This window comes from Oncorhynchus nerka, linkage group LG15, assembly GCF_034236695.1.
Source record: "Oncorhynchus nerka isolate Pitt River linkage group LG15, Oner_Uvic_2.0, whole genome shotgun sequence".
NCBI classification, from domain to species: Eukaryota; Metazoa; Chordata; class Actinopteri; order Salmoniformes; family Salmonidae; genus Oncorhynchus; species Oncorhynchus nerka.
The window spans coordinates 60752229-60896407 of record NC_088410.1 but is presented as its reverse complement, the minus strand read 5'-3'; the positions used below and the strand labels follow the sequence as shown (position 1 = coordinate 60896407).

Sequence of the window (144179 nt, the reverse complement as noted above, 5' to 3'; positions counted from 1 at the left end):
CCCTACTCGGATGGTATCGCGCCGTCCCAACCTTCGCTCTCTCTCCCCCGCTACTCTCTCCTCTTCCATCCTATCATCTCTTCCCTCTGCTCAAACCTTCTCCAACCTATCTCCTGATTCTGCCTCCTCAACCCTCCTTTCCTCCCTTTCTGCATCCTTTGACTCTCTATGTCCCCTATCCTCCAGGCCGGCTCGGTCCTCCCCTCCCGCTCCGTGGCTCGACGACTCATTGCGAGCTCACAGAACAGGGCTCCGGGCAGCCGAGCGGAAATGGAGGAAAACTCGCCTCCCTGCGGACCTGACATCCTTTCACTCCCTCCTCTCTACATTTTCCTCTTCTCTCTCTGCTGCTAAAGCCACTTCCTACCACTCTAAATTCCAAGCATCTGCCTCTAACCCTAGGAAGCTCTTTGCCACCTTCTCCTCCCTCTTGAATCCTCCTCCCCCTCCCCCCTCCTCCCTCTCTGCAGATGACTTCGTCAACCATTTTGAAAAGAAGGTCGACGACATCCGATCCTCGTTTGCTAAGTCAAACGACACCGCTGGTTCTGCTCATACTGCCCTACCCTGTGCTCTGACCTCTTTCTCCCCTCTCTCTCCAGATGAAATCTCGCGTCTTGTGACGGCCAGCCGCCCAACAACCTGCCCGCTTGACCCTATCCCCTCCTCTCTTCTCCAGACCATTTCCGGAGACCTTCTCCCTTACCTCACCTCGCTCATCAACTCATCCCTGACCGCTGGCTACGTCCCTTCCGTTTTCAAGAGAGCGAGAGTTGCACCCCTTCTGAAAAAACCTACACTCGATCCCTCCGATGTCAACAACTACAGACCAGTATCCCTTCTTTCTTTTCTCTCCAAAACTCTTGAACGTGCCGTCCTTGGCCAGCTCTCCCGCTATCTCTCTCAGAATGACCTTCTTGATCCAAATCAGTCAGGTTTCAAGACTAGTCATTCAACTGAGACTGCTCTTCTCTGTATCACGGAGGCGCTCCGCACTGCTAAAGCTAACGCTCTCTCCTCTGCTCTCATCCTTCTAGACCTATCGGCTGCCTTCGATACTGTGAACCATCAGATCCTCCTCTCCACCCTCTCCGAGTTGGGCATCTCCGGCGCGGCCCACGCTTGGATTGCGTCCTACCTGACAGGTCGCTCCTACCAGGTGGCGTGGCGAGAATCTGTCTCCTCACCACGCGCTCTCACCACTGGCGTCCCCCAGGGCTCTGTTCTAGGCCCTCTCCTATTCTCGCTATACACCAAGTCACTTGGCTCTGTCATAACCTCACATGGTCTCTCCTATCATTGCTATGCAGACGACACACAATTAATCTTCTCCTTTCCCCCTTCTGATGACCAGGTGGCGAATCGCATCTCTGCATGTCTGGCAGACATATCAGTGTGGATGACGGATCACCACCTCAAGCTGAACCTCGGCAAGACGGAGCTGCTCTTCCTCCCGGGGAAGGACTGCCCGTTCCATGATCTCGCCATCACGGTTGACAACTCCATTGTGTCCTCCTCCCAGAGCGCTAAGAACCTTGGCGTGATCCTGGACAACACCCTGTCGTTCTCAACTAACATCAAGGCGGTGGTCCGTTCCTGTAGGTTCATGCTCTACAACATCCGCAGAGTACGACCCTGCCTCACACAGGAAGCGGCGCAGGTCCTAATCCAGGCACTTGTCATCTCCCGTCTGGATTACTGCAACTCGCTGTTGGCTGGGCTCCCTGCCTGTGCCATTAAACCCTACAACTCATCCAGAACGCCGCAGCCCGTCTGGTGTTCAACCTTCCCAAGTTCTCTCACGTCACCCCGCTCCTCCGCTCTCTCCACTGGCTTCCAGTTGAAGCTCGCATCGGCTACAAGACCATGGTGCTTGCCTACGGAGCTGTGAGGGGAACGGCACCTCAGTACCTCCAGGCTCTGATCAGGCCCTACACCCAAACAAGGGCACTGCGTTCATCCACCTCTGGCCTGCTCGCCTCCCTACCACTGAGGAAGTACAGTTCCCGCTCAGCCCAGTCAAAACTGTTCGCTGCTCTGGCCCCCCAATGGTGGAACAAACTCCCTCACGACGCCAGGACAGCGGAGTCAATCACCACCTTCCGGAGACACCTGAAACCCCACCTCTTTAAGGAATACCTAGGATAGGATAAAGTAATCCCTCTCACCCCCCCCCCTAAAAGATTTAGATGCACTACTGTTCCACTGGATGTCATAAGGTGAATGCACCAATTTGTAAGTCGCTCTGGATAAGAGCGTCTGCTAAATGACTTAAATGTAAATGTAAATGTAATGAAATGGGTTTCCATGGGGAGCAACCACACACAAGCCTAAGATTACCATGCACAACATAAAGCATCGGTTGGAGTGGTGTAAAGCTCACCGCCATTGGACTCTGGAGCAGTGGAAACGCGTTCTCTGGCAGTCCGATAAACTAATTTGGGTTTGGCGGATGCCAGAAAAATGGTGGGTGGGTGAAGGAATCAGACGCAGAGAGTTCCACTGGGGAAAAGTGCTCTTTACTTTGGCACACAAAATGATAAGCCCAACAATACAGGACGCGGACAACAACGTGACAACCCAAAAGAAAGTCCACCGATAAGTGTGTACACTGCCATTGTGGAACGGGGAGGGGCTGTAACTTCCCTCTAGGGAAGTGCCGAGGAGCCTTGCTCTGAGCGCGCACCGAGCAGGAGAGACATAAAATCTCACGTCCTTCGCCAACGTGGGCCACCAGTATCTCCCTCTAAGACTCCGCACTGTCCTCTCGATGCCAGGATGACCCGAGGAGAGGAGAGTATGAGCCCAACGGATTAGCTTATCCCGGACCCCCTCGGCCCGTACTGAGCCCCCGCTGGACAGTTAGGGGGGGCCGGCTCTAACCGTGAGGACCGCTATATCTCCGCGTCCAACTCCCATACTACCGGTGCCACGAGACATGAAGGTGAAATGATGGCAGTTGGCTCAACCGACCGCTCCTCGGTATCACAGAGGTGAGACAGCACGTCGGCTTTGGTGTTTTGGGAGCCTGACCGGTACGAGATGGTGAACCGAAACCGGGTGAAAAACATGGCCCATCTAGCTTGACACGGATTTAGTCTCCTCGCTGCCCGGATATACTCGAGTTTACGATGGTCAGTTCAGATGAGAAAAGGGTGTTTCGCCCCCTCAAGCCAATGTCTCCACACCTTCAGAGCCTTGACTACAGCTAACATCTCCCGGTCCCCCACGTCATAGTTCCGCTCCGCCGTACCGAGCTTCCTCGAAAAGAAGGCACAAGGGCAGCACGGCCCGACCCCCGCCTCGGACGCATCCACCTCCGCTATGAACGCTAAAGACGGGTGCATTGGTGAACAGCTCCTTCAGACAACTGAGAGCTCTGTTGACCAATGCAAGCGCACCGGTCCTCCCTTCAGCAGTGAGGTAATGGGAGCAGCCACCTGATCAAAACCCCGGATAAACCTCCGGTAGTAAACCCTAAACCGCTGCACCTCTTTCACCGTCGACTGCGAGCCAGATCTAATCACTCAACATCAGTGCCCTACCTCGCTAATGCTCTTGTGGCTTAATGGAAGCAAGTCCCCGCAGCAATGTTCCAACATCTAGTGGAAAGCCTTCCCAGAAGAGTGGAGGCTGTTATAGCAGCAAAGGAGGGACCAAGGGGGGTGTCCACATGCTTTTGGCCATAAACAGACTATGGCACCGACAGAGAGGGCTGCCTCGCTTCGAGTCCTTAGGAAACCTTGCACAACTTTGTTTTTGTAATGTTTTATTTCTTGCATTGTTAGCCCAGAAAATCTTAATAGATTTGTGTGTATTAGGCATTTGTTGTAGAATTGTTAGATATTACTTGATACTTGTTAGTTGCTTCACTTGGAACTAGAAGCGCAAGCATTTCGCTACACTCTTAATAACATCTACTAACCATGTGTATATGACCAATAACATTTTATATGATTTGATTTGATGTAGTGCATCATCACAGTACCACTTGTGTTAGCTTGGTTTTATCCTCAAGGCTACCAATAGAGGGTGCTCATAACATGACTTCCTCTGTTCGTCCAAAATGATTATTGTCCCAGAACAGGAATAGTCTGTTGCATGTTACTACACGATGATGACACATTATAATTTCATACACGGATTTTTGAGGTTAAACACTGGAAGCTAATGGAAACAGACAAGACAGACAGACAGTGTTGTAGGAGTCAGTCAGTCATACGCTGCTCAGCAGCACTTACAGCAACTCTCCAATTACCCCTCTGACCACATGACTACATTCACTCTCCCATACAGCCGGTATTGTTTGGCATGTGAAATACCTTACCAGTAGCCAGCTAAACTAGGCCTATCTGAAATGTAAAGGATCTATTAAATCTCCATGTATTGTTCTGGAAAAGATGAGTCAGCAGTAGATTGCTAAACTGTATTTTATATGGATGACAAATGCAGGCCTACTCTGTTTTTGCCAGGCAAAACTGGAGGAAATGAAACAACATATTTTTGGTCACTAATCTGGATATGCCCGCCCGCCTTTGCTCGGCGATGCTGTTGGTCAACAATGAAGACTCGTAACTTTTTGGTTCTGAAGCTAAATAAATTAACGACTTCCAAATGAAATCAAATTGTATTTGTCACATGTGCTGAATACAACAGGTGTAGACCTTACAGTGAAATGCTTACTTACAAGCCCATAACTAACAATGCAGTTTTAAGTGTTAAGAAAGTAAACTAAAATAAATTGAAGTAAAAAATAAATAAATACAAAAATTAAACATTTTGGAAGAATAGAAAAATAACAAATAATTAAGGTGCCTTGCGGTCGGAGGCCGAGCAGTTGCCATACCGGGTGATGATGCAACCAGTCAGGATGCTCTCGATGGTGCAAATGTAGAACTTTTTGAGGATCTGAGGACCCATGCCAAATCTTTTTCAATCACCTGAGGGGGAATAGGCATTGTCGTGTCCTCTTCATGACTGTCTTGGTGTGTTTGGACCATGATAGTTTGTTGGTGATGTGGCCACCAAGGAACTTGAAACTCTCAACCTGCTCCACTACAGGCCCATCGATGAGAATGGGGAAGTGCTCGGTCTTTCTTTTCCTGTAGTCCACAGTCAACTCCTTTGTCTTGATCACGTCAAGGGGCAAGTTGTTATCCTGGCACCACACTGCCAGGTCTCTGACCTCCCCCCTATAGGCTGTTTCATTGTTGTTGGTGATCAGGCCTACCACTGTTGTGTCGTCTGCAAACTTAATGATGGTGTTGGAGTCGTGTTTGGCCACGCAGTCGTGGTTGAACAGGGAGTACAGGAGGGGACTAAGTACACACCCCTGAGGGGCCCCAGTGTTGAGGATCAGCGTGGCAGACGTGTTGTTGCCTACCCTTAACACCTAGGGGCCAGGAAGTCCAGAATCCAGATGTAAAGGGCGGTGTTTAGAGCGAGGTCCTTAGCTTAGTGATGAGCTTTGGGGGCACAATGGTGTTGAAAGTTGAGCTGTAGTCAATGAATAGCATTCTCACGTAGGTGTTCTTTTTGTCCAGGTGAGGAAGGGCAGTGTGGGGTGCAATAGAGATTGCATCATCTGTGGATCTGTTGGGGCGGTATGCAAATTGGAGTAGGTCTAGGGTTTCTGGGATAATGGTGTTGATGTGAGCCATGACCAGCCTTTCAAAGTACTTCATGGCTACAGACGTGAGTGCTATGGGTCGGTAGTCATTTAGGCAGGTTATCTTCGTGGTCTTGGGCACAGGGACTATGGTGGTCTGCTTGAAACGTTGGTATTACAGACTCAGTCAGGGACAGGTTGAAAATGTCAGTGAAGACACTTGCCAGTTAGTTAGCGCATTCTCGGGGGACACATCCTGGTAATCCGTCTGGCCCTGCGGCCTTGTGAATGTTGACCTGTTTAAAAGTGACCAGCTCCTCCACACTGGTATCAGTCCCACATAGAAAACTATTAGAAAATATATTCTGACAGTCTGCCGGGAGTGAAGATTTCTTCTCCCGTTCCACTGGTTGATAGGGGCTTCTCTAATGAACACTTCACCGGTGATCTTGTATCATTTCAGGTACAGTCCTTGGTGCAAGGGATATTGCTACAGATTCAGACGATAGCTTCTCATAACCTGTAACGAAAGAAACAAAAAAGTGAAAGCAACATGCCCTGGTTTCAAGAGAAATTGATATTTCACGTAGACTTTCCTAAGTAAGTAAGCATGTCTCAATTTTCAAGAATAAATTGGACATTGCACCTAGATATCCCTGACTGCGGTGAACAACATAGAAGCTTATCAGATTCTTATAATCTTACTATGCTTCTTCACCCGAGATTGACCCCCGATTGATTGTCAAACAGTTCTTGCAATGAGTTACATGTACACTATCAATTGGGATTATCCCAGGACTTTTATGACTTTTAAAACTTGATAAGGACCTTATAAGGACCTTCCCATTTTGTCCCTCTTGTCTCTGTTACATACTTTTTTTACCATCACCCACTGTCCTGGTACTATGTCATGTCCCCACCTCGGGAGTTATTCCCCAGGCCTCTTTTACTTGTCTGTCTGCTTCCCCTACTGCATTAGAGAGTTGTATGCCATAGTTAAGCATTGTGTCACTCATAAAGTGAACGTCTGCTTTTCTCAAATCTAACGTGTCGGGTAGCGACATAAGTCGACCTGTGACGACCCCAAACAGACTCAACCCTGTGGTTTTGTTATGTATTGCCCATATACTACATAATACCATAGGCAATGCATCCGGCCATGCTATCCTTGATGCATCTTTGAAAGTCTCTCTTTCAAAACTCGATTTGTGCATTCTACCTGTCCACTCGATTGAGGCTGGGAAGGGCAGTGTAGTTGCCAGTCTATGTTCAGATGTCTCCAATGTGTTGCAATGGGGGTGCGTCACCTGAGTGGGTTGATTCACTGATGTGGTCATCCTGTCTGGGTTGGCGCCCCCCCTTGGGTTGTGCCATGGCGGAGATCTTTGTGGGCTATACTCAGCCTTGTCTCAGGATGGTAAGTTGGTGGTTGAAGATATCACTCTAGTGGTGTGGGGGCTGTGCTTTGGCAAAGTGGGTGGGGTTATATCCTTCCTGTTTGGCCCTGTCCGGGGGTGTCCTCGGATGGGGCCACAGTGTCTCCTGACCCCTCCTGTCTCAGCCTCCAGTATTTATGCTGCAGTAGTTTGTGTCGGGGGGCTAGGGTCAGTTTGTTATATCTGGAGTACTTCTCCTGTCCTATTCGGTGTCCTGTGTGAATATAAGTGTGCGTTCTCTAATTCTCTCCTTCTCTCTTTCTTTCTCTCTCTCGGAGGACCTGAGCCCTAGGACCATGCCCCAGGACTACCTGACATGATGACTCCTTGCTGTCCCCAGTCCACCTGGCCGTGCTGCTGCTCCAGTTTCAACTGTTCTGCCTTATTATTATTCGACCATGCTGGTCATTTATGAACATTTTAACATCTTGGCCATGTTCTGTTATAATCTCCACCCGGCACAGCCAGAAGAGGACTGGCCACCCCACATAGCCTGGTTCCTCTCTAGGTTTCTTCCTAGGTTTTGGCCTTTCTAGGGAGTTTTTCCTAGCCACCGTGCTTCTACACCTGCATTGCTTGCTGTTTGGGGTTTTAGGCTGGGTTTCTGTACAGCACTTTGAGATATCAGCTGATGTACGAAGGGCTATATAAATAAATCTGATTTGATTTGATGTATCCACGGTGCAACTCCTAATCAGTTTGGGTGACAGAGGCATTCTCTTGGCAGCCTCCTGGTCAGCCAGATCATTACCTTTACGCTCTTCTGTAAATATTTTTCCATGAGCTTTGATTTTCAAAATTGCAACTAGAGCCATCACCTCTGATCCATTCTTCACAGGAGCTCCCAGTGATGTCATGAATCCTCTGTTTTTCCATATTTTTCCAAAATCACCAGAAGCTTGAGTCTGTGTCATTATTAGTGGTTTTTCCTTCAGCCTGTTTGCATGTTTCTGTCAAAGCCACCACATCCGTACACCTGTGCTGATGTTCCTGCAGTTAACGTGCCTGTCACTATCACATTGTCCACTGTAGTTACTGCCCAGCCTGCCTTCCTCACACCCCCTCCACAATGCTTGAACCGTCTATGTATAAGATAAACTCAGGGTTTTCCAACGGATGACTCTTAATAAAACCATCAGAGAGCTGATCCAAAACCAACTCACAACAGTCGTGTTCAAGTTATGTGGTATCTGGAGGAAGGATCAGAGTAGCTGGATTACATGGTGTGTCACGTTGTATGATGATGTTAGGAGCCTCCAACACAGTTGACCACTTGTTTCAAAGCTGTGACCTGCGCAACTTGATCCATTGTTAAAAGAGTATGAACAACATGTGGACACTTGATAGTAAGATGTTGGTCGAGAACAAGCGATGCCACCATCGACACGTAAGTAGCCTGCATAGCTCTGAGACAGGGACCCCATCCCAACCCCACATCATCCAGTTTATTCAAATAGTTGCCTACAGCTTTCTAACAATCTTGTATCAGCACTGAGGTCATGTAGCCATCTTTTTCAGCCACAAAGAGGGTGAACGTTTGGCCTGAGTCCGGAATGCCCAAATCCGGCACTGATGACAGAGCAAGTTTAAACGCTCTACAACTAAGCTTTCTTATTGTCCAACAAGCTTTCTCTACCCTTAACCTTGTTCTGAACACCTCTAAAACAAAGGTCATGTGGTTTGGTAAGAAGAACGCAGGTGTAATCACAGGTGTGATTACTACCACTGAGGGTTTAGAGCTTGAAGTAGTCACCTCATACAAGTACTTGGGAGTATGGCTAGACGGTACACTGTCCTTCTCTCAGCACATATCAAAGCTGCAGGCTAAGGTTAAATATAGACTTGGTTTCCTCTATCGTACTCACACTTCTTTCACCCCAGCTGCCAAACTAACCCTGATTCAGATGACCATCCTACCCATGCTAGATCACGGAGATGTAATTTATAGATCGGCGGATATGGGTATGCTCTCGAGTAGCTAGATGTTCTTCACCATTCGGCCATCAGATTTGCCACCAACGCTCCTTATAGGACACATCACTGCGCTCTATACTCCTCTGTAAGCTTGTCATCTCTGTATACCAGTCGCAAGACCCACTGGTTGATGCTTATTTATAAAACCCTCTTAGGCCTCACTCCCCCCTATCTGAGACATCTACTGCAGCCCTTATCCTCCACATAAAACACCCGTTCTGCCAGTCACATTCTGTTAAAGGTCCCCAAAGCACACACATCCCTGAATCGCTCTTCTTTTCAGTTCGCTGCAGATAGCGACTGGAAGGAGCTGCAACAAATACTCAAACTGGACAGTTTTATCTCAATCTCTTCATTCAAAGACTCAATCATGGACACTCTTACTGACAGTCGTTGCTGCTTTGTGTATTGTTGTCTCCACCTTCTTGACCTTTGTGCTGTTGACTGTGTCCAATAATGTTTGTACCATGTTTTGTGTTGCTACCATGTTGTTGTCATGTTGTGTTGCTACCATGCTGTGTTGTCATGTGTTGCTGCCTTGTTATGTTGCTGTCTTAGATCTCTCTTTATGTAGTGTTGTGTTGTCTCTCTTGTTGTGATGTGTGTTTTGTCCTATATTTATATTATATGTTTTTTAAATTTTTTATCCCAGGCCCCCTGTCCCCGCAAGAGGACATTTGATATTTGGCAGGCCGTCATTGTAAATAAGAATTTCTTCTTAACTGACTTGCCTAGTAAACCTCTTAGGATAGAAAACACTCTAAAGTTTCCAAAACTGTCAAAATTTTGTGAGTTAAACAGAACTGATATTGCATGCTAAAACCCGAGGAAAATCCAATCAGGAAGTGCCCCTGTTTTTGAAACCTCTCTGTTGTTATGCATCCCTATTGCCCATTTAAAGGGATATCAACCAGATTCCTTTTTCTATGGCTTCCCTAAGGTGTCAACAGCCTTTAGACATAGTTTCAGGCTTTTATTTTGAAGAATGAGCGTGAACGACCACATTGCGTAAGTGGATAGGTGGGGGCTCTCAGAGTGAGTTGTGCGCAAAAGAGAAAGGCGGCCATTGTTACTCCCGGTCCTAGTGAAAAGCCAACTGTCCCGGTTGATAAATTATCGAATAGATATTTGAAAAACACCCTGAGGTTGGATTATAAAAAACATTTGACATTTTTCTGTGGACATTATGAATATAATTTTTAACTTTTTTCTGCATTGTCGTGACCGCTCTTTCCGGTGGATTCCTCGGCATAACGCACCAAAGTAACGGAGGTATTTGGATATAAAAAATATCTTTATGGAACAAAAGGAACATTTGTTGTCTAACTGGGAGTCTCGTGAGTGAAAACATCCGAAGATCATCAAAGGTAAACGATTGCTTTTCTGATTTTCGTGACCAAGTTACCTGATGCTAAGTGTATTTATTGTTTTGTCGAGCGGTCGATAAACTTACACAAACGCTTGTATTGCTTTTGCTGTAAAACATCATTTAAAAATCTGAGACGACAGGTGGATTAACAAAAGGTTCAACTGTGTTTTGCAATATTGCACTTGTGATTTCATGAATAAGAATATTTTCTAGTAATATTATTTGACTGTGGTGCTATGCTATTCAGCGTTGCTGATGACAATTATACCGGATCCGGGATGGGTGGTTCAGAGAGGTTAAAGGTCTTACTCCCATCGGCTACTGAGAGAGTGATCACACAGTCATCCGGAACAGCTGATGCTCTCATGCCTGCTTCAGTGTTGCTTGTCTCGAAGAGAGCATAGAAGTTATTTAGCTCATCTGGTAGGCTCATGTCACTGGGCAGCTCCCGGCTGTGCTTCCCTTTGTAGTCTGTAATGGTTTGCAAGCCCTGCAACATCTGACGAACGTCGGAGCCGGTCTTAGTCCTGTATCATCTGTCTCACAGCATATTTGAGCTTTTTGTTGTCATAGTTTTGACGCTTTGCCTGCTTGATGGTTCATCAGAGGGCATAGCGGGATTTCTTATAAGCGTCCAGGTTAGAGTCCTGCTCCTTGAAAGTGGCAGCTCTACCATTTAGCTCAGTGCGGACGTTGTCTGTAATCCATGGCTTCTGGTTGGGGTATGTACGTATGGTCACTGTGGGGACGACGTCATCGATGCACTTATGGATGAAGCCAATGACTGATGTGGTGTACTCCTCAATGCCATCAGAAGAATATCGATGCCATCTGAAAAATCCCAATGCCATCGGAAGAACCCCAATGCCATTGGAAACAGGCTTTGCCTGTTTGATGGTTCATCAGAGGGCATAGCGGGATTTATTATAAGTGTCCGGGTTAGAGTCCCGTTCCTTGAAAGCGGAAGCTCTACCATTTAGCTCAGTGCGGACGTTGTCTGTAATCCATGGCTTCTGGTTGGGGTATGTACGTACGGTCACTGTGGGGACGACGTCATCGATGCACTTATTGATGAAACCAGTGACTGATGTGGTGTACTCCTCAATGCCATCGGAAGAACCCCGGAACATGTTCCAGTCTGTGCTAGCAAAACAATCCTGTAGCTTAGCATCTGCGTCATCTGACCACTTCCTTGTCGAGTGAGTCACTGGTACTTCCTGCTTTAGTTTATGCTTGTAAGCAGGAATCGGGAGGATAGAATTATGATCAGATTTGCCAAATGGAGGGCGAGGGAGAGCTTTGTATGCGTCTCTGTGTGTGGAGTAAAGGTGGTCTAGATTTTTTTTCCTCTGGTTGCACATTTAACATGCTGGTAGAAATGAGGTAAAACAGATTAAAGTTTTCCTGCATTAAAGTCCCCGGCCACTAGGAGCGCCGACTAAGGATGAACATTTTCTTGTTTGCTTATGGCCTTATACAGCTCATTGAGTGCGGTCTTTGTGCCAGCAACGGTTTGTGGTGGTAAATAGACAGCTACAAAAGATATAGATGAAAACTCTCTTGGTAAACATTGTGGTCTACAGCTTATCATAAGATATTCTACCTCAGGAGAGCAAAACCTGCAGACCTCCTTAATATTAGATTTTGTGCACCAGCTGCTATTTACAAACAGACACAGACCACCACCCCTTGTTTTACCAGAGGCAGCTGTTCTGTCTTACCGATGGTACGAAACCCAGACTCTGTGAAACATAAGATATTACAATATTTAATGTCCCGTTGGTAGGATAGTCTTGATCCGAGCTCATCCATTTTGTTATCCAATTATTGCACGTTAGCTAATAGGACTGATGGTAGAGGGGGAATACTCACTCACTGTTGGATCCTCACTCACCGTCAGACAAGGCACTCTGATCTACATCCCCGATATCTCCATTTCTTCTGTATGAGAATCACAGGGATTTGGGTCAGGTGTCTGAAATAAATCCTTTGCGTCCAAAAAAATATTTTTCCAGTATGAGGTGAGTAATCGCTGTCCTGATATCCAGAAGCTCTTTCGGTCATAAGAGATGGTGGCAGAAACATTATGTACAAAATAAGTTACAAATAATTTGAAAAAACACACCCAATAGCACAATTGGTTAGAAGCCTGTAAAACGGCAGCCATCTTGTCCGTAGACATCATAACTGTGAGCAGTGGGTCTAGAACAAACACAACAAATAAATTATACAAAAAAAGCATTTGGGGGGAAATTATACCACCACTGAAAAGGGCATGTGCTCTTCAAAGGTAGAGCCCTATCTGTGCACGTGCCTGATCCTCTATCTGTGCACGTGCCTGATCACCTATCTGTGCACGTGCCTGATCTCCTATCTGTACACGTGCCTGTTCCCCTATCTGTGCACGTGCCTGTTCCCCTATCTGTGCAGGTGCCTGATCCTCTATATGTGCACATGCCTGATCCCCTATCTGTGCACATGCCTGATCCCCTATCTGCCTTGTAAAACTACTTGTCGACTTCCTCTTTTGTATTTCTTCCAATTGACATTTCAGATGGCATCACATGGCTAGACTGGTCAAATCACATTTTATTGGTCGCATACACATATTTAGCAGATGCTATCAGGCATGTGCTCAGATAGGGATCAGGCATGTGCACAAATTGTCAAAGACTCCAGTCACCCAAATTATAGACTGTTCTCTGTTCTCTTCTGCACGGCAAGCGGTACCAAGGGTGCCAAGTCTAGGTCCAAAAGGCTCCTTAACAGCTTCTACCCACAAGCCATAAGACTCCTGAACAATGAATCCCCCCCACCCCTTTGTTTTTACACTGCTGCTACTTGCTGTTTATTATGTTATGCATAGTCATTTTACCCCTACCTACATGTACAAATGACCTCGACTAACCTGTACCCCTACACATTGTCTCGGTAACGGTACCCCCTATATATAGCCTTGTTATTGTTATTTTTTACTTGAGTTTATTTAGTAAAGCTTTTCTTAACTCTTTCTTGAACTACATTTCACAGTGAGGTTGTATTCTGCACATGTTACAAATAAAATTATATTTTATTTGATTTATTGTGGGTGTAGCGAAATGCTTGTGTTCCTAGCTCCAACAGTGCAGTAGTATCTAAAAATTAACAACAATACACACAAATCTGATGAGTGAGTGAGTGGGTTGGTGGTCAGCAAACCACTGCCTCCCAGTGAGTGATCAGCAGCCCCAGTCACATGGGCCTCATATGCTGCAGATTACTCCCAAGCCAGAGACCAATGGAGAAAGGAAGACAGACCAGCTACCTTACCAGCTGCTGTTTCATAACCAGATTAGAGCTCCTCAAGTCCCAGGCATGCCCTGTTCATTAGAACCCTTGACTCGTTGCCTTTCCTTCACATGACCTTGGTTAAGGTTGACCCAGCCCGTGTTGAGTGTGTTTCTGCTCACACACTTACATTCACACACACACTTACATTCACACACACACACACACACACACACACACACACACACACACACACACACACACACACACACACACACACACACGGCCGTGTACAGTCTCCTGTGAGGACAAGGTCCTCCTTCCTGGTGACACTGTATATCACGCTGGACTGTTTAGTCTGAGAGAGAGAGAGAAAGAGCGAGAGAGAGAGAGGGAGAGAGAGAGAGAGAAGAAAGAGAAAGAGAAAGAGAAAGAGAGAACGAGCGAGAGTGAGAGGGCGCGAGAGAGAAAGAGCAAGAGAGAGAGAGAGAGCGATAGAGTATGTGTGTGTTCATGCATGCGAGTGTGTAAATAATGAGAAAGTTTTCCCAGCCTGTAATGTTTGGATTCAGAGTAGAGAGTTTCTCAAGGAAAGTTATCTCAGTAAATGGTGGAACTGATATGGTGTAGTAGATATGGTGTGGAGCACAGGAGGCTGCTGAGGGGTGGACGGATCATTATAATGTCTGGAACTAAGCAAATGGAGTGACATCAACCACATGGAAACCATGTGTTTGATGTATTTGCATGCTCTCTGTGGGTAAGGATTGAACTGGGATGTGGACATTAAGTTAGGGGTATGACCTTAAGGCTTAAGCTAAGGTTAGGGTTGTGGTTGAGGCTAGGTTAAGAGTTGAACCGGGATGAGGACATTAAGTTTCCCGAGTGGCGCAGCGGTCTAAGACACTGCATCGCAGTGCGTCACTACAGTCCCGGGTTCGATCCGGGCTGTATCACACTACAGTCTCATGAGCAGGAGTCCCATAGGGCGGGGCATAATTGGCCCAGCGTCGTCTGGGTTAGGGGAGGGTTTGGCCGAGGGGGATTTACAAGTAAGGCCTTCATTGTAAATAATAATTTGTTCTTAATTGATTTGCCTAGTTAAATAAATAAAGGGTTAAAAAAAAGAAACAGGGTTAGGATTGTGGTTGAGGTTTAGGGTTGAACCAGGATGAGGACATTAAGCTAGGGTTAGCAACCTATTTCCAAGTAATCTATTTTTGGTTCCAAGCATACTTTCATTTGTTTATGCAAGAGGATGAGAGTCGAGAACGTTGTCTCACTGTATCCGAGACACCTGTACGCAAAAAGCTCTTCTTCCCAAGGTCAATAAAATAGTTTTGGGTATCAGGTTGACTGCCCTCACAGACAGATTTAGATGAACTCTCTTGGACAATTCTGGTTCGGTTCTTCACGTGCATCACTCACCTCTTCTATTACCATTTGGGTGTGTGCCCGCTGCAAGGACAAACTGCAGCGCATCGTCCGGCCTGCGGAGAAGGCTGTCAGCTGTCACCTGCCCTCCATCAAGGACCTGCACAGATCCAGGACAAGGAAGCATGCAGGTAAGATCATTGCCGACCCTGCCCACCCCAGACACCCCACCCTGCCCACCCAGGACACCCCATATTTCAAAGACTCTGGCAGACAGTTTCTTCCCCTCTTCTGTGGCCCCCATCAACCGGCCATCAAGCTCATAGGGATTAAGTGACATTGAATTGAGCCAATTACTGCACTTTTTCATCAATGACCTCAAATACTAATCTGCACTATACTGCATTTTCACTATGTGCACTTCCTCACAATACTGTATGCACTGTATACATTCACTACGGTAGCATCCCTCCCTCTGCTTGAATGGATATGTCCACTCTGTAAATTGTATATTCCCACTGTATTCCGCCTATACTCCAGAGTTTTCTGTTTACGGTTCCAATAGTGCATATTCTGTATGATGTCTATGTGGATTTGTCTGTATTCTGTTTGTATATTGTCTATTGCTGGCAGCACCTTCTCAGTAAGGCAGGTCCTGGGGAAATGTACTTGGTGAATAAAGGTGATTCTGATTATGATATGGGGCCACCACTGATTTGGCCCCTGGAGCAGTTGTCACCCATCTTACAAAATGAAAGTTTGAATAAAATAAATTAACACTTCCAGGAAGGAGCAGCTTGGTATTAACCTTGATGCAGAATTGAACAGCACATGACTGACAGGTACGACTCCTCAGTCAATTTCCTGATATGCGGGGCCGAAAACAAGGGACAGAATATTGTTTTGGGCTCGCTTATCAGCAGCCATTTTGGAAGACGACCACACCATCTTCCAGAGAATAAATGCTATGGTCCAATATCTAAATATTTTTTTTGCCATTTATTAATGGATAAACAGCTGCCTCTGATTGAGAACCATATCAGGCCAAACACAGAAATAGAAAAAACCTAGAAACACAAACATAGACTGCCCACCCCAACTCACGCCCTGACCATACTAAATAAAGACAAAACAAAGGAAATAAAGGTCAGAACGTGACAAGTTTCAACCAAACAGAGATTACAAGCAAGCATTGGAACTTCCGCATTCACCATTTCACAAATGGAACTCACTCAATGTCACTCGAACCAATCTTGGGGGTCTGCTCCTGGCTGACCATCTGATATCTCACACAAGGCTACAGTTGTGCATCTAAAAGGGGAAAATGGACAGTAATTTTATGGATCTTGTGAGGTGCTCAAATTCAATTGCTGCGGTCCCATGCTTTAGATTTGGGGATGAGTCCAGCGTGTGGAGGAGTAATGGGCCTCACATGCTGACCTGCCTGGTCGTCCTCAGTGTCTGTCAGTACTCATCTGGACCTGGCCGGCTGACCTTGTCAACCCAGTGGCAGCATCAATTGGAGACCTCATGGTGCAGCGAAATGGGCTCTCTACTGACAGGCCAACGTCCGGCTCCAATTTACACTGGGATCAAAAGTTCTACATGACAGAAGCCCTTTGCCTATCCATGCACACTACATGACCAAAAGTATGTGGACACCTGCACATCAAACATCTCATTCCAAGGTCATAGACATTAATATGGAGTTGGTCCCCCCTTTGCTGCTATAACAGCCTCCACTCTTCTGGAAAGACTTTCCACTAGATGTTCGAACATTTCTGCGGGAACTTGCTTCAGCTGAGCCACAAGAGCATTAGTGAGGCCGGGGACTGATGTTTGGCAATTAGGCCTGGCTCGCAGTCTGTGTTCCAATTCATCCCAAAGGTGTTCGATGGGATTGAGGTCAGGGCTCTGTGCAGACCAGTCAAGTTCTTCTACACCGATCACAACAAACCATTTCTGTTTGGACCTTGCTTTGTGCACAGGGGCATTCTCATGCTGAAACAGGAATGGGCCTTCCCCAAACTGTTGCATAAAGATGGAAGCACAGAATCGTCTAGAATGTCATTGTATGCTATAGCGTTAAGATTTCCTTTCACTGGAACTACGGGGCATAGCCCGAACCATGAAAAACATCCCCAGACCATTATTCCTCCTCCACCAAACTTTAGTCGGCACCTTTCCACTTCAAAATAAGAGCACTTGCAGGTGACCAGGGCAGCTCTAACAGGGCAGAAATTTGAGGAACTGACTTGTTGGAAGGTGGCATCCTATGACGGTGCCACATTGAGTAAGGCCATTCTACTGCCAATGTTTGTCTATGGAGACTGCATGGCTGTGTGATCGATTAAAACACCTGTCCGCAACGGGTGTGGCTGAAATAACCGAATCCACGAATTTGAAGGGGTGTCCACATACTTTTGTATATATAGTGTAACTACCACTTATACATATGAATCATATATTTATTATTGTATAGTTTAATCTCATGTGATGATGTTATTATTATTATTGACTTAGAGTATGCTGTTGTGCCCATAAACAAGTATTGGCTCTATAGAGGGTTTGAGGGTCTTTCTGTAGTATTGTCTGTCTGTGTCTGTCTGCGTCTTAACCACCCGTCCCTAAGAGGAGCAGCCGTGTGCATCTGGCCACGTGGCTGGATGCAGAGAGGCAAGGACAGCAAAAGTAATGCACAGACACTGTCACCGTCAAGGGCAGGCAGCCAGGCTCAGAGCTAACATAGGACAGACATCTGGGACTAGAGCAAGGGCCAACCCCCCCACCCCCACCCCCATCTCTGTATTGGTCCATCCCACAGACAGAAGGCACAGGGGTTAATGATAAAAGCCCTGTGGTGGAGGAGGGGCTACTCCTCTGAGAATCCCCAGTGACCTAAAACTGCCATATTGGGAAAAATATGTAACATCTTGACACTAACTAGAAATTCACGGTCAGGGTGATATTCTGAATACACATGGAACATTCCTGCAGCAAACATAGCAATTGTCATAGAAAGGAAGTGAGGACAGGGCATACAGTATGTGCTTGATATCACACACGCACACGCACACACACACACACACACACACGCACGCACGCACGCACGCACGCACGCACGCACGCACGCACGCACGCACGCACGCACGCACACACACACACACACACACACACACACACACACACACACACACACACACACACACACTGGACATACAATTAAGCAGATTGAGGTAATTCAAGGAGATGGTTCGTGGAGAAAATGCTGTATAATGAGTGGGAGCCGGCAGAGTTCAGACACATTTTATGTAAATTAATGACATTAATATGAATGGTGCAGCAATAATCACCCTGTGTGAGACAGGAGATCTTCAGTGTAGATACGAGGGATCTGCATTTATGGACATTCTAAGAGAGAGGAGAGTAACACACATATGGGCTTCATCCCAAATGGCACCCTATTCTCTATTTAGGGCCCATAGGATTCTGGTCAAAGCTAGTGGACTATGTAGGGTAGGAAGTCGAGCGCCATTCGGGATGTAAAAATGGATTTCCACTATTGCAGTTCATATGACTTATAGAATTACAACAGTACTGACTAGCTGCACTGATGCATAGTTAACATTTAAATGGGGGGTGGACGGGTGTGGCTGAAATAGCCAAATCCAACTAATTTGAAGGGGCGTCCACATACTTTTGCATATCTAGTATATCTGCTCATCTCATCAATCCCGTCAAGTAGAGGTTTGGAGGTTTACATAATGTTATTAAGGTCCATTTACAGACGAATGTGCCGTCCCTAGACAAGGTCGAAGTGAAGTATGACAGAGTCATAATGCTGTTCTTGGTATTGCTCTGCCTTCTGATGTATAGTTTGATATTAAATAATGTGCTAGACTCTAGTGACCATTGGATGTGTGGTGGAGCAGCTATTGATGGTTTGGTTACTAAACCATCCCATTTGTAAGAACAATGATTGAAGAAATCCAGTCAGAATAACACCAACAAAATCAAGGTCATTTTCAATGGACCAAAGGTAATGTTGAAAATGGGCATAATACTGGCCAGATTCCCTCAGTCAACAAAAACTTGAGTGTATTGTCAAATATTAACAATGACGATGAATGACTATCGACTATGGAATGACAATGCAATCGTCTAAGTATGTAGGTTATGTATGCATGCAAGTTCCAGATTCTCACAGGGTATAGTGCTGCACACAGAGATCGTATACATTTTTTATATTATATATACAGTACTATATGTAATTATACGGTGCTGTGTTATGGATTGATTCTAACAGGGTAGAGTGCTGTGTTCTGTATTGATTCTAACAGGGTAGAGTGCTGTGTTCAGTATTGATTCCAACAGGGTAGAGTGCTGTGTTCAGTATTGATTCTAACAGGGTAGAGTGCTGTGTTCTGTATTGATTCCAACAGGGTAGAGTGCTGTGTTCTGTATTGATTCCAACAGGGTAGAGTGCTGTGTTCTGTATTGATTCTAACAGGGTAGAGTGCTGTGTTCTGTATTGATTCCAACAGGGTAGAGTGCTGTGTTCTGTATTGATTCCAACAGGGTAGAGTGCTGTGTTCAGTATTGATTCTAACAGGGTAGAGTGCTGTGTTCTGTATTGATTCTAAAAGGGTAGAGTGCTGTGTTCTGTATTGATTCTAACAGGGTAGAGTGCTGTGTTCTGTATTGATTCTAAAAGGGTAGAGTGCTGTGTTCTGTATTGATTCTAACAGGGTAGAGTGCTGTGATTTGTATTGATTCCAATAGGGTAGAGTGCTGTGTATTTTGTTAATTGACATGCTATCGTATTGACATTTTATTTTGACCGTCACAGAGTCACAGTCATCTGTCATGCCCCCTCGCTTACACACTGGAACATTGGAGTGCTTGGATTGTCTTGTCCAGAAAAATGCATTAAACAATGCCCACATTGATTTCTACTTGCGTTGTATAAATATCATATAATGAGCTATACAACATCTACTTAGCTGGGGCAGTTTTATGATGGGGGTGTACACCATCCTAGAATCTGTTATTAACTAACCTTGTCCAAAGGCTAATTGCTACACAGCCAACTGGAGGGCGAACAATACCTTCAAATATATTTCCCAACTTTGGTAGCCTGGCTGACACGACCCACGTGACTCACAGCGCAGGGAGTCTGTGAGAGTTAGGTATTAGCCAGACTATAACTTTAGCAGGTCCACTACAAAATCTGATTAGGAGGGGAACACAAAACGTGAACAGCATCACCATCTTAACTCAGAATTACACAGACAGGCTTGACACAAAACAGAGCCAAAGGAATTATACAGGAGCAAAGTGACTCAATGTGGAGCTTCAATATAATTTGGCCCTTACGCACACAACTCCCTGACACACCTCTCTACTAGAGAGCATTTTATTTGTTAATTCCATTGGCCATGGCAGGGTTATGACCAATCAGGGACCATGTGACTACTCTGGAACTGTCACAGAGTCTATTTAACTGCAGCCAAAGAGACTGTAACATTCACACAACACTGTGTCTATACAGCAGTGTCTATACGGCAGTGTCTATACCTAGTACTCTGTTATATCATCTAGGGGAAGATCCCACATCTTAACAAATATCACAGCATCAACATCGGGCTGTGTTTTAAGACCTACATCATTGGGCAAGACCTATTTCAACCACATAACCTTCAAAATGAAAGATCAGATCTGGTAAGTCATTGCTTTTCTCTTGACTTTTTCATTGCGTTTTCCGGTGTCCATATTCTTTTTTTTACAGGATTAAATCGATCTCTTATAAGTATATCTATCTCTTATGTGGTTATGGAGATCCTTACCGCTTAGGTTAGACAAATTAATACCTCTTCGGCAGTTTTATGGCAATATGAATTTCTGTAAGGCAACCCTTATGGTCTGACAGACAACAGAATATCTCACTCATACTGAAAGAAATGTATCTAAGTATATGATATACAATGACTGACTTCTCAATAAAGTGAAAAGGAGAAGCATTTTTTTAAGCTTTTACATTTTCTAATCATCAATTAAAATAAATTCCTGAATTGAATGACTTCAGTTCTAATTGACCCTCCCTAACCCTGTGTTATACGCCATTAATTTGTGTTAAGTAAAATCACATGTGGTCTGGATTGCAAGACATTCCAGTATGTGAACATTCACAATGCAACATACAATACTTTTTGACTTAAAATATACCCCTTTTTGTACTGGAACTAAATTGTCAGCGAGGGGACCGTTACAGGATAGTTATTTTACCCAGAGCTCCCTCTAAACAGGATAGTTATTTTTCCCAGAGCTCCCTCTAAACAGGATAGTTATTGTCCCCAGAGCTCCCTCTAAACAGGATAGTTATTGTCCCCAGAGCTCCCTCTAAACAGGATAGTTATTTTTCCCAAAGCTCCCTCTAAACATGATAGTTATTTTACCCAGAGCTCCCTCTAAACAGGATAGTTATTTTTCCCAGAGCTCCCTCTAAACATGATAGTTATTGTCCCCAGAGCTCCCTCTAAACAGGATAGTTATTTTTCCCAGAGCTCCCTCTAAACATGATAGTTATTTTACCCAGAGCTCCCTCTAAAGAGGATAGTTATTTTACCCAGAGCTCCCTCTAAACAGGATAGTTATTTTTTACAGAGCTCCCTCTAGACAGGATAGTTATTTTACTCAGAGCTCCCTCTTGACAGGATAGTTATTTTACCCAGAGCTCCCTCTAGACAGGATCGTTATTGTCCCCAGAGCTCCCTCTAGACAGGATAGTTATTGTCCCCAGTGCTCCCTCTAGACAGGATAGTTATTGTCCCCAGAGCTCCCTCTAGACAGGATAGTTGTTGTCCCCAGAGCTCCCTCTAAACAGGATAGTTATTTTTCCCAGAGCTCCCTCTAGACAGGATAGTTATTTTACTCAGAGCTCCCTCTAGACAGGATAGTTATTTTACCCAAAGCTCCCTCTAGACAGGATCGTTATTGTCCCCAGAGCTCCCTCTAGACAGGATAGTTATTTTACTCAGAGCTCCCTCTAGACAGGATAGTTATTTTACTCAGAGCTCCCTCTAGACAGGATAGTTATTTTACTCAGAGCTCCCTCTAGACAGGATAGTTATTTCACTCAGAGCTCCCTCTAGACAGGATAGTTATTTTACTCAGAGCTCCCTCTAGACAGGATAGTTATTTTACCCAAAGCTCCCTCTAGACAGGATAGTTATTGTCCCCAGTGCTCCCTCTAGACAGAATAGTTATTGTCCCCAGTGCTCCCTCTAGACAGAATAGTTATTGTCCCCAGAGCTCCCTCTAGACAGTGTGAGTCACAATGTTCTCCACTTCCTCCCTCAGTTATGATGACTATCAGAAGACAGCCAGCTGGCTCCTGTCTCAGACTCAGCACCGGCCAAAAGTGGCCATCATCTGTGGCTCCGGACTGGGCATGCTAGCTGACGCTCTCAAGTGCCAGGACTCCTTCCCCTACTCCGACATCCCTGGGTTCCCACAGAGCACAGGTGAGAGAAAGTGAAAGGTAAATAGATAGAGAGATGGTGAGATAGAGAGAGAAAGAAATGGAGAGATGTAGAAAGAGAGAGTTGAGGGCTGGGAATATTGACATTACCAGTGGCAGAAGTTTGTGTAACATACAGTAAATTGATTAGAAAGGGAATGCATTCACCCAAAATGTGTCTTCAGCATTTAACCCAACCCACTGAATCAGAGAGGTGCGTGGTGCTGCCTTAATCGACATCATTGGCGCACGGGGAACAGTTGTTGTTGGGGGTAAAGGGCAGAATGGTAGAATATTCCACCATGGTAGAATTTTCCACCTTTCTGTTACTGGCCCAACTCTCTTAACCACTAGGCTACCTGTTACAATAAGATTGTAGCATGCAGTATAATATTAACGATCAACACAATCAACCTAACACACCACAAATGGCTATGCTGACCACTTTGGCCATCCTGACAAATGGCCATCCTAACTTGGAACCTTTGTAATGTAAATAAACCAGCATTAAACTTTAAACATAGGGAACAAGTTTAACAGCGTTGTTAAAGGTGTGTTTTTGAACTGTAGTTTATGTAACAACTGACTTTGCTTGTGTGTGTGTGTGTGTGTGTGTGTGTGTGTGTGTGTGTGTGTGTGTGTGTGTGTGTGTGTGTGTGTGTGTGTGTGTGTGTGTGTGTGTGTGTGTGTGTGTGTGTGTGTGTGTGTGTGTGTGTGTGTGTGTGTGTGTGTGTGTGTGTGTGCGTGCGTGTGTGTGTGTGTGTGTGTGTGTGTGTGTGTGTGTGTGTGTGTGCGTGTGCGTGTGCATGGCTTCACAGTGCAAGGACACGCTGGGAGACTGGTGTTTGGGGAGCTGAAAGGGAAGACGTGTGTTTGCATGCAGGGACGTTTCCACATGTATGAGGGACACTCACTCTGTAAGGTCAGTACCAGATCACAGTGGTAAGTATTGAGAAACCAGTGTTAATGCACATCCCACATCCCCTAAACAGACTGTATTAGTACCAAGAAACACACCATTCTAATATCCTGCTCTCATTTGACCCAGGGTAAATACCATTAAAGGACACGATTCTAGAGAAACACTAGAGAAAGAACTAATACTATAATAGTTATTTCTTGCAGACATGTGTATTATTATTTTAAAATGAAAAGCATTAGTCCCGCCAGGTCTTCATCAGGACCTTTGAAGGCTATGAGAAACAGTGGGACTCAACAGCTCTGTATTTGTTTAGATGATTTTGACATGCTGTGTTGCATTTCAACATAATTTAGGATCCAAAGTGACGGAAAGGCTATGAGTCAAGGGTTCCAATGAACAGGGCATGCCTGGGACTTGAGGAACTCTAATCTGGTTATGAAACAGCAGCTGGTAGGGTAGCTGATCTGTCTTCCTTTCTCCATTGGGCTCTGGCTTGGGAGTAATCTGCAGCATATGAGGCCCATGTGACTGGGGCTGCTGATCACTCACTGGGAGGCAGTGGTTGGCTGACCTCCAACCCACTCACTCACTAACTCACTCACTCACCAGATTTGTGTGTATTGTTGTGAATTCTTAGATATTAGTGTACTGTTGGAACTGTTAGCACGAGAGAGTCTATGACTGTGCCCCAAATACACTACTATTGACCAGAGGCCATATGGTAGTGCACTATAAGCACCATTTGAGATGCACCCAATGAGTCACAGCATCTGACCTCGGGTGATCACGTTGACCTGCATCACATGGCTAATTCACTTGCACGCTAATTCAACATTACGCCATTCAATGCAGCTATTGTCTTTCTTACATAACTCCAGGTTTTATGAAGTCGGCTCTGTGCTCAGGCAGTTACTCAAGGGGAAATGTAGACCCACTTTAGGCTTACTGAAGCTGTGCTGTATTGCACCTTGTTTTGAGTTTAACTCTCTACCTTTATTCATCACATCATCTCTCTCTCTATCTCTCAATTCAATTCAGTTCAGTTCAAAGGGCTTTATTGGCTCCAGTATGTGGACACCTGCTTGTCAAACATCTCATTCCAAAATCATGGGCATTAATATGGAGTTGGTCCCCCCTTTGCTGCTATAACAACTTCCACTCTTCTGGGAAGGCTTTCCACTAGATGTTGAAACATTGCTGCGAGGAATTGCTTCCACTTGGTCCTTTCCCAAACTGTTGTCACAAAGTATGAAGCATAGAATCATTTAGAATGTCATTGTAACCTGTAGCATTCACTGGAACTAAGGGGCCTAGCCGAACCATGAAAAACACCTCCTCCACCAAACTTTACATTTGGCACTATGCATTCAGGCAGGTAGCGTTCTCCTGGCATCCGCCAAACCCAGATTTGTATGTCGGACTGCCAGATGGTGAAGCGTGATTCATCACTCCAGAAAACACGTTTCCACTGCTCCAGAGTCCAATGGCAGCAAGCGTTACTCCACTTCAGCCGACGCTTGGCATTGCACATGGTGATCTTAGGCTTGTGTGTGGCTTCTCGGCCATGGAAACTTATTTCATGAAGCTCCCGATGAACACTTCTTGTGCTGACGTTGCTTCCAGAATTTGAAACTCGGTAATGTGTGTTGCAACCGAGGACAGATTACTTTTATGCGCTGTGCTCTTCAGTACAAGGTGGTCACGTTCTGTGAGCTTGTGTAGCCTACCACTTCGCGGCTGAGCCGTTGTTGCTCCTAGAGGTTTCCACTTCACAATAACAGTACTTACAGTTGACCGGGACAGCTCTAGCAGGGCAGAAATTTGATGAAATGACTTGTTGGAAAGGTGGCATTCTATGACGGTGCCACGTTGAATGTCACTGAGTTCTTCAGTACGAGGCCATTCTACTGCCAATGTTTGACTATGGAGATTGCATGGCTGTGAACTCGATGTTATACACCTGTTTGCAACGGGTGTGTCTGAAATAGCCGAATCCACTCATTTGAAGACTTGTCTGTGCAATCATGTAGTGCTTACATTGCCAAAGCAAGTATAATAGATAATACAAAAAAGTGAAATAAACAAAAAAATGAACAGTAAGCATTTCACTGACAAAACTTTCAAAGGAATAGAGACATTTCAAATGTCATATTATGGTGTTATAACGATGTGCAAACATCTCTCTCTCTGTCTCTCTCCCACTGTCACACAGACTACCTTTCCCGTGCGGGTATTTAAGCTCTTGGGGGTGGAGACCCTGATAGTAACCAATGCAGCAGGCTCGCTGGCAGACAGCTACCAGGTTGGGGACATCATGATCATCAAAGATCATATCAACTTCCCTGGTCTGGCTGGGCTCAATCCCCTCAACGGACCCAATGATGACAAGTGAGTGAGATCCTCAGTGGTGTCAGTGGTTCTCACTAGGTCCTACTTACTAAATACCACAAACAACTCCGAAATACCAGAAACGACTCCAACGAGCCTTTGGTGCTTTGTGACCCTTCAGTGCTGTGGTTCAGTAGCCTACATGCTGCAATAGAGCCCATCATTGATTGGTGTTCTTTATTCCGCTTCATAGATGGACATTCACAGTCATATTCATCACAATTCTTGAATTTGAACATTGTTGTCTTGTGTTGACCAGGTTTGGTCCCCGGTTCCCTCCCATGTCTGGTGTGTATGACAAGGACCTGCGGAAGATAGCCTTTGACCTCTGTAAAAGCATGGGCGTCTCTCAGTTCGTCCAGGAAGGGGTTTACTGTATGGTGGGAGGTCCCAATTTCGAGAGCATCGCAGAGGCCAGACTCCTTCACAGACTAGGGGTGGACGCCGTGGGTGAGAGAACTAGAGCTTGTTCGCTCCCAGATAGATTCTAGCCTGGTCCCAGATCGTTTTTTGCTCTCTTGCCAATAATGCATTCTAGATCGATCTGTTTATTAAAGTGGTTGGTGATTGGTGCCATGATAAGATATAATTTTGGGGCAAAATCTGCTCAGACATCTGAGGTGTGCTTTGTACATAATAATATTGTCCGTTCATAAAAATCTAGGTGTCCATTCTAATGCATTATAATATTATGTGAGTAGCAGCAGGTGTTCATCTTCCTTCTCTCCGTTTCTCTCCTCCTCATAGGAATGAGCACAGCACCAGAAGTGGTGGTAGCCACCCACTGTGGCATGAGGGTGTTCGGCCTCTCTCTCATCACCAACAAGGTGGTGAAGAGCTACAATGACACAGAGTCTGTCAACCACGAAGCTGTACTGGAGGTCAGCAAGCTGCGCTCACAAACGCTGCAGATGCTGGTCACAGAGCTGGTCAGCCGGATGGACATCAACAACAACACGACTTGAACTGAAGAGAGCAGCAAGATGCAAAGCTACACCGAAACCTTTTCGAATTCGCTCATCATGATGAAAACATTCAACAGCGACCTGGCCAATGGCACCCTATTCCCTAGTGCACTACTTTCGACCAGAGCCCATTGCACCCTATTCCCTATAAGTAGTGCACCATAGGGTGCCCTTTTCGGATGCATAACAAGAATCCAATAACCGAAAGGCTGCTAGATCGAATCCCCGAGCTGACAAGGTAATAATCTTTCGTTCTGCCCCTGAACAAGGCACTGTTCCTAGGCCGTCATTGTAAATAAGAATTTATTCTTAACTGACTTGCCTAGTAAACAAAAAGGTTAAATAAAAATACTCTCATTTATATTTTGTGATATCACTACTGAGGTTTAACTGTGGTATATTTGTATTTGGTGCGAAAAACCGGCACTCTCAAATTGACAACTTAACTTATTATTTTTCAGCTGTATTAACTAATCTTTCTATCCACAATTGTGTGCTTATACTTGTTCACAGATAATAAAAGTGAAATATTATAATGCAGCCCTATTCATGATTAATCTTATTATGTATTACAAATCAATATGTCACATATTCAGATAATTACATAGATTCATATAATTGTGCACATTTATATTTATGTATTTATATGGTGGTTTCATTCATGTAAAGTACAATCTATTTCAATTGTATATTGTTAGTCAACGTTTGTCTGATATTGGGTACAGATTGCACAGACAAAATGTTTTATCAAATAAAAAAGCATTGAATTCTGAAAGAATTGTGTTATGTAATTTTGCTGTAGCCGAATACATAATTTACACAAGATTCAAGGTATGTTGCCTGTAAAGTCAAAGTATATACATCACAGAAGACTGAAATATAACTAAACTGTTTGACATAGAAACACAGGAGATAGAAACACATTTTCTGCGGGGAAAAAAAAGGTTATTAATTATTAATATTAATAGCATTACACCCATGAGGCCACTACTTCATTTGACTGGAGGAAAGGGCAACAAAGATAAGACACACTTAAATCCTTTACGACCAGTGTGGTACACCTCAGTACTATCTTAGATGTGTTCTAAGATAATCCCCGTCTAGGGGCCTGTCTGCTCCTCACTGTTCTCAAAGGGGAGTTTAGAACTAGATTTGATTTATGCTCTGGCGGCCTCGTACGTTGTTGTCCGTAGTCTCGACCCCCTCAACGGCCTCGATAAGGCTCATCATGGGTCTGGGCTACTATTCCCGCCCTTTATGTCTCGGGACCCCCCCACCAGCGGGTGGTGTTGGTATCCGAGGCACAAACTAAAAGTTCGGACCCTATGTACGAGTTGTCAGTGTCCGCATTATTATGAGAGTGGCTGTAACCTTTCAACCAAATCTCCTAGTGTTTGTGCTTCAACACCCTCAGTGGCTGTCGAGGTCTGTCAGTCACCACCGCGTCCGCGTGTGGCACCATCATCAGTACCTGCGAACTGAGACGAGGATATCGGTCTGTGATATCGCAAAGTTTTTCACCAGTGGGAGTCATCGGGTCAGTTGCTGGACTGACGTCATTAGTGTTATTGTAAGGATTGACAGTCCCCCACAAAGCGGAAGGTGTATCATCGGAAGCAGAGTATACTCTGTGCATCAATGTTTTCCTTGCTGAGACGGCCGCAGTGCTTGCGGAAGTGTCCGAAGGGCAAGAGAAGTTCATCTCAACTACCGTATTGCACGAATGCAAGAAGGAGGGAAGTTGCTCATTCACAGAGACAGCTGGCTCGAAATCATGACAAGAATTGTCAATCAGATTGGCTGATGGAATGTGTCGAGATATCGTAATATCTCCTTGGATCGGATTCTGCACCAAGAGGTTTCTAAACGTCTTTTTCCCAAGGGGTGCTTTTGACAGATACCCCTTGTGAATGATTGCGTTGCAGCTAGCGTTAGGGAAAGACAGTGTGGTCGGTGGAGAAGGCACTGTGGCCTGTGTCCATACCTGGTTGGTTTTCCAATTCATCAATGGGAGTAACCGATCCATCAAGTCTGCTCCAAGTAGCAGGGGTACAGTTTCGAGACTGGTAACATACACAGGGTGGACAAGCGATACGTCCTGGAAGTGTAGTCTCAGCATGACTCTCAATGTGAGAGGCGAGGTAGTCTGAGTAACCCCTCGAAGCGTAGTGTCGCATCGTTCCACTTTTAACCAGCGTTTAGTTGGCTTCAAAGCCATTTTTAGATCATCAAACAATGTTTGAGAGATGAGTGATATTGTCGCACCCGAATCAATTAGTGCATGACATGTTAAGCAGTCCTCCAGGGCTGTTTCCAGGTATGGGTGTTTCAATTCGTGTTTAGTGGACATATTCCCCACAAAGTGGAGTGGTCGTTCGCAACAACGTGATCTGTCAATTCTGTTCATGGTGGAACTAGATCGACTTTTCCAATTTTTTGAGTGGGCTTGGCTTTAACAAAGCGTTTGACCTTTTTCTTCGCAACCTTTGTATCAGAGTCTATAGACAAAGCCTGTGGGCTTGTTTCTTGATCAAGCGGGCCCTGGATAGGGTCTTGAGTGAGAGCGGGAGAGATTTGAATTTTAAATTCCTTGCTATGGGTGTTAATTCCTGCGGACCTGGTGTCCGGTAATTCCCCATTTAGTCCTTGTGACTTATCTTTGACCCTTTTCTCAAATGTTTCTCGCCTTAGTTCTTCACGTAGTGGAACTTCTGGAGAACATTGGTCTACGTGTTGATCATCCTTCAACCCTTTGTTACCCTTGTGCTCTGGCACTTTGTGTGGGTTGGGTGCAGGAACGTAGTGAACAGGTCGATTGTAGCGGTAGTCATGTTGATGGCAACGTACTTCACAGTTATTTTGACCACTGAGGTTATTGGAATCATGGTTTCGTGGTAGAAACTGTTGTTTTGCGTCATCTCTTAACGCTCCAATACCTGATAATGCACCCTCTGACTGGAGTGAGTGCTCCTGGTCAAACTTCAAAACTGAGTGGTCAGGGATCTTAGCGTTGCGAGCTTTTGATGCCTCAAAAGCTGTGCTTGCAAGCTCTCTGAGTTGTAAGATAGGCAAGCCAACGTGGGCTGCAGGGCCCAAGTAGGTAATGAAGGTAGGATACCAGTTCGACAGGAACATTTGTTTAAATGGTAACAGGTCTTCCATGCCTGTTTCAGTGAGTATGCCAAAGTAAACTGAACGAAGCCTATGATAGTAAGCTTGTGGGTGTTTGTTCCGAGCTTGTTTGACCGTGTTAGCCAGTGAGCTATCGTGTTTGCGAGTCGCAGAACCACCAAAATCTAATTTCAAAGCTGTGGCAAGTTTAGCGTAGACATTTAGCACGTGTTGCTGTTGTAGGCGAATGAACCTGGTCACATGTCTATTCGACGTTCGCTTCAACAGGTAAACCCTGTCAGAACCCGTAGCGTTCGGGTAGCCGTCCAACGAGTCCTCTATGTCAGCTAGGAACGTCTCAGATTCGTTTGGCTGACCTGGAAAAAGGTGGGGAAATTCTTGACGAGTTTGTCAAGGTATTCCGGGTCAAGCGGGCGGAGAGGGTTGGCTTCATCCTGTGGGGAAAGTGGGGGCGAAAGGCCAAGAGAAGATGCCAAGCTTTGGCTTTGTTGTCCAAGAGGTGCCATATTACTCCTCTTGCCGAATGGCCAAGAGGAGAAGACTGAGGGACACTTAATGGAGGCAATGTCTGAAACCGATCATCTTCACTCCTTTGAGTGCAGGGCTCCGGTTGCTTGGATGGGTAGTCACGCTGTGGAGCGTGACCATTCTGGATTTCCTCCAGATGGTACCTAAGGGTGGTATTCTGCTGCATTGCAGAGTCCACTTGAGCGCTTAGAGTACTGATTTTGGACATTTGAGTGTCGCACTTGCTCCTTTCGGTCTCAAACTTATCTGTCATGGTTTGCAGATAGAGGTCTTGAGTACGGAGCGAGGGATTCAGTGATGATATTTCTTCCTCTTGCTTAGAAATCAAGATTTCCATCTTCATCACCTGAGTTCTCTCATCATTCATTTGGTCAGCGACTTCAATGAGTTCTGCTGATTTGTCATCCAACTTTGTCATTGTGTTCATCAATTGATTGTCTTTGGTCTGCAGAAATTTGAGTAGAACCGTGTTACTCTGAGTAACGTTCAACAAAACTGCCTGCATGTTATCAAATTGTGCGCTCCTATTTGTAGATAACTCAACAGATTTATCTAGTTTGGAGTGGACTACCTCGTATTTAGTTTTGGCTAAATCGAGTTGTTCCTGGGGACAACGATTTTGTTGAAGAGTTTGTGCTCGTTCATCGTCATAAGTATTTGCAATTACTTTTAATTGTTCAGATTTCAAAAGCAGTTCCTCAACTAGCAGAATGTTTTCATTTCCTGCTTTTGTCAATAGTTGCTCAGTTCTCTCCACCTGTCCCCTCATGTTAGCCATGTCTGGTACGTGCTTCAGCTGTGCACTGTGGTATTGGACCGATGTCACATTTTTATGGCGATACATCAGTGCAAAAGTGGGGAGAACCGTCACAAAGCCTGTGTTTGATGGTTGATTTTGGAGAGGGTTGGCAATTTCTGCTGTGTTTTCGCTAATGGCATAATTAGGGTTGGTATTGCTGCTGAGGTCAGAGATTAATCCTTTTATGGGTGGAGGTTCACTAATTAGCGGAGGAGTGGTGACCACCTCCTTTGATAGCTTGCACATTATTAGAACAATTTAGAGGAAAAATGTTCCTTTTTTTTCAAAGTTTGGGTTTGGAATTCATTGGAAGCTGCAAAGACAAGTTTAATCTTGAATGAATTTGCAAAAGCAAATTGAATTAATTCATCAATGCCAATGATTAATCCTACCTGGGTAGACTATCTGGGTATTAAACTTTAATTAACCTGAGAAGTCGCTTCATCTAGGTTAATATGAGAAGTTTAAAAGTGTCTCATTTGATCGGAAGAACATTAAATGAGACGATAATCCATACAATCTCCATTGATTGGATATCATAAGTGTGAACAGTATATCAAATGTTGGGCACATTCAACACTGGTGCACTTCTCCCTAACCACATGGGCTTCCCGCTGGGGCGGGGCTTCTGTCAGTACTGGATTACTGAATGGTTTTGCAAAAACCAAATTTGACTGATTTATCAATTTAATGATAAATCAGACCTGTATAGGCTATTTGGGAATTCAACTTTAATTAACCTGAGAAGTTGTTTCATCTAGGTTAGTTTGGAAAAAGTTTACAATGTCTTATTTAGAAAACTCATCAATTTGGATATTATTTCAAATATCTATTTCAGAATGTAAATTGCCAGATTTACACTTATTATTTCAATTGGATAAGACATTGATATCCGTCTGGATATCATAAGTGATGACTTGAGTGTGACCTGAATAATTCTTCATGAACTAATATATTAGGGCACACGCCAGCGGTCAATGATTTCACATACTGAAATCAAGCGGAACTACCCAGGCCGGGACTTCCGTTCCTTAAGGCGGAGGAATTTCAACGTAGCACAAGGAAAGACAAAATTGCTATTTTCCCTTGTTAGCTTTAGCATCTCATGCAGCTAAACCCTCATTTGTGCCTGCAAATGCAGCACATAGGATTCCCTTGGCAAGGGAAAGGTTTTACTAACAACGTATTATGTTCAAACTCTTTTCTGCGTTTTTTGACAATGTTTTAACCGGAACATGCGACAAACAACGAAATGCACCTTGGTCTACTCGTGAGAGAGACAGAGATATATATCGCTGGTCAAGCTTATCTCCTGAATTTCAATCGCCTGGCCCTTTGTCCTCGCACAAGAAATGAATAATGACCGATGGCCAAACGCTCTATTTTGCAGATTTCTATAATTAGCTTTATCATACAGAAATGTATTCGATTACATTGCCCACTGAATACGTCAGTGAACAACACGGAGGCGGGGGAATCTTCAGCACCCACAAACACAATAATGCTTGTCTACCACTCCAAAAATGTGTACAATAACTTGGTATATTATTGAATCTGTTTTTCAATTTTATACAGGCTGAATCAAAATGAAAGCGTCATTCTATTTTAGATGAAAGCGTCATTCTATTTTAGATTCCTCACATGGGGCACCAATAATGTTGTGTCTTTGGCTATGCCGGATTAAGTGATATGACATGCTATTCTATAAAATAATTTCTCCGTAATTAATATCACCTGATTGAGCTAATCATGTAAATGTAATTAACTAGAGAGTCGGGCACCACGAAATAATACTTATAGAGCTGTTATCTTCCGAATAAACTCTTAAAGACCTAGTAATATTTTACATCCATAGCAGTCAATATCAATCTTCACCTCAATTCAGTCTCATCTGAAAGTTGTATATTTTTTTATCTGCACGAATCCTGGCTAACAAGTTGAATCAGCAATACAAAATTGGGTTTAATTATTTATTTACTAAACTAATAACACAGAATCACACATAAACACAATTAATCATAACTTGATTACAAATGACGTCATAAAGGAAAACGTCCCTAGCGGGCGGAACAGATATGACATCTTGTTACACAAAGGAAAAGGGGCTGGGTTGAGTGAAAGAGCGGGAGACTGAGGAACAAAGGGAAAAAGCTGTGCTATCGTAAATACAGTATCTTATGCATTCTAAATTACCGCCCTTTTGGAAAAGGAAAATTCAATAAATATTTACTCTGAGCTGTGCTTCAGTATGTTGGTGGTAGATGGAAGACCGTGTTGCCAAACCGAGTCCTCTGTCCTTTGAAAAATGTCTCTGGTGGTCAATTGGATAAGTTGTAGTAACGTCGTTGTGTGATAGACGGGATACTCTGTCTGTTCCTTCCTAACCCTCGTTTGCAGCAGCAGCTGTTGCTAACTCAACGGCTAGGAGGTATCACTTCTGTAGTGAATAAGAGTTCAAAGTTCATACCATTCTCAACCAAAGCTCACGCTGATGTTGGCTTCGTTCTGTAGTTATTATCTGAACCATTCTGACATAGGACCGTCATCCTCACATCATCGGAACAGGAAGTTATGTTGTCGTCAAGCACTTATATAGGAAGGGAGAGGGGGGCGTGTTTGAAAAGTTTTATAGCCCATGTCCCTTCACAGGGCGGGCCACTGATTGATCAGCCCTATCTTGTGAAAATCCAAATCTCTCATTTTTAGAAGCTAAAATCACATTTCATCCCATCACAAATAATTTCATTTTCAAACATTTAAATTGAACAACAATTCCATGTGAATCCGATAACTCTGATGTGTAGACTTTCCACTGTAGAGTTTATGTCATCTTATCATTGATGAGAATGTCTCAGATGACAACCGAACTGACATCATATTCATTAAGTACCACCGCATATGTTCAATTGTTCGGATTACCAGAATATAGTTCATTTCCCCCCACATTCTGACGTTCCCAGAATCTCTATGTTAACCAAGGGTTTTGCAAATGTAACCTCAGTAGGGTAGAGAGAGGAAAAAGGGGGGGAAGAGGTATTTATGACTGTCATAAACCTACCCCCCAGGCCAACGTCGTGACATGAGTAATAATGACTATATAAAATAAATCATAAAAAATGTAGCTATATTGTATGGTCAAAATAATGGGGACATTATTGTTGAACAAGTGATACTTTTTTTGAAAAAACAATATTGACACCCTTAAAAATTTGTATAAATAAAGTACTCAAAAGTTTAGTATTTGGTCCCATATTCCCATAACAAGTTTGTGACTCTACAAACTTTAAATTGTGTTTCAGATTATTTGTGCCCAATATAAATTTATGCTAAATAATGTATTGTGTCATTTTGGAGTTACATTCATTATAAATAAGAATACACCATGTTTCTAGACACTTCTACATTAATATGGATGCTTCCATGATTACGGATAATCCTGAATGAATTGAGAATAATGATGAGTGAAAAAAGTTAGAGAGGGTCAAAGATCATACCCTCCAAGACATGCTAACCTCTCACCATTAAAAACAACAGGGGAGGTTAGCATGTCTTGGGGGTATGATCTTTGACTATTCCCCTGATTAGTGTTCTGGGATTCATTTGTACTTTTCGCACCTAAGTGCGTTCATCTCTAGGAGACAGAACACGTCTCCTTCCTGAGCGGTATGACGGCTGCGTGGTCCCATGGTGCTTATACTTGCGTACTATTGTTTGTATAGATGAACGTGGTACCGTCAAGCGTTTGGAAATTGCTCCCAAGGATGAACCAGACTTGTGGAGGTCTACCATTTTTTGGCTGATTCCTTTTGATTTTCACATGATGTCAAGCAAAGAGGCACTGAGTTTGAAGGTATGCCTTGAAATACATCCGCAGGTACACCTCCAATTGACTCAAATTATGTCAATGAGCCTATCAGAAGCTTCTAAAGCCATGACATCATTTTCTAGAATTTTCCAAGCTGTTTAAAGGCACAGTCAACTTAGTGTATGTAAACTTCTGACCCACTGGAATTATGTTACAGTGAATTATAAGTGAAATAATCTGTCTGTAAACAATTGTTTGGAAAATTACTTGTGTCATGCACAAAATAGATGTCCTAACCGACTTGCCAAAACTATAGTTAACAAGAAATTTTGTGGAGTGGTTGAAAAACTCCAACCTAAGTGTATGTAAACTTCTGACTTCAACTGTACTAGTTATTGACTTGAATGGGAATGTCCATTCTAGTATTTATATTTCTAATGTTGTCATGGATTCACCTGGTACTGCTGCTCATTCCGTGCACCAGTTCCGGAGGTCTACGTCACCGGCCTCAAGGTAACACTGAATTGTCTCATTACGCACACCTGCATCCTTTTCCCCTGATTAGTAATTGTATATATGTGCTTTGTTGTTTCGGCTTTCGTGCTGCGTGTATTGTGCACTTGTTATTACGGGTCTCGTCCCGTGTATTTATTAGAGGTTTAACCTCGCTCTGTTGTTTGGGTTTACATCCCTGTGTTTTTGTATATGTGTGTGTTTTGTGCTCTGTCCCCGTGCCTTTTCTGGGCATGTTGTATTTTTGGGTGGAGCAATAAAACCCTGTTACGTATTTCTACGCCTGTCTCCAATCATTTATACAATGTGACCGGAATCGGGACGGAATAGGGAGAGAGAGAGAGAGAGAGAGAGAGAGTGGAACTGCATGACAGGGAGTTGTATAAGAGGCAAATGACAGGAGTTTAACAGTAGCTGCAAAGCAAACAGTAAAATGAGTAAACCCCTCCCTTAAGCAAACTTGCTCATGTTAATGATTATGTTACTGAACACCTTGATGAATCATAATAGTATATGGTAGCACACCACCTTATGAAAACACCAGACCAGAATGACTCCAGTACTGTAATAGCCTGAGGTAGCTGTGTGTTAGTCAAATAATGAGATGGAACATTAACAAATAAGTAGCATTTAGCAGGTCCTCCCTCACAAACTTGGGCAGTTCCCTGCGGTGGCCGTCCACCCTCTCCAGCCTGCCCCAGAGAAGCTCTCCTCTCAGGGTGAAGCCCTTGGGCCAAGTCCCTACCTGATTCTGGAACCTCTGGGGCCTGGTTGGAGGAGGGTTGGCATAGAGGCACTGGTGGTTGTTCCATTAAGAGTTAGACATAAGTCAATAGTTACACCAGGGTAGGGGGGAAGGTCCATGATAGTGGTGGAACGACCTGTAATCAGGTCCTCTGGTGCTCCTGGTCTTTAAGGGGAATTGATGCTGGGTTGGAATAGATGGAAGATGGGACTATAGTTGTTGCGCCACTGTCGCTGTGGGGTGATGGCGGTGGGATACATAGCTCTGTAGAAGTGATGTGTAGGTACAGGTCGAGGTGATGTGTATTGATAGAAGTAGTGAGAGTTGATGTTCTAAGAGAGAGGTGGTGTGGAGATAATGGGAGATGGTCGCCTGGCCTCAGAGGCAGGTTGGGGTTGTCTTCATCCATACAGAGATCTCACATTGATGAAATAAACAACTTTGGAGACAACAAACACAAACAAAGAGGTGAAAAGTACTCACAATAAAAATGCATATAAACAACCTTTATCATTCCTACAACAATGTAGCACACTGCAAAAAGTGAAATTGAAGCTAGCCTAAATATTCCATATTGAGTTTTTTTGATTTTTGTTAAATTATTATTGAGTTTTTTCATACCAATCTAAATGATCTATCATCATTGGCAGATACTTTTGCTTATTAACCCTTTACACTGGCCGACTGTAGATGGATAGGGCAAAATTGAAATCTTACAGAAGAAATATGAAAAGCATATACATAACCATTTGAGCAATTTAAAGAAGAGTTTGGCGAAAATGGGAAAATGATTAGACCAAAGGTGAGAACACAGCAGTTCACATGACACAAAACTCAATCCAACCATTAAACTGTTGATTTTATGTGCATTTTACATTTACTGTACTTTTCAATGCATTTGCTGATAACAAAATCTGAAAATACATTCAGTAACATGATAAGACTATTCCTGGAAAATGTGGAGTAGGTGCACATAAGACAAAACAATGACAAGGATTTGAGTGAGGGGACTAACTGGTGTCTACAAATAGACACACACCTCTCCAAAGTGTACAAAGTTCATAAAAGCAGTTTCAATGCAAAGAAGAGTTGTCAACTATAATATAAAAAAAATTGAGCTCTCCTAGCTGTGCCGCTGAGGGACAGGAGCAAGCACACTTGTAGTTGTTTCATTTGGAACACAAGCCTGCATTCCTACCATCACACAATTACTGTTGGTATTTACACAATCCAAAAACGTCCCATTATATATCACAATCTGGGTCAGGTGCGTATGACTTGCAAGCTTGTTCTATTGCCAACATGACTAGTTAAGTTATAAAATAGATCCCAGTGTTAAGGCTTTCACAAGACATTTCAAAGAAACAGATTGTAATTTTGGTGTGCATAGAAACAAGTCATGAGTGCATTTTTCTTCACAATAAACAAACAACCAGGGTATGACGACATAGTATCTTGTACATCAAACATAGTGATCATAAACGTTGACACGGATGTTTGGCTTGCTTGTATGACAACGAAGCAGTAGCACCTATTTACAGTAGCACCTATTTACAGAGCCTTCAGAAAGTATTCACACCCCTTGACTTTTTCCACATTTTGTTGTGTTAGTCTGAATTTAAAATGGACTAAATTGAGATTTGTTTGTCACTGGCCTACACACAATACCCCATAACGTCAAAGTGGAATTATGTTTTTAGAAATTTTTACAAATTAATAAAAAATTAAAATCTGAAATGTTTTGAGTGAATAAGTATTCAACCCCTTTGTTATGGCAAGCATAAATAAGTTCAGGAGTAAAAATGTCCTTAACAAGTCACATAATAAGTTGCATGGACAATAATTGCGTTTAACATGATTTTTGAATGACTACCTCATATCTGTACCCCACAGATACAATTATCTGTGAGATCCCTAAGTCGAGCAGTGAACTTCAAACACAGATTCATCCACAAAGACCAGGGAGGTTATCCAATGCCTCACAAATAAGGGCACCGATTGGTTAATGTGAAAAAACATGCAGTTTTGAATAACAAGCAGACAATGAATATCCCTTTGAGCATGGTGAAGTTATTAATTACACTTTGGATGGTTTATCAATACACCAAGTCACTACAACAATATAGGAGTCCTTCCTAACTCAGTTGCCAGAGAGGAAGGAAACCACTCAGGGATTTCACCTTGAGGCCAATGGTGACTTTAAAACAGTGACAGATTTTAATGGCTGTGATGAGAGAACTGAGGATGGATCAACAATGTTGTAGTTACTCCACAATTCTAACCTAATTGACAGAGTGAAAAGAAGGAAGCCTGTACAGAATAAACATATTCCAAAACATGCATCCTGTTTGCAAACAAGGCACTAAAGTAATAGTGAAAAAAATGTGGCAAAGCAATTCACTTTTTGTCCTGAATACAAAGTTTTATGTTTGGGGCAAATCCAATACAACACATTACTGAGTACCACTCTTCATATTTTCAAGCATAGTGGTGGCTGCATCATGTTATGGGTATGCTTGTAATCGTTAAGGACTGGGGAGTTTCTCAGGATAAAAAAGAAACAGAATGGCGCTAAGCACAGGCAAAATCCTAAAGGAAAACCTGGTTCAGTCTGCTTTCCACCAGACACTGGGAGATGAATTCATGTCACGTTCGTCGTAATGATTGGACCAAGGCGCAGCGTGTGTGGAGTTCCACATATTTTAATAAATCGAAACCCACCAAACAAAACAAACAAGCACAAACGTAACGTGACTCTACTGGTGTGAACACAGGCAACTATCTGTAGACAAGATCCCACAAAGACCAATGAGGAAATGGCTGCCTAAATATGATCCCCAATCAGAAAACGATAAGCAGCTGTCTCTGATTGGGAACCATACCAGGCCAACATAAACCATTAATCACCTAGATGACCCATCCTAGTCATTATCACGCCCCAACCAACAGAGAATAAACAGCTCTCTATAGTCAGGGCGTGACAGTACCCCCCCCCCCCCCCAAGTGGGCATCTACCGTCGGGGGACGCCTCCAGTGCAGGCGAAGGACCCACTCCGCTCGCAGATACGACGTCTTCCTCCATGGCGGCTCTGGTGCAGGGATCGTCGCCGGAGGCTCCGGACCGTAAATGGTTGCAGGAGACTCTGGACTGAGAACCCCTGCTGAAGGCTCTGGACTGCAGACCATCGCTGGAGGATCCGGACCGTCTCTGGAGGTTCCGGACCGTCTCAGGAGGTTCCGGACTGTGGACCGTCTCAAGAGGTTCCGGACTGTGGACCGTCGCCGGAGATTCCGGACTGTGGACCGTCGCTGGAAGTTCCGGACTGTGGACCGTCTCAAGAGGTTCCGGACTGTGGACCGTTGCAGGAGGTTCCGGACTGTGGACCGTTACTCGAGGTTGCGGACTGTGAAACGTCGCCGGAGGTTCCGGAATGTGAAACGTCGCCGGGGGTTCCGGACTGTGAAACGTCGCCGGAAGCTCTGGACTGTGGAGGCACACTGGAGGCCTGATGCGTGGTGCCGGCACTGGTGGTACCGGGCTGGTGACACGCATCTCAGGGCGAGTGCGGGAGGAGGCACAGGACGTACTGGACTGCGGAGGCGCACTGGAGGCCTGATGCGTGGGACCGGTACAGGTGGAACTGGGCTGGTGACAAGCATCTCAGGGCGAGTGCGAGGAGCAGGAACAGGATGGACCTGACTGGGGACACACACTTGAGGGAGAGTGCGAGGAGCAGGAACAGGATACACATGACTGGGAAAGCGCACTTGAGGGAGAGTGCGAGGAGTTGGCACAGGACGTACTGGGTTTTGAAGGTGCACTGGAGACCCGGTGTGTATAGCCGGCATCAATTGTTCCGGAACTTTAACATACTTCTCAGGATGAGTACGGGGAGCTGACTCAGGTGGCACCAAACTGACAACACGTTCCTTTATTCCAAATCCGTGCATCCTCCACCAACTCAACAACTCTCCCATTTCTCTCTCCTCCAAATTCTCCTTCTTCTCCCAGACTGGCTCTGGTTCACTCCTCGGCACCGCCGACTGCTCCATGTGTCCCCCCCTCAAATTTTCTTGGGGTTTCTGTGGGCTACCTCCCCGACTTCGTCGCTGTCCCTCCTTTGCTGCTTCTGCCTGCCTCCATGGCAGGCTCTTCTCTCCTGCTATTATGTCGTCCCAAGTCCAGGATGTTCTCTCCCTAATCTCCTCCACAGACCAGGATGCCATTATCTCCCGGGCACGCTGCTTGGTCCGTTGTTGGTGGGATCTTCTGTCACGGTCACTATAATGATTGGACCAAGGCGCAGCGTACGTAGAGTTCTACATATTTTAATCAATCGAAACTCACCAAACAAAACAAACAAGCACAAACGAAACGTGAAGCTACTGGTGTGCACACAGGCAACTATCTGTAGACAAGATCCCACAAAGATTAACAACGATAAACCGCTGTCTCTGATTGGGAACCATACCAGGCCAACATAAACCATTAATCACCTAGATGACCCACCCTAGTCACTATCACTCCCCAACCAACAGAGAATAAACAGCTCTCTATGGTCAGGGCGTGACAATTCATCTTTCAGCAGAACAATAACCTAAAACACAAGGACAAATCTACACTGGAGTTGCTTACCAAGAAGACAGTGAATGTTCCTGAGTGGCCTAGTTAGGGTTTTGACTTGAACATCTATGGCAAGACCTGAAAATGGTTGTCTAGCAATGATCAACAACCAATTTGACAGAGCTTGAAGAACTTTGAAAAGAATAACGGGCACATTTTTCACAATCTACGTGTGGAAAGCTCTCAGAGACTTACCCAGAAAACTCACAGCTGTAATCACTGTCAAAGGTTCTACAAAGTATTGACTCAGGGGTGTGAATACTTATGTAAGTGATATATTTCTGTATTTAATTTTCAATAAATTAGAAAAAAATCTAAAAACATTTTTTCTCTATGGGTATTGTGTGTAGATGGGTGAGATTAAAAACAAATCAATTTTAAATTGAGCCTGTAACACATCAAAATGTGGATTAAGTCATGGGGTGTGAATACTTTCTGAAGGCACTGTATTATAATCCTCAATTTCTCATCTTTCAAAATACATCAAGTCATCTTCATTTACGGGATTTCCCTGACTCAGACAACAACAAATGTACAAAAATTGCACAATTACCGGGAGGGATGTGGGCAACTTCTTGTCGTACATGGGTGCTCAAATTCAGAACGGCTGTCAGTCAAAACCCATACAGTGCTGTGAAGCGAAGAGCCTATAGGCCTATAGCATGTTACTATACAGCCTCTACATTCCAATTTAGGCCCTTATTAGAGCTAAAATCTGCCATTATCAACCCATATAGGGTACTACTGTAAATGGCTACACTGACAAAGGTTTAATACAAGTAATTGATCTTATTTTAATATATTTTTCAATATATTTTACTTTTATCATCCTAAGGTATGTTTAAAGATATCTTAAGATACTATCGATTCTACACTGAACAAAAATATAAACGCAACATGTAAAGTGTTGGTCCCATGTTTCATGAGCTGAAATAAAATATTACCAACATTTTCATACACAAAAAAGTGTATTTCTCTAAAATGTTTATTTCTCAAAAAAATGTACCCATGTTAGGGATGCTCTGGATCGAAGTGTATGACAGCGTGTTCCAGTTCCCGCCAATATCCAGCAACTTCGCACAGCCATTGAAGGGGAATGGGACAACATTCCACAGGCCACAATCAACAGCCTGATCAACTCTATGTGAAGGAGATGTGTCACGCTGCATGAGGTAAATGGTGGTCACACCAGATACTGCCTTTTTTTGTATCTGTGGCCAATAGATACATATCTGTATTCCCAGTCATGTGAAATCCATAGATTAGGGCCTAATTGTCTGACTTCCTTATATGAACTGCATGTTGCGTTTATATTTTTGTTTCATATATTTACTCACCTCAGGTTTCTCGTGCCTGATGGGGAATTTCCTGGCACTGGCCACTGACTGTCTGTCTGTGCTGTCTATATCGCATGAGATACAGACTTTGCTCTCCTGCAGCGATGCACAGTGCTGCTCCAGCTACACAAGGGCCTTCCTCATCAACATAATCAGCAAATGAAAGGCGTTTAGAAATCTATTTCGATGTTATTTGTCTTTTACATGTAAAAGAAAATACCTGTCCTATTAAACTTGTATTTTAAGGGTAGATCGTGTGGTTTGGTGCACACCTTATAACTTGTATCTAATGCTACATTCATGACATCTCGTTAATTCATAAATACGAGCATACGACTGCGAAACATCCACTTGAACGCCCGTTCAACTCTTAATTACTTGTGGGAAACTCGTCTATCATACCTGAGCTCTGACTCTGACGTAATTGACGAAAAAGACATATGATAGTGAATGACCGCCATCTACTGGAACATGCACGAAACATTCTGGATTGTAAATTTGGGCCATTATGCGATGATATCAAATAGACGACACCACAAATACTTTCACGCTATATTTTGCCAGTATTCCTCGAAGATTAGCCAACATTGCATTTAGTGTACATTCATGTTCAACCATTTATTTGCAAACAAAATAGTAAATACACATTTAGCAAATTGGTGTGACAGACATTTTCACTTTAATCTGTAGGCCAAGCACATGATCACCAACTATCACATTTCCGTTACTTTTTCCCTTTTTTTTGGACTGATACAAAGTCAATCTCACAGTAGGCGTAAGTAGGTCCCTGTTTTTGTATTTCTTTTTTCAGATAGTTTAGTTTTATCGGAAATGGGAGCACTGCAAAAAGTTAAATCTAAGCAAGTACAGAAGTACCAAGTATACTGTAGATCTGATAGATGTAGAGTTCGAAGTCAAAGACCACCATTAACTATAACAGTGAGCTAGACACAGAGCTACAACCGTATGAACACATCTCTTCATATTGACACAGAACCCGATATTCTCCCTGAGACGCTCAGTACTGAGACTATTGAATTTGTAGTAAACCGAATAAACCCAGAATAAATCAAGTCTACCCTGTTCCTCTGGATGAGTTCGATCGCTGCTTTTAACGGCTGGAGCCACAGTCCGATCAGACAGGACAATATAGAACTCATGGACTCAGAGCACGCTGCAAAGAAACAATTATGGGGTTTGTGGAGATATTATAAATAATGTGAATTATTATCATGTAATAATTGTAAATGTCACATGATCAAGCAAGAAAACTCACCAGAAAATCCATGAATCAGTAAACATAATGCATGATCTAGATTATATATACAGAGACAGAGAAATATCATAAATTATTGCTTTTTACATGTATATACGATGTGAACATTTCAGCAGAATAAATAACACAAGATTGTAAGAGTAGAGAGACCACTAGATGGGGGTATTGAACTCCAATAAGAGGCAATGTAACAGTTACAAAAAAACACTTCAATAACAATTCTTCATTGCCAGATGGGTGGAGAGTTTTTAAATAGAACATCCACCGGCATTCTGTGTGTTCTATAATACGTGTTCTTATCGGTCTACATAATGCTGTAGATGACTGTGCATGTGCCGACGATTTACAGTGATGATGGCCAGAGGCCGAAACATTTGTGATTTATTTTCACCTTTCATTTATGCACTTTCTTGCATGATTTCTTGGGCACCATGAACGTTTTAATAAACATCTTTATTTTGCATTCAATCGTCAGTTTTGTATATATTTGTTTTTCAATGTGTGCGGTTCTCCATCTATTCCAATATTCTTATTTTGACTCCTATACAACTGGAACAGGCACTATTCAGTAGTAAGGACCTTAAAAGAGCGCAGATGACTTCTTATCATGATTTATAATCCACATAATAATTCACATTTCCTGTTGCTGCAGGATTATTTTCCTGCTGTAGCAAACTTGCTCAAATTAAGACCCTACATCTGTAACTTTATCCTCATTAATAATACAAATCTAAACATTATTCCCCTTATCTCCACCAGTCCTTTTTCTTTCTAGCTTCCAATTTGTTACTCTGGTCGTAGAAGTGATAATGGCCTCATTCATATTGCATACATCATCCACATGTGAGGAAGAATCACATTTGTATTTTTTACCATGGCACTATCTGAAAATTACTGCAATTGAAAAGCGCTTATTTTCTTCCTTTTCTGTGTCAATAACTCATGCTTTCAATTTTTCAGGAAAATGCGGTGCTGGAAGATAAGAACAGAGAGCAGATCCAGAGTATCCAGGAACTGCAACACAGACCAACATCAGGACATCAAGACATATTCCAAGACATTTCCCCCAAATTAGATAAGTATTTAGTTTAGTTTATTAATTCTACCATACAAAAACAAGGAAAATCATTGAGCACAACACACAATAAAATCTTAGACTTCCATTGACTTCCATTGTGGTCCTCTTGAGACAAGAGGGCTAGGCAACATCGTATACGGTTGAACACAATATGGCAGCGAGATAATAAAACATACAAATAAAGAAGAAGAACAGCTGTCTCATCATTGCAGTTACGTCGTAGGGTACATTCATATGGGCACAGAAGACATCAAACTGTTTTTTACTGTATTTTTAAAGCTGGAAAGAGGACATCGTTTTTATGGGCAGGGGCAACTCATTCCACTCTGAGGCTCCAGTATACAAGAAAGTACCCATCCCAGCATTACTCCAGAACCTGTATAAGCACACATTAGCAACCCCTGATCTGGTGCTGTGGTTGTGTGCATCCCTAACATGGGGAAAGTAACAGAACCACAAATACTCCTGTAAACCAGACCCAGTCTAATCTGGGACACCCTGGCCTCAACAGGCAGCCAGTCGAGTTCCTGAAAGCCGCTCCTGCCTATGTGAGTACACGGATTCCCCTTCAATACTTCCTTGATCAGCTTATTCTGGGCTATATGGAGTTTCCACTTCAGAAGCTTAGATAAGCTCCCAAACCAGGAAGTATTAGCATAGTCTAAATGGCATTGAATGAGGGCAGTGGCTATCACTCTCATGGAGTCCTTTTCAAGCAGCTTTGACTTTCTAGCCAAAAACTTGGTTCTGGCATTAACCTTCGCTAGCACTTTAATGACCATGCTCACACCCCCCAAGCGTCCTTCAAAGATGCATCCCAGGTAGCTAACAGAGGTTTTAGTAGTCAGCACCTCACCCCCTAACTCCACTCTGATTTCAGAGGACCTACACAATTTAAGGTCTGGACCCAAACAGTATTGCCTCTGTTTTACCTAAGTACAGAGATAGCTTATTCTCTCCAAGCCATTTGATAATGTTAGTAAGCTCTGTACTAAGTATGTTCTCCAACATAGTTTTACTTTTATGAGACACCAGAAGTCTAGAGTCATTCGCATAAAGGAAAAGACAACCAGAACAAGCATCTATCACATTGTTTATATACAGTAAAAACAGTAGTGGCCCAAGCACGCTACCCTGCGGAACACCACAACTTATCAGTTTTGCCTGAGACAGTGAACAATTAACCTCTACCACTTGCACCCTACATGACAAGTAGGACTGTACCCCGCCTAGAGGGATACTGCTTAACTCCAGTGCCTCCAGTTTGGATATTAGGAGAGAGTGGTTAACTGCATCAAATGCCTTCTGTAAGTCAAGCAGTGCCATTCCACAAAGATTTCCCTCATCAATCTCTTTCCTGATGAAGTCAGTCAAGTAGACATGAATCAGTGGAGTATGTTTTCTAAACCCTGACTGAAAATCATACATTAGGCTTTGTCTCCAGGATCTTTGATGTTATACTGATACAGGCCTATAATTCCCAGGTTCAAACTTTATCCGCTTCTTATACAGAGGTAGAACTTTAACTTGTTTCATGTCCTTGGGAAAGATGCCTTGTTCAAGAGAGAGATTAATGATATGCATAATACAAGGGGCAATTTTCTCAGCCGAATCTCTAAGAAACCTTGCAGGAATATTATCAAGGCCTGTGGCTTAGGAAAATGTAAGCTCTGCTAGCATACTGGCTACTTTGGTTGTTGCTACCTTTGCAAAAGAATAAGAGTTTGGCTGAACCTCTAATTCAACATAATACTTATTGGCTTGGTCGTTTCCATACAAACTAGAATTGGTAGGCAGCTTGCTAACCAGCTTGCTGGCAACAGAAGTAAAAATAAATGTTTAATTAATTTTCAACCTCTGCTTTTTCATGTATCATCTCCCCCCTGATGTTCAGTCCAATACTGTTTATTTTGTTTTTGGTAGTACTACTACAGCCTAGTTCCTTAAATGATTTCCAAAGCTTTTTATGGTGATTTTTGTTCTCAATGATTGTATTAGCAAAGTAACCCCTCTTAGCTTCATCCATCCTGCTCTGTGCTTCATTTCTGTGACATTTATATAGGAGAGTTCTTACATTTCGTAAAGGCCTTAGTCTTTGCTTGGATAGATTCTAGGATCCCATGATTAAACCAAGGGCTAGATCTCTCCTTTACTCTGACCTGTCTAATGGGAGCCATCACATTCACCACATCAAGAAATATACATTTAAATGCTTCCCAGGCGCTGCCTACCCTTGCACTATCCAGCGCAGGTGACCAGTCAATTGCACCCACTTGCTCCCTAAACATTTCAACAAGAGTATTTTTTTTGAGTGCTCTGATTCTAACAGTTTTGTGACATGTAAATATATCTTTAAAAACACTCCTTGTGCAAAATGTAATAGAATGGTCAATGATTCCTGACCATCACTCCATGATCAAAATGATCAATGACTATCACTCCACTCAATCATACTTTGCACTGTTTCACATACCCTGGTGGGATCTTTTATCATTTGGATCAGAGCAAGTGATCTACAGAAGTGCATAAATACATTGTGGGTTAGGTTGTCCTTTTGCAAACATCAGCATTGAAATCCCCTAACAAAATCATTCCCTTCACCAGGGAATCATTACAGTTTGATGAAACAGTTTTCATAGAATTCATTCTGATTGGGCGGCCTGAAACACACCCCACAAAAAAAAGTTTGGTTTTGGGGAAGCAGATAACCAGCCAGACAATTCCCGAGCATCGATTAAATTCAATCTGATGTTTTAAGTAAAGCACATGTCCCCCCCACCGTTCCGATTCCAATCCTCACTGACAACAGAGTAATTGCCTATCTCAATTTCTGAGTCACAAACAGATGAATCCTACCATGTATCTGTAAAACATAAGACACCCACCTCTGATTTGCGAACCAACAGGCGTATCTCATCAATCTTCAGTTGTAGACTTTGGAGGTTTAAGTGCACAAAATGTAAACCTTTCTTCCCAAAGGCCTCTCGATCCGCGTGTATGTCAAGTCAAGTTGATGGAGGGCACTTTACTGTACACTACTGCTCTTCATAGGCTGTGTGATGTCATCAATCCATGCCATGAGGGTGGTTACTTTAGACAATGTGGCTTCAGGCATTTCTTGATGGGGGTTTAAAAAGAATTCCGAAAGAACATTGTCTAATGTGCATCCCTAAAACTAAAACAAATACTAAAACTGATATACTTACATTATTTGATTTAAGTAACTAATTACCAATATATAGTAAATTGAGTCAAATCTAGGCAAAGAGTATGACAGTGTCATAATACCAACCACTGAGCTGTAGGGTTGTTTATCTATCAGACATCTATCAATGTCACTAAAACAGCTGGGACCAAACTAATACACGTGACAGGATTTTAACCTCTTCTTTCCTCTTTCCATCAAAAGCGATGTCTCGGAAATAGTAATGAGGTATCGCTGTTTAATATTACCCAGGTTTGGGAACAGACTTGCAGCGCCGTCTTAAATTGAAATGAAGAAGCACAGAAGAGCCTTGTGTTCACGGAATCCCAGTCTGACATTAAAGGGTAATAAAGGTGGTCAAATTTCCCCCCAGCCTGTTCCAAAACAAAATGACACAACACCCTCTGAATACATTCATTTCACGTGGGATTTTATATAAGGGAGATTCAACGTTGAATTGGGGTTTGAGAAATTACGACGTTTTCGGTAAACATCCTGAATCTCACTTAGCAAAGACACCATTTTAGCACTGACGTGTTCTAAGCCTCAGAGAGGGAACTATGAATATGAAGTTGAACTGTAAGTGCAAATGTTCCATATGGAATAAGCTGTACTGACTCTGACTGATTCAAACTCATCATTCTCTGGGCTGGTAAATAGCGGGTCCACAAAGACACAACTGCTTTCTCTCACTCTGTTATTGTCTGAAGTCACTTTTGGGGAGAGAGTGTGTTTATTTAAACAGACGTGTTTTTTCCTTCTTCCGTGATAGGATACAGTCTTCCATACAGAAACTGCTGTCAAGCTTGTTTATTCTGTCTTTTACAATTACTTAAGGCAATGTGAGATGTTACTTTCCATTCATTTGTTCTCACTCAGATGGGCCAGTTTTAGGATGTAAAATGTAGGTCTTCATCATCAGAATTGAATTAGCCCACAGTACATCTATCATAGGATGTAAATAGGAGAACACACCTGATATGCATGTAAGGAAATGGAAAGGGACCCAACCCCTCTGAATAATTTTGTGTGACATTTTTTTTTACATTATATCAGTACTGTAGGTTTCTAAAATATTGAATATCCATCAAGAACAGCCCATACTTAATCATGATTTTATTTTTGAAGGGCACTTTAAAATGGCACCAAAACCTTCACAAGCAAATAACATTTCCAAATGTATACTAAGTATGTTAATAAGGAAATTGTGCTCAGTGTGCATTAAGGTTCTAAATGTGTGTTGTGTTCATTCCAGATGCACCCCGGAAATGGCCGTGACCTTAAACATCCCTCATGAGGAGCGGCTCCCCATTTAGATGTGTGACAGACTAGTGTCACTTGGCTGCATTTAAACCTGTTGGGCTCTTCTAGGCGCAACCCCAGAATGTGTGTTACACTGAGTGCCCATCTTCTCAAACCTAGTTCCACATTGTAATATGGCTCAACAATCTATTGTAAAACGTTCAAATAAATACCTCCAGGGTTCAGGTTCAAATCATTTGTATATTCGTTGAAAGAGAAAGGAACTTCAAAAAAGTACAATTTATTCTCCTTTTTTGGGAGTGGAATCATACACTATATATACAAAAGTATGTGGACACTCCTTCAAATTAGTGGATTTGGCTATTTCAGCCACACCCGTTGCTGACAGGTGTAAAAAAAAATTGAGTACACAGCCATGCAATCTCCAAAGACAAACATTGGCAGTAGAATGTCCTTACTGAAGAGCTCAATGACTTTTAACGTGGCACCGTCATAGGATGCCACCTTTCCAACAAGTCAGTCAGTTCGTCAAATTTCTGCCCTGCTTGAGCTGTCCCGGTCAACTGTAAGTGCTGTTATTGTAAAGTGGAAACGTCTAAGAGCAACAACGGCTCAGCCGCAAAGTGGTAGGCCACATAAGTGTGTAGCATGTCAAAATTGTCTGTCCTTGGTTGCAACACTCACTACCAAGTTCCAAACTGCCACTGAAAACAACGTCAGCGCGAGAATTGTTTGTCGGGAGCTTCATGAAATGGGTTTCCATGGCCGAGCAGCCGCACATAAGCCTAAGATCACCTTAGGAGGAATAATGGTCTGGGGCTGTTTTTCATGGTTCGGGCTAGTCCCCTTAGTTCCAGTGAAGGGAAATCTTACCGCTATAGCATACAATGACATTCTAGACAATTCTGTGCTTCCAAATTTGTGGCAACAGTTTGGGGAAGGCCCTTTCCTGTTTCAGCATGACAATGCCCCTGTGTACGAAGTGAAGTCCATATAGAAAGGGATTGTTGAGATCAGTGTGGAAGAACTTGACTGGCCTGCACAGAGCCCTGACCTCAACCCAATCGAACACCTTTGGGATGAATTGGAACGCCGACTGCGAGCCAGGCCTAATTGCCGAACATCAGTGCCCGGCCTCACCAATACTTGTGGCTGAATGGAAGCAAGTCCCTGCAGCAATGTTCCAACATCTAGTAGAAAGCCTTCCCAGAAGAGTGGAGGCTATTATAGCAGCAAAGGGGGGACCAACTCCATATTAATATCCATGATTTTGGAATGAGATGTTCGATGAGCAGGTGCCCACATACTTTCGGTCATGTAGTGTATGAGCATTTGATGTGGGTTCATTCAGCTATAATTTATGGTCTATAACTGCCAGTTGAATCTCATTTATTGCCCATTATCACATTCTTCAGTGTGCCGGTCCACAGAAAATAATTTTCAATATTTAGAATGTTTATAGTTTGCTTTTTCTTTCCACAGTAAGTGCCGCAGTGAGAGTAACCACTTCCAACCCTCCCTCTTTTCACAAATCTCCTCAGACCCTGTAACCGTAGTTTTGGGAAGTCTCTGACTGTGATTTACTTAAGTGTGGGAAAGAAGCTGGCTTTATAAACAGTGTAGGGCCTTCATCTGGCCATCGTACGGCCGACTGGTCTGATTACTTATGTTGTTTCAGTTGGAAAAGATTCAGCAGAGCCTCAGAGAATACAATTTCCTGGTAGAGAGTGCTGGTCTGCGGCTAGGGGTGTGAACTCTGCCCTCTCACAGTGTTAGGACAGAACTGATTTACAGATGTGTGTGTGTGTGTGTGTGTGTGTGTGTGTGTGTGTGTGTGTGTGTGTGTGTGTGTGTGTGTGTGTGTGTGTGTGTGTACTGATTGTCTCAAACTGAAACTATGCAGCATACTTGTAAAAGTGCTTTTAATGGAGACTTGGCTCCCTTTGAAGATATTTTTGTACTTTATAAAGAGTTCAACACTGGGGCTTGATTTGACTAATCTAAACATACATGGATTTTTAGGACAAGACACATCCTGTCCCCATATTTTCTATAGAAATGTATATAAAGCAGTGGTTGTCCTGCTTGGGCAATATAACCAACTCATCAGCAAGCTTTGATGATTTGAATCAGCTGTGTAGGGCTAAGGGAAAAACCAAAACGTGCACCCAGGTGGGGGGGCACCAGGACCGAGTTTGGGAAACCCTGCCCTAGTAGATATCTGCACCGTGGAGGTAAACATTATTGTGGTAAAAGAGAGATAAAACTAATAGTCTAGAACAGGAAGTGACTTACTTTTACGTCATGTAGTTGGGGTGGGTTCTTCGATGAGATTAAAGTAGATTCACACAGGGAAAAGTTGTAGCAGCAATGATTGAATTGAATCAGGGCTGATTCGAAGCACGCGCGCATCATCAAAGGACACGCTCCGCTGAAAACACCCAGAACGCGCATTGCCTACATGCGTTAAACGGAATTTACAGCACGGGTGAGTATCCATAGGTAGAAAACTGAAGTAGCCTAATTAAAATACGCCATATGACATTTGGAAATTAGCACCCACCATTTAGCCAACAACTTTTTGGACAGGAAGTGCAATAGCGTTCCTAGAAGAAGTGCTATGGATTTATAAAAGCAAAACATTGCATATTGAAATGATTGTCCTCCCCATTACATGATTTAGTTGTTGACCAACAAAGTTAGCGGTGTTCGAGTTTTTAAAATAGCCTATTTGAATTAGCCTACACCATGACTACGTCTCAGTGCATGTTATCACAGGAGGTGATCTGAAACATTGTGTCTGCCTTTGTGTGTGTGTGTGCGTGCGTGTGCATGCCTTCTTGTGTGATACAGAGAGGATATTGAAAAAGAGAGGCGAGCGAGCGAGCAACCCCTGACTCCACTCTTACATTTTTACAGGGTTGTGGAACTTTGCAGGATGTTGCCATGACTCCACAGGGGTATACTGTTACACTTGTATAGAATAGCTGATGGGACACTGTAACAAAACTGATTGATACATTGGAAGCTTTCCTCGGTACAAGAACAGAATGACAGCTCGGACACAGCTCCCCGAACCGAGAAAACTTTACTATATGGTGAAGTCTGTGCTTTGCTCTGCAATGGAGAATACTGGACAAAATTAGAAGATTCATGGCTACAGTTGTGAGTAAATTCCAGACAATATTATGTTTCAGTGCTATTTACACTCCATAGGCAGTGATATTTTTGTTTGTTTTACAATTTATCTTTAATCCGGGAGCAGTGTCTGTTTATAAACTGTTTATTATAGGGGTTTTCTATATTATTTAGCCTAACCAAGTGTATTATAGTAAACGAAAACAGAGACGAAAACTAATAATGAAAACAACTATTTGGTAACCTGAAATTTAAAAAATCAACACCCCGTTTGAAAAACTACAACTAAACAAATGATTTATCTCCAAAGCGAACTAAAATGAAATAAAACCATCATGAATTATGTTTTTTTCTAAACTTTGGGTAAAAATGTAATGGGATTACAATAGTGTTTTCAAGCTTTTGACGGGGTTTTCAAGCCTACTAAATCGGGTGGTAAATGTGGCTAAGAGATGGTTTCAAAAAGACCTAGCTTGTGCATCACTATCACCAGCTAACAGTGGAAAGCAGCTAACTTGATTACATGTACTACTTAATTAAGTTAAACATTGGATTGGTGTAAACATGGGCGAGAGAGACTCCTTCCACCATATTTCTTTGCATCAGTCTCAGCGCTATTCCTTTCAAATCCAAGTCACATTGAGATTGACTGTATAACGTAAACCTAACCTAACCTATGACCTGACCCATCACTTTACTGCCCCCCAGTTGCAGACTATACAACAGTAATGGCTCCTAGCCTGGCACACACATACTGTCTTGCCCTAACATTAGAACTGAAACTAAATTAAATCAAATCAAAATATTTTTATACAACTTAAACTAAATAAAACTAGCTAATCGGGTCTGAAAACTGAAACGAAACTGAATTTCAAATAAATCTCAAAACTAATAGGAATAAAAAGGAATATAAAAACACAGAACTATAATAACCTTGAGCTTAACTATTATGTCCTAGTAAATTAGAACTTTATCTTATGATTATTTTACATATTCTTATTTTTAAGGGATGTTCTTTGCCTTTTCGCTAAGATGACACACACACAGAGAGAGGGCAAGGAGACTTTGCGGAGAAGGGCAAGTACTCCTATCCCTGCCTCTCATCACCCGGGGACGAGAGGTAGAGACCCGCCAGCCGACCCCCATCACCCTCCGCTTGGCCAGTCCGCCTCATACCATCCCGGAGACAAGTCTCTCCACTGCCGCGCCAACTGGTCATCTGATGACTCGGATAATGACTCGGATGGCTCAGGAGCAGATTGTTTGTACCACGTTGTTTTGCTAGGAGACCACGGTGTTGGAAAGTCGAGTCTTGCCAATATCTTTGCCGGCATTCAGGAAAAGGATGCTCACGACCATACGGGAGGTAGGTCTTTCTACCAAGCACAATTAATATGATTATTATGAGGCTATTTATGGTGTGTAGCCTATTAACACAACTATTTAGTAGTTGTTTGTCAATGTCTTATCAGTAACCTAAAAAAACTATTAGTATCATCCATCCTCATCTGCTAATTAAAATCTATGGACACTAAGCACTAATGAGTTATTCAATGAGTTAATTCATTTTATGCATCTCATCAACAATGACTGTAAAAGTAATGGTCTCTGACATTGCCCTGGCCCTAACAACCTTGGCTAACCTGTCACAACTACATTGATTGAACTCTTGTCTCTGTCATGTGTAGTACTGTGTGACCTCAAAGCATTGATTGGCAGCTTATATTGACACATGCATTTTGGCATCCAGCTGTGCTGCTGAGTGATGTGATTTGTGCAGTTTGTCCTTTTTGAAACACCAATTTCTCTGAAAGTGTTTACTATGACAGGATAAAAGTCATAATATTTACAAAATAAATAATGAAAACTTTTAGGTCATGCCTGATATGGTAGCCTAGACACGGTTTGCTTTATTCGTTTGTGAGAGGTTCATGCTGTCATGACTTGTGCGTGTCGGGTCGGCTGATGGGAGTGACTGGCTAAAGATGCGTCCCAAATAGTACCCTATTCCCCTTAGTGGGGTAGCTCTGGTCAAAAGTAGTGCACTATACAGGGAATAAAGTTCTATTTGTGAGGCAGCCCAGCTGAATGTTGCTGTATAGCCCCTGGTCAAAAGTTTCTGCAATATACAGGGAAATAGGTTGCTGTGTGTGTGTGGCAGCTCCTATCTCTCCATAGTGGTAAAGTCTCTCCTCATGAGACCTCCCTCTGACATCATCAGGAGAAAGTGTATAGCTGTCCTGTTTTCAGCATGTCACTGACTTGGTCATGTTGTTTTTAGTTTTGGATCACTTTGCTTGTCACACTGACCGCAATTTAACTGTTCTTCATAGTGGACTCCTTGGTTGGTTTAGAGCTGGTGTGGTGAATGGCAAGTGTTTTATGAGGAAAGAATAGCATTGCGAGGATATTACAATACATTCCATTGTAGGCATATTACTTGTTTGCTTGTTTACAGGTTCTGACCTTCACAATACCCAGGTGCAGAACAAATTCAAGGAAACGTACAGTATTATACAGAGCCATGATTGCACGGAACTCCCTTCCATCTCATATAGCTCAAGTGAACAGCTCACCTGGTTTCAACAAAAATAATGCAACACCTCACGGCACAATGCCTCTCCACACGTGACTTTTTGTGTGTATGAACTGACATGTATGTGTAACTGATAGACGCAAACACGCGCATGTTTATGTATTTAAACGTATGTAAATGGTAGTCTTTTGTCTGTCATTTATTTTTCTTTATGTGTCAGACCCAAGTAAGACTAGCTGTCACCATTGGCGTCGGCTAATGGGGATCCTAATAAATCAAATCAAAAACCTAGATTGTCACTTCAACTCAAAGACCTCAACTTCTCAAGGCTTTGACGGGCCATTTGTCCTTGTCTTGTGCAGCAGCTTTTACAATAAGGCTATGGTTGGAAGGAAAATGTAACAAGTTCTTTCACTTTTGGCCAAAGTGTGTTTTAGTCTCGCTAGGATGATCTAATCAGACTAAACTAGACATGGCTCAATGGTGTTTTCCACAGCTTATATTCCATGGTCATGATGATATGGTAATGAAGTGTAATAGCTATATTGCACATTTTAACAGTAGTAGGGATAAACACAAGTGTAGAGTTCTTGTATGCCAAATATTTATATATAACCCAATTCGTAAAACACCTCCATATTTTAGTTTCTAAAGTCATAACCTTAAAATGGACATGGCATAAATGATTCAGCATGAGGAAAAAAGAGATTCTGCACACTGAAATCTATGCTCCCATGTGGTTTATTGACAGCAGTCTACAAGGTTTTGACCCTTGAGTCTCCATCAGGTCTCCATTCACAAAGAACAAGCCTATATTTAGAGAGAGAGAGAACCAAATTCCATCACACCTACTGGCTGCAACCAATTGTAGATATGTTTGAAGGAGTTGACGTAAAGAAAGAAGTATAATTTATCTACAAGAATAAAACAAGTTGTATTTATATTTTTACCCTAGGTTGCAATGTCTAGACTCCCTTTTAGAACGTTTTCCAACGTTATTGAGGTACAGTAGGAAATAATATATTTTCTATTCTCTTTCCTGGTTGTTTTGTTTGTTTAGAGGACACCTATGAGAAAACCATGATTGTAGATGGAGAGGAGACCACCCTCATCGTCATGGACACCTGGGAGAACGAGAAACAGGTATGACACAACACCAACCATCAACATCTTTGTCACAAAAATGCATTGCACAGTAGAGAATATGATATAGTCTCACATCAACAAAAAAAGGACTGAAAGCTTTAAGCTTTCTAATTTATATAACTTAATCTTACTCAGTGTTACTTGAGAACACAGGTAGAGCAAAGAAACAAATTTGCTTGTGCCAGCCGAACCATAAGGCCCCATTCTAAACAACTATGATACCAAGGGACAGCCCTGCCCCTCCCTCGGTTTTGTAAAAAAATATATGTGCTCGCACTGTGTGCCTATAGCTAAACTCCATTGAGTCGAGCTGAAGTGGGGCGAATCCTGGCTGTGCTGGAGACAGTGAGTGGTGGCTCCAGTGGCATTAGGCGAGTGTCTGTATGGGACACTGATGGCTGTGGGGCTTAATTACTCCAGTATTGATTACAGCTGGGGAGTGAAGCGTGCAGGCCAAGCCACATGTTGACTTGTCTGTACCGGGTTAGAGGAGATATAGGGAGATAAGGATGTCTATAAAGACAGTGGTTTCAATGTGTTAAAGGGCACCAAGTGTCACTACAGGCAGAACGTCAGATGTTTGACCAATAACCATCCCTGGAGACCAGAGTTCTGTATTCACAAATGCATATAAGTCAACTTAGCTTAGTGCTTTTTCGAATAACGACGTTAAAACCTAATGTTGACCATCACTTATCTCAATTATCTTTTGAATGCGTGGGTGCATTTTTGACATCAAAGGTGGCTTCAATGATTCAATTATAACAACATAAAACACATGCTACTTTACAAAGAACCCTTTTGGAACCCTTTATTCTAAGGCAAACTTTTTAATCCAATGAACCACTTTTGGAAGAACGGGATCTTCGGATGTTAAAACAGATTCTTTGGAAGGCAAGAAGGGTTTTACATTTATTTATTTTATTTATAACCTTTGTACAACTAGGCAAGTCAATTAAGAACATATTCTTATTTACAATGACAACCTACCAAGAGCAAAAGTCCTTCTGTGGGGACGGGAGATAAAAAATACAAGACAAAATACGCATCACGACAAGGGAGACACCACAACACTACATAGAGACCTGAGACGACAACACAACATGGCAGCAACACATGACAACACAGCATGTTAGCAAGACAACATGACAAAAACACAGTAGCAACACGGCAGCAGCACAACATGGTACAAACATTGTTAGGCACAAACAACAGCACGAAGGGCAAAAAGGTAGAAAAAAAATACATCTCGTGAAGCAGCCACAAGTGTCAGTAAGAGTGTCCATGATTGAGTCTTTGAATGTAGAAATGGAGATAAAACTGTTAAGTTAGTGTTTTTTGTAGCTCGTTCCAGTCACAAGCTGTGGTGAATTGAAAAGAGGAGCGACCTAGGGATGTGTATTAGGGGGACTTAAACAGAATGTCACTGGCAGGACGGGTGTTGTATGTGAAGGATGAGGGTTGCAGTAGGTATCTCAGATAGGGGAAAGTGAGGCCTAAGAGGGTTTTATAAAAAAAAGCATCAACCAGTGGGTCTTGCGTCAGGTATACAGAGATGGCCGGTTTACAGAGTATAGCGTGCAGTGATGTGTCCTATAAGGAGCATTGGTGGCAAATCTGATGGCGGAATGGTAAAGAACATCTAGCCGCTCGAGAGCACCTTTACATGCCGATTTATACATTTCATCTCCGTAGTCTAGCATAGGTAGGATGGTCACGTTAATCAGGGTTAGTTTGGCAGCTGGTGAAAGAGGAACGATTACGAGAGGAAACCAAGTCTAGATTTAACCTTAGCCTGCAGCATGGATACAGTGGGGCAAAAAAGTATTTAGTCAGCCACCAATTGTGCAAGTTCTCCCACTTAAAATGATGAGAGAGGCCTGTAATTTTCATCATAGGTACACTTCAACTATGACAGACAAAATGAGGAAAAAAATTCCAGAAAATCACATTGTAGGATTTTTTATGAATTTATTTGCAAATTATGGTGGAAAATAAGTATTTGGTCAACAACAGAAGTTTATCTCAATACTTTGTTATATACCCTTTGTTGGCAATGACAGAGGTCAAATGTTTTCTGTAAGTCTTCACAAGGTTATCACACACTGTTGCTGGAATTTTGGCCCATTCCTCCATGCAGATCTCCTCTAGAGCAGTGATGTTTTGGGGCTGTTGCTGGGCGACACAGACTTTCAACTCCCTCCAAAGATTTTCTATGGGGTTGAGATCTGGAGACTGGCTAGGTCACTCCAGGACCTTGAAATGCTTCTTACGAAGCCACTCCTTCATTGCCCGGGCAGTGTGTTTGGGATCATTGTCATGCTGAAAGACCCAGCCACGTTTTATCTTCAATGCCCTTGCTGATGGAAGGAGGTTTTCACTCAAAATCTCACGATACATGGCGCCATTCATTCTTTCCTTTACACGGATCAGTCGTCCTGGTCCCTTTGCAGAAAAACAGCCCCAAAGCATGATGTTTCCACCCCCATGCTTCACAGGTATGGTGTTCTTTGGATGCAACTCAGCATCCTTTGTCCTCCAAACACTACGAGTTGAGTTTTTACCAAAAAGTTATATTTTGGTTTCATCTGACCATATGACATTCTCCCAATCTCCCAATCTGGATCATCCAAATGCTCTCTAGCAAACTTCAGACGGGCCTGGACATGTACTGGCTTAAGCAGGGGGACACGTCTGGCACTGCAGGATTTGAGTCCCTGGTGGCGTAGTGTGTTACTGATGGTAGGCTTTGTTACTTTGGTCCCAGCTCTCTGCAGGTCATTCACTAGGTCCCCCCGTGTGGTTCTGAGATTTTTGCTCACCGTTCTTGTGATCATTTTGACCCCACAGGGTGAGATCTTGCGTGGAGCCCCAGATCGAGGAAGATTATCAGTGGTCTTGTATGTCTTCCATTTCCTAATAATTGCTCCCACAGTTGATTTCTTCAAACCAAGCTGCTTACCTATTGCAGATTCAGTCTACCCAGCCTGGTGCAGGTCTACAATTTTGTTTCTGGTGTCCTTTGACAGCTCTTTGGTCTTGGCCATAGTGGAGTTTGGAGTGTGACTGTTTGAGGTTGTGGACAGGTGTCTTTTATACTGATAACAAGTTCAAACAGGTGCCATTAATACAGATAATGAGTGGAGGACAGAGGAGCCTCTTAAAGAAGAAGTTACAGGTCTGTGAGAGCCAGAAATCTTGCTTGTTTGTAGGTGACCAAATACTTATTTTCCACCACAATTTGCAAATAAATTAATTAAAAATCCTACAATGTGATTTTCTGGATTTTTTTTCTCATTTTTTCTGTCAGGCCTCTCTCATCTCTTTAAGTGGGAGAACTTGCACAATTGGTGGCTGACTAAATACTTTTTTTGCCCCACTGTATGTGCTGAGAGAAGGACAGTTTACCATCTAGCCATACTCCCAAGTACTTGAATAAGGTGACTACCTCAAGATCTAAACCCTCAGAGGGGAAGGGCATTCTTCTTACCGAACCACATTACCTTTGTTTTGGAGGTGTTCGGGAACAAGTTTAAGGGCAGAAAAGGCTTGTTGGACACTAAAAGCTTTGTTTTAGAGTGTTTAACACAAAATCCGGGGATGGGCCAGCTGAGTATAAGACAGTATCATCTGCATTTAAATAGATGAAAGCGCTTCCTACTGCCTGTGCTGTTTTTTTTATATAAAATTGAGAAGAGCGTGGGGCCTAGGATCGAGCCTTGGGGTACTCCCTTGGTGACAGGCAGTAGCTGAGACAGCAGATGTTCTGACCTAACACATTGGACTCTTTAAGAGAGGTTGTTAGCAAAACAGGCCTCAGAGACCCCAATACTCTTTACTTGACCAACAAGAATTGAATGGTCTACCGTATCAAAAGCTTTGGCCAAGTCAATAAAAATAGCAGCACAACATTGCATAGAACCCTCTGAATCTGAATAAGTTTTATATTGTAATTTTTCCCTTTTTAAATAGGGCCTGAGGATTAATGTTTATCAACAGGAGTTTGAGTTATCTGATCAGTTTAAAAAGATAGGTGTGATGTTTTAAACTGAATCTATATGGGAATTACTCAAAACCATGCCCATCAATACCACATTTCTCAGCATGCACTATTGCAGGTTGATTTTTAGAGTTGTTTAAATATCTGTTTTTGCATGTATATTGATTAGTTAATTACTCTTATGCTACACAAGCTAATCCAATATGTTAGTAGTTGGACTTATTTCACCCGTTACTGAGACAGTAATTCCAAATGAGAGGTTTAGGTTGTCTCATTTATCAATCTCTCCTACCCTGGCAGTCATTCTAAATGCAGGTTGCAGGTGATTAAATGTTCCAATTGTTGGATATCCTCACTCTGGCTGGATTCCAATAGGAATTACACATCAATTTGCATGCCAGCATAATGTGACTTGAGTTTCCTAACACCACTGTGTTAGGCTATGACTACGCTCTCAAAGAAAGGTCTTATGATATATGTAATGTATTGTCATAAAGATTAAGGCTAATAAAGCTGGCGGAACCGTTCATGGAGGGTTCTGGAAAGAATCCAAAGATAAAACGGTTCTCGGTAGAACCCGTCTAGGAAGAACCTTTAGATTATAAAATAATTATTGGTAGAACCATTTATAGATTGTACTCGGAAGGACCATTTACATGGTGTTATATAGATGGGCTAGCACGCTTCCATGGGGTAGAAGTCAGTGTGTTATTGTGATTCTGGATTTTTCAGATTGCTAGCAAGAGTCAGGGGCATCATAAGTGGCTTGTTTCAGCTCGTTTTATCTTGTTGTTGATACCATGTCTTGTTTTGAGGTGTTTTGACTGATTTCATGTCAATGCTAATATGGCTGTGCTCATTGTGCAAATGTATTTGTTTTCAATAAACATTGTAAACGAAATATAGATTACATGTTGTCAACAGTCTAAGCTGTGATGGAAAATGTTATGTTTGTGCTTTTTTAATAACCAATTTCTGTGTTCATGCAAGTGACTGAACGAATCCTCACTATCAGTATCTGCAATTTGGCAGTACGCCCAGACCCTTGTTTTGAGAACTAAAGATGTCTCAGTTTATAGAAGAAGCCTTTTGAGGTATTTGTCTGTCACATGTATGACCCACTATTGGTCGGTCACATGAATGAAGCAAATGTTAATGAATTCATTATGAATGATGAATAAGCTAAAATCATGCAAATATGACTTGTATGCCCCGGGCGAGCTCCTGATCGACATGTGTACTTGGTGCATTGAGTTGGTTGGAATTGCCCTTCTTATGGAGTATTAGAAGAAAAGGTGCCATCAAAGTCCAGATCCTGGACGAGCATCCAAATATGGCTGTTGTTGGTGAATGTTGAACTTCTCTCTCTTCTTTGTCTGTGTCTCAGGAGGAGGATGAGAAATGGGTCCAGGACTACTGTATGCAGGTGGGCAACGCCTACGTCATAGTTTACTCCATCACGGACCGCAGCAGCTTTGAGAGTGCCTCTGAGTTACGCATCCAGCTGCGGCGCATACGGCAGGCCGAGAACATTCCCATCATCCTCGTGGGCAACAAAAGTGACCTGGTCCGCTCCAGAGAAGTGGCTGTAGAAGGTAACGTTGATTCTAATAATGTAATCATTAAAGCGTCTCTCCACACCTTCTGAACAGTGACTTGATGAGAGCCATTTAACAATATGAGCAGCACTCTGCTTATAAAAGAGACAAACAGTTTGGCATACAATAGTCTGTACTGCACTTTCTGTGGCCTTCATAGTCAAATAAACAAGCAAAAGTTACAACTACAGAACATGATCATATATCAAATGTTGCCGTCCACACAACATACTATAAGTTGTTCCCTTAATATTCCATGAGTTGGATTTACAGCACACATCTCATACACTAACACTGTATTTTACAATGTCACCGTAATTCTTGATGATTTGGTCAATGTTTTGATATTTAACCTGTTCTGCAGATGAGAATAAGCTTGTGCTAATTCTGGTGCAATGAATCAAATGCATTTATATTACGAGTTTCACCTGATCCCTGACTAATAAAGACATCCCTGACTAATAAAGACTCAAACATACCCCTCTCACATGTAAAAACCTCTCGTATGACCTCTTCTTCCTCTGTGCTCTGCTCTCTCCCAGAGGGCCGTGCATGCGCCGTGGTGTTCGACTGCAAGTTCATCGAGACATCCGCTTCGCTCCACCACAACGTCCACGAGCTCTTTGAGGGCATCGTCCGGCAGATCCGCCTGCGGCGAGACAGCAAGGAAACCAACGAACGCCGGCGCTCCGTCTACAAGCGCGAGGAGAGCCTCGCCAAGAAGGCCCGCCGCTTCCTGGACCGCCTGGTGGCCAAGAACAACAAGAAGATGGCGCTGAAGGTTCGCTCCAAGTCCTGCCACGACCTGGCCGTGCTGTAATGGTTGCTGTGTGACCAACAGTGGTCGCAGACTTCAACTCTCCTCTTTGCCCTGACGCTGTGTTCTTCGGGCGGCCATCTTGTGGGTCAAATCTTTAAACCAACCAACAGCTGTATTGTACTGTCTAGAGAGACTAATTCTATGCTCCAACCCCCTAGTGGTAAAGGGGATGGACGTTGTTATTTCCTATTTATTTCAGCCATTCAAAGCAATTGAGATGAGAAAATGTGAGGCAATTGAGACTTTTTTTGTTGCTTTATCACAGATCTGCTGAGAGTGAGTTTGCTAAACAGACACCTTATCAACTGTTTGCCTTACATCTAAGTCGATAGATTCCTAGACCAGTGTATCCAGACATAGATCTGGCATTTGAAGTCCTTTACGGTCTCCTTTGAGAAGGTTTCCTAAGATTATTGAGGTATGAAATAATCGTTTTATTTTCTACCAAAGAAAGTGCTTTGAATACACCGTATGATGTATTTTTGCCATGAGGAAAGCAATGCCCACTTAGGTACTTTTAAGCAGACGTCACTAACGATTTGATTTCAAGGTTTTGCACTATGGGAGACAGTCATGTGTTGGGAGGAATCAATGGACATTCTTCTACAACAACCAAGAGAGCTCTGGTTTAAGACTTCTGTTCTGTCTATGAGCCCATCAGTTGACAGCTAAATTACATGTGAATGCCGATGTTGTTTGGGAATCGAACACCATCGTGAACTTTCCAAAAGGATGATCCCTTCCACACCTTCCCTTAGAAGCACCTCCTACGCTGGAAGGACCAGTGGGGTGTTAACAGTACAACTGTAATGGATGCTTTTGAAGAGGCGTGGTCTGATTGACCACAGTCAAAAAAACACCATTGTATGATGACATGGTCCTGAAGAGACCAAAGAAGAAAAATGTTGAGTCTTCAATGTGTGTGTGTGTGTGTGTGTCCTGGTTGGGTTTGAGAGAGGTATTATCACTTTTGTACAAAGTTTGTAAATACAGTACATAAATGTCAAGGATTTTTATGAGAAAATAAAGGAGTAGAAAATATATTACCACTATACCATTGTCTGCTCTGGATTTTAAGGTTTGTCACATTTTTGTAACCTTTTATAAGATATATATATATATAAAATAAATGGAAGAGATAGTTGTGCTACCTTTCTGCTTTTTTCCTCATTGTCAAGTGACAATTTGGCTGAAGTAAAACCAGACCAGGCTACTAAGCTAGAAATTACACTGAACAACGTGATCATAGAGTTTTACAAGTGATAGTGATAGTTGTGCTGATTCTGGTGGGCACCTTTAGGCCACAGCCTTCCATAAACCTGCTGAAGGAATCGGCGACTAGAGAACATAGTTTTACAATGTCTACTCCCCAAATGGCACCCTACTCCCTAAAAAGAGCACTACTTTTGACCAAGGCCCATAGGGCTCTGGTCAAAAGTATTGCACTATATAGGGATAAGGTGCCATTTGGGACATAGGACAACGTATGTTTGTGTTCCATATGGAGTTGTATGGCTGCCTCGTAACGTTGACAAAGTACAGATGATCAGGAGGTTTCCATTGATTAATGACAATGCCCATGTTGTGGTTTAAACCCCTAGATGGGTAGAAGCTCATGTTAGCATGAAATTCATGTCCAGACACAAACCTGTTGTGATAAATATGGAATTGTTCAATGCAACTTCTTTAATTTCTTTTGATATGGAAGAAATACTGATCTCGTTTGATGACCCAGTCTTATTATATTAGACGTTCCTTACTTTGTTAGATATGGACATTTTTGAATCAAATTTGAATTACATCTAACATGACATTTAGATATTGAATTAATGAAAGGAAAACAAGAGATAACAAGAAAAACATTCAAATATATATGAACTGGTCAACCCTGGATTATTCTATGGATAATACCATAATTGCATTTTATCGCCAAAACTGTCATTTGACACGGTTTAGATCAGGCTTTGGAATTTTACGTGGATTTCCATGATTAGTTGCTGGCTTAAAAAGAGTAACAACATAAGTGGATACTCTCCCTGCGTCTCAAATGGCACCCTATTCCCTACATAGTACACTGCTTTTCACCAGAGCCCCCACATAGGGCCCTTATCAAAAGTAGTGAACTATAAGGAAGGGTGCCATTTGGGACGTAGCCCCTAAGTGACATCATCACAACCAACCAGAGCCCAATGTTAGCCAACCATGCAGACGGTATCATTGAAACTTCAGTGTGCTGAGAGGTCCTCAAGTGACATTCACAATAGGAGACTATTCACTCAGTGTTCATTAACACAGGTTATTGCACTGCCATTTGGGGTATTGATGAAACTTCAGTGTGCTGAGAGGTCCTCAAGTGACATTCACAATAGGAGACTATTCACTCAGTGTTCATTAACACAGGTTATTCCTGAACAAAATAAAACTCAAAAACAGGATTTAATAGAAATAACAGTTTTTCTCTTGTCATTCGTACAATATATAGCTTTTTTGTACTTTTACCCCTTTTTCGTGATATCCAATTGGCAGTTAGAGTCTTGTCCCATCGCGGAAACTCCCCTACGGACTCGGAAGAGGCGAAGGTCGAGAGCCACGTGTCCTCCGAAACAAGACCCTGCCAATCCGCACTGCTTCTTGACACACTGTTCACTTAACCCGTAAGCCAGCCGCACCAATGTATCAGAGGAAACACCGTCCAGCTGCCGACCGAAGTCAGTTTACAAGCACCCGAAGTCAGCTTGCAGGTGCCCGGCCCGCCACAAGGAGTCGCTAGATCGCGATGGGACAAGGAAGTCCTGGCCGGCCAAACCCTCCCCTAACCCGGATGATGCTGGGCCAATTGTGCGCCGCCTCATGGGTCTCCCAGTCATGACCGGCTGTGACACAACCTGGGATGGAACCCGATGCTGTAGTGACACCTCAAGCACCTTGATCCAGTGACTTGGACCACTGCGCCACTAAGGAGGCCCGATGTGCAATATCTTAAAGTTCCAGGAATTCAACCAATATGGAACACTGGAATCCATAAATCAGCATTGCTCCTGGCTGCACCTCTGAAATTATGTTTTAATAAATGACAGGTTTTATGTATCTGGGTTTGATAGAATTTGAGATCAACATGCTAAAAGAGAGTTCCGATTCTACATAGTTACAGCAAAGGCCTCATGTTATGGCAGCATTGATTGTTAGTGTTGTGCTATGCCACCAGGATTGGTTCAATATATAAACTGATTTATAGAAGTTTGATGAGGTGAATTTCTGTGGCTCACCACTACATATAAAGTCAAATCAGCATTACTGTATAGTTGAAAATGATGCGATATGGTGACCACCCACCGTAAGCAAGCAGCAGTGAAAAGTATCATTTTGAAAGTACAAAATTGAGTGGTCAAATCCCCCAAAAGCATTGATACAAGTTATTTGATCACTCATGGAAATGCTTATAGGCCTACATGTCAGGGTAGTGGGTTCAATTTCCAGGAGTCCTCCATACGTACAATGTATGCATGCATGACAAAGTTGCTTTGGATAAAAGTGTCTGCTAAATGGAATTATTATTATTATTATTATTATTATTATTATTATGTCAAATCAAATGTATTTGTCACACAATGCTTACTTACGAGACCTTTCCCAATAATGCAGAGCTAAAAAGTAAGAAAAACGTGCACACAAAAAATAACAAAATAGTAACACAATAACTAGGCTATTTGCAAGGAGTGCCGGTAGAGTCAATGTTCAGGGGTACGAGGCAGTTGAGATAATATGCACATGTAAGTAGGGGTAAAAGTGACTAGGCAATCAGGATAGACAATAAATAGAGTAGCAGCAGCGTGTCCTGTATGAAAGAGTGTGAAAGTGTGTCTGTGTGTGTGTGTAGCGTCAATATGCATGTACGTGTGAGTATGTGTTGGAGTATCAGTGTAGTATGTGAGAGTGTGTGGGTAGAGTCCAGTGAGTGTACAAGAGCCAGTGCAAAAAAAGGGTGTCATTGCAAATAGTACGGGTAGCATTATGTAAAAAATAATAATAATAAAATAAAACAAATAAGATCAGCGCAAAAACACAAAATAGCACAATTGGTCAGGACCCCATAAAACGCCTGCTACTTCCTCCAGTGCCATAAAGTCATGTCCTGTTACCCAAAGGGTCATTTAATCATTTTGCATAGCTTCTTCTACTCAGTTTTCTATTCAGAAGAATGCCTCACTTGTTTTTTTTTCTCACAAATTATATATGTTATTTTTAGGCATATTTATTCCGTTCCTGACATTATTTTAAGCTGTCCTCCCCTCAGCAGCCTCCTGTGCTTTACACTTCTGACAAACCTCACCTTTCACATAAGGTGCCAAAACCAACACATTTCACAGGAATAGTCAAAAGCAAACAGTAGAACTAAGAATGTGTGTGAATAGTCTGTGTGTGCATTTAAGGCTGTGTGAGTGTGTGTGTAAATGTTATTGGAGCCTGGGTCGCATGTGTTGAGACAGCCACTGTCTGTGTGTCTGTGTGTGTGTGTGTGTGTGTGTGTCAAGCTCCATGAGCAGCAGCAGGAGGCCAGGCAGGGGGCCAGAGCTACATTGGGGCCAGGCCTGGCCTGACAGGGTTGGGTCAGCTCTTTCCACTCTCCCCCCTAGCACAGCACAGCAAAACCAGAGAGGGAGGAGGAGGAGAGATGTAGGGGGGTGCTAGTTGGCTCTGAGCTCACTGCATTGATTTGGTCTGGGTAATGGAAAGAATGCACAAACCCTAACGAACACACACATGCACCATACACACGCATACGCACACACAGACCCACTGACATACGTATGTATGCAAACAAACAGGATGTCACAGGTCACACGGAGACATGTAGAAACACACACACATCAAACACTCTTACGCCCTTTCATTCATTTTGCATTATATCGTTAGCTGGAGTTATGAAGCCAAAATTCTAAATTGGATGAAATAATGGTGTCATTAGATATTATCCATCATCTGTGACTGATGTAATGGTTGTGGACAATTAGGTGTATTATCGTACTCACACTGTAAGTCATCTATGAAAAACTAAATCCACCATGTTTTTACTGTACTGTCTAACTGTTGTGCAATCACAATGTAGAGTTTATAGATGCCACCATTAGCTATTCTTAGTAGAATAGCTAATGGATGAGTCAGAGTGAAAAAGATCAGTCATTTGATAATCAACTCGAGAGTTTTGGGGAGAGTTTACTGCCTGCGGAGCACCGACAACAAAACAGCAGAAAGCAGAGAGCAGAATGGAAAAAGTGAATAAGAGCAAGAGGAGAAGGGAGGTGGCGGGGAATACAAGAAGATGAATGCTCCTGCGCCAGTCGCAAGGCTGGTTCTTGTTACGTGTCAAGAATCTGGCGTCCTCCAGATGTGTGTCATGTTTATATTGGGCAAATCCCCCAGAGAGATTTAATTCGCCGGCCCTGCTCTCTGGTGAACAGCTAGCAGAGATGGAGAGAGAGAAGGGGAGAAGGAGAGCGAACGTGAGCGAGCAAGAATGAGAGAGAGCAAGAGAGAGAGGGAGACCAAGAGGGAGAGAGAGCAAGAGAGAGAGAGAGAGAGCAAGAGAGAGCGAGAGATAATTACGGAAAGTTGGCAGCCAGCAGAGGAGCAAGCTGTGGCAGGACACAACGGAAAGAATAAGATTAAACACAGAAAAATGCAGGGTAATAAAGTTTAAGACAAAAAAGATGAGTAATGATCATGCTCCTCAGCCTCTAAAAGGTGAACTTCCTCTCCTAATGTTTTGGCTAGTTTGTCCAGGAGTGCAGACTGGTTGTAACAAGGATAACTTGTAAGGGAGGGGTGATCTCCAGGTCATAAGAAAGGTGTACTTTGGGGCTCTTGTTTCAGGGCAATTATTATTTTTGTTCATTCATTTTGTTTATATCTTTTGTTTTTAAAGCGTAAGACATGCAAATATTATAATCCATACATATATTCGGGGTATTTTCTCACTGACTTCGATAGTCTACTGGGAGAGTTTTAAGGCCAACTGTTCGCTGTCCTCTTTCTGTCCCTCTCCCACACTTCCTGTGCGGACCAGCGCCATGGAAATCACGCTAATTAACTATCCTTGAACTGTAAATCTCAAAATAACATTCACGATAGATATCCAAAACCATGGATATCGAGCCAACATAAAGCCCTATATAACATGAAGGATTTCTTGTTACTTGCAAGAATGCTAAGTATGTCAACTTCTTGTTGCTCCCCATCTGAAAATTAAATATTATAATCAAACTCGAGAGAATATTACTCTCAAACTACACGGTGTTTGAATGTAATATGCCCCCGACTTTGACCTAACCTCAAATGTAATAAAATGGGGATTATGTAGTTTCAAAAGTGAAAAAAATAAGACTATTTTAAGGGAGAACGTGCAACTGGTATCAATACAAATTAAATGCTTGTCATACTGTACTCAAAAACATTGTTTCCTAGATGGATTGTAAGGAAAGAGTGCCAATTTGCCATGTAAGGCTCCGACTTAACCCATACAGCCATTTCCACTCATCCTCCCAAACATCACTTTGAAAAATGTATTTATCAAGGAAGATCATGTAATAGTATTGGGACATTGTGTCTGCTAGTTTATGAACTTACAATACGGTTGGCAACTGATCTAGACTTCAGATGCAGGTATATAAATATATCTATTGCTGACTGCAGATATGCACTGCTACATGGATTATCCAAGAGTCCAGGCTTAGGTCGAAATGGTATGGAGACGAGGTTGTGTAACAATGACTGATTTTAGATTTAGTCTTTGGCTCCCTCTGGCGGATGTACTAAATGCCAGCACACAGTCTGTACTGTTCCTAGGGACTGTACTGTTATTCATCCAGTCAATGTACTATACATAGCCTATCTATTTAGGAACTACATTTTCTTATATAACTTTGCCCTGTGCTTCTCCAATCTTGTACTTCCTATAGCCTATCGTGCACTGCTGCTGAATGTATCAGAGATCAGGGGCATACATCAATATATAATAAGCAACTAAATAAACACACAAAAAAAATCTATTACAAATTACATGACCTGATTTGTTTCCTCGAGTTCCCAGTTGTCTTGAACACACTGAAGTTGGAAGTCTGAAATTTCAGAGTTCCCAGTTGTCTTGAACACACTGAAGTTGGAAGTCTGAAATTTCAGAGTTCCCAGTTGTATTGAACGCATTTCTACCACTGTATGGCATCACTACAGGCGCTACTTGAGTCGCTAGGTTCTCTACACGCCCACATTCTTGATACGCCAAGCACAAATATGGACAAATCGAACAGCCAATGGAAAGGTAAAAGCGAAATGCCCACCAATACTGGCCTTAGTGAGGAGAATGAGAGAGCAGGTTTGTAAACCAGTTACATATGGTCTAATTCAATATGTACATTCCAAAATGCTGAAAAATACTGACATTTAATTGATTACAAATGACATGACCCTCCCCTGAGCATAAATAATAATAATACTAAACCCTGGCTGAAATTGAAAAAGCATGACCATCCCCCATTTTCCTCCAGGTAACAATTACGTAAATTTCAACCACTCCCTAAAAATAAAGGCTCAAGTCAGTGAGCCACCCAGTAAAATACTACTTGAGTAAAATATTCAAAGTATCTGTTTTAAAATGTACTTAAGTATCAAAAGTATAAATTACATCCTATACATCAAATTCCTTACATTAAGCAAACAAGACCGGCCAATAAAAAAAAAAATCTACAGACAGCCAGGGGCACACTCTAACATTCAGACATAATTTACAAACCTATTAGTTGCGTTTAGTGAGTCCGCCAGATCAGAGGCAGTAGTGACGACCATGCGTTCTCTTTGATAAGTGTGAATTGTACCATTTTGATGTCCTGCCTGAGCATTCGAAGTGTAACAAGTACTTTTGGGTGTCGGGGTAAATGAGAGTAAAAAGTGCACATTATCTTTATGAATATAGTAAGAGTCAAAGCTATCAAAAATATATATACACTTGAGTAAAGGACAGATACACACCACCCAACAACAAAAATTACTCACTTATTTTTACTTAGTTACTTTGCATCACTACCTGCCAAGCAAGGAGGGAGATTTAGTTTAGTACCACACTAATGCCTTGCTGCTCCCACTGTCCAGCCTAGTGTTCCACATTATTTAAGTGGGGTACAGACATTTAACACATTGTGCCTTATTGCAAACCCCACAGTATCCGTCCAACCCCCATTTATCCCCAGCAAAAAGCCTAGCTATTAGCAACTGTAATAAACTCAACATGGGCATCTTTTCAGGCAAGTAAACAGGAGTTAATTGATATAAATTACAATCCTACAATTACTGCTAAATCAATCCTCTAGTCTAGTCTTCTTCTCCACTCCCTCATGTTGGCACTGATCATTAGCCAACATTCTAGAAGATGCTGTGTCTGGCTGATCCACGTGTCTAGAAGTTTGTTGTTCTTCTTTGTAGGCTCGCATGTCCTTTCAAATAAGTGTAGCCGAGCCTGTGAAAGTAAAACAACTCTAGGGCACGGCCTTCACGTTGGAAAGGTAGTTTGATACACTTGAATGACTTGCTTTAGTTATTTAGCAAGAGTAATGACACAGAGATTTTGCTAACGCTCTTTATCTCAACCACTGAGGTGTGATCACAAGTTTATCGAAAACTACAGAGGACATTCAAGGATATTCAACAACAGTGTCATACGAAAAATACATACGCTAGGGGGTGCACAGTCCCATAGCATGACGGGGGCTTGAAGTTATGCAATGTGCAGTTCATTGCTCTTTAGAAAAACAAAAATAAGATGCATTAAAGAATTAAAGATGGCTCCGGCTGAGAGTTTTTCTATATACGATAATTCCAAATCTAGCTAGAAATGTTATTAATAGAAAAAGCTAAACTTTTGAAAATAAAACAAACAGTTCATGTCATTCAGAGGGTTTCTGTTGATTTAAAACAACCGTAAAAGTAACAAAATGCATTTCATACAAATTGGTGACATTTTTTGTTGTTGTCACCATTAACATGGACAACAAATTATTTTTTAAATAACCTTTTCAACAATGCCCCATGGGCTTGTTCAGTTGAGATAGTTTCAAACAGAAATGCAGTATATGGCCTACACAAATCCCTATTCAGTGTCAGTTCTTGCACAAAAGTATTTTCCATTGGACCTAAAAAAAAACAACTCTGACTTCCAGGTCTTCAAAGCATTGGTCACAGCCTTACTTCTGTTTGGACTTCACAGCTGCTTTCAGTTTGGTGTAGAGATATCCACAATTCTTAAAAAAGGAAGAAGGAAAGTGGATAAATGAGCACATGGTCAGTGTTTCTTGAGCAACAATTTCAGACCCTGGCACTAATGCATAATTAATATTGCATAATCTCACAATAAAAGAACATGCTTAATATCACCGTTGGGAAAATGCACTTTTTTGGATCCAGTGACAGGGTTTGTTGAAAAATGGGCAGTCTATGTATACCAAGGTGAACTGTGAATGTCTACCAACCTCGATGGCATAGTAGACTATCGCCAGGTAAGCAGCTATACAGCCCCCAAGGAAGAGGTCAAAGGCTGCTGGCTTAATCCTGGTGATAAAACATGTAGGGAACGATATCCAGTTAACAATTACCAAACATAATGAAAACATGGAAACAACCTCAAAAACCCAGACGATGAAATGCATTGTTTACTTAAATGTGTATACACTATTCATATAATAAAAATATGACAAATATAAGGTTAGTCGTTGGATTGGCAAGTGTGGGTGTTTGGATACTGTTTTCCTCATTGGACTAGCACCTAAAATGTGACTGTTTTACACATTTAGTCCTCATACCTATACATCATCATTGGTTGCTCCATTTGGTCAAAAAAGGTCAGTTCAGGATCCCTGAAAGAGGAACAAAACATTACCAATTCACTCTTAACAATCATGATTTCAAGGAAGGAAAGGTAGGAAGACGTGTTCTTTATGGCTGTGTGCATGCGCACGCGCGTGCGTCTGTCTGTCTTGTACCTCTTGTCTTGGCGGAAGGTGTGTCTGTGGACCTGGTGCAGATAGTACCTCAGCTCATGTTCCAGAGTGTTCACCAGTATGGTGTGTTTGGGATCCTTATCCAGCTGTGTTGCCCGTGGGATGGACGTCAGGAAGGACATCAGGCTAGACATGCGACTGTCCTGAAACTCCTATACCAGAGATTGAGATGGACAATTGAGGATGCATACGGTACAAGTTTAGGTTCGAGGTACAGTGCCTTTTGAAAGTACTCATACCCCCCCTTGACTCATTTCACATGTTGTTGTGTTACAGCATCAATTCAAAATGGATGAAATGTATATATTTTTTCTCACCCATCTACACACAATATCCCATAACGACAGAGGGGAAAAATGTATTGACATTTCAATAAATATTTACTTATGTAAATTATTCACACCCTTTTGCTATGACACTCCAAATTGAGTGCAGGTTCAACCAATTTACTGTTTCCATCGATCATCCTTGAGATGTCACTACAACCTCATTGGAGTCCACCTGTGGCCAATTCAATTGTTTGGACATGATTTAGAAAGAAACACACCTGTGTATATAAGGTCCCACAGCATGTCAGAGCAGAAAATATACCATGAAGTTCAAAGAACTGTCTGTAGATTTCAGAGATAGAATTGTGATGAAGCATATACTGTGTGTATATATATGAGGAAGGGAATAAAACTATTTCTAGCATGTTGAAAGTTTCCAAGAGCAAAGTGGTTTCCATAATTGGGAAATGAAAAAAAATATAGAACTACCCAGACTCTGCCTAGAGCTGGCTGTCCGACCAAACTGAGCAAGAACGACCTTAGTAAAAGGCACGTAAAAGACTGAGATCATAAGGCAAACAATTCTCTGGTCTGATGAAACAAATGTTACTCTTTTGACCTGAATGCAAAGCGATATGTCTGGAGAAAACCAGGCACAGCTCATCACCAGGTCTAACACCATCCCTACTGTGGTGGCAGGATCACGCTATGGGGATGCTTTTCAGCAGCAGGGACTGGGAGACCGGTAAGAAGAGCGAACAATGAATGGAGCCAAATACAGGCAGATCCTTGATGAGAACCGTGCAAAAACGGCCTTAGACTGGGGTAAATATTTACGTTCCAACAGGACAATGATCCCGAGCATACCTCCAAAGAAATGCTGGAATCCCATTGACAATATGTGTAAAGAAAGACTTGAAGATGGCGGTTCACTACTGAGAGAAAAATGCCTGAGTCCAGATGTGTAAAGCTGATACAGACACATACCCAAGATGACTCAAAGCTGTAATCACTGCCAAAGGTACTTCTACAAAGTATTGACTCGGGGTGGGGGGGGTTCTTATGTAAATTAAGATATTTCCGTATTTCATTTTCAATACATTTGGTAACCATTCAAAAAAATACTATGGGGTATTGTGGGTAAATGGGTGAGAAGAAAAAAATATTTAATCCATTTTGAATTCTGGTTGTAACATAACGTGTGGAATAAGACAAGGGGTATGAATACTTTATGAAGGCACTCCAAGACGGAATTGTTTCACACAAAAAGTGGCAATTAAGTGTTTCCTTAAGAATGTTAGATTTGTATCTGTATTTGTATTTATGGAAACCCCATTAGCTGCCGCCAAGGTAGCAGCTACTCTTCCTGTGGTCCGGGAGAATTAAGGCAGTTATACAATTTTAATAACATTACAATACACTCATTACATAATTCACAACACTCTAAGTGTGTGCCCTCAGGCCCATACTCCACTACCACATATCTACAAAACAAAATCCATGTGTACGTGTGTGTATAGTGCGTATGTTATTGTGTGTGTATGCATATGTATGTGCCTATGTTTGTGTTACTTCACAGATCCCGCTGTTCCATTAGGTGTATTTTTACCTGCTTTTTAAATCTGATTCTACTGCTTACATCAGTTACATGATGTGGAATAGAGTTCCATGAATTCATGGCTCTATGTAGTACTGGGCGCCTCCCATAGTTTGTTCTGGACTTGGGGACTGTGAAGAGACCTCTGGTGGCACATTTTGTGGGGTATGCATGGGTAGCCAAGCTGTGTGCTAGTAGCTTCAGCTTGTCAACACCTCTTTTGAAAACAAGTAATGATGATGTCAATCTCTCTTCTACTTTGAGCCATGAGAGATTGACATGCACATCATTAATGTTAGCTCTCCGGGTACTTTTAAGGGCCAGCCATGCAATTTTCCCAAGTCCCTCTTTGTGGCACCTGACCACACTACTGAACAATAGTCCAGGTGCGACAAAACCAGGGCCTGTAGGACCTGCCTTGTTGATAGTGTTGTTAAGAATGCAGAGTAGCGCTTTAGTATGGACATCTTAGCTACTGTTGTATCAATATGTTTTGACCATGACAGTTTACAATCCAGGGAAACTCCAAGCAGTTTAGTCACCTCAACTTGCAAAATTTCCACATTATTCATTATGAGATGTAGTTGAGGTTTAGGGTTTAGTGAATGGTTTGTTCCAAATGCAATGCTTTAAGTTTAGGAAATATTTAGGATTAACATATTCCTTGCAAAGCATTCCGAAACTAACTGCAGCTCTTTGTTAAGTGTTGCAGTCATTTCAGTCACTGTAGTAGCTTAAGTGTAAAATGTTGAGTCATCCGCATACGTAGACACACTGGCCTTACACAAAGACAGTGGCATGTCGTTAGTAAAGAATGGAAAAAGCAAGGGGCCTAAACAGCTACCCTGGGGAATTCCTGCTTCACCCTGGATTATGTTTGAGATGCTTCCATTAAAGAACACCCTCTGTGTTCTGTTAGACAAGTAACTCTTTACCCACATTATAGCAGGGGGTGTAAAGCCATAACACATCAATATTTCCATAAGCAGACTATGATCGATAATGTCAAAAGCTGCACTGAAGTCTAACAAGACAGCCCCCACAATAATTTATAAATCAGTATCTCTCATCCAATCACCAGTCATCAGATTAACACTTCCCCTTGCATTATGTTTGCACTGTGCATAGGACAGTCAACTTCTGATAAATCTGCTTGGAACTGATGCAACAGTGTACACTAAACTGGAGGACAGAATTGTTCCCTTCATGACTGTAGTTGCCTTTCCTGATTCTGGTAAAAAATCAAATCTTACCATTTGGCCCTTGAAGACCTGTATGTCTTTTGGGGAACCCTATTGGAAAACAAATTGAGATGAGTTAATTTGTTTCCTCATTGATTAAAATAAAGTATTCTTGTGTGTGTGTTAGTACATGTTTTATACCTTGTCAGAGAGATTATACATAAACCGAGCTAGCGATTCTGCAATAATGATGGCATTGCGCTTCATCTTCCTCAAGTCCACGTGCAACCTATTGAGAGGGTAACAGTCTCATTATGGACCTTTTCCAGACTCTGTAATAATACCAATATGTCTAAGAGTCTAGATACTAGACTGGGAAAGTCTTGTGGAATATGCATTTAATATACTGTTGTCATTCCACCCTAAAATAAAACAGAGTAGTGCCACTCACACAGTGTCCAGGATGGAGCCTCTGAGTTCAGATTTGGGGTCCTCCAGGTGAGACAGCGTGAAGCCTGGTATCCTGCGCATGGCATAGCGCTCGTGCTCCCAGGAAACAGTGGACTCCCCCAAGTTGATCTTCTTGTGGACCATCCCAAACCTCACCCAAGGGAACCGGGAAGAAACTACCTACATGGAAGGTGGTGGGATGCATGTACGTTTAGTTCATACAAGTGACATTGGGCCATCAAGCGCCTCCACACTTCCTACAGTATCTGCTGGTGGGAGGAGTTACCTGCTCCAGATGTTGTACGAAGGCATGCTGAGGGGTGCCAGGTTTGGGGGGGCGGGACACGTGCAGGAACACGTCGTCCCCATTGGCCAGCGTGTCCAGACACAGAACAAACGCCACATTGTCATGGAGAAGGCTGGTCTCTGGAGGGAGACAGACCACAAGGATAGAATCAACTTGAGAGAGACATAAGGCAAGGCTACAATCAACCAGACTGCAGGGCTGTTGTAGCAGTGTCCTCCTAGCCATGGTTCACCCACTAAACAGCAGATGAAAACACAAGGCCTTACCTCCCTACTGTAGAAGCCGGGCGTACGTACAGTGGGTACAGTTTTTAGGGTGTAGATGCTTTATGTTTCTGACTTGAGATGGTTGGTCTTGGTCTTCGATAGTTCTGGTCTCGACTCCATAACTGAAAGACGATCAAGTGAAATAACAACTCACCGGCATGATCCATATTCTCCTCTATAAACCTCTTGGTACCCAGGAAGTTATACTTTCCACTGCCAGTCAGGGAGAAAAGAAGATGGTATCTAGAACACAAATAACACAAGTGTCATTTCAAATGCCCAAACATTCCCTTAAAACCTGATTGGATAAGGTACTATTACTCAAAGTGTATGATATTTGAAATGTAATATAAATGTAATATACAGTGCATTTGGAAAGTATTCAGACCCTTTGACTTTTGCACTTTGTTATGTTACAGCCTTATTCTAAATGAGATTTTTTTTATCGTCATAAATCTACACACAATATACCCCATTATGAAAAAGCAAAAACCGGTTATACATTTTTGTAAAAAAAAAAAAAAAATGCTAACTGAAATATCACATTTACATAAGTATTCAGACCCTTCACTCAGTACTTAGTTGAATCACATTTGGCAGTGATTACAGCCTCGATTCTTCTTGGGTATAATGCTACAAGCTTGACACACCTGTATTTGGTGGAGTTTCTCTCATTCTTCTCTGCAGATCCTCTCAAGCTCTGTCCGGTTGGATGTGGAGTGTCGCTGCACAGCTATTTTCAGGTCTCTCCAGAGATGTTCGATCAGGTTCCAAGTCCGGGCTCTGACTGGGCCACTCAAGGACATTTAGAGACTTGTTTTCCAAAAGACACTCCTGCATTGTCTTGGTTGTGTGCTTATACACTGTTGAAAGGTGAACCTTCGCCCCAGTTTGAGGTCCTGAGCAGGTTTTCATCAAGGATCCCTCTGTACTTTTCTCCGTTCATCTTTCCCTCAAGCCTGATTGGTCACCCCAGTCCCTGCCGCTGAAAAACTTTGCCACAACATGATGCTGCTGCCACCACCATGCTTCACCGTAAGGGATGGTACCAGGTTTCCTTCCTCCAGACATGCAGCTTGACATTCAGGCCAAAGAGTTCAATCTTGGTTTCATCAGACCAGAGAATCTTGTTTCTCATGGTCTGAGAGTACTTTAGGTGCCTTTTGGCAAACTCCAAGCCGTCTGTCATGTGCCTTTTAGTGAGGAGTGGCTTCCCTCTGGCCACTCTACCATAAATTGGTGGAGTGCTGCAAAGATGGTTGTCTTTTTGAAGGTTCTCCCATCTCCACAGAGGAACTCTGGAACCATGTCAGAGTGACCATCAGGTTCTTGGTCACCTCCCTGACCAAGGCCCTTCTCCCCTGCTTGCTCAGTTTGGCTGGGCAGCCAGCTCTAAGAAGAGTCTTGGTGGTTCCAAATTTCTTCCATTTAAGAATGATGGAGGCCACTGTGCTCTTGGGGAACTTCAACACTGCAGAAATGTTTTGGTACTCTTCCCCAGGTCTGTGCGCGACACAATCCTGTCTAAGAGCTCGTCAAGGGGTCTGAAAACATTTTCCGAATGCACTGTATATGTGATTAATTATTTTAATTTCATTTATGAATAGTGATAATATTTAATATATATATAGTAATCATTTATGCCACTTAGCGACTTAAAGTCATGTGTGCATACGTTTTACGTCTGTAAATATCTAAAAGATAGTGTGTTTAACTCACGCAGGCTGGCTGTGGGGGTTGCTATAAAGTTTCTGGAAAAGACGGACCAGCTCAAGCAAGATGATGACTCCACTACCGTTGGAGTCTGCTCCATATGACAGCCACTGTTTTACACATGCACCAATATTTTTGATTGAAACTCCGTATTTGTGAATACATTTTTATTTCACTAGTATACGCAGCGTGCAGTTGACTTACTGGAGTAAGGCCGTAGGAGTCGTAGTGGGCCGTGATAACGATGGTGGGCGCATCCTCTCCAGCACCAGGAAGTACACCCTGAAGGCACACTGACCAATCACAATCTGTACACAAGTCTGACTTGGCTATGTTGGGACCAGAAGGCCTAATACAGTATTTCACATCCAATTATAATTCATTCCAAGGTTCATATGCCATTAGAATTAGCTGATGTCCTTGGTCATAGACAAGGTTGGAGAGAGACTCACCTCCAGAGTAATGATTGTACTGTCAGTGATGGGCTTGATGGGGTTGGTGTTGCTCACTAGAATCTGAAATACGGTGGCTGTGACCATACTACGGAACACTGACCGAGAGTAAAAGAAAGAAGTTCAAGTTGTGTTATGAACGCTGAACCTATTACATTTATTATTATTAAAATCGATTTTCACATTGCGCTGTATCCCCCTCCTTTCTCTTCCCTCAGTCTACCTCCTTTCTTTCATCCCCTTTACTCTTGCCCCTCTCCAACCTTCCTACTCTCCAGACCCTCTTCCTCCCATCCCGCCTTCTCCACTTACCTCGGACCAGTATAGAGGAGGTGCGAGAGGCTGCGGCGTGCTTGACCTCTTCGTACATATAAAGGAGCTGCTCGTCCTCCGGGGTCACGTACACAGGCATGATGGTATCCTTTAACAACGCTTCGCTCTCACTCACCATGAAGGTCTGTATGGAAGCAAAGGGTTAACATTATATTGGATTAAAGTGCCACATATCCAGAACTTGAAGGTGCAAGGTAGAGAAAACAGGCATTGTCATAAGCCTGTAGATTGTTGTATACTCCCAAGTGATTGATATTACAATAGAATGGTCCGCCAACCCTGATAAAAGGTCTAAGATACCTGTATGATGTCCTGGGGGACAGCGGACATGTTTTTGGGTAGCAGGAGGAGTACAGCGGCAGCGCTCTGCCTCAGGGCCTCAAAGTATCGCTCCACGGTGAAGTCCGGCAGCTTCATGATGACACAGCGTCGTGTTAACACTGGTTCGTCTGCTGAGCGGGCCTCCGCCTGCACGATGGCACCGCGACAACCTCCACAGGTCAACACAGAGGTCACATGAAAAAACACAGTTCCAAACTTCACTTTGTCTTTCCTGCCTCAATCACAGAAAATAAAATAAATAAATAATGAAAACAGTGCACAAATACCTTCTTTAGGAGTACAGCACATAAAAAAGCTGCTCCACAGAGCTGCACTATATATTTTGAAATGATAAAATAACACACGTAAACCTTTCTCTGGTGCAGATACTTAGTATGTCTGGCCAAGTGACCCTACCATGTTTTTCCTGCTGAATGGCATACTGCTGCATCCTATAGGCAGTGAACTCGTAGGAGGATACAGTAGGCAGCACAGAGGCATGCAGGAGCTGAACACACAGCATGAGCAGTGCAGCCGCTCGGGGCAAAATTCTCAGCAGCATGGCTCCACGTCCTGATGAGATCTCCTTACTGTCCTGACACAGAAATCTATGGAGGAAGGTTGGCTATTAAAACAAGCACGATACATGTGCTTATTGAAAACACGATCGCTCAAATAGTATTCCTCTTTTTCAGGATTCCCCAGATACGCCAATAGAAAACTCCCTTACTCCTCACCTTACCAACAGATATAGCACTATAGCCAAAGGATTTACGAAGTACCTGAGCAGCTTAGGAGAGACGCATACCATTCTCTCCATGGCCTATGCCCAGAGTTAAGTTGGGGACCAAACTATCCAGGGAGAGACACTCAGGGCCTGTATGTCTTTACTCACCTGTCTCCTAGGCTCTCTCGGTGGACGGACAGCGAGTTCTCTCCACACCTCCTCGCAGCGTGGACATAGACTAGCCTCCTAAGGGAGAAGGCTCAAGACACCTCGTTGGTAAGCCGCTAAACCCGTGTCCACCATCTGTCCCTGGGGATAAAGTCAGGCTAATCACCCCCTCTTCCCTTCTCTCCCCTACCCCCCTGGCCTGGCCCATAGTTACTGTCACAACCCCAATCACTAGTGGAGGTAATAAATTGTACAAGCCCTTGGTCATTGGGTTATCGCCTACAATTTGCTCTATTATAGGTTCTCAAACGTTACAAAAATAAACATCTGAGGACATTATTTTAAATCTGTTTTCTATCCAGCACCTGACCATTGGCTGTGCATATTTTTCCTTTTTTCCAGACATCACATGGCTGTTGCACCACAACTTTTAATTCAGACCGTTGATATTTATTTGTAGACATGATACACTACACAGAACAATAACATTGTTACATACAGAAACTTTAATTGTTCACATCTTCATTAAAATCACAATGAGTGTCTGAATGATACCCCCCAAAAAAAGCCTATGGGCAATATTTAACATCCGCAAAATGGCACTAAACTCACAATATTATGAGTACTGTAGAATTTCAGTGCAGTTTCATAGCTGTAAGTGCTGCCCTCGGTCTATGTTAAAATGTAGACCCCCCCCCCTCCCCAAATAAATTAAAACAAATAAACAGGCAATAAATATCTTCCAATACAATGCATTACTTAAGGCATACTCTACTTTAGACAACTCTGGGGTGAGAGTGAGTGTGATCAGAGAGTGTGAACTTGTGATCACAATGACAGGGGAAGCTAATGCTTAGCGCTCAGACAAAGCAGGGATACATTTCCATTGCTATTTGGATGATGCATCCTTGAATATAGACAAAGCATTTTTCCACTTCTTGCCTACTGAAACACAGTGTTCCCTGTTTCGCACCATCCTAAAACAGCAGGTATTTTCATTATTTTGGATTGACCCGTTTGTGCTTGATTTGTGTGTATTCAAACTGGAGTCGATCCCTCATATCATTCATTGCACTACAGTGGAATGCAGTGGATAACCAAGCACCCAAAGAAATACAGTAAATAACATATTTACCTCATCCATCCCTTGCTTTACATATAGTGCGCTATACACAGTCTTGGATCATTAGACATGAGGAGCAATTTCCAATTTGAAGCGTTCCATAGTGCATTCTGTGTGTGTGCGCCATGTGTACTGTGCCTGTGTGATTGCACAGACTGTGTCAGTGGCAGTGAGAGAAGCACAACGTGGCGCTACAGCCTACTTCTGGAAGCACTATAGGAGGACATGGGCTGCTGTGTGTACAGGCGGACATTTTGCCCAACCCCTATCATTAGTGTACTGGTAATATCCCTGCTCAGGAATTCAGAAGGACACATTCTCCATTTCAACTGGTGTATTCATACAATATTTTAACACCATCTCATGTTAAATTATGGCTGTTATGCCCATGAAAGTGTTTTTTTTTGGACACTATTATACAAATACATTGTTTTTTTAAATGGCCTTTTGGCACAGTTAAACTACAGTACCCACAACCACTGGGTGCCAGGACTAGGAAATGGTATTATAGTATGGCAGGTACAGTAATGGTTAGCACATGGTTGTTAGCACATTAATCCTATTGAGCATATTGGAAAATGTGCTTTCATACAACAGTTCAAAGCAATTTACACGACAAAATAAAAAGATAAGATTAGAAGTACAATAGACAAGTGAAGACAGCATAGTGAAATCAACAATGAGTATACGTATAAGCAGGATGACCCAATATACAATTATATTGAGGGGTAACAAACCATTTAGTGTTACAGAAATATCCACTAAAATAAGTTATCATTTTCATGTGGACAGTAGTAGAATGGCACTAAATACACATTGGCGTCACCATACAGTATCGGACCTAGCCTGGTCCCAGATCAGTTTGTACCATCTTGCCAGCTCCTATGGTCATCGTCATGCCAAACAATGTGCAAGACAGCACAAACAGATCTGGAACCAGGCTTTGTGACCTTTGAATCCCATATCTTTTCTCTAAGTTAAGTACTGCACAAGAAAATGACCAGATCTAATTGGCGCTAGGGTGAAGTCGCAGTAGACTGGTCCCAGATCTGTTTGTGCCGTCTTACCTTGACCATACTTCAGTTTGTCAAGAGAGCACCAGACAGATCTGGGACCAGGCTAAGGATGCAGTGGGTTAAATTGAGAGCTAACCCCCCCCCAGTTACTGTATTGGTAAGAGTGTTTATCTAAGTGGCACAGTGAGCAACATGCAAAGCTGTTCTCAAGTCATATATCAAAGTTTTAAATAGGAATAGTTATTCTGATGTCTTCGTATGAGAATTCAAATATCATCATGTGAAACACGTATCACGACAACAGGAAGAGAGAGAAAATATGACCAGAAAAGATAGAGGAGCGAGAAGTCAGACTGCTGCAAATCCACTCAACTCAAAACTCACTTTGCATTTTAACTTGTGAGATGCCTGCTTTGGGAACATAAAATAAATATTCGGGATTCCTCTGTGTTCGTTGCTGTATCTCCTTAAATATTCTGAAAGATTTGATATTAGACACGTTACACACACTCAGACAGCTCTTCAATCAAATGGTTGTCCTTTTTCCACGCTCACAGTACATTCCCTGTTGATCCCTCCATACAGTAACAGCAACAAAGACTTTCAGGAGGTCAAAAAAAAGTTTAAGATGACATAATCCTCAAGTGACCAATCTTCGAAACACTGCCATCTCACACAAGTTCAGCATTTGAGACCTTTCCATTGCCATCCATGTAATATTCCAAGATGAGACAAGGGAGAGCTGCTTCTGAATACTACTCAGACATAAAGACCCTATAACGTAACAGACAAACGTATGCACATGTCCTACCATAGGAGGAACCAGTTACTCTCAGTAAATTTGTTCTGCATTTTCACCCTTTTCAAATCCACACTAATTCCAATACACCTATTCTTCTGTCCCGTCCCCACAATCATTTAAACTCCTCCTCTTCCTTGTTGCTGCCCTGGTGGCAGGGGCGGGAGCATCTGTCATGGGAGGGGCTACTGGATGTGGCAGGCTGAGGAGGAGGTGGCTTGGCAGCACATGCAGGTGGGGTTGACTGATTTGGGAGGGATCAGATCCAGATCCTCGTCGTCAGGGATCTCGTCTAGCCGGTAACCATCCTTCAGAAGCTGGATGTTGAGGTCCTGGTTGATCTGCTGCAGGGGACAGAGTGGACAAAACATGATCATTTCCCAATCGTAATACAGTGTGTTCGGAAAGTATTCAGACCCCTCGATTTTCTCCAAATGTTGTTACGTTACAGTCTTACTCTGAAATGGATGACCATGTCCCCCCTCATTAATCTACACACAAAACCCCATAAGGACAAAGCAAAAACAGGTTTTTAGAGATGTAAAAAAAACATTTACATAAGTATTCAGAGCCTTTACTCAGTACTTTCTTGAAACACCTTTGGCAGCGATTACAGCTCAATTATTCTTGGGTATGACGCTACAAGCTTGGCACAACTGTATTTGGGGAGTTTCTCTCATTCTTCTCTGCAGATCCTCTCAAGCTCTGTCAGGTTGGAAGGGGAGCGTCACAGCACAGATTTTCAGGTCTCTCCAAAGATGTTCGATCGGGTTCAAGTCCAGGCTCTGGCTGGGCCACTCAAGGACATTGAGACTTGTCCCGAAGCCACTCCTCTGTTGTCTTGGCTGTGTGCTTAGGGTCATTGTCATGTTGGAAGGTAAACCTTCACCCCAGTCTGAGGTCCTGAGTGCTCTGGAGCAGGTTTTCATCAATTATCTCTTTGTACTTTGCTTCATTCATCGTTCCCTCAATCCTGACTAGTCCCTGCCGCTGAAAAACATCCCCACAGGATGATGCTGCCACCCCGCTTCACCATAGGGATGGTGCCAGGTTTCCTCCAGACATGACGTTTAGCATTCAGGTCAAAGTGTTCAATCTTGGTTTAATCTAACCAGAGAAAGTTGTTTCTCTTGGTCAGAGTTCTTTAGGTGCCTTTTGGCAAACTCCAAGCGGGCTGTCATGTGCCTTTTAGTGAGGAGTGGCTTCCGTCTGGCCACTATCATAAAGGCCTGATTGGTGGAGTGCTGCAGAGATGGATTTTCTTTCTTGAAGGATCTTCCATCTCCACAGAGGAACTCTGGAGCTCTATCAGTGACCACTGGGATCTTGGTCACCTCCTTGACCAATGCCCTTCTCCCACAATTGCTCAGTTTGGCCAGGTGGCCAACTCTCGGAAGAGTCTTGGTGGTTCCAAACTTCTTCCAATTAAGAATTATTGAGGCCACTGTGTTCCTGGGGACCTTCAATAATGCAGAAATGTGTTGGTACGATTCCCAAGATATGTTCCTTGACTCGGAGCTCTACGGGCAAGTCCTTCGACCTCATGGCTTGGTTTTCGCTCTGACATGTACTGTCAACTGTGGGACCTTATATAGACAGGTGTGCCTTTCCAAATCATGTCCAATCAACTTAAATTTACCAAGTGGACTCCAATCAAGTTGTAGAAACATCAAGGATGATCAATGGAAACAGGAAGCACCTGAGCTCAATTTCAAGTCTCATAGCCAAGGGTCTGAATACTTGCGTAAAGTAGGCATCTGTTTTTTATTTGTAATGAATTTGCTAAAATTTCTAAAAACCTGTTTTCATTTTGTCATTATGGAGTATTGTGTGTATTGTATTCTTTTATTTTTTCCCCTAATCAATTTTACGATAAGGCTGTAACGTAACAAAATGTGGAAAAAGTCTAGTGGTCTGAATACTTTCCGAATAGACTGTAATAAAAGAGCCACACATGTTATTATTGATTTGAAATATCACAATGTTTTAGGTGAAACATAAGTGAGTACAGAAATGCTATGGTTCGTGCTAGTGCTAGTCATTGTATCGTCGCAGACCAAACACCAAGTAAAACTCAAGTGAGACAAAAATAAAATGACTACTTAAACACATATAGACAAACACATGGATAGAAATGTATGGTGATGAAATGTATGGATAAATCACGACTGACGGAAACGCCACAGTTATACATTTACAAAAGTGAATGGTGATCAGAGACAGGTTATAAGGATAGAAGCTATGGGAATTGACATAAGCAGGGAAGTGACATGACAGGTTATGCAGTGCTTATGACAGCTTATGGTGACATTAGCTGTATGTAGTGCATAGATACCTGGTCCCTCAGACATCTCACCTCGGCTGAGGAGTATCCAGACGAAGAGTATCTGGACATGTCAAAGTCATCATCACTGAAACAAGAAGAGATGGTTAGTCTGACACCTAGACCTCCCAAACACCAGGACGTAACACAAACATTGATAGGGACAGTAAAAAAAGTTAAATAAAACAATATTGTGCTATGGAGCTTTACATTTCTAGATAATAAAAAAGGGAACTGTAAACTCATTTCGGGACACTTTTGAAAACATTGCTCAGCATTTCAGTGTGTTCCCTTCCAGAAAATGATTTATGAAAACCAAAAACACAGTGTTATATTCTCGATCTCCAGGCATCTCCCTAGTAGATAATTAGGCACCATGAGGAGCTGACATTTCAGCAGGATTGATTTATTCTAACAGAGACAACCAGCAGAGACAATCTGGAACGTTCCATTGATCCTGACTCCAGGAATGATTGGTCCTTTTCTTAATGAGGCTGAAATCTATCAGACATGCCCAAAGACAATAAACACACATGTACTTTCATACATGTGTTTTTTGTGTGTGTGTTTTCGAGTAAGGGCACATGACATAATACAAAATTGTGTGTGTGTACGTCATCGTTGTGATGGGTGCCAAAAAGCGCAAATCGGCAGATGAAGGTTATGGAAAAACAACACAGGGTACAGGACCCAAGTATGTGTTCCAAATGGCACCCTATTCCCTTCATAGTGCACTACTTTTGACCAGGGACCTAGTCAAAAGCAGAACACTATGAACGGAAAAGGGTAGAAAAGGGTGCCATTTGGGACGCATCCCATCTGTATCACACGCTGGGCAGGGAGCACTGAAGGAGGGAGGGACACTGAGCCTCTTTTCCCGGCGGTCCAAATCCCAAACCCCCTAATCCGGCACCCTGGGAGAGGATTTTCCCTAAATTTGGGAATGACTCTGCCTGCTTGCCGAGAGGGAGGCTCGGAGCGGAGCTGTAACAGCCAACAGAGCAGTTACACTTTTCCTGCTTACCCCGAGTCGGATCACCCTTTTCTGGTATGTGCTACTCTTTCAGCCTGTATTGAATAGTAGAAGTAGTTAGTCCCCTACCCACTGTGACTGAGCTATGAAAGGCTGAAGGCGGAGGTCTGGAACAAGTGTTGGAAGCCAGTGTCAGAGAGAAAGAGAGTAGACATCGGCAAGATGTGAGATGGATCTCTTCTTCTCATCCTTTTGAAATCCCATTCAGAGAAATATTACATTCACCATTACCTGTCTGTATCCAGCGCTACCAGGGGCTTCTCATCTGGGCTGGTCTGGTCTAAAGAGGAGTAGCCTTTGTTTGGCACCACCAACCTAAAGGAAAGTAGAAGAAAAGACACAAAACGTGTGTGAAAATGTCATGGGGATCCTCAAAGTAACATTTTCAAGTTTCCAATAAAAAAGGGCAATATATCCCAAAATCGTAAACTTGAATGTTAGGTCAGTTCCAGTTATGTGGCGCCAAAATGAAGATATTCTGGTTCCTAGGTTTCTCCTCCGATCTCTTGAATGCAACAGATCCGTGGCTAAATCTGGGCCAAATCTGGGATATCATAAAATGGCACGAACCAGCCTCCTCCTCAGCAGCAGCTGTTAGTCACAGCAGGGGTTAGTATTCTCCTAGCCTGGTTAGAGCGCTTTTGGCTAAATCGCCATCCTCCAATCTAATGGGTGCTGCCCATAATCTGGGGCTCTGGGTGTAGGGGGAGCTGCTTTCACATCTCTGCTAATCCACCGAGGGACTAGGATTACAGACAAAGGGAAGGGCACCTGTTACTGGGTTTGACTGAACAAGGCCCATACGCTTATCAACTAGAGTGAGTCTGAATTTAGCATTCACACAGACTAATTTCTAAAGCCCCTGTTTAGTTATGAACGGTTTATGTTTTAAAATGTTAAAATGTGTTACTATGTATTTCTGATACCATTTAAGACTTTCTGGTAGATGTTTTCTAAGACCCCTTTTCCATCGGTTCACCCAGAAATCAAAGCCTTTACACCTATGGCTAAATTTTAAAGACGGAAAATACATTGACACCCAATTTGATATGACCTATTAAGTTCACGTTGGTGCTCATTGGTCCTTTTCCATGGAAATGCCACAAAATAATAACATGGTGAGGAAACCATCAAGTTTGAGCTTGTTACCGTGTTCTGGCCATGACGTTGTTCTTCTTGGGTTGCTGGTTGACGGGGCTACCCACGGTGCCATTTTTTACCGATACCTTCCTGGCCAGCTCTCTCTGTTTCTCTGCCAATCACAGGAGATAACATCATAGTTAGAAAATATTAACAAACAAGGCAACAGTAAACATGTAGTCCCCCATGGATGATGCAGCACCCAACCTTGGGCCAATTGACACAGCGCGTGTGACTAACACATTTCAGCTAATTACTTCAGCTCCCACCTTGGGCCAATCAGTGTAATTTTAGTCAATTCTGGATCTCTACTGCAAGACGCGTCATTCACCTAGGTTTCTTCAATATCGGACCAGGGCTGTCTAAGATATCACGTGTCACTAACATATGAACGAACAAAGAGAGAGAGCTCCAAAGTCCCCTCTATGATTTCATCGTGAGCGACAATGAGGGAAAGTGTCACCCCCTCCATCCCCATTGTCTTCCAATAGGTAGTGTCATTCCTAGCGAACACACAGTCCTCAGCATAGTCGTCACCACTATTTTATGCAAGACAATGCCCCAATACCATTTTCCACAATGTATTCAATTGTTCATCTGATTTGCTTTCTTTAGTGGGCCTACAATAAAACATGTTGCTTTCAGGTCCATCACTACCTTCTACCTGAAAATGTTAGTAGGCAACCGTACTGCAACACTGGTTGTGCTGACTTATGGAACACTGTGGTCATGTATAACTCATAGCCCTACTGGAGGGGCATGTGGGGTTTATAATGTAAACTTTGGGCTTGACTTTTATGGGACTTCCACACTGTCGTCTGTGTGCTTGGAATTCCTCTGCGGTCCGTCCAGTAGTGAATAAGCAGGCTGCCAAGACGATGATTGTGATGCAAAGCTTAATTAACATCAACATGACACTTCATTTATTTAATCTCTGAAGCACAGTGCTGCTGACCAACTGAGTACATGAGAGGGAGATAGGGTTATGGGATTGGAAGCGGTGACCTCAAAGCCCTTTCAAAGTTCTTGCCCTGGGTTACGTTGAGTAACTTCAGTCTGTTACTGCTAGCAAGGGCAGAATGGCTATTGGGTATTGGCTTTAGGCAATATACCCCAAACAACCACAGAAATGCTCAGGGATATCAAACACACTAAAGCTTTATTAGGCTTTATTGTGGAAACCGTTTAATACAGTGCATTCGGAAAGTATTGAGACCCCTCGACTTTGTCTACATTTTGTTAGGTTACAGCCTTATTCTAAAATGTATTACATTATTTCTCACCAATCTACACACAATTCCACAAAATGACAAAGTGAAAATAGGTTTAGACATTTATGCAAATTCTTTTTTTTTTTTTTATAAAAAAACATTATTTACATAATTATTCTGTGTCACAGGAAGGCCCCCAAAAAATTGTCAAAGACGCCAGTCATCCAAGTCATAGACTGTTCTCTGTGCTACCACACGGAAAGTGGTATCGGAGCGCCAAGTCTAGGTCCAAAAGGCTCCTTAACAGCTTCTAACCTCAAGACATAAGACTGCTAAACAAATTTATCAAATGGCCACTTGGACTATTTACATTGACACTCCACTCCCCCCTTGTTTTTACACTGCTGCTACTCGCTGTTTATGATCTATGCATAGTCACTTTACCCCTACCTACATGTACAAATTACCTCGACTAACCTGTACCCCCGCTAGAGTTGCAAAGGGTCGGAAAATTTCCGGTAAATTTCCCAGAAATGTTCCATGGGAAGTTAAGCCCGGGAATTTGGGGAATTTTGCTTAAAAATTTTTTTTTTTAAGTTAGCTTATAACAGTGAACCTTTGTGGGATACACAAGGCAATTCTAGGTCTTGTGGCATATTTTGGTTAACCTATCCCAAATTCAATGGAATTACAAGCCTCTGCATGCACAGTGCATTCTTCCATCACATGTGCAGCTGATTCTCAAGATCTAGCACACTAATGAGATGCTATTGAGCCCACACTACTACACTGTCTGAGCCAAGGACTATATGCTTTCTGGTATGTTTTGATTACAATACTGGGTGGGGTAAATATATTTAATATGACATGAATGATTTTTTGTTTACTAGTAAATAGTAGCCTACAGCAGAGTGTGTTTAAATCATTTATAACTTTTTCAGCTAGTTAGTTTTTTCTACCATGTGGGTTTTAGCTTGCTTGAGCCTGCTAACTGAGGAGTGTTAATTCACCTGTTTCCATACATGTTTCATTTTAAAACATTTATCTTACAAAAAAGGGGTTATTTAATCTAACTGCTTAACTATTTATCTGGACATGGAATTGGAATTGTTTTTTTACTCATTTTCTTCTAATCTTTACACAAAAATGCCATGGGCACTATCTGATGTGTGGAGAATTTTCACTGCAGCCAATGTAGAAGGAAAAGCTGTGTACATTTGCAAATACTGTGCCAAATTATATGTTGAACCACAGAAGCTATTTGCACTGGTGACAGACAATGCTGCGAATATGAAGGCTGCTTGGTCTAAAGTAGAGGAGTCCTACCCTCACATCACACCCATTGGCAGTGCTGCTCATGCACTGAATCTGCTCCTCAAGGTTATCATGGCACTGAAAACAATGGATACACTCTACGAGCGAGGCAAGGAAATGGTTAGGTATGTGAAGGGTCATCAAGTTATAGCAATAATCGACCTCACCAAGCAAAGTGAGAAGAATAAGAGCACCACATTGAAGCTGCCCAGCAACACCCATTGGGGTGGTGTTGTCTTAATGTTTGCCAGTCTCCTGGTGGGGAAGGAGTCTCTCCAAGAAATGGCTATATCACAGTCTGCCGATATGGACAGCCCCATCAAGAGGATCCTCCTGGATGATGTATTTTGGGAGAGAGTGGTAAGCAACCTAAAACCTATGGCAGTAGCCATTGCACAGATTGAGGGAGACGATGCCATCCTGTCTGATGTTCAGACACTGCTTGTAAGAGAAGAAATCCGTACTGCCCTGCCCACTTCACTGTTGCTCCAAGCAGAGGAAACTGCAATTCTGAAATGCATCAAAAAGCGTGAAGACTTCTGTCTGAAGCCCATACACGCCACAGCATACATGTTGGACCCCAAGTATGTTGGCAAGAGCATCCTGTCTGGTGCAGAGATCAACAAGGCCTATGGTGTCATCACTATCGTGTCTCGCCACCTTGGCCTGGATGAGGGCAAGGTTCTTGGCAGTCTGGCAAAGTACACTTCCATGCAAGGGCACAGGGATGGAGATGCAATATGCTAGTTGTGCCAACATATTTCATTAGCCACCTAGCGGAAGGGACTTTGGGGATCTGAGGCTCTTTCCCCTGTTGCCTCCCATCATCCTCCAAATCCAACCAACATCAGCCGCCTCAGAGCACAACTGGTCCATGTTCGAGAACACACACACTAAAGCATGCAACTGGCTGACCAATACAAGGGTTGAACAATTGGTGGCCATCTGGGCAAATTTGAGGCTTTTTGAGCCATCTTCAACAAAGTTGGAAAGTGACAGTAAAGATGAGCCCTCAGAGTCAGATGATCAAGAGGTGGACATTGGGGAGGTCCAGGGAGAAGACATGGAAGCCTGAGAGGAAGACAACCAAAGCTTTAGTTCCTAAATTCATTTTACATATGTACAGTTGAAGTCGAAAGTTCACATACACCTTAGCCAAATACTTTAAACTCAGTTTCACAATTCCTGACATTTAATCCAAAAAAATTCCCTGTCTTAGTTAGGTCAGTTAGGATCACCACTTTATTTTATGAATGTGAAATGTCAGAATAATAGTGGAGATAATAGTGGAGAGAATTATTTATTTCAGCTGTTATTTCTTTCATCACATTCCCTGTGGGTCAGAAGTTTACATACACTCAATTAGTATTGCTTTTAAATTGTTTAACTGGGTCAAATGTTGCAGGTAGCCTTCCACAAGCTTCCCACATTAAGTTGGGTGAATTTTGACTCATTCCTCCTGACAGAGCTGGTGTAACTGAGTCAGGTTTGTAGGCCTCCTTGCTCGCACACACTTTTTCAGTTCTGCCCACAAATTATCTATAGGATTGAGATCAGGGCTTTGTGATGGCTACTTCAATACCTTGACTCGGTTGTCCTTAAGCCAGGTCATTGTCCAACCAAGCTTTAACTTCCTGACTGATATCTTGAGATGTTGCTTCAATATATCCACATCATTTTCCGTCCTCATGATGCCATCTGTTTTGTGAAGTGCACCAGTCCCTCCTGCAGCAAAGCACCCCCACAACATGATGCTGCCACCCCTGTGCTTCATGGTTGGGATGGTGTTCTTTGGCTTGCAAGCCTCCCCCTTGTTCCTCCAAACATAACGATGGTCATTATGGCCAAACAGTTCTATTTGTTTCACAGACCAGAGGACATTTCTCCAAAAAGTATGATCTTTGTCCCCATGTGCAGTTGCAAACCGTAGTTTGGCTTTTTTAATGGCGGTTTTGGAGCAGTGGCTTCTTCCTTGCTGAGCGGCCTTTCAGGTTATGTTGATATAGGACTCATTTTACTGTACATGTAAATACTTTTGTACCCGTTTCCTCCAGCATCTTCGCACGGTCCTTAGCTGTTGTTCTGGGGTTGAATGGCCCTTTTCGCACCAAAGTGCGTTCATCTCTAGGAGACAGAACACGTCTCCTTCCTGAGCGGTATGACGGCTGCGTGGTCCCATGGGGTTTATGCTTGCGTACTATATTTTGTACAAATGAACGTGGTACCTTCAGGGGTTCGGAAATTGCTCCCAAGGATGAACCAGACTTGTGGAGGTCTACAATTTGGAGGTATTGGCTGATTCCTTTTGATTTTCCCATGATATCAAGCAAAAAGGCACTGAGTTTGAAGGTATGCCTTGAAATACATCCACAGGTACACCTCCAATGGACTTAAATTATGTCAATTAGCCAATCAGAAACTTCTAAAGACATGACATTTTCTGGAATTTTCCAAGCTGTTCAAAGGCAGTCAACTTAGTGTATGTAACCGTCTGACCCACTGGAATTGTGATACAGTGGATTATATGTGAAATAATCTGTCTGTAAACAATTGTTGGAAAAATGACTTGTCATGCACAAAGGAGATGTCCTAACAGACTTACCAAAACTATAGTATGTTAACAATACATTGTGGAGTGGTTTAAAAACTAGTGTTAATGATTCCAACATAAGTGTATGTAAACTTCCAACTGTAGGTCAAATAGGGGAGAGGCGTAGTGCCGCTTTATCTGTTTTTTGAGACCATGTTTGCTGTTTATTTGAGCAACGGCAGACGGCACCATTTTTTGTTTTTAAAATATACAGATAGGCAGGGGCACACTTCAGCAATTAGATATAATTTTAAAACAATTCCTTTGTGTTTAGTGAGTCTGCCAGATCAGAGGCAGTAGGGATGACCACGTGTTCTCTTGATAAATGTGTGAATTGGAATATTTTCCTGTCCTGCTAAGCATTCAAAATATAACGAGTACTTTTGGGTGTCAGGGAAAATGTAGGAAGTAAAAATATCATTTTCTTTAGGAATGTAATGAAGTAAAAGTAGTCAAAAATATCAAAAGGGTGGCGCAGTGGTCTAGGGGCACTGCATTGCAGTGCTAGCTGTGCCACCAGAGACTCTGGGTTCGCGCCCAGGCTCTGTCAGCCAGCCGCAGCCGGCCGCAACCGGGAGGTCCGTGGGGCGACGCACAATTGGCATAACGTCGTCCAGGTTAGGGAGGGTTTGGCCTGTAGGGATATCCTCGTCTCATCGCTCACTAGCGACTCCGGTGGCGGGCCGGGCGCAGTGCACGCTAACCAGGTCGCCAGGTGCACAGTGTTTCCTCCAACACATTGGTCCGGCTGGCTTCCGGGTTGAATGCACAGTATGTTAAGAAGCAGTGCGGCTTGTTGGGTTGTGTATCGGAGGACGCATGGCTTTCGACCTTAGTCTCTCCCGAGCCTGTACGGGAGTTGTAGCGATGAGACAAGATTGTAGTTACTAACAAATTGTATACCATGAAATTGGGGAGAAAGGGGGGTAAAATTTTAAATAAAATATATATATATATATATATATATAAAGTTACCCCCTTAAAATAAAGATACCCCGAAAAAACAACTTAAGTAGAAATACTTGAATGTACTACTTTACGCACAGGTGCATCCTGTTTCCATTGATCATCCTTAAGATGTTTCTACAACTTGGAGTCCACATGTTGTAAATTGATTGCACATGATTTGGAAAGGCACACCTGTGTGTGAATTTGAATAGTTGAAAGTGCATGTCAGAGCAAAAACCAAGCCATGAGGTCAAAGGAATTGTCCGTAGAACTCCGAGACATGATTGTGTCGAGGCACAGATCTGGGGATCTGCAGCATTGAACGTCCCCAAGAACACAGTAGCCTCCTCCATCATTCTTAAATGTAAGACGTTTGGAACCAAGTACTCAATGGTCACGCTGACGAGTTCCTCTATGGAGATGGGAGAAACTTCCAGAAGGACAACCATCTCTGCAGCACTCCACCAATCAGGCCTTGGTAGAGTGGCCAGATGGAAGCCAATCCTCATTTAAATGCACATGACAGCTCACTTGGAGTTTGCCAAAAGGCACCTGAAGGACTCTAACCATGAGAAAAAGATTCTCTGGTCTGATGAAACCAAGATTGAACTCTTTGGCCTGAATGCAAAGTCTGGAGGAAACCTTGAACCATGGTGTTGGCAGCATCATGCAGTGGGGATGTTTTTCAGCTGCAGCGACTGGGAGACTAGTCACGACTGAGGGAAAGATGACTGGAGGAGAGTACAGAGCGATCCTTGATGAAAACCTGCTCCAGAGCGCTCAGGACCTCAGACTGGGGCGAAGGTTCACCTTCCAACAGGACAACAATCCCAAGCCCACAGGCGAGACAACCAGGAGAGCCCTGGGGACAAGTCTCTGAATGTCCTTGAGTGGCCCAGCCAGAGTCCGGAATTGAACCTGATCAAACATCTTTGGAGAGACCTGAAAATAGATATGCAGCGACGCTCCCCATCCAGAATGGAAGAAACTCCCCAAATACAGGTGTGCCAAGCTTGTAGCGTCATACCCAAGAAGACTCGAGGCTGTAATCATGCTTCAAAGGTGCTTCAACAAAGTACTCAGTAAAGGGTCTGAATACTTATGTAAATGTGATATTTCAGAGTTTTATTTGTAAGAAATTTGCAAAAATGTCTAAAAACCTGTTTTTGCTTTGTCATTGTGGGGTAGTGTGAGTAGATTGATGAGGAGAAAAAAAAACAATTTAATCAATTTTAGAATAAGGCTGTAACGTAACTAAATGTAGGAGTCCAGGGGTCTGAATACTTTCCGAATGCACTATCTTGCTTATGACTTTCAGTCAGTAACCCAAACCTATTTTGATAGCTCTAGGCCTATGTCAATAAAAAAACATTTGCAAAACATGGTAAAGGTGTAACGTTACAAAGATGCATGCCAAAGAAGAAACATCACTTTAGTCCATCTGACTGAACCTGCCTTTCTGCATGTCGCTGTGCTATAAGCCTATCATAAATATTTATTGTGCTTACGCAAAGAACACAGCATTGCTCCAAAAATAGATGAACTACTGAATGAGAATAACACCGTTGACTCATTAATACATTCTGTCTGGTGGATATGTGGTGTAGGGATGTTATATGATGTACTGTTTTATCTTTAGCTCATTTAGTACAAACATAGTTCACCGTTTTATCTTTTGCTTTAGATCTAATGTGGGTGCTTTGGTGTCTTTGGACCCCAGGACGAGGCAGCAAGCTAATGGGGATCCCTAATAAATACATTAACCAATTGCTATAGCTGATTCGCTCAGTTTGATAGCATGACATCAATTTATGCATTTGCTCAAATGCCACAGCTGGTGGTTGTATGTTGTTATATATTGACTGACAGACTGTATGAATGATTTAATCATTTATAGACAGAGAGATGGTCTTATTGAAGGCCACCGTGTGTTAGTAGAACACAGACACATTGATGATGTACAGAAGATGAGGAGTGGAGATCCTATTAGAAGGCTCACCTATTTTCACTTGCAGTGAGGAGGGCTTGTAGTTCATGGCCACCGTTTCCCCTTCTCTAGTATCGGAGTCGGCCTCGGAGGTGGAGGATGCTGCTGGGTCCTGCTGCAGAAAAAAAAAGGACGATTAGCTTTCCCAGGTTTGATATTGTCATTTTCTATCAGATGTGTTCAACTTTTTTCCCCCCACCTTTATGTAACCAGGTAGGCCAACTGAGAATAAGTTCTCATTTACAACTGCAACCTGGCCAAGATAAAGCAAAGCAGTGTGACAAAAAAATAACAGAGTTACACGTGGGATAAACTAAAGTACAGTCAACTTTCAAGATTCACTGTGGCTGTTTTACATTTGACCTCTGGCACAAATCAGCTTCCATAAGCGACAGTCGTATTTTCAATTCCAAAACAGGCAGACTTCAGCTTAACTTCACAACCGGTAAAAAGATTTGTTTTATTTGACCATGCCCAAAAGGCCTTTTCCAGCCCCTTGAGCACCTTCTTCCCCTCATCTATGGCGTTCTACTTATATTTTACTGTTTAGTTAGCCTCTGCTTCCAGGCTTCACTCACGTAAGGTGAAAGCCTGTGACAGAGACTACTGTTAAGTGTGTGCCTGCTTGTGACTCTATGCTTGGCCAGTTTCCACCGCCAGAGCATTCTACTTGTGAGACTGGGCCAGTGAGGATGTCTGTGAGTGACGTCACTCGGGGGCCGTGGGAGAACAGAGGGGGTTCCTATTGGACGGGAGTGTGTCCCAAATGGAACCCTATGTAGTGCACTACTTGTGACCAGGCTCTGGTCACAAGTAGTGCACTATAAAGGTAAAAGGGTGCCGTTTGGGACACACCCAAGAGCTGCTGGATGGTGGAAGGTCTGGCTGGCTGGTCTGCCTACTCCATTGACAGAGCCCTGCATTATGTTCACCACAAGCCTGTCACAGCCAGCAAAGTAGGCCGGAGCAGAGATCCCACAAGGGCAGCCTGAAAGAACACTGCATTCTCTCCAGGGAACTGCCTGGCTGCCGTGGTGAAACAACAGACCACTAACAAGCAGTACAGCAGGCAGAGCATGAAACTACTATACAGCACCTAGTGAACATATCCAGTATAGAGTCCCTCTCTTGCAGTTTACCCATTCTGCTGACTTCAATTTTATAAGCATAGTTGATTACATTTAAACACGTACTGTGTAGTCTACACTGTAGACAGACCTAAGTGTCATTATGTAATAGCCTATATTTATATTTGTAATTTAGCAGACACTCATCCAGAGCCACTAACACACACACACTTATTTCACTCCCAGAACAAGTGTTAAATAACAGACTCAGAGCTTTTCCCCCTGTCTAGTACAATTCATACCAGCACTGGACACAAACAACAGCTTCATCCGGTGAAATATTGTTCATTAAGCTGAACGAATTAATCAAAAGTGACAACGTGGTGCTAACAGAGCACAGGGAGATGGGAAAGTACAACAATGAGCTATTCCCACTGTAACAGCCTGCAAACATCAGGCTATTTTTGTTCTGCGACAAAGACCCATTATTTTCTTTATGAGGTTTTCCAAACACCAGCTTCTCCTTCTACCCATTCAGAGTCACACCTTAGCTCACACAATAGAGCTCTGAGCAGCTGGAGAGAAAAAAAATCATATTTAAGTTATCTCCACTCACAATAGATGAAGTGTGGATGATGTATCAAGTTATGGAATTATGTTCTCCTTGAGGTCTTTAATCTAGTATGGATGCATGTAGATGTTGCATCTGTTTTTGTGTGCGTTTTGATGAAGTGAGCTCTCACTGTGCAGAAGGTGAGGGATACATGTTTAGAGGTCATACGACATATCATCAACACACACCGATACATCTTCTATATGCATCCATGCTTAATGAAAGACCTCAAGGAGATCATACCATACACCAGTTAAACTAGGTGTGATTCCATTCCCTGGTCTGGTCAGCTATGACCTCCTGAGCTAGCAGCAGTGGTGGAAAAAGTATCCAATAGTCATAATTGAGTAAAAGTAAAGATACCTTAATAGAAAATGACTCAAGTAAAAGTCACCCAGGAAAATCCTACTTGAGTAAAAGTCTATTTGGTTTTAAATATACTTAAGTATAAAAAGTAAATGTAATTGATGAAATATACTTAAGTATCAATCATTTCAAATTCCTTATATTAAGCAAACCAGAGAGCACCATTTTCTTGTTTTAATTAAATGTTTTATTTTATTTACAGATAGCCGGGGGCAAGCGCCAACACATAGACATAATTTACAACTGAAACATGTGTTTAGTGAGTCTGCTAGATCAGAGGCAGTAGGGATGACCAGGGATGTTCTCTTGATAAGTGTGCGAATTAGAATATTTTCCTGTCCTGCTAAGCATTCAAAATGTAACGAGTACTTTTGGGTGTCAGGGAAAACGTATGGAGTAAAAAGTATATACTTTTCTTTGAATGTAGTGAAGTAAAAGTGTTGGCAGAAAAATTCCAGGTCCCGTCAGTTAAATTGGATGTGGCATTTGGCTTAAATACATATCACCCTTCTATAGTGCTGTTTAAGTTAAAGGGAGTGTTGGTACAACCAAACTCAAACCGTAGCCTAATTCTACAAAGGACAGCCTGTTTTATTAATTTGAAGTCAATTTCAGAACATTTGAGAGGCAGTTGTCAAGTTGATTCATTTGCTTTACCATTCACAAAGAACTGATTAGCATGAGAATGCACAGAGCTCTCTGTGCAACAGAACAGCTGGCTCTTTGACTCTCTGATATGGATTGAATAAGGATAGACTACAAGTTGTCACTGCAGTCTACGTAGACCTAACAGACCTAGCCATAGGATTTTCTTCAAGTAAATCAGGCTAGAAGTTGAAACCAATACTAGCAATCTGAAGAAAAATAGATATTTTTTAATCACTGACAGCAGTAGTACGTTGAAGTCTTATTACAAAAACAGGCTTGAGGAAAGGTGAATGTCAATGTTGAGAATTTAAAAGAAGCAGGCTGAGAGGAGAGAAAATAATGGCAATGATGGAGCTCTACCATTCGTTTATGACCAACACACACAAATACATTAAGGCGTAACCAGATAAAAGCATTAAATCCATGCCAGCATTAGCAGACGTGAGAAACATGAGAACATGGACTGTGAATCAAATCGATATGTTGAAGAGAAGCGAGACAGGCCTAAATTATTCTCTCTGATTTTGTGCGGGGGGGGGGGGCACCTTATAATATCAAGGAAGCCCCCACAGTGTAGTAGCACTGTATCTTTTTCACATTCAAAGTATTTTCTATCCAATGCACCTTGAAAGAGAATATGTAAAACCAGCAGACACTAGGACTTCCATGGAATGAATTTGACACCCCGGCGGTTGAGGAAATTAAGGGACCTAACCACACTGAATGGTGAAAACCCATGAAGAAACAATGAAGGACACTGTAAGACCTAGTTGTGGTGGTGAACCTATACTCATCCTGCACTGACAGGCACCTGCAGTCCCTGTTGAGACTCAAGAGGTATAGAAAGGTCCTTCCTGAAACACCATGCATATATCGAAGCCAGAATGCACAAATTAAAAGTGAACTGACACAGTGTCCAGACCAGTGTGCATGTATACAGTGCAAGTGCGAATGTTAATCTGTATCCAGAGTTAAGCCTATCAGTGGTATAATACTGTAATTCTCTCCTCCAGACGAACCTACCATCTCGGGCTATGCATCAGCTGAGGCTGGGACTGAGGCTGCCAGGCTGGGGCTAGGCATCAGCTGGAGACAGCGCATATTCACCCAGCCAACAGTCGTCATATCGAAGCGAGCTCTACTTCCCCCTCCCCAATTCCCAAGAAATAACACGTCACCAGTTTGGTTAGAAACTAATCGCGGTGGCAATGACGGCCAGACGAAGTCCATCCAATAAAATGTTATCGGTCAGAAGAAATGCTTAGGAAGACTCAAACATAATTGTCAAACGGGAACCCACCCACCCCCACCCCAAGCAAACAACACCAGGCAGTCGCTAACCAGCTGTCTGACAAGGATTTTCGACAAACACACCCGTACACGCATTTACATTCTAGTATGGGTTTAATTTCAAGGTAATTTGAACTCAAATGAAGCTAGCAATAAACTAAACAAGACATGGCACTTACCAAGGGCTGCGTCTCCGTAACTGGGGGTACTTGGAACCTATCAATTTCTTCTTCCTTCATCATTTTCGACGATTGGTGTTAGCTAGCTACACCGCCAAACCGATGTAAGATCGTAATACTTGTAAGCACAAAAATACTCGACTTATTCCTTAGGTTGTCGCATAAACGATCTGTTATTTTTGTGTGATTCACGTTTGTTTTCTGCCTCTAGTCTGTCAGTAAGGCATGGTCAGATCTGGTGACTCAACCAAAACAGACAGAGCTACGTCGGTCCTAGTGATCTGTCATTCGCGAACAAACGGCTCTTTTTGAATGTATCTTTCTGGTGAACGTCGGGAACATAATGGAATCGGTGAAAGAGCCGTACATTTGGCTCCCTGATTTGCATACTGCTTTTTGACCTCAAAACAACGTTTTTCTGCGGATAAGTTACAAAATAATTATCTAAAGAGAGTGAATCCTCACTGCAAAAACAATACATAATGGGGAGAGCGCGTCAATCTGGTCCACGCCGTCTTGGAGCCAAATGAGCCGGCTCTTTTACGTGAATGGAGCCAAATGAGCCGGTTCACCAAAAAGACTCGGAATGACCATCACTAGTCGGTGCCATCTTCCGGGTCTGGAAAAATCATACATTATTCATGACATCACCGTCCAATCATGGACGAATGATGATGGCAATATGAGATAACGCTTGAAAAACATCAATTTAGAAGATCACAACAACCACGTCGACAATATAGGAGGTCTAGACAAAAGCATGTCAGATAAAGGCTATACATATATATATATATATATATATATATATATATACATACATATATATATATATATATATATATATATATATATATATATATATATATATATATATATATATATATATATATATATATATATATATATATATATATATATATATGTATATATATATATATATATATATATATATATATATATGTATGTATGTATATATATATGTATGTATGTATATATATATATATATATATATATATGTATGTATGTATGTATGTATGTATGTATGTATGTATGTATATATATATATATATATATGTAAATATTTGTATGAACATAACAAGATTAAACAACTGACACATAAACTCAACAAGTTCCACAGACATGTGACAAACAAAAATGGAATAATGTGTCCCTGAAAAAAGGGTGGGGGGGTCAAAATCAAAAGTAACAGTCAGTATCTGGTGTGGCCACCAGCTGCATTAAGTACTGCAGTGCATCTCCTCCTCATGGACTGCACCAGAATTGCCAGTTCTTGCTGTGAGATGTTACCCCACTCATCCACCAAGGAACCTGCAAGTTCCCGGACATTTCTGGGGGGAATGGCCCTACCCCTCACCCTCCAATCCAACAGGTCCCAGACGTGCTCAATGCTATTGAGATCTGGGCTCTTCGCTGGCCATGGCAGAACACTGACATTCCTGTCTTGCAGGAAATCACGCACAGAACGAGCAGTATGGCTGGTGGCATTGTCATGCTGGAGGGTCATGTCAGGATGAGCCTGCAGGAAGGTTACCATATTTGGGAGGAGGATGTCTTACCTGTAACGCACATGTTGAGATTGCCTGCAATGACAACAAGCTCAGTCCAATGATGCTGTGACACACTGCCCCAGACCATGACGGACCCTCCACCTCCAGTTTATAGACAGACACACACATATATATATCTGCCATGGCCAGCGAATATATATATATATATACAGTTGAAGTCGGAAGTTTACATACACCTTAGCCAAATACATTTAAAGTCAGTGTTCACAATTCCTGACATTTAATCCAAATAAAAATTCCCTGTCTTAGTTAGGATCACCACTTTATTTTAAGAATGTGAAATGTCAGAATAACAGTCGAGAGAATGATTTATTTCAGCTGATATTTCTTTCATCACATTCCCAGTGGGTCAGACGTTTTCATACACTCAATTAGTATTTGGTAACGTTGCCTGTAAAATGTTTAACTTGGGTCAAACGTTTCAGGTAGCCTTCCACAAGCTTCCCACAATAAGTTGGGTGAATTTTGGCCAATTCCCCTTGACAGAGCTGGTGTAACGGAGTCAGGTTTGTATGCCTCTTTGCTCGCACACGCTTTTTCCGTTCTGCCCACAAATTTTCTACATGGATTGAGGTTAGGGCTTTGTGATGGCCTCTCCAATAGCTTGACTTTGTCCTTAAGCCATTTGGTCCTTAAGCCATTGAGTGTATGTAAACGTCTGACCCACTGGGAATGTGATGAAATAAATAAAAGCTGAAATAAATCAGAAATTGTGAACAACTGAATTTAAATGTATTTGGCTAAAGTGTATGTTAACTTTCGACTTCAACTGTATATACATATTCATATATATTTTACTCTTGGAGTGCATGCAAAAGGTTTGAAAATGGCCCTCCGTCCTTGTAGACTTCATCAACAAAATGTAGGCTGCATTTGGAATATCACTACCATTGACATGCAAAGGACAGCTGGAGGCGCTCGTGCTCCACAAGACTCAGACTGGACATGTTCGTTGGCACGGCAACTGATAAACACTTGCAGCAGCTGGAGTGGAGTTACAGTTTGAAAACTTTTAATCTCTCTATTTAAAAAATTGTTGTATAAGCGCTCGTTATCTATACAATAAAAGGGTATTTCTTATCAATCGTGTGTTATCTCTTGGACACAATGCCTGTAGTTCACAAGACAGGAACTGTGAAATCCAAGCAGGTAACGTTAACGTTTTATAACGCTAACATTAGCTTTCGTTAGCTAATGTTTTAGCTAATAAGTTCGCTATTGCTGAATGCATGATTGTACAGTAACATACATTGTAACTACGTTGCTATCAAGTAGCACTAAGTGACTGATTTGCTGATTAAGGGCTGAATCTCAACGGTTTACAGTGGCTTCCATTATTTGTTCCTTCTCCTTATCTGCATTGAGGTGAAGAAACTAAAGTTGCTAGTAAACAGCTGACAGGGTCCTCCCAAGGTGATGCTGCTGAGTACGGCTGTAACTGACATTTTCTGCAATCAAAAGCAGAAATGTGCCTTAAATGGCACAACCAGTCCACAAGGTTAAGCAGCAGCCCTCTTTCATTCTTTGGGAAGAACTCTGAGAGGCAATTGTCTGGTTGCTATGATCTACTCTGTTCTTTTCAGAAAATTGCAGATAAAGGAGAGAAGACGAGCAGACAAAGCCACTGACTGACTGTAGAATATTGAGATGCAGCCCTAGTGGATCATGAAACAAAGTTATGAAATATGTCTGTTTTGTATAGGGGTCAAACACTCAGTCCCAGAAGGCACCCGCAGCAAAGACTGCAAAAGCTGCCAGCAAGAAAAAGGTAGGTGGCTATTATAACTATACACACATTTAATGACTAAATTCTATTTGTGCCATTGGAAGCAGGTAAAGCACTTCTTTCATTTGTGTTTCTTGTCACATTTGCTTCGAAGTTGTTACATTTGTATCATTTCACCTCACCTGTGAAAGTGAAGAGGAAATCCAGCATCTCTGGAGGACAGTGGAAGTTGATCAAAGGGGTTCTTTAAGATGAACCCTATTCGGTAAAAGCAACACCCGTAGCTTCAGATTCTAGGCCTACAGTCTGTTTTACTAATAGAAAATGACGGAAGTTTATGTTTCAAAATCGACTCTTATTGGTCAGGTTTTTCTACCAATCCCGCCATGTTTTATGTTGTATTCCCATTTTGATTGGTCACTGAAAATATAGGAGGCAAGTTTGAAATACAGTGAGCTCCAAAAGTGTTAGAAGAATGCATTTTCTGTTGTTGTTTTGGCTCTGTACTCCAGCACCTTGGAATGACTATGAGGTTAAAGTGCAGACTGTCAGCTTTAATTTGACGGTACTTTCATCCATATCGGATGAAAACTTGTATAAATTACAGCAATTTTGTACGTAGTCCCCCCATTTCAGGGGACCAAAAGTGTAGGGACAAATAAGCTTATGTGTATTATAGTAGTCAAAAGTTTAGTATTTGGTCCCATATTCCTAGCGCACAATGATTACTTCATTTTGGAGTCACTTGTATTGTAAATAAGAATAGAATATGTTTCCAAACACTTCTACATTAATGTGGATTCTACCATGACTACAGATACAGTGCATTTGGAAAGTATTCAGACCCCTTGACTTTTTAATAATTTTGTTACATTACAGCCTTATTCTAAAATTGATTAAATTGTTATTTCCCCATGTCAATCTACATACAATAGCCCATAATGACAAAGCAAAAACAGGTTTTTAGAAATGTTTGCAAATTTATATAAAACACCCCCTGAAATATCACATTTTACATAAGTATTAAGACCCTTTACTCAGTACTTTGTTGAAGCACCTTCTTGGGTATGACGCTACAACCAGTATTTGGGGAGTTTCTCCCATTCTTCTCTGTAGATCCTCTCAAGCTCTGCCAGGTTGGTTAGGGAGTGTCACTGCACAGCTATTTTCAGGTCTCTCCAGAGATGTTCGATCGAGTTCAAGGCTGAGATCTGGCTGGACCACTCAAGGACATTCAGAGACTTATCCCGAAGCCACTCCTGCTTTGTCTTGGCTGTGTGCTTTTATTTTATTTATTTTATTTCACCTTTATTTAACCAGGTAAGCAAGTTGAGAACAAGTTCTCATTTACAATTGCGACCTGGCCAAGATAAAGCAAAGCAGTTTGACACATAAAACGACACAGAGTTACACATGGAGTAAAACAAACATACAGTCAATAATACAGTAAAAAAAACAAGTCTATATACAATGTGAGCAAATTAGGTGGGAAGGGAGGTAAAGGCAAAAAAGGCCATGGTGGCAAAGTAAATACAATATAGCAAGTAAAACACTGGAATGGTAGTTTTGCAATGGAAGAATGTGCAAAGTAGAAATAAAAATAATGGGGTGCAAAGGAGCAAAATAAATAAATAAATTAAATACAGTTGGGAAAGAGGTAGTTGTTTGGGCTAAATTATAGGTGGGCTATGTACAGGTGCAGTAATCTGTAAGATGCTCTGACAGTTGGTGCTTAAAGCTAGTGAGGGAGATAAGTGTTTCCAATTTAAGAGATTTTTGTAGTTCGTTCCAGTTATTGGCAGCAGAGAACTGGAAGGAGAGGCGGCCAAAGAAATAATTGGTTTTGGGGGTGACTAGAGAGATATACCTGCTGGAGCGTGTGCTACAGGTGGGAGATGCTATGGTGACCAGCGAGCTGAGATAAGGGGGGACTTTACCTAGCAGCTTAGCGTCGTTGTCCTGCTGGAAGGTGATCCTTCAACCCAGTCTGAGGTCGTGAGCGCTCTGGAGCAGGTTTTCATCAAGGATCTCTCTGTACTTTGCTCCTTTCATCTTTCTCTCGATCTTGACTAGTCTCCCAGTCTCTGACGCTGAAAAAAACATCCCCACATTATGATGGTGCCACCTCCATGCTTCACCATAGGGATGGTGTAAAGTTTCCTCCAGATGTGACGCTTGCCATTCAGGCCAAAGAGTTAATTCTTGGATTCATCAGACCAGAGAATCTTGTTTCTCATGGTCTGAGAGTCCTTCAGGTGCCTTTTGGCAAACTCCAAGCGGGCTGTCATGTGCCTTTTACTGTGGAGTGGCTTCCGTCTGGCCACTCTACCATAAAGGCCTGATTGATGAGGAAAATGTTTTATTTAATCTATTTTAGAATAAGGCTGTAACGTAACAAAATGTGGAAAAGGGGAAGGGGTCTGAATACTTTAACCTCATAGTTATTGCATAATTTAAAATCCAAAGTGCTGGAGCACAGAGCCAAAACAACAAAAAATGTGTCACCGTTGCAATACTTTTGGCGCCTACTGTATATACAACCCTCCTTCATGTCTCTTTTCTGTCCTGAACAGTCTTTTTTTTAAATCTCCAGTTTGGCATTTCTCTTATGATGCGGTTCACAGAGGCACTGCCGAATGAGTTTTGAACAAACCTTTCCCACTTTTGTTCTATGCTGGCTGTAGACTTAGCTAGCCAGTAACTAGCTAACAGTAGACACAAAGGGGAAACATATAAGTATCTTTGCCATAGATGAATAGGGTAAACTTGTAATGATATATGCTGACATTTGCCTGCAGTAAATTGTTGGCACCAATAGAGGAGCCATCTCGCTATATAAACCACGCCCCTCTGCAAACACACCTTATCTGATGTTGGTTACAAGCCGGTACTACATATGTAAATTAGGTAAAAGAATATCATGTTTCCATTGGTGTATTAAAATTAGAGTTAAGATGATGTCACCTTGTCCCCTTAGTAATGAATCCAAGTGTTTGACATGGGGGAGGGCACCAGTAACTTTATGATCAAACGTTATCAGTGTAGAAGCAACAGTCATTGTTCATACTTTGGTCATCATACTTTGATCTGGTTTCCTTCAAATATAATCACATTTTATGAAAAACGTGATTTTGACAGTTCATGACCTTTAAAACCTTATAAATAAATAAACTGAGTGCATTTTTTATGTTATCAATAAAGATGCACTTTTAACAACTTCCACTGTCCTCCAAGAGTTGCTGAATGTTCTCTTCACTTCAGTTTGCTCCTCACATAATGCACATTTTCCTTTGCACTTCACCTGTTAGAACCATGACCACGGGTAGGTCTGTTCCGCTTTGTGACCATAGTTGCGCCTTTATGATGCAGTAAACTGCTCCTCTCTAGCCCAAACCTATCGAAAGTTATGACTCATTTACTGAAGCTAAACTGTTTCTTTCTATCACGGCTTTGCGGGTCACATTTTATAATAATAAAACATTTATAATATTTTCAATGTTATAAACTAGACTTCTTGCGGGCTGCTCACTATTTGTTTGATAAGAAACAATAATGTCGAGCCATTACTTTTAGATGGCACTGAAAGATAGGAAAATAGATCAAAGACACTCATTACTAAAGCACCAGTGCTACCAATGAAAAAGTTCATTCAGAGCCCTGTATCCACATGATCACATCGTTAGCATTAGGCAAGCAATATTGCCTATGTCAACTTTTTTTAGTCAGACAAACATGTTGCTTATGTCCGTTTGGTCATGTTTTTTTGGTCAGGATGAGGAGGATGGAACAGAGATGGGTGAAGGAGATGAGTGGATGCAAGGGAAGACTCTGATCAAGCCACTTGACCAGCTGGATCTCACTGAGGCTGTGAGTTTACTGCAGCTGGACTGTGGTGTCTGGATTCCTGACATGGCACCAAACAGAGCCAGACTGTAATTGAGTCATAAAGGACACACAGAATAGTTCTGACCACAGATACTGTATAAGTAACTTCTTCTTCATAAGACTTTAAGGTTCTGGCTCATTCATTTACCAGTTGTATGTCATGTTTAGAAGTTGTTTGATGTACTGTATCTTTTTGTCACTTAACCAGGAGTTAAAAGAGGAATTCACCAGGATCCTGACTGCAAACAATCCACATGCCCCTCAGAATATCGTCCGCTACAGCTTCAAGGTAAAGTATTACAGTAACCTCCAGTCTAATCCATGATTTTATGAACAAATTCTCTCTTCTTCCCTATTGGGTCCATCATGTAATGGATATTAATGTAAACAAACAAGATTTTCAAGATACCTTGTATGATGGATATACATAAGCATTATCCAATGCAGATACATGTGTATCATTGTCTTCTCTCAGGAACGTTCATACAAGCCAATCAGCAGTGTGGATCAGCTGGCTGTCCACTTTGTGCTGGAGGGTAACCTGTTGCACCAGGACTCAGATGAGGCACGCAGACAGAGGGCCAAACAGGGCCTCCCTGAGGGTAGATAGCCAGGGCTTCTGGAATTTTTGTGTGATCAAATATGCTGCCTTTTACAAGAGCAAACGTTTGAAATAACTTTGATGGTAACATGAGATGTTGATTATTATTCCAGAAAAAGCCACAGTTGAGACCGCTGTAGCTGAAAAGCCTGAGACTCCGGTAGGAAAGCACATAAGTTATTAACATACCAAGAAGTTTGTGAAATAGCCTACATTCAGTCATTTGAGTGACTCTTAAGTGACTTCCAATCAACGCATGCCAAACCCACACAAGATTCGGAGACAAGATAGTGAAAAGTGTTCTCTGGTTCTTTCTTCTGGCTCAGGCTGCAGGTGGGGAGGATGCAGGGGATGTGGAGGAGGGCGGGGGAGAGGAGAGAGCTGACAGTGTGGAGTCCAAGGCTGGCAAGACGGAGCAGAAAATCACCAACCAGTTCAACTTCAGTGAGAGGGCCTCCCAAACTCTCAACAACCCACTCAGGGTAGGTAGGTTAGGGCCAAGGCAGACCAAGTTGCAGGAAGCATACATTGCCTGTAATATTGTAGAAGGGCAAATCTGTATTGCGAAGATTGTCAAGACAATAATTCTCTGAACTCCTTCTCAGGAAAGGGGATGTCAGACAGAGCCCCCTCCTCGTGCAAACTTCTCAGCTACTGCCAATCAGGTGAGAAATACATCATTTTGAGTTTGATGATTCTCATTGTTTGCTGCTCCTCAACATGAACTTTATGAATGCTAGTGATACAACAGGGTAACCTCCTCCTCTTCCTGCAGTGGGAGATCTATGACGTGTATTTGGAGGTGCTGCAGAAGCAGGAGAAGAACAAGGAGAAGGCGAAAGCCGTCCCCAAGAAGGACGACGACAAAGGCAAGAAGAAGATGATGCTGGTGGAGACCCAGGTAAACCTCAAGTCAACAGCTATTCACTTTGACATGAAAAATAAACTATGACGTCAAGCCAATCAATTGGAGATAACACTTAGATAAATTGGGCCCTCAACAACACACAGACATTGTTGATCCCATTGAAGGTAGAGAACTGAAAACTTTCCCCCTGTTTCCCCCTCAGAGTGATGACATCACCAAAGTGGCCAAGGTGGCCAAGATCATCGAGCGGATGGTGAACCAAAACACGTTTGACGACATTGCACAAGGTAAGTCCTTCCTTCCGTGTTATTTTACCTTGATACAAAACCTCCTGATAGTCCCTGCATGGTGACATGATATGAGATGTCACTTCCCTCTTTTAGATTTTAAGTACTTTGAGGATGCTTCTGATGAGTACCGGGAGCAGGAGGGCACCCTTCTCCCCCTCTGGAAGTTTCAGTACGACAAAGCCAAGAGGCTGTCTGTCACTGCCCTCTGCTGGTCAGTCTTCTCACATTACAACAACAACGACAATGCGGCTTTACTATAAATGAAACACTTCTGATAGGTGTGTGGCTTATAGACAATAGTTGGACCACTGGGAAAACCTGAAATCTTCCTAATATTTTTGGGGAAATGCATGAAAGAATTATAGTTTCTCTGTTCCTCCACAGGAATGAAAGCTACAAAGATTTGTTTGCCGTCGGCCTTGGATCATGTAAGTACGCAAGGTATACCAAACCTGTACCATTTTTTACTTCTTTCTCTGAGCTATCTTGACCCCGCTCTTCCCCCCAGATGACTTCACCAAGCAGGGGCGGGGCATGCTGGTGTTCTACTCCCTGAAAAACTCCACTTTCCCTGAGTATATCTACCCCACGACGTCGGGCATCCTGTGCCTGGACATCCACAAGCACCTGCCCTACCTGGTGGCCGTGGGCTTCTACGACGGCTGCGTGGCCGTCTACAACCTCAAAGAAGAGACGCTGCAGCCCATCTATAAGAGCACCGCCAAGTCTGGCAAGCACACCGACCCTGTGTGGCAGGTTTGTGTTAGTTTGTGCATGTTCTGTATTTTGGATAACACTCACTGACGCATGATGTTCCAAGACTTTGCTTGTCTGTCTGGCTGTCTGTTTGTCTGCAAATCACTGTCTCGGATGTGTGTTTTTTTTGGGTCATTGTGCTAAATTATGTTTGTGGCATTTCTTTTTCAGGTAAAGTGGCAGAAGGACGACATGGACAACAATCACAACTTCTTCTCCGTGTCATCTGATGGCCGTGTGGTGTCATGGACTCTTGTCAAGGTGCTCGAGAAACACATTCACTTTCCTCAGTATGTGTGTTAATATATGCATGTCTGCTTGTGAGCATTTGTGCATATTTTGTATTAGGATCCCCATTAGCTGTTGCAAATGCAGCAGCTACTCTTCCACAAGACATGAAACATGACATAATACAGAACATTAATAGACAACAAGGTCAGAACCCACATAAAAAAAATATATATATATTACAAAAGGCACACGTAGCCTACATAAAAAAGGCACACGTAGCCTACATATAAATACATACACACAAACTCTCTAGGTCAAATAGGGGAGAGGCGTTGTGCCGTGAGGTGTTGCTTTATCTGTTTTTTAAAACCAGGTTTGCTGTGTATTTGAGCAATATGAGATGGAATGGAGTTCCATGCAATAATGGCTCTATATAATACTGTACGCTTTCTTGAATTTGTTCTGGATTTGGGGACTGTGAAAAGACCTCTGGTGACATGTCTGGTGGGATAAGTGTGCGTGTCAGAGCTGTGTGTAAGTTGTCTATGCAAATAATTTGGGATTTTCAACACATGAATGTTTCTTAGAAAAATAAGAGGTGATGCAGTCAGTCTCTCCTCAACTTTTAACCAAGAGAGACTGGCATGCATAGTATTTATATCAGCCCTCTGATTACAATGAAGAGCAAGACGTGCCTCTCTGTTCTGGGCCAGCTGCAGCTTTAAAAACATTAAATATGTGTTAATAAGTACAGTACGTGAATGTTCATGTGTGTGTGTACCAGTCAAACGTTTGGACACACCTACTCATTCAAGGGTTTTTCTTTTCTTTCTTTCTTTTCTTTATTTCTACGTTGTAGAATAATAGTGAAGACATCAAAACGATGAAATAACACATATGGAATCATGTAGTAACCCAAAAAGTGTTAAACAAATCCAAATATATTTTATATTCTTCAAAGTAGCCACCCTATGCTGAGCACTCGCTGGCTGCTTTTCCATCACTCTGCTGTCCAAATCATCCCAAACCATCTCAATTGGGTTGAGGTCGGGTGATTGTGAAGGCCAGGTCATCTTATGCAGCACTCCATCACTCTCCTTCTTGGTAAAATAGCCTGTACACAGCCTGCTGGAATGTTGGGTCATTGTCCTGTTGAAAAACAAATCATAGGCCCACTAAGCGCAAACCAGATGGGATGGCGTATTGCTGCAGAATGCTGTGGTAGACATGCTGGTTAAGTGTGCCTTGAATTCTAAATCAATCACAGACAGTGTCACCAGCAAAGCACCCCCACACCTCCATGCTTCATGGTTGGAACCACACATGCAGAGATCATCCATTCATCTACTCTGCGTCTCACAACAACATGGCGGTTGGAACCAAAAATCAGACCGAAGGACAGATTTCCAGAGGTCTAATGTCCATTGCTTGTGTTTCTTGGCCCAAGCAAGTCTCTTCTTCTTATCGGTGTTCTTTAGTAGTGTTTTTTTTCAGCAATTCGACCATGAAGGCCTGATTCACGCAGTCTCCTCTGAACAGTTGATGTTGAGATGTGCCTGTTACTTGAACTCTGTGAATCATTTATTTAGGCTGCAATTTCTGAGGTACGGTGAACTTTAAATGAACTTATCCTCTGCAGCAGAGGTAACTCTGGGTCTTCCTTTCCTGTGGCGGTCCTCATGGGAGCCAGTTTCACCATAGCGTTTGATGGTTTATACGACTGCACTTGAAGAAACGTTCAAAGTTCTTGACATTTTCCGGAGTGACTAACCTTCATGTCTTAAAGTAATTTTAGCTGTTCTTGCCATAATATGGACTTGGTCTTTTACCAAATAGGACTATCTTCTGTATACCACCCCTACCTTGTCACAACGAAACTGATTGGCTCAAACGCATTAAGAAGGAAAGAAATTACACAAATTAACTTTTTTAAGGCATACCTGTTCATTGAAATGCATTCCAGGTGACTACCTTATGAAGCTGGTTGAGAGAATGCCAATAGTGTGCAAAGCTGTCATCAAGGCAAAGGGTGGCTACTTTGAAGAATCTCAAATATAAAATATATTTAGATTTGTTTAACACTTTTTTGGGTTACTACATGATTCCATATGTGTTATTTCATAGTTCTGATGACTTCACTATTATTCTACAAAGTAGAAAAAAGAAAAAAGAAAGAAAAACCCTTGAATGAGTAGGTGTGTCCAAACTTTTGACTGGTAATGTAAGAGTATTTTTGTGTATTAATTTGTTCTCACAGTAGTTTTGATGTGGGTTTGAATGGTTGCAGAATGAACTGGTCTTCACAGACATCATCAAGCTGTCGTTGGCGGGAGCTGTGTCAGAAGGACCAGAAGGCGTGCAACTTCCCATCATGGGTAAGACCTGTCATCAACTGACGCATCATTTCAACACTGTTTGATACCTGTTAGGATCATTGAAATATTTGACAATGTTTGTCGTCCCACAGCTTGTGGAACATCCTTCGACTTCCACAAACAGATTGACTACCTCTTCCTGGTTGGCACGGAGGAGGGCAAGATTCACAAGGTGAGCAGACATGAAAACATGGTCCCCAGTCATGTATCCCCCACTGACTATTGCTGTGTTCAGCCACTCCAAAATGTTTACTTATTTTATGGCAACTTAATGAGATATGAATTGTCTTGGGTGTCCTGACCGTCTGCTTGTTGCTCGTCTGAGGAATCAAATGGAGTCTTGTTCTGTTGTGTTTGTAGTGTGGTGTGTGATATCCTGCTGGGCCACAGAAGCAATGCCGTCTCCTTGTCTCTCAGAGAGTGAGGAAGTTCTCTCATTAGCACTAGGCTTTGGGCTTGGCACAGCCTCTTTCCAGCGGGCTGTAAAGCACCACTCTGAAGTGGTGCTTTACCTCTATCTCCGCTCTCAACGGTGCAGCCCTACAACTTGTTTAGTGGTTTTTCGGGGGCTCAGAGGGAAGGCTTTTTCAAATGCTAAATTTAAGAAGCGCTAAATTTAAGAAGAGGAGTAGTCTCGGCGATTGGCTTTTTTTTTTTAAATGTTCGTACTTGTCAGAGATTTGTCAGTCTATGCTAGGATTGTTAGTCTAGGATAGGCTTGTCAGTCTAGGCTGGCGCTCTGGGAGGCCCTCTCACGCGGTGCTAAGCATTTAATGAGAGCCAAAATGAGGGCAGACCCTCCAAACCTCTCCCAGATTTGCTCATTAACAGCAGACAGCTGTAGTTTTTGGCTGGCGTCCATCCTCATTTGGCCTTCTCACACAAGTGTCTATCCAGCAGTGGTGCAAAGAGACACGCTACTGTGAAGTTCTGAACACACACACACTGAAGCAGAGTTCTACAGGATCTTTTTTTTTTCTCAATCTAGACGGGATGACGGATTCAATAAGGTTCCATCGCTCTCAGCTACAGCTTTGAGACAGATTGACTCAATCTCACACACACAGACAAACGCCTTTTAGAAGCCCCTTACAGAACTGCCACAGCCACGCAGAGCCTCAAGTGACAGGCAGCTCAGTCTACTCTCTCTAAAGGCTATGCTAATTGTGAGCCTTAGCCCTACTGTGTTAGCTAGCTAGCTCCCTGCAATGTTATGGTTCGGTAAGCGCATATGCTAATGAAGAGTTTTGGCTGATTGCGAGCTCGCTGTAGCAGTGTCATCAAAAGGCCCATTCTGATTTTCCAGATCTTCCTGACTGTGCAAGCTCATTAGTTTCTCTTCAGTGTTTCGTTGTTGTGGCGTTTTTGCAACATCGGGTGGGAGATAGTTTCATCACACACACGCACTGTGGTCTAAGTCACAGTAAACCTACAGTATTTAGTGTTTAATATGCCTACATTAAGGGTTTTTGAAAACTCTGTACATTACATTGTAATGAAGGCCTTTTATGTTGTACAACAGGGGTTCCCAAACGTTTTCTCTCAGGCCCCCCTTCCAGCATTGGGGAACATCCCGCCATGTTTATCTCTATGGGCATAAGCACTGTAAACAAATGTAGGTTTTAAAGCTTATTTCCTGCAATTCTACACATTTTGTCATGAGGTGCAGAGAATGTTCAGTTTCAAAGCTAATTTTCTTGCAATTCTATACATTTTGCCATGTGTATTCATGTGATATTTGAGTGACTGAAAACATTACAACAAAATCTATGGTCAAAAAAGCCTAGCCTAGCTAAAAAAACGTTAGCTTACATGGGCAAGTTGATCTGGACATTTCTGGCAAGTTGTAAATAGCTCTCTTAAGGTATGCAATGGCTGACATGGCAAGAGAATTATACTAGTGCATTCTACTATTACAACTTTCAAGAGTAAGTTGAAAGCCGTGCCCCGCCCCACAGTTTGGAAGATGCTAAGACGTTCATCAGGCTCATGATCGTGTGCTCTATATCAGGATACAATTGAGAGAAAAGATCATAGGTGGCACAGGAGTTTCAAGGTTGGGGAAACTATCTTTTCACCCCTCCCCCAAAAAAATCACCTTTAAGATAAAACATGCATCTATAGATGCATCCCATTTGCAGACTAATGTAAAATAGCCTACTATTTCAAATGTGATGAGAAGATTGAATAGTCATACATTAGGATTTTAATATAACTCAATATTTGCTAAATAATTAGGTTCTGAACAATGCTTTTTTTCTCCTTTGCACAGATTCAGAGCTCAGCCCTAGCTAAGGATTTTTTTTGGGGGGGGGGTGGGTCGGAATAGATTTTTTCATTTTAGAAACACATTTCATGCAATTCTACGAACACTTTACATGACTGCCGACATATTAGCAGAATCCTAATCTTTAACAAAAATGACAGGGTAGCCTGCTCTGCTGACAAACTGACAGCAATAAAAACAACCTTGTCTTGAATGCAACCATCTAATCTAGGCCTATGAAAAGGTGAGACACATATTGTACAATATGACGTCCATCTAGCCTGGAGGAGGAAATGATATTATCCTAAAATGACTTTCCAGTGGCACTGACTCACACAACGAATGATTAAGACAGGGAATATGTTCTCCACTAGTGCTAATACGATGGGCAATAATGTTTCGTTCAATTTAAGAATTGAGAATTTTTGTAACTAAAGACAGATTATAGTTTTTACTCTCTTTTCTCTTTAGTGTTTGTCCCACAATTGTATTTTGAAATATTGCGATATAGCCCTAGGACTATTTTAGATGCGTTTCACTGACAGCCGCACTCAATAAACAGCTATGTTCTTGTGATTTAAAACATTCCACAGCTATTTCTTAAAATAAGCTAATGACCCTCTGTGGATAAATCATGCTCTCTGGTTTAGTCATTTGAATGATTTAAAAAAGTTATTTATATCATTTATATTATTATTTTATTTATTTCTTCATAGATATGATTAATTATAGCTAGCTCCTTGTCTCCTCCTTGTTAGCTCTAGCTAGCTCCTTGTCGGTGACATTTTTGATTCATGCAAACTCGCACAAATACACACCCACACACACAGCTATGCGTGTGATATCAGTTCCAATCTGTCACCTCTTGTTGGAAAACAGCCACCTCCGGAAGCTCTTGGGGCAAATGTAATATCTCTGCTGTGATTTATTCACTACATATCCCCTTATATAAAAACCCCACTGGGCACCGACATCGGTTCAACATCTATTTTTATTTACATTTGGTTGAGTTGTCAAACGAAATCAACAAAACATGTCACCATGACATTGGATTTAGTTGTTTTTTTAAAAGAAATTCCCTTACGTTGGTGACTTTTTGCAAATCCAAACCTCCTAATAATGAATTTCTTTGTTGAAATGACGTGGAAACAACGTTGATTCAACCAGTTTTGGCCAGTGGGGGACATACCATTTAGGCCTGGGCATTTTGATTTATCTCTTTCATTTAACTCTTGACACTTTCTCTGTGCTTTCACTCCTATCATTCTGTCACCGTGCAAATGATGTAGCTTGCAATAATAGTAGAGAGCAAGTTTGGTTCACAGCTACAGTACATTGTCTATCTGGAGTGGTTTATGGGTGAATGTGAGGACTGACTCCATATTATTGCTGTGTCATTTCCAGTGCTCCAAGGCTTATTCCAGCCAGTTCCTGGAGACCTACAATGCCCATAACATGGCAGTGGACGCAGTTAAGTGGAACCACTTCCACACCAAGGTCTTTATATCCTGCAGCTCTGATTGGACCGTCAAGATCTGGGACCACACCATCAAGTAAGTCTACTCACCATCACACGATTGTGCCCGCCCACCATCAAGTAAGTCTACTCACCATCACTCGATTGTGCCCGCCCACCATCAAGTAAGTCTACTCACCATCACACTTATTGTGCCCGCCCACCATCAAGTAAGTCTACTCACCATCACACGATTGTGCCCGCCCACCATCAAGTAAGTCTACTCACCATCACACTATTGTGCCCGCCCACCATCAAGTAAGTCTACTCACCATCACACTATTGTGCCCGCCCACCATCAAGTAAGTCTACTCACCATCACACTATTGTGCCCACCCACCATCAAGTAAGTCTACTCACCATCACACTATTGTGACCCGAATCAAACTATGCTGTCTCTGATATTTATTTTCACATTGACCACCTTAGATTAGAGGAGTAGCTAAATTCAAAAAGGTCTCGCTGTTCCAAATCTATGTCAGGCTATAATTCTGGTTTTAAAATGGCACCTCAAAAACATCCATTTGAACCCTGGGGGCTCTATTTTTGTCTGCCACAAAGATAGTTTCCAATTTTATGATGTAAAAACTGGCGGTCTGGCATTTTCCAGCTCCAACGTCAGGTTCGGCAGTTTACCTGTCTAACAATCAGCTAAGCAGAACATTGCGCTGAAGTGGGAGGGGTGGCAATATCTGAGGCCTGTTCTTAAAAACAAGCACAAAATAGAAAATGTCATAATGCGCTAATTAGAAGTTTTAAGACCCACATAAAGCAGGTCTTAAAGGTAACGCATGGATTTTGAGAGCGGATGCGCAGCCTAGCCAGCCATGACGTGCAGTGCACATTGTGATTCTCGTTCTTATAAACATTAAAACTATTGGTTTCCCCCCATTTCGTTTCATTTGATTAAAAAACAAGCATAGCCTACCCTCCCCTTAATCAAGGGTGGTTTAGCAGCATCACATAGGTTTGTCTTTGTATCCTGGCCATGAGCCAAAAGTACTATATGAATAAAGGGGTTTTAAATGGTCTACTGAGTGCTTTGAAATATTTTGGAGGTTTATGCCCTCATGCTTTTTCATTATTCACAATTCACATACCTGCATTTCACTTGTTCAAGTAGCCATCCATCCCCATTTTCAAAGAGCGCCCCTCGCTCGATTACCAATGACACGCACTTCCAAACTATTCAGTCCTCCGGTAATGCCATATCAATTGGCAATTTTTTTGAGAATCAGTCTCGCACGTAGGCAACGATACAATTGACAGGAGCCTCGTATTTTGTAGACATGCAAATGTTATACATAAAGACATTTAGGCCTACTTGTGCACACAGTGCCATGGAATGAGAAAAGCGATTTATGACATCATGCTTCTGACCCGATCCTATTTAGAAATATTGTTGTTGGTTTAAAAAACAGATTGATTGTTTTTCGTTGAATTGGATTAAAAACCAAACATATTAGAAAGAATCACCTTCCATGGGTTTATGGCGAGAACGTACTGTACATGGCTCAAATGCAATATTGTCTGCTATTTCTGGAGATGTGCAAATGTGGTCTGTAAGATTGTTCCATGATGTTTATAAAACATTACATTTGCGAGCAGTATAACGGTGAGTGGACATCCCCCCCTTTCTCTTTATATTGGATCTTCATCCAGCTCCTGTCAAAAGTTTGGATGTATGTAAAACCCTCAATAGTCTAAGTTGCCTTGTCTCTATTATATACCCACATGGAGCAATTATGGTTCCTGGAACTGTATTTAGACTTAGCCTATTTTAAAACAAGTTGTTGTTTTGTTTTTATAAGAATTTGATTAGAATGATGCACAGTATTTTCAGGCCTTATCAATAGCATGTCCAGACTGTATTTACAGTTTGCCTAGCACATATATCAGTGTACAGTAAATGCTATAGCCTATGTTTAACAAATCAAAAATACATTTTCACATGCGCCGAATACAGCAGGTGTAGACCTTACCGTGAAATGCTTGCTTACAAGCCCTTAACCAACAATGCAGATTTTTTTATTTTAAGTACGAAAATATTTACCCAAAAGTTAATAAAAAACAAAAGTAAGTAACACAAAAGAATAACAGTAACGAGGCTATATACAGGGGGTACATGTACCGAGGCAATGTGTGGGGGTACAGGTTACTCGAGGTAATTGAGGTAGTACAGTATGTACTGTAGGTAGAGGTAAAGTGACTAGGGTTTCTGGGATAATGGTGTTGATGTGAGTCATGACCAGCCTTTCAAAACACTTCATGGCTACAGACGTGAGTGCTATGGGTCGGTAGTCATTTAGGCAGGTTACCATAGGGACATGGTGGTCTTCTTAAAACATGTTGGTATTACAGACTCGGACAGGGAGAGGTTGAAAATGTTAGTGAAAACACTTGCCAGTTGGTCAGCGCATGCTCTCAGTACACGTCCTGGTAATCCGTCTGGCCCTGCGGCCTTGTGAATGTTGACCTGTTTAAAGGTCTTACTCACATCGGCTGCGGAGAGCGTGATCACACAGTCGTCCGGAACAGCTGGTGCTCTCATGCATGTTTCAGTGTAATTTGCCTCGAAACGAACATAGAAGTAATTTAGCTCGTCTGGCAGGTTCATGTTACTGGGCAGCTCTCGGCTGCGCTTCCCTTTGTAGTCTGTAATGGTTTACAAGCCCTGCCACATCCGATGAGCGTCAGAGCCGGTGTAGTACGATTCGATCTTAGTCCTGTATTGACGCTTTGCCTGTTTGATGGTTTGTGGGAGGACAAAGCGGGATTTCTTATAAGCTTTCGGGTTAGAGTCCCGCTCCTTGAAACCGGTAGCTCTAACCTTTAGCTCAGTGCGGATGTTGCCTGTAATCCATGGCTTCTATTTGGGGTATGTACGTACGGTCACTGTGGGGACGACGTCATCGATGCACTTATTGATGAAGCCAATGACATGGTGTACTCCTCAATGCCATCGGAAGAATCCCGGAACATCTTCCAGTCTGTGCAAGCATAACAGTCCTGTAGCATAGCATCTGCTTCATCTGACCATTTTTTAAATTACCAAGTCACTGGTGTTCCAGCCCTAATTTTTGCTTGTAAGCAGAAATCAGGAGGATAGAATTATGGTCAGATTTGCCAAATGGAGGGTGAGGGAGAGCTTTGTACGCATCTCTGTGAGTGGAGTAGAGGTGGTCTATAGTTTTGTTTCCCTCTGATTGCACACTTAACATGCTGATAGAAATTTGGTAAAACGGATTTAAGTTTCCCTGCATTAAAGTCCCCGGCCACTAGGAGTGCTGCCTCTGGATGAGCTTTTTCATGTTTGCTTATGGCGGAATACAGCTCATTGAGTGTGTCCTCACTGCCAGCATCGGTCTGTGGTGGTATGTAGACAGCTGTGAAAAATACTGATGAAATCTCTCTAGGTAGATAGTGTGGTCTACAGCTTATCATGGGATACTCTACCTCAGGCGAGCAAAACCTAGAGACTTCCTTGGATATCGTGCACCAGCTGTTGTTTACAAATATACAAAGTCTGCCCCCCTTGTCTTACCAGACGCCGCTGTTCTATCCTGCTGATAAAGCGTATAACCAGCCAGCTGTATGTTGATAATGTCGTCGTTTAGCCACGACTCCGTGAAGCATAAGATATTACCGTTTTTAATGTCCTGTTGGTAGTTTAATTTTCCTCGTAGGTCGTCTAATGTAATTTTCCAATGATTGCATGTTAGCTAGTAGAACAGAAGTCAGTGTGGGTTTATTCGATTGCATATGAAATCTCTTCACACAAATAACAGGGATTTGGGCCTGTTTCCGGGAAAGCAGTATGTCCTTAGGAGCGCGTAAAACATCAGCCATCTTCTTACGGCACCATGAGCCAATCAGTTGTGTTGTGACACGGTAGGGGTGGAATAGCCCTATTTTGTAAAAAAACAAGTCCATATTATGGCAAGAACAGCTCAAATAAGCAAAGAGAAACGACAGTCCATCATTTCTGTAAGGCATGAAGGTCAGTCAATCTGGAAAATGTCAAGAACTTTGAAAGTTTCTTCAAGTGCAGTCGCAAAAACCATCAAGGACTATGATGAAACTGGCTCTTATGAGGACTGCCACAGGAAAGGAAGACCCATTATTACCTCTGCTGCAGAGGATAAGTTCATTAGAGTTAACCGCACCTCAGAAATTGCAGCCCAAATAAGTTCTTCACAGAGTTCAAGTAACAGACACATCTCAACATCAACTGTTCAGAGGAGATTTGGTGAATCAGGCCTTGATGGTCGAATTGCTGCAAAGAAACCACTACTAAAGGAAGAGACTTGCTTGGGCCAAGAAACAGCAATGGACATTAGACCGGTGGACATCTGTCCTTTCCAAATTTGAGATTTTTGGTTCCAAAAATCTTTGTCTTTGTGAAACACAGAGTAGGTGAACAGATGATCTCTGCATGTGTGGTTCCCTCCGTGAAGCATGGAGGTGGAGGTGTGATGGTGTGGGGGTGCTTTGCTGGTGACACTGTCAGTGATTTATTTAGAGGCACACTTAACCAGCATGGCTATCACAGAATTGTGCAGCAATACGCCATAACTGCCTGGTTTGTGCTTAGTGAGACTATCCTTTGTTTTTCAACAGGACATTGACCCAAAACACACCAGGTTGTGTAAGGGCTATTTGTCCAAGGAGAGTGATAGAGTGCTGCTTCAGATGGCCTGGCCTCCACAGTCACCCGACCTCAACCCAATTTAGATGGTTTGGGATGAGTTGGACCGCAGAGTGAAGGAAAAGCAGCCAACAAGTGCTCAGCATATGTGGGAACTCCTTCAAGACTGTTGGAAAAGCATTCCAGGTGAAGCTGATTGAGAGAATGCCAAGATTGTGCAAAGCTGCCATCAAGGCAAAGGGTGGCTACTTTGAAGAATCTCAAATATAAAATATATTTTGATTTGTTTAACACTTTCTTTGTTACAACATGATTCCACATGTGTTATTTCATGGTGTTGATGTCTTCACTATTATTCTACAATGTAGCAAATAGTAAACATAAAGAAAAACCTTTGAATGAATAGTTGTGTCCAAACTTTTGACTGGTACTGTATTTATACTGTATATTGTTTCCTGATCTTTGTTATATCCCTCATATATAGGACAGACATTTCAGAAGAAACTTCCTTTAGATTTTTTGGGGGGGACTATCTGTTGTTCCATGCAGTGAATCTGTTATTTCATGCATTTGTATGGGCTAATAGCAGTAATGCCAAATAACATTTTTCATAAAATAATTGTTTTATGTATTTTTTTGATACTTCAAGGGGTCTTAAAATTCTAAATCAAATAGCAAAATGATCATTGGTATGACCTTCTTAAAACAGAATACTTTTTCAGAAATTGATTCTACATTGTTTAGGGAGCATGGTGAAGGAGCCACTTATTTAGTTCAGCAGTAGTTGAACAGTAGTCCCTCTGCACACTTAAATGGTCATTCGAATAAGATCGTGTGGATTGATTAGGTCGGAACTACTTTTTCCTGTTGATACAAGCCCTTGTAACTCCATCTATCTTACTGGGCTGTGAGTGATGAGTCATGCGTCTCAGATCAGATCTAGCCTGAGTCACAAAATGTCAGAAGTAGTGTTACAGATTTCTCTGCAGGTTACAGAAATCAGGACTTCAGCCTGGCAGCCTGTGATAAACTAATAATATCATTCAGCTTACCCCGCACTCTCTTGACATCCTAGCTTCTTTCAGTAGCTTCATGTGCTATCTGTCTGTTTATACACATAGAATAACTATCTCTCTAGTCTATGGACTGGCTGCACCACTTTTTGATTGACAAAATACAAGCATTTGGCTGCACCTGCAAATCTGTGTATTCGACCAATAAACGTTGATTTCTAGCCTACTTTGTATCTTAGTTAACAGAAACTATTTAGAGTAAATGTGTTCTTTAACTGCTTGATACCACTTTGGAATCAGTGTGACCCAATCTGTTTTGTTCTCATTTAATGAAAAATCACTCCAAAGTTATTTTGGATTGATTTTTAAAACCAGGCAAGTCATTTAAGAACACATTTTTATTTTGAATGATGGACTAACGGGGAACAGTGGGTTAACTGCCTTGTTCAGTGGCAGATTTTTTTACCTTGTCAGTTCGGGGATTTGATCCAGCAACCTTTTGATTAGTGGCCCAACACTCTAACCACTAGGCTATCTGCCGATATGGCATTGACTAGGTTCTATTTGCCATATGTCTTTAGCGCTACTTATCTGCCTGCCTGCACCTCAAAAGACTGAGGACAAACATTTCAAACCATTGTATTGTTCCTACAGTTCACCAAACAGTCTCACCACTGGGAGCAATAACAGTCACTGTTCATGTCTCCTTCCTTTTCTTTGGAAAGAATGGAATATAAGATACTGCAGTTCACGCACTTTCAAACTTATCATCCTGGATCCCATTCCCCGCTCTGCCTCATCTCTCTAGACCCTGAAGACCTCACTGGAGCAAATAACATGCATTATAATACACTGACAGGGAGGAGAGGGATATCTTTGGTGGGATAAGAGGAGGGCGCAGACCCAATGGAGTCTATGTAGCCTGAAGAGGTGCTATTGATTTTTATTTTCGAGCCCTCTCTCTCTCTTTCTTTTTTTTCTCTCGGGAAGAGTAATGTCTGTCTTCGTCTTTTTCACTCTTTACTCTCTAACTTTTTACTTGTACTTATGATGAACTTATGAAGTAATGTGACCTGCTCTTACAAAAGTTTAGAGAATGTGTCTATGATGTATTGTTTTCTGCTATCTTTAAGGTAAATAATGTAATCTAGATTTTATAGTATTGGTATTTGTATCCATTACGGAGTCCTTATACTTCAGTGTCCATGTCTCTGTAGGACCCCAATGTTCACCTTTGACCTGAACGCCTCTGTGGGAGATGTGGCATGGTCTCCTTACTCCTCCACTGTCTTCGCTGCAGTCACCACTGATGGGAAGGTATGTAACCAATTAGAGGCAAAGAGACCAAGGCATTTGCTTTATCTTGGCCAGGTCGCAATTGTAAATGAGAACTTGTTCTCAACTTGCTTACCTGGTTAAATAAAGGTGAAATAAAATTTTTAAAAAAATGTCCTCTCACTCAAAAGTTGTTTTTATGAAACTCCATCAAGGCCAATGTAGTCAAAACGTTGTTAACTAACAAAAGCTTAAATCACTTTTTTGAGGAGCAGCAAACGGTGAATGGACATAAATGTCTGTCTGTCTATCTTAATTTCTTCAGAAAAATATGTTTGACACAATGACTCTTATGACTCTGCCGCCCGCTTATATGGGGCGGCAGAGTAGCCTAGTGGTTAGAGCGTTGGACTAGTAACCTGAAGGTTGCAAGTTCAAACCCCCGAGCTTACAAGGTACAAATCTGTCGTTCTGCCCCTGAACAGGCAGTTAACCCACTGTTCCTAGGCTGTCATTGAAAATAAGAATTTGTTCTTAACTGACTTGCCTGGTTAAATAAAGGTAAAATAAAAATGGCTAAGAGGTAACAAACAACTTATATTACAAGGGTATCCCTTGCTGAAGACATGGTCTGCATCAGAAAGAAATCAATAAGCATTGCCAATGCAGGTTTGATTGAGTCTGTCCCAGAGTCATTTGTACTACAGCACTCTCCAAGTATTTTGTTCTGTTTATCTCGGTGTCTGTTGTTAGCGCGCCAGCCAGCTGTTGTCATTGGTCTACTGACGTGATTGGTCTTCAGTGGCTTGGCCGGTCCATTGATGCGGGAGTAGCTGTGGAGGTTGTCATCTCTCTGGCCTGCCTGGGAGTTCATCACATTCTCCTGTCTCTCTCTCTCTCTCTCTCTCTCTCTCTCTCTCTGTCTCTCTTTCTATTTTGCCTGTCATGTTAAATTAAGGAAATTAGTGCCGATGAACAATGTGACGATGCGCTATGAACCATCTGCTCTGTCACTTTGTCTGCAAACAGACAGATTAGAAAACTCTGCGGTGTGCATGGTGTCTGATATGGCTGAAAACGGAGTCCTGTACTCCAGGGGTTTGGGCCTCCCCAGTCCCCCACAGACAGGGAATGATATGGTTCACTGATAAAGACAGTCAAAAGGATGCAATAGCCTACATACAAAATCTGGGCTAATTCACAAAACATGTATCCAGAAAATACTAAACACAAACACAATAGTAGCCTCAATAATGGCAAATAATTACTGAAATCCAGTTACCTCAACATTTGATGGATAAATAGTTACTGTAGAAATGGAAAAGGCCACATTCACGTAACCAAAGAGATACCTTCCATTAACACTATACCTTTATCTCATTCTCAGCCATGTCAAATGAAATACACTGACAGCCATAACAACACAATTATTATTGAAAGGAATTACACTCATTTATATTCCCTAGATTCAACTATAAAGAAGAATAGAGACTTCCCAATTGTATGATATTACCATTCATTGACCTGTTTTGTATCTAATCCAGTTCCTAGCTGCTAGAAAACTTTCTATGGCATAGCCTAGATTTTGTTTTTCAAGCACTTTCACAGCAACATCAGTTTCTAAGCAGACAGACCAGAATATGAAATATTCTCGGTTAAGGTTGAAACTGTCACAATACAACCATTCGTTTTTTGTTCTATACAGTACCACTTGTCTAATGACTGCTACAATTTGTATCATTTGGATTATATTTATAGTCATTCATAGTTGTCTCATTGAGATGAAAAATCCCAATTATAGGTGATAGCAAACCTAGAGGTCAACGGCACCCCTTCTTTAGAATGTCACCGCTGGCTATGTGGGCTGCTTGCTTCGTCACTCCCGCTAATGACCAAAATACTCCCTCTACACTGTGTGTGTGTGTGTGTGTGTGTGTGTGTGTGTGTGTGTGTGTGTGTGTGTGTGTGTGTGTGTGTGTGTGTGTGTGTGTTGGTTGACATGTATTTACTGATGAATGGACCAATTTTCAGTGATGCTAAATGTCAGGAGAGGCAAGCTTTTCCTGTCAGAGTCATTTGAATAACAAGACATCGCGCACACACACACACTCTCTCAGTGTTGCGCAAACACTGGTACGAACACCAGATGGTCCGAGTTGCATCCCCACTGAGAATCTCTCTCGCTTGCCTTGCTGATTTGGTTTGTCACTCAGAGGTTCCCAGCTGGAATAGATGAGGATGGAACAACATGCGCAACTCGATTTGTTTATAGAGAATATCTCATATATTTTTCTATAAAAAACAGTATGAGTCAGCTTTCACACTCATTCCAAAAGGCAGCAGGTTCAAACATATTTCTGTTCTCCACCATTCCACATTGTATTGCTTTTCAGGTTTGACCAAATGACTCCCCTTGCATTTGCATGAGATAATCTCCCGAACTTTCTATATATCTTTTGCTTTTTTTCCTCAGGTTCATACCTTTGACCTTAGCATCAACAAATATGAGGCCATCTGCCAGCAGCCGGTGGTGGCCAAGAAAAAGACTAAGCTGACTCACATTGAGTTTAACCCCGTCTACCCCATCATCATCGTGGGAGACGACCGAGGATATGTTACCAGCCTCAAGCTCTCGCCTAACCTGCGCAAAAAACCCAAGGTAAGAGCCTAAAGAGCCCAGCAGTGCTGGTGCTGTGTCAGTAACTCTTAGCATGGTAATTTGGTATGTTAAAAAAGCATCCTTTCTTTGTTGGAATGGTGTGAGCATACCCCAACGAGAGAATGGTGTAGGTGTGGACCAGTCATTTAAAAACATTAATTTAAGTAAGCCGTTAATTGGCCAGCTCATTCTCCATGAGGAAATAGCAGGCTTTTCTTAAACAGTTTGTTTGAGATATTGAGATACAAGTTTGAGGTTTTTGAAGTGTTTTGTTTCTCTAATTTATGCTTTGGCCACAAATACAGGTATAGGGTGAGTCAATAACATTATTTGTGTGTTAGTTAACAGAAAATTAACTTTTAAAAGTGAGATTTCCACTGGACAGTTAGTTTAACAATCAAGCGCTAGTTTACCATGGATGTGTTGACTCAACAGGAAGCCATGGCACCCTATTGCCTACATTAGTATTTTGGACCAAAAGTAGTGCAGTATATATGGTAATAGGGTGCCATTTTGGCTACTTTAGATCTTTAGACCCATTTTCAGAAAGGAAAGCTAGCTCACAGTGCTACTGATGATGACAAAACGATTAGATAAGCAGTGCTCTAATGATGAGCAGTAGTTCAGTGTTTACTGATTTCAACAAAGTGAGATGAGAGTTTTTTCCCTCCTTGGAAACAAGAAGATGCAGTTTCTTCACTTCCTGATGACTTGATCTCAATGGGCCGGCCATCGATCGGGGACTAAATTGTTCATTGCCAGCCGCTGCTTAGCCGGCCCTTGTCACATGCATTTCTCATAAAGGAAAAACCTCATTTATAATCATTGGTGTGTCTAGCTGCCATAAAACACCATTGATTGAAGGCCTTTGTGCATTTGTTTATTTTCACCTCTGGAGACTCAAGTGAAAATGGATTGAGTGATATTTTATTACAGTATGGGATTGTTTGTGGCAGATATCCATTTGAGGGCAGAGCGTTCGGCCTTTTAAGGTGCTCATGTTCATTTTCATACTCTCCGTATTAATTCTTTGATAGTTGAGTAAGGCCACGTATTTTCCAGTCACTTATAATTTCATGTCATGCTGACGCATGGCCTTTCTTCAAGGAACACACTTGTTTGCATCTCAGTGCTACAATGAGACAGCAAAATGACTTCCAAAGCCAAATGCTTCTAATTGGCATCAACAATGCTCCGATAGACGAGCAGAGTATACTAAATGACAAATCACATTTCAGGGGGCGTGCGGTTATCGTGTCAAAGATGATTCACTTCCTTCGTAGCTTAAAATGACTACACTCTGCTCGCGTCATCGGTGTACTACTTGTACATTCTGTGTTTTTCATTTGAGTGGGGAAACTTTACTATTCACCTGTGGCTGTATCCCACTCTAGATATGTATCTGGCCTTTTGCATTATTCATACAGGTCTGTTGTTGTTCTACACAGCTGGGAACAGATCAAATGATTCATCATCAGCAATGCCCACACCCAACGCATAATGCAATAAATAACACTGTTATGTTGTCTCTGCTACTCTCTCCTCTAGGCCTCGAGACACACACACACACACCTCTTTCTTCTAAGTGCTTACACATAGGCCTTTGTACAATGTAAACAGTTGATTGAATCACGTGTCTAGTATGTATGGTTCAACATGGGACTACCACTCTCTCTCCCCCACTCTGTCCAATTAGCTTTGGTGGCACATCGTGAAGTAGTTGTTTGTTTGTTCATCTGTTTAATTAGATAATCCGTTTCTAAATGATCATTGTACTGTGGTGAGAATATATATATTCTCAGTTTCAGTTCTTGTTCCCTCTTGATGGCTCCACTGGAGAACATGGGGGTTAGGGTCCGGGCAATTCACGGAGTAAAACCAATTTGACACGGGAGCCTTCAGCTGTTCCCATCTTATTAGTCACACTCCCGTTGTACCCTCTGATAGTGGTGGCTAATGAGGTGTGGTGTTTATAATCACTGTGCGCTCAGTAACCACAGGCCAAGAGAAGGAGTCTCTGACATAAGGGACAACACGGACATCAGGCGTCAAGTCACGGCATATTAATTACACTCATTTTGGGGGTTAGCCACGGCTGTAGTTCCGGTACACGTCAGAGCATTTAACAGTTGGACTCTGATGTTTCTCAGTGACTAAATTAATCATTCATGGGAATCGTTGGTGTTGATGAGACCCGAGTTCTAAGCCAAGTTATATAGTTGAGGGCAAACATTTATCTGTCCAACTTCATCCCCAGCACAGCACCCTCCAGATATTTATTTAGGAGCATTGTGACAACCAGCCTCTCCCCTCCTTCTCCCGTGGCTGTCCAAAGCCACTGACAGTGAAAAGACAAAGCCTGCCCAAAACTCAATCTGTTGCCCCAGGACACAGCAGAGACATCTCTTCCTTTATATATAATATTTTTGTATTTATTTTTTACTCAGCCACATTCAAAACCTCCCTCGACCCAGATTTGTGTTCACCAGTTGAGAATCGCTGGAGTAAAAGTCACATGGATCTCGGTCATTGAGGATAGGCTAGGCTGTTTATTATATATATTGTCACGACTTCCGCCGAAGTTGGCTCCCCTGCCTGTTCGGGCGGTGCTCGGCGGTCGTCGTCAACGTCCTACTAGCCGCTACGATCCCTTTGTCGTTTGTCTGTTGGTTTTGTCTTATTAGTTTCACCTGTGCGTATTTTAGTTTAATTAGCTTCCCTATATGTAGTAGGTTGTTCCGCCCTTGTTTTGTGCGGGATTGTTTTTTTGTTACTCTGTTGGACGTGATTTTCATGTGTGTATTCTCCGGACTGTTTGGTCCTGTGTTTGGGCTGGTCTGTTCTATGCGCCCTGTATGTTGGCGTGACCGTTTTTTGGCCGGATAATAAATACTGAACCCTGCTCTCTGCGCCTGATTCCAACCCACCACTCCTAGTATCCCGTGACATATATACAGTGGGGCAAAAAAAGTATTTAGTCAGCAACCAATTGTGCAAGTTCTCCCACTTCTCCCAAAGATGAGAGAGGCCTGTAATTTTCATCATAGGTACACTTCAACTATGACAGACAAAAAAAGAATTCCAGAAAATCACATTGTAGGATTTTTAATGAATTTATTTGCAAATTATGGTGGAAAATAAGTATTTGGTCACCTACAAACAAGCAAGATTTCTGGCTCTCACAGACCTTCTTTAAGAGGCTCCTCTGTCCTCCACTCATTACACCTCTATTAATGGCACCTGTTTGAACTTGTTATCAGTATAAAAGACACCTGTCCACAACCTCAAACAGTCACACTCCAAACTCCACTATGGCCAAGACCAAAGAGCTGTCAAAGGACACCAGAAACAAAATTGTAGACCTGCACCAGGCTGGGAAGACTGAATCTGCAATAGGTAAGCAGCTTGGTTTGAAGAAATCAACTGTGGGAGCAATTATTAAATGGAAGACATACAAGACCACTGATCATTCCCTCGATCTGGGGCTCCACGCAAGATCTCACATGTGGGGTGAAAATGATCACGGTGAGCAAAAATCCCAGAACCACACGGGGGGACCTAGTGAATGACCTGCAGAGAGCTGGGACCAAAGTAACAAAGCCTACCATCAGCAAGGGCATTGAAGATGAAACGTGGCTGAGTCTTTCAGCATGACAATGATCCCAAACACACCGCCCGGGCAACGAAGGAGTGGCTTCGTAAGAAGCATTTCAAGGTCCTGGAGTGGCCTAGCCAGTCTCCAGATCTCAACTCCATAGAAAATCATTGGGAGGGAGTTGAAAGTCTGTGTTGCCCAGCAACAGCCCCAAAACATCACTGCTCTAGAGGAGATCTGCATGGAGGAATGGGCCAAAATACCAGCAGCAGTGTGTGAAAACCTTGTGAAGACTTACAGAAACGTTTGACCTCTGTCATTGCCAACAAAGGGGATATATAAACAAAGTATTGAGAAACTTTTGTTATTGACCAAATACTTATTTTCCACCATCATTTGCAAATAAATTCATTAAAAATCCTACAATGTGATTTTCTGGATTTTTGCTTCTCATTTTGTCTGTCATAGTTGAAGTTTGTCTATGATGAAAATTACAGGCCTCTCTCATATTTTTAAGTGGAGAACTTGCACAATTGGTGGCTGACGAAATACTTTTTTGCCCCACTGTCTATATATATATACATAGTACCAGTGAAAAGTTTGGACACACCTATGCATTCCAGGGTTTTTATTTATTTGTACTATTTTCTACTTTGTAGGATAATAGTGAAGACATGAAAACTATGAAATAACACATATGGAATCAGGTAGTAACCAAAAAAGTGTTAAACAAATCAAAATAAATTTTAGATTTGAGATTCTTCAAAGTAGCCACCTTTGCCTTATTGACAGCTTTGCACACTCTTGGCATTCTCTTAACCAGCTTTATGAGGTAGTCACCTGGAATACATTTCAATTAACAGGTCTGCCTTGTTAAAAGTTCATTTGTGTGATTTGTTTCCTTCTAATGCGTTTGAGCCAATCAGTTGTGTTGTGACAAGGTAGGGGTGGTATATAAAAGATAGCCCTATTTGGTAAAAGACCAAGTCCATATTATTTCAAGAACAGCTCAAATAAGCAAAGAGAAATGACAGTCCATCATTACTTTACGACGTGAAGGTCGGTCAATCCGGAAAATGTCAAGAACTTTGAAAGTTTGTTCAAGTGCAGTTGCAAAAACCATCAAGTGCTATGATGAAACTGGCTCCCATGAGGACCGCCACAGGAAAGGAAGATCCAGAGTTACCTCTGCTGCAGAGGATAAGTTCATTTAAAGTTCACCGCACCTCAGAAATTGCAGCCTAAATAAATGATTCACAGAGTTCAAGTAACAGGCACATCTCAACATCAACTGTTCAGAGGAGACTGCGTGAATCAGGACTTCATGGTCGAATTGCTGAAAAGAAACCACTACTAAAGGACACCAATAAGAAGAAGAGACTTGCTTGGGCCAAGAAACATGAGCAATGGACATTAGACCACTGGAAATCTGACCTTTGGTCTGATGAGTCCAAATTTGAGATTTTTGGTTCCAACAGCCGTGTCTTTGAGACGCAGAGTAGGTGAACGGATGACCTCCGCATATGTGGTTCCCAACATGAAGCATAAAGGAGGAGGTGTGATGGTTTGGGGGTGCTTTGCTGGTGACACTGTCAGAGATTTATTTAAAATACAAGGCAATCTTAACCAGTATGGCTACCACAGCATTCTGCAGCAATACACCATCCCATCTGGTTTGCACTTAGTGGGACTATCATTTGTTTTTCAACAGGACAATGACCCAAAACACACCTCTAGGCTGTGTAAGGGCTATTTGACCAAGGAGAGTGATTGAATGCTGCATCAGATGACCTGGCCTCCATAATCCCCCGACCTCAACCCAATTTAGATGGTTTGGAATCAGTTGGACCACAGAGTGAAGGAAAAGTAGCCAACAAGTGCTCAGCATATGTGGGATCTCCTTCAAGACTGTTGGAAAAGCATTCCTCGTGAAGCTGGTTGAGAGAATGAGTGTGCAAAGCTGTCATCAAGGCAAAGGGTGGCTACTTTGAAGAATCTCAACTACAGTTGAAGTCGGAAGTTTACATACACCTTATCCAAATACATTTTAACTCAGTTTTTCACAATTACTGACATTTTATCCTAGTAAAAATTCTTAGGCCAGTCCATTCCCATGGACGTTGGAGCACTGGACGGGTGCTCTATAAGCCAAGTCACCCATAACACCACTCCCATCCACCTATAGGTGTCAGGGAACCACAGCGAGGCTATTCGGTTCCTGCTCATCAAGTCCCCTCTGATTCCCGTGGTATTGGGATTCTCCTGGCTCCAATGACACAATCCCCTCATTAACTGGTCTACTGGTGCCATCATAGGCTGGAGCCCATTCTGCCACGCCCATTGACTGAAGTAAGCGCAACCTGCCCCGGGACGTCTTCCTGGGGGCTCGGAAGGTGACCAGACCATCCTGGTTCATCCGGACCCAACCTGTCAATTCGTGGTGGAGGTGGGGGGGCTGTCCTGTCCCAGCGTTCTGCCCTTGACCTCAAGCTACATCCTTGCGCCCTCTCCCATCGCCTCAAAGCCACGGAAAGGAACTACAATGTAGGGAATCGGGAGCTTCTCACGGTGAAGATGGTGTTGGAGGAATGGAGACACTGGCTGGAGGGGGCGGAACATCCGTTCATCGCGTGGACTGACCACAAGAACCTAGAGTATCTCCGCAACGCCAAGCGCCTCAACTCCAGGCAAGCCAGATGGGCCCTGCTTTTCACACGGTTCAACTTCTCCCTCTTGTACTGGCCAGGATCCAAGAATGTCAAGCCGGATGCACTGTCCCGCCGCTATAGCCCCATGACTACTACCCTGGAACCCGAGACCATCCTTCCTACCTCATGCCTAGTGACGGCACTCAGCTGGGGAATAGGGAAGCAGGTTCGTGAGGCACTGCGTTCCCAGCCAAACCCCGGGGGGGGCCCTGATGACCGGATGTTCATTCCCGACACTATCCTCTCCGCGGTCCTGGAGGGGCCCACTCTTCTAGGCTGGCCTGCCACCCGGGAGCCCGTCGGACCCTGGCCTTTGTGCAACAGCGCCTTTGGTGGTTGTTCCATGGTCCCAGTCGTGTCCACATCCGTCGCCGCTTGCACAGTTTGTGCACAGAACAAGACTCTTCGGCAAGCTCCGACTAGTCTCCTCCATCCTCTGCCTGTCCCCCACCATCCCTGGTCTTACATCTCCCTGGACTTTGTCATGGGTCTTCCTCCAACTGATGGCAACACCGCCATCCTGACCGTGGTGGATCAGTTCTCTAAAGCCGCCCACTTCATTCCTCTCCCCAAACTACCATCTGTCAAAGAGACGGCCCAGCTCATGGTGTTGCACGTCTTCCGGATCCATTTTCTGCACCCTCATTGGGTCGTTGGCCAGCCTGTCCTCCGGGTTCCACCCCTTGTCCAACGGCCAGTCGGAGCAAGCCAACCAGGACCTCGAGACCACCCTGCGCTGCCTGGTCTCTGCCAAACCCACCACCTGGAGCCAGCAGTTAGTGTGCGTCGAATATGCCCGCAACACCCTTCCCTGCTCTGCCACGGGCCTATCTCCCTTTGAGTGTTCCCTGGGGTATCAGCCCCCACTCTTCCCTGAGCAGGAAGAGGAGGTCGGCATACCTTCTGCCCAGATGTTTGTCTGCCACTGTTGTCATACCTGGAAGAGAGCCTGGAGGAGGGCCCTCCTCAAGACCACCTCCAGGTATCGACGACAAGCGGATCGCCATCGGACCCCGGCTCTCCGGTATCGTCTCGGGTTGAAGGTATGGCTCTGGGATCTGTCCCCTCTGGATCTGCCCCTCCGGGTGGAGTCTCGCAAACTTTCCCCCCGGTTTATCGGCCCTTTCCTCATCTCCAAGGTCAATTAGCCCCTTTGCTGTTCATCTTCTGTTGCACCGTACCCTTCGTATACGCCCCACCTTTCATGTGTCCCATATCAAGCCTGTGTTTCACAGTCCCTTGTCATCCATTTCCAGGCCCACCCCTACTCCCCGGGCCTTCGATGGCCATCCGGCGTACACGGTGAGATGCCTCCTGAGGGTTCGACCATGGGGCGGGGTTTTCCAGTACCTGGTTGACTTGGAGGGTTATTGCCCAGAGGAGAGGTGCTGGGTCCCTGCTAGAGACATCCTGGACCCAGCCCTCATCGCTGACTTCAACCTCCGGCACCCCGGTCAACCTGGTATGCGCCCAGGTAGGACGTCAGGTGTCGCCCCTAGAGGAGGGTGAGGGGAGTACTTTCACGCCCTGATCTGTTTCACCTGTCTTTGTGATTGTCTCCACCCCCCTCCAGGTGTCACCCATCTTTCCCATGATCCCCTGTGTATTTATACCTGTGTTCTCTGTTTTGTCTGTTGCCAGTTCGTCTTGTTTGTCAATCTTACCAGCATTCGTCCTGTCAGCTCCTGTCTTTTCCCAGACTCTTTTTTTCTCTCGCCCTCCTGGTTTTTGACCCTTGCTTGTCCTGACCCTGAGCCTGCCTGCTGTCATGTACCTTTGCCTCTGTTGCTATAATAAACGTTGTTATTTTGACACAGTCTGCATCTGGGTCTTACCTTATCCTGATTTCAAGTAAAAGTGAATGTCACCCAGTAAAATACTACTTGGGTAATAGTCCAAATGTATTTGGTTTTAAATATACTTAAGTATCAAAAGTAAATGTAATTGCAAAAATATACTTAAGTATCAAAATTAAAAGTATTAATCATTGCAAATAGCTTATATTAAGCAAACCAGATGGAACAATTTTCTTGTTTTTATTTATTTACAGATAGCCAGGGGCACACTCCAACACTCAGACATCATTTACAAACAAAGCATGTGTTTAGTGAATCCGCAAAATCTGAGGCAGTAGGGATGATAAGTGCGTGAATTGGACCATTTTCCTGTCCTGCTAAGCATTGAAAATGTAATGAGTAATTTGTGTGTCAGGGAAAATGTATGGAGTAATAAGTACGTTCTTTTCTTTAGGAATGTAGTGAAGTAAAGGTGAAAGTTGTCAAAAATATAAATAGTAAAGTACTTTTTTTTTTTTTTTTTTTTACATATACCCCAAAAAATGATTTATTGTAGTACATTAATGTATTTTTACTTTAGTACTTTACATCACTGTGACTAAAATCCAGGAAGAACAAGTGTAGACATGATAATGATCCTATATTTTTTAAATTTAATTTAACATCTTAACAATTTTTCTTCAATCACAGTATTATTAGCAGAGGTATTTAGCGAATTTGCTTGATTTTGTGATCACAAACCAGTGACCTTAACATTATTCATAAAAAATATTGGCAAAATTGAATTATTGACAATGAAAAATGTTTGACTGTTGTCATATTATTGGTACATTTACTATCAATATAGCATCAAAAATAGTTTTCCAGCTTGCATTTTGGCAAAACATTATTTGCAATGTGAATATTGGATTGCGACTGAGACAACCTGGTTAAATTTGGGTCCCGAGGAAAAACCAATTGAGAACCACTGTTCTACAGTATATCTATCTGCATGCCCTGTAACGTTGCACCCTCCTGAACAAGCCACTGATTTAGGAGCCTATGCGTATTATTAGTCTGCAATGCAGTACTGGGGTCTCATCTATATGCATAACCTCTCAACATTGAGAGAAATCCTATTGAAATAGGTAGGACAAGTGCTATGATTTGAAGATCTCTGTCCCATGCATGCCGACAAGATAAGCTCCCCCTCGGTAAAAGCTTTCTAAAAAAGGTTATGAATGAGATGTATTTTTTCAAGGCCAGTCAGCTATCTACTCACTGTACCACTGCCTAAATCAGGTCCTCCACTACAGCATCAAGTCATCTGTAGCATTTTTGCAAAATATATTTTTGTAGTCTGTGAATATTGCAGCGCTCTGTCACTGAATTTCCATAAATTCAATATTAGACCACCATGTTTAACTGCTGTGTGTGTGTGTGAAGGTCCCTGTGCTATAACACTCTACAGCACAGCCCTGTGAGCTTTGAGGATCCCTATAATATAGTATACTGTAGTGCTGTTGTATGAGGGGTGGAGCAGGAAGCAGGAATGGGATGGGTGGAGAAAGATGGATCTCACTCCACTACTTATCATCTCTGCCCATTCAGCTTTCTCTCTCTCTCCCGTATCTATCAGATATGATGAAATGCCTTAGAGAGAGGGAGCATATTTAAACAGATAGGGGAATATTTTAATTTAGATACTATGTCGGGTCTGCCCACCTGTCCTCGCACTTCTACCTTGCAACTTCTAGAAACAGCATTAGTGTTTTTCAAGAGTGTTAAAGCACTCTGTGCATGACATGTACCGCAATGCATGTTGGATTGAATCATACCCTTCCTTAGTCCTTACCAGTTAACAAGGTTGGGCAAGGACCACTGAAAATAACCAGCGCTCTCGAGTAAATAATCCAAAGGATGCTAATTCAATTAAAGTCTCACCCCAGGATACACAGTGTTCCATCAGCCAGGTCGGTAACCATAGTGATGATAATCTCAGATAAGGAGGAGGTACTCCCAGGGAGAAATGATGAACCTCCAGAACAGCATGGGAGAAGTGCCAGGTGGCCACATTACCACCGGACACCATGTTGGACCACTTCCTTTACCTCTTGTTGGCCACGTTTGAAGTCAACAATGGATGAGTTTTAACTGCCAATAACACATTCCATATTGGAAGTTGCACGCTCTGCAAGTCTGCCTTTTTCTAATTTCTTAGTCTCCGGAAAGAAAGGCTTTTATTGGATTGCATTTCTCCAGGTCTTTTATCTTGCCTTTGTTTACCATCCCTTCCTTCCCAGCTTGTTTTCAGTGTATGTTTTTCTTCATTAAGGTCAAGTTGTTTCCCCTGCAGTATTTGACATGTGTGCTACTGTGTCTCTCACCAGGAGAAGAAGGGTCAGGAGCTGCCCAAGGGGCCTGAGGTGGAGATCGCCAAGATGGAGAAGCTGCTGAGTTTACTGCGGGAGCCAGAGAACAGCAATGCTTAGAAACTATGACAACACCATGCAGGACTGTAGTCGCCCACTATTTTTACTACTGCACTCCAGTTATAAACCCACCACCATCATGCCTTATTACTACTGTCTTCTGTCTTCTAAAGCTGCATACTAAAGCCACCGTTCCTTCCCATGTTGAAGTATAGTGCGGTCTATTGAATCTGTGCAATCTAGCCTACTGTTTTTCTCACTCTTGCGCTGTGCACTATACTAAACATATAGATAGTCAGTGTGCAACCAGCAACATCTCCTTTACCTGATGCGGCAAAACCACTCAAGCTTTGGGTTATATTTTCTTTGTTTTGGAAAACAGAGTAGCTCAGTTTGTTTGGAAATATTCATAAAAAATATTTATCATTCCAATGTCTGGCACGTCTTGTTATTTTTGTTGTGAAGGGGAAGAGATGCTATGTCCTCGTCAGAACAAGTCACATAATAGGAGTTGTAGGAGTGCTGTCCTACAACAATGTGTGGGCTGTCATTGACACTGTACCAAAGGAGGTTAGTACTGAGAGGACCACATTTTAAGAGGACAAAGTGAACAAAGCCTCTAAGCTCCTTACATAACACTTAGTATGCTTCTCTCACAGACCACTGCTATGTATGAGTGACCATGACGCACACTCCACACAGCTCGCTGTTACCGTCAATACACACAGGCTTGTTTTTCTTCGCAAGAAAATGTCTGAAATTAGAAGCATTTAGAAGCTTTGGAGAAGTCCAGTCATTCAGAGAAGTCTGGTCCAGTCCTCAGACACTCAAGGTTCTAGCCTCTTTGACTCCACATGAATTAACCTTGTGTTAAACCATGTGTCTTTGACCTCACTAAGTTGTGTGTAAGTGTGTGTGTGTATAACACATTCAAGCCTGCATTCCGTTATACATGTCAGTACTATCAAAGACCAAGAAGATCAAAAACGGACTGTAACAGTTGAGTTATTGATGCCAACTTGTCTCTGAGACACATTTTTAACTGTTACAGGTTGTTTCATTCATTCAGCTGCTGAAGTTAAGAGGAACAGTTATACTTTGATTTTTAAGAGGGCCAGTGGGTGCTGTCTGCTTGACAGTTGACATGCAGTTAGAGCCAATTTGTCTGGCGCCCATTCCTCTACTAGCCAGTTGGCTAGTAGAGATCAGTCTATTCGGTCTACTATACAGGGGATCAGTCTATTCCTCTACTATACAGTACCTCCCGGAGCATTTAATATACTTTGTGGTGCTCACTCTCTCTAGCTGCCAGTCAGGAGGTCAGCAAGTACTTGTGTTCGCTGCTCTGTTGCGGCTGCCCAGCGGGAACAGCCAGCACTGGCATCCTCTCCTGGCTGGAGGGCACCTTGCAGGCCCTGTAGATGATGAGGAAGAGGACAAGGAGGAGGATGGCCACCAGGGCATTGCAGGCGATGGCCACCACAGCTGCCGTGGACAGCCCCAGTCTCTCCCCGGACTCCATGACACAAACCAAATGAGCTGAGTCAACTGAAACAAGTCACCCAACACTAGAGTGGGCTCTCTTTAACTGTAGTCTCAGCGTAAGAGTATATGGTGTGAATCTATTGAAATATCTGTGGGTGGGTAGACTGGCACCAACTAGAATGATTCTAGAGCTCTTGATGCTGTGATACTTGTGCAGGACAGATGATGTCAGTATGATATAATTAAAAAAAAATATATATATATAGTTCCTCGACTCAAGCTCCCCATCAAAAATGTAACAACTGCTTTTAAGCTTTTAACTTGCTCCAAGGCTTCATCTTCGCTTTCATTCTTGTAATACTGAAGCACAACCTTTAAAATATTAATATATTAGAGTAAAGTATCAGTCCCAGAAAGCAGTCTATGCTTTCATTTTGGGGAAAAAATGTAATTCAACCCTCGATTTTCCTTACCAAAAAATTGATTTCTTCTAATGATACAGCACTGTATATTGGAGAGATTTTGTTATGTCCTATAGTTCTCAAATCTCTCTATTTTGTCTGGAGTAAGTCTTCACCACCGCCCCTGCTATGTCTCAGAGTCAATCAGGGCCCAGTCATCAGGACCCCAAGGGTCAAACCGCTGCAGCTGGCTCTCCATGATGATGATCCACAGTGATGTTGGTACATCCTGGACATGTGTGTGAGGCGGACGGCTCTCCGCAGGTTGGCTACAACGGTTGGCTTTACAGTGGTTGCCCTGCAACAGAAAACATTTGAGAAATGTTAGGAGGTGGAGAAAAAAGCCTGTCAGAAAACAAATGTATTTTTGATGCACAATGCAGTCCGTTCATTGTAGCCTTTAGACATTCCATATTGCTCGTTTTGTCCCACTTACATGTAACATCTGCTCCCTTATCTGTAAATGATCCACTCAGCAACTTTACATCCCTGGGACATACCACATTCTGATGTTCTGAATGCAGCTTATGAGTAGTGAAATTGGAAAGCTGCTCTTATGCTCTTAACATTTGCATACCTATGCATTTTTATAAATGTTCTTGAAAAGTATCATTAAGCATGTATTAGGTAACATTTGTTTACATAGAGGGCATCACAAATTGCACCATGTTTCATATATAGTGCACTACTACTATGTGCCAGGCATATTGTTAAGCACTATGAAGGGGAATATGGTGCCATTTGGGACGCAGACATACTGTACATATGTTCTTACACATGATTTATATTTAACACATTTGTTTTAGGGTTGTCACTATACCAGTATCGTGATACTACGATACCTGATTTTCCAGGGCAAAAAGGAAAACACGAAGCAGACCCCATTCTTTGGTCCTTTTAAAAAACCTACTGTATGTAAAATATTGTGTGCTATACAGTGCCTTGCAAAAGTATTCATCCCCCTTGGCATTTTTCCTATATCGTTGCATTACAACCTGTAATTGAAATCGATTTGTATTTGGATTTCATGTAATGGACATACACAAAATTGTCCAAATCGGTGAATTGAAATGAAAAAAATTCTTACAAATAAAAACGTAAAAGTGGTGCGTGCATATGTATTCACTCCCTTTACTATGAATCCCCTAAATAAGATCTGGTGCCACCAATTACCTTCAGAAGTCACATAATTAGTTAAATAAAGTCCACCTGTGTGCAATCTAAGTGTCACATGATCTCAGTATATATACACCTGTTATGAAAGGCCAGAGAGTCTGCAACACCACTATGCAAGGGGCACCACCAAGCAAGCGGCACCATGAAGACCAAGGAGCTCTCCAAACAGATCAGGGACAAAGTTGTGGAGAAATACAGATCAGGGTTGGGTTATAGAAAAATATCAGAAACTTTGAACATCCCATGGAGCACCATCAAATCCATTATTTAAAAAAATGGAAAGAATATGGCACCACAACAAACCTGCCAAGAGAGGGCCACCCACCAAAACTCACAGACCAGGCAAGGAGGGCATTAATCAGAGAGGCAACAAAGAGACCAAAGACAACCCTGAAGGAGCTGCAAAGCTCCACAGCGGAGATTTGAGTATCTGTCCATAGGACCACGAAGCTGTACACTCCACAGAGCTGGGCTTTACGGAAGAGGGGTCAGAAAAAGCCAATGCTTAAAGAAAAGAATAAGCCAACACGTTTGGTGTTTGCCAAAAGGCATGTGGGAGACTCCCCAAACATATGGAAGAAGGTACTCTGGTCAGATGAGACATAAATGTAGCTTTTTGCATCTAGGAAAACGCTATGTCTGGGGCAAACCCAACACCTCTCATCACCCTGAGAACAACATCCCACAGTGAAGCATGGTGGTGGCAGCATCATGCTGTGGGGATGTTTTTCATCGGCAGGGAAACTGGTCAAAATTGAAGGAATGATGGATGGAGCTAAATACAGGGGCATTCTTGAACGAAACATGTTTCAGTCTTCCAGAGATTTGAGACTGGGACGGAGGTTCACCTTCCAGCAGTTGCTAAAGCAACCCTCAACTGGTTTAAGGGGAAACTTTTTAAATTTATTGGAATGGCCTAGTCAAAGCCCAGACCTCAATCCAATTGAGAATCTGTAGTATGACTTAAAGATTGCTGTACACCAGCGGAACCCATCCAACTTGAAGGAGCTGGAGCAGTTTTGCCATGAAGAATGGGCAAAAATCCCAGTGGCTAGATGTGCCAAGCTTATAGAGACATACCCCAAGAGACTTGCAGCTGTAATTGCTGCAAAAGGTGGCTCTACAAAGTATTGACTTTGGGGGGTGTATAGTTATGCACACTCAAGTTCAGTTTTTTTGTCTTATTTCTTGTTTGTTTCACAATAAAAAATATTTTGCATCTTCAAAGTGGGAGGCATGTTGTGTAAATGAAATGATACAAACCCTCAAAAAATCTGTTTTAATTCCAGGTTGTAAGGCAACAAAATAGGAAAAATGTGAAGGGGGTTAATACTTTAGAAAGCCACTGTAGCTTGGAAAAGGAACACGAATCTTGGGGACAACGTAAGGATGCTTGTTTCCAACATTTTTCTCAGGAAATCTAGTCCTCTTCATGTTTCGTTTCCTTGCCACGATTTTGCGAGTATGGTATCGTGACAACCCTATTTTGTTTACCTGTACATTTTTAATTTCAAGCTTGAAATGCTTTAGCAGATATTCCATGGCTAGATACTAGTGGCAGGGAGATGCATGGAGTGTAGTTTTCAGAATAAGTTTAACGGTTGACTCCATGACATCATCATACACAGTGGGGCAACTTCCTGCTTACGGACCTCAACAACAACATAATATTTCAAGAAGTGACACAATTTTCACCCTGCCAACACGAAGCAGGAAGAAAAATGATTTTACCAAAGGATACAAATAAAGAGTTTGGAGAGAGAGATGAGTAAGAAAATAGGTTCAGATACAAAGATAATCTATTGTGCAACAAACACATGCATGCTCGGACATACACACACCTACCGACCGTTACTGTAAAACAGATACTCACACTTATCCACTATTAAACCGTGATGTGCTAGAGCCGGATCATATACAGTGCCTTCGGAAAGTACCCCTTGACCTTTTCCACATTTTGTTAGCCTTCTTCTAAAATGTATTAACACGTTTTTTTCCCCTCATCAATCAACACACAATAACCCAGAATGACATTGCCAAAACAGGTTTATAGAAAGTTTTGCTAATTTATAAATAACCATTCACTCAGTAATTTTACGTAAGTATTCAGACCCTTTACTCAGTACTTTGTTGGAGCACCTTTGGCAGCAATTACAGCCTCAAGTCTTTTTCTGTATGTCGCTACAAACTTGGCACACTTGTATTTGGGGAGTTTCTCCCATTCTTCTCTGCAGATCCTCTCATGCTCTGTCAGGTTGGATGGGGAGCATCGCTGCACAACTATTTTCTCGTCTCTCCAGAGATGTTCGATCGGGTTCAAGTCCGGGCTCTGTCTGGGCCACACAAGGACATTGAGACTTGTGCTTAGGGTCATCAGCTTCCTATTTCTCAACAAGGCATCCTTCACTCATGCTGCCAAACATGCTGCCAAACATGACTATCCTATCGATCCTTGACTTCACAATGTCATTTATAAAATAGCTTCCAACACTCTACTCAGCAAATTAGATGCAGTCTATCACAGTGCCATCCATTTTATCACCAAAGCCCCATATACTACCCACCACTGCAACCTCTATGCTCTCGTTGGCTGGCCCTTGCTTCATATTCGTCGCCAAACCCACTGGCTCCAGGTCATCTATAAGTCTTTGCTAGGTAAAGACCCGCCTTATCTCAGCTCACTGGTCACCATAGCAGCACCCACCCGTAGCACGCGCTCAAGCAGGTATATTTTACTGGTCACCCCCAAAGCCAACTCCTCCTTTGGCCGCCTTTCCTTCCAGTTCTCTGCTGTCAATGACTGGAATGAATTGCAAAATCACTGAAGCTGGAGACTCATATTTCCCTCACTAACTTTAAGCATCAGCTGTCAGAGCAGCTTACATATCATTGCACCTGTACATAGCCCATCTGTAAATAGCCCACCCAACTACCTCATCCCCATATTGTTTGTTTTTTGCTCCTTTGCACCCCAGTATATGTACCTGCACATTGATCTTCTGCACATCTATCACACCAGTGTTTAATTGCTAAATTGTCATTATTTCGCCACTATGGCCTATTTATTGCCTTACCTCCCTAATCTTACTTCATTTGCACACACTGTATATACACTTTTCTATTGTGTTATTGACTGTATGTTTGTTTATTCCATGTGTAACTCTGTGTTGTATGTTTCGCACTGCTTTGCTTTATCTTGGCCAGGTCTCAGTTGTAAATGAGAACTTATTCTCAACTGGCCTATCTGTTTAAATTAAAACTTATTTTAAAAATTGTCCTGTTGGAAGGATCTGTCTATACTTTGCTCTGTTCATCTTTCCCTCGATCCTGACTAGTCTCCCAGTCCCTGCCACTGTTAAACATCCCCACAGCATGATGCTGCCACCACCATGCTTCACGTTAGGGATGGTGCCAAGTTTCTTCCAAACCTGACGCTTGGCATTCAGGCCAAAGGATGATCAATGGAAACAGGATGCACCTGAGCTCAATTTCGAGTCCCATAGCAAGTCTGAATACTTACATAAATAAAAAGTAAAAAAATGACATTTGAAAAAATGTCTAAAAACCTTGTTTTTGGTTTGTCATTATGGGGTATTGTGTGTAGATTGTTGAGGAAAAAACGTTTTAACTTTAACGTAACAAAATGTGGAAAAAGTCAAGGGGTCTGAATACTTTCCAAATGCACTGTATATTTAAATATATGGCTCGGATAGAGCAGAGTTAGCCCTAATCCTTGCCACATTGTAGCAAAATAATGGTCTACTCTGACTCTAGCAGCAGAATAAGATTCTGCTGTGTGTGTGTGTGTGTGTGTGTGTGTGTGTGTGTGTGTCAATAACAGAAGAAAGCAGCTGCAGTAATCACCTGGGGTGGTCATTCCTGCAGAGCTGGCAAAGGATGCACCGATAATTAAACAGGTGATTAGAAGGACTCACCAAGAAAAACTTCCAAAATGATTCCTTTGAGGTAGAAAGGAGTTGGAGCACTCAACAAAAAAGCATACATTTATTTATCTTAGCTCACTTTAATCCATTGTACAGGATGCAAAATCAAATCAAATTTTATTTGTCACATACACATGGTTAGCAGGTGTTAAGTGTAGCGAAATGCTTGTGCTTCTCGTTCCGACAATGCAGTAATAACCCACGAGTAATCTAACCTAACAATTCCTCAACTACTACCTCATACACACAAGTGTAAAGGAATAAAGAATATGTATATAAATACATATGAATGAGTGATGGTACAGACCGGCATAGGCAAGATGCAGTAGATGATACCGAGTACAGTATATACATATGAGATGAGTAATGTAGGGTATGTAAACAAAGTGGCATAGTTTAAAGTGGCTAGTGATACATGTATTACTTAAAGATACAGTAGATGATATAGAGTACAGTATATACAGTGGGGCAAAAAAGTATTTAGTCAGCCACCAATTGTGCAAGTTCTCCCACTTAAAAAGATGAGTGAGGCCTGTAATTTTCATCATAGGTACACTTCGACTATGACAGACAAAATGAGAAGAAAAAAATCCATAAAATCACATTGTAGGATTTTTAATGAATTTATTTGCAAATTATCTTGGAAAATAAGTATTTGGTTACCTACAAACAAGCAAGATTTCTGGCTTTCACAGACCTGAGGCTCCTCTGTCCTCCACTCGTTACCTGTATTAATGGCACCTGTTTGAACTTGTTATCAGTATAAAAGACACCTGTCCACAACCTCAAACAGTCACACTCTAAATTCCACTATGGCCAAGACCAACGAGCTGTCAAAGGACACCAGAAACAAAATTGTAGACCTGCACTAGGCTGGGAAGACTGAATCTGCAATAGGTAAGCAGCTTGGTTTGAAGAAATCAACTGTGGGAGCAATTATTAGGAAATGGAAAACATACAAGACCACTGATAATCTCCCTCGATCTGGAGCTCCACGCAAGATCTCACCCCGTGGGGTCAAAATGATGAGTGAACAAAAATCCCAGAACCACACAGGGGGACCTAG

General features: G+C 42.5%; 5 protein-coding genes across 13 annotated transcripts; 3 read left to right on the top strand and 2 right to left on the bottom strand.

Annotated features, from left to right (window-relative positions):
• Window positions 1-20537: 20537 nt before the first annotated feature.
• pnp4a (purine nucleoside phosphorylase 4a) lies at window positions 20538-27594 on the top strand. Of its 2 annotated transcripts, XM_029682985.2 has the most exons (6): window positions 20538-20749; window positions 22388-22551; window positions 23366-23469; window positions 25682-25857; window positions 26117-26307; window positions 26605-27594. In XM_029682985.2, exons 1-6 carry the CDS (start codon window positions 20733-20735, stop codon window positions 26820-26822), a joined length of 870 nt encoding a protein of 289 aa, XP_029538845.1. In that variant the 5' UTR covers window positions 20538-20732; the 3' UTR covers window positions 26823-27594. The 2 variants fall into 2 exon arrangements, with proteins under 2 accessions (XP_029538845.1, XP_029538844.1); XM_029682984.2 differs by lacking the exon at window positions 20538-20749 and having other exon boundaries at window positions 22350-22551.
• Window positions 27595-51260: 23666 nt separating this feature from the next.
• On the top strand, window positions 51261-63515 carry LOC115143020 (GTP-binding protein REM 1-like). Of its 3 annotated transcripts, none has more exons than XM_029682981.2 (6): window positions 51261-51615; window positions 52047-52292; window positions 53298-53631; window positions 55862-55944; window positions 61335-61542; window positions 62088-63515. In XM_029682981.2, exons 2-6 carry the CDS (start codon window positions 52281-52283, stop codon window positions 62363-62365), a joined length of 915 nt encoding a protein of 304 aa, XP_029538841.1. In that variant the 5' UTR covers window positions 51261-51615; window positions 52047-52280; the 3' UTR covers window positions 62366-63515. The 3 variants fall into 3 exon arrangements, with proteins under 3 accessions (XP_029538841.1, XP_029538843.1, XP_029538842.1); XM_029682982.2 differs by having other exon boundaries at window positions 51262-51615; window positions 53273-53631; XM_029682983.2 differs by lacking the exon at window positions 52047-52292 and having other exon boundaries at window positions 53273-53631.
• Window positions 63516-70380: 6865 nt separating this feature from the next.
• On the bottom strand, window positions 70381-80298 carry zgc:109965 (Nicalin-1-like). Of its 2 annotated transcripts, XM_029682978.2 has the most exons (16): window positions 80193-80298; window positions 79715-79905; window positions 79277-79467; window positions 78956-79100; window positions 78644-78741; window positions 78396-78473; window positions 78198-78301; window positions 76633-76721; window positions 76192-76331; window positions 75907-76085; window positions 75657-75744; window positions 75528-75566; window positions 72391-72560; window positions 72211-72264; window positions 71881-71959; window positions 70382-71652 (listed from the first exon to the last, which is right to left on the bottom strand). In XM_029682978.2, the coding sequence occupies exons 2-16, from the start codon at window positions 79857-79859 to the stop codon at window positions 71596-71598; spliced, it is 1656 nt and encodes a 551-aa protein (XP_029538838.1). In that variant the 5' UTR covers window positions 79860-79905; window positions 80193-80298; the 3' UTR covers window positions 70382-71595. The 2 variants fall into 2 exon arrangements, with proteins under 2 accessions (XP_029538839.1, XP_029538838.1); XM_029682979.2 differs by lacking the exon at window positions 78644-78741 and having other exon boundaries at window positions 70381-71652; window positions 78396-78484.
• A 377-nt stretch (window positions 80299-80675) lies between these two features.
• LOC115143018 (protein FAM219A) lies at window positions 80676-103457 on the bottom strand. 5 transcript variants are annotated; one of them, XM_029682977.2, is made up of 6 exons: window positions 103337-103457; window positions 95689-95791; window positions 87636-87738; window positions 86718-86801; window positions 85466-85541; window positions 80676-83474 (listed from the first exon to the last, which is right to left on the bottom strand). In XM_029682977.2, exons 2-6 carry the CDS (start codon window positions 95723-95725, stop codon window positions 83316-83318), a joined length of 459 nt encoding a protein of 152 aa, XP_029538837.1. In that variant the 5' UTR covers window positions 95726-95791; window positions 103337-103457; the 3' UTR covers window positions 80676-83315. The 5 variants fall into 5 exon arrangements, with proteins under 5 accessions (XP_029538837.1, XP_029538834.1, XP_029538836.1 ...); XM_029682974.2 differs by lacking the exon at window positions 103337-103457 and adding an exon at window positions 99840-100287 and having other exon boundaries at window positions 95689-95788; XM_029682976.2 differs by lacking the exon at window positions 103337-103457 and adding an exon at window positions 99840-100284 and having other exon boundaries at window positions 85487-85541; window positions 95689-95788.
• Window positions 102382-136479, top strand: dnai1.2 (dynein, axonemal, intermediate chain 1, paralog 2). The gene is made up of 20 exons (XM_029682972.2): window positions 102382-102577; window positions 103131-103196; window positions 106926-107021; window positions 107248-107328; window positions 107515-107641; window positions 107754-107800; window positions 107967-108122; window positions 108246-108305; window positions 108416-108541; window positions 108711-108795; window positions 108892-109009; window positions 109183-109226; window positions 109307-109554; window positions 109726-109815; window positions 112073-112160; window positions 112253-112332; window positions 115831-115979; window positions 122821-122920; window positions 125352-125537; window positions 136006-136479. The coding sequence occupies exons 1-20, from the start codon at window positions 102536-102538 to the stop codon at window positions 136105-136107; spliced, it is 2091 nt and encodes a 696-aa protein (XP_029538832.1). The 5' UTR covers window positions 102382-102535; the 3' UTR covers window positions 136108-136479.
• Window positions 136480-144179: the final 7700 nt, after the last annotated feature.

What these genes read in the sequence shown, in the direction of transcription:
- zgc:109965 (XM_029682978.2), bottom strand. Translation starts at nt 79,859, where the DNA reads ATGCTGCTGAGAATTTTGCCCCGAGCGGCTGCACTGCTCATGCTGTGT. An exon ending in TCCCCCAGGACATCATACAG is followed by an intron (nt 79,101 to 79,276) that starts GTATCTTAGACC and finishes GCTTCCATACAG; the next exon opens with ACCTTCATGGTGAGTGAGAG. An exon ending in TGTATAATCTCTCTGACAAG is followed by an intron (nt 75,567 to 75,656) that starts GTATAAAACATG and finishes GTTTTCCAATAG; the next exon opens with GGTTCCCCAAAAGACATACA.
- LOC115143018 (XM_029682973.2), bottom strand. Translation starts at nt 99,902, where the DNA reads ATGATGAAGGAAGAAGAAATTGATAGGTTCCAAGTACCCCCAGTTACG. An exon ending in AACGTCATGGCCAGAACACG is followed by an intron (nt 86,802 to 87,635) that starts GTAACAAGCTCA and finishes ACTTTCCTTTAG; the next exon opens with GTTGGTGGTGCCAAACAAAG. An exon ending in GTAGCGCTGGATACAGACAG is followed by an intron (nt 85,542 to 86,717) that starts GTAATGGTGAAT and finishes TTCTTGTTTCAG; the next exon opens with TGATGATGACTTTGACATGT.
- LOC115143020 (XM_029682981.2), top strand. An exon ending in TGCTCACGACCATACGGGAG is followed by an intron (nt 53,632 to 55,861) that starts GTAGGTCTTTCT and finishes TTGTTTGTTTAG; the next exon opens with AGGACACCTATGAGAAAACC. An exon ending in CCTGGGAGAACGAGAAACAG is followed by an intron (nt 55,945 to 61,334) that starts GTATGACACAAC and finishes TCTGTGTCTCAG; the next exon opens with GAGGAGGATGAGAAATGGGT.
- pnp4a (XM_029682984.2), top strand. Translation starts at nt 22,365, where the DNA reads ATGTTCTCCACTTCCTCCCTCAGTTATGATGACTATCAGAAGACAGCC. An exon ending in TGGGTTCCCACAGAGCACAG is followed by an intron (nt 22,552 to 23,365) that starts GTGAGAGAAAGT and finishes ATGGCTTCACAG; the next exon opens with TGCAAGGACACGCTGGGAGA. An exon ending in AGGGACACTCACTCTGTAAG is followed by an intron (nt 23,470 to 25,681) that starts GTCAGTACCAGA and finishes ACTGTCACACAG; the next exon opens with ACTACCTTTCCCGTGCGGGT.
- dnai1.2 (XM_029682972.2), top strand. Translation starts at nt 102,536, where the DNA reads ATGCCTGTAGTTCACAAGACAGGAACTGTGAAATCCAAGCAG. An exon ending in ACACCGACCCTGTGTGGCAG is followed by an intron (nt 109,555 to 109,725) that starts GTTTGTGTTAGT and finishes TTTCTTTTTCAG; the next exon opens with GTAAAGTGGCAGAAGGACGA. An exon ending in AGGAGGGCAAGATTCACAAG is followed by an intron (nt 112,333 to 115,830) that starts GTGAGCAGACAT and finishes TGTCATTTCCAG; the next exon opens with TGCTCCAAGGCTTATTCCAG.